Here is a 144,179-nt window from a genome sequence, read left to right on the forward strand (position 1 = left end):
AACATAAAATGTATTATTAGCCCCAGGGGTACAGGTCTGTGAATCACCAGGTTTACACACTTCACAGCACAGTGAAACAGTTTTTAATTGCAGGATACTCATTTTGAACTTTTTTTTTTTTTTTTTTTTTTTTTAGTGTCGATGATATGTGCTGTCTTTCTAATCAGCGAAGAACTGATTGTCAGTCCATGTTAAGTTCCTGTCTTCACCTGAAATTTGGTTCCAAATGCCAACATGAGGTCTTATACAGTTTTATGTATAATTAGTACTGAGTAGATACATGTTAACTGATTATCATAAAGCTTATAATAGTTTGTGGGGTATAGACATACCTGTCTTCTGTGTATGGTTTTTAAATCCATAGTGGATTCTTACTTGTCTTAGTTTGAAAACATTCTGTTTGGCACATGGGTATGTCTAGGAGTGTAGCAGGCGAAATTTCAGATGACTTCCATAAGCATCACTTTCTAGAGTTCACACTTTTGTGTAATTTCCTACCCTTGAGAGGGACAGGGCATGTCAATTATTCTAATCAGTGGACTACGGCAAGTTGATGAGACATAATTTCCTTGATTATGGTATGTCACACAGACCCCACCTTTACTAGCAGACTTGCTCCAGAGACTCTCCTTGCTGCACTAAGTGGCAATGTAAAGGATGCATGCATAGTAAGGAACTGTGGGTGGTCACTGGGAAGTGAGGGTAATATCTAGAAGCTGAGTGTAGCCTGTAGCCGGCCATCACAAAAAAAAAAAAAAAAAAAAGCAGTTCCTCAGCCTGCTGGTGGAAGAAAATGAATTTTGCCAACAACCCAAGTGAGCTTGGAAGTAATTCTTTCTCAGTCTAGTCTCAAGATGAGAACGTAATGCAGCCAACCTCTTGATTTCAGCCTTGTGAGACCTGAGCAGAGGAGCCAACTAAGCCAGGACCCACCTCCTGACTCTTGGAAACTATGAAATTGTAAGACTGAATTCCTTTAAACTGCTAGATTTGTGATAATTTGTTACAAAGCGGTAGAAAACTATTGTGGGAAAAGTTGTTTTGATATCCTGAAGTTTCCCACAGTAAATCGGTTCCTCCTTGTCCAGACAAGAGAAAGTTAGTGTCTGTGGAGGATATTATAAGGTGAAACAGCAGTGGTACAGAACGGAAGCATAGATGGCCTCAGGTTGTTTAGGAGAGACAAGTGTAGGCATCTCATTTTTATGTGAACAGCTACAAGTAACTTATCATTCACTCTTAAAATGTATACCTGGAAGCCTTCACACCCTCATATATGAAATATGACATTGAGAACAATTGCTGTAGTAATAGTTACATTACACAAGCTAGTTTTATATTTAAAGCTGACATATTTTTACTGGTTTCATCACGCATTCAAAATTTCTTCTTACAAGGTGACTAAGGATCCCTAGAGAGTATCGTCACTGAGAACTCTACTAGGACAGACACTATCTCCACTTCTTTGTTAACCACAGTCAAAAGAGATGCCATTTATATTACTGCATTTTTTTTTTTCTCTAGGAGGTAGAAGGATTGGAACAGGACTACAGCCACAATTGATTTTAAAAAAGAAAAAAATAAATAACTCATATTTGTCCTGAGAAGCAGGTGTTGGGTATTTTTGTGACTTAGAGAGTATTTTTATTGTTTCTTATCCTCAAAAATGATTATGGAGTAGTCTTGTTTTTATCTTGCTCCACTGTGGTTGGGTATCTGTGAAAACGTTTATTTTTAGTAGAAAAACATAATGGCTTATTTTTTAGAGCTCCAAACCAACTCCAAGCTGACAGCAGTCAATGATTTTTTTTTTTCAACAACAAACAGCAAAATATGCTTGTATGTACCACTTTGTGCACCTCTGTAAAAGTATCTCAGGGTTGGAACTCTGAGTTGAAAGGGATACACAAATTTAATTTTACTGAATACTACATGATTGCCATTCAGAAATGGCTATGCTCATTTATAATCTCATCTTTGGTGACTGGATTCCTTGGCAGCACCTGATTTTATAATTTATATTCTGTTTGTAAATTCTCCTCAATTTCTATTTCTTCCCAGTAAACTTAATTTACTTTTTTTGATATTATTATTATTGCCATTATTATCGTTATTGTTGTTTTCCTTGGTCCTTGTAACCTGAGTTATTAATTGTCTTAAATATTCTGTAATATCAGTATTCTAACATTTTTGTTTTCTTTACCCTTTTGAGCCTCCTTTTCCATTTCTCCCATCCCCCCAGTTGTCCCCCCACCTCTGGCAACCATCAATCTGCTCACTATATCTATGAATTTTTTTGTGTGTTTGGCTTTTTTTAAGGTCCACATGCAAGAAATTATATGATATTTGTCTTTCTCTGTATGATTTATTTTATTTAGTATAATGTCCTTGAGGTCCGACCATGTTGCCAAAAAATGGCAAATAAGATTTCATTGTTTTTTCATTGTTGACTAATATTCCTTGGTGTGTATATATCACAATTTCTTTATCCATTCATCCATCAATTGACACTTAAATTGCTTCCATATCCTGGCTATTGTAAATAGTGCTGCAATGAACATGGAATATATATATATTTTTGAGTTAATATTTTTGTTTTCTTGAGATAAATAAGCAGAGGGGCATCTGGGTGGCTCAGTTGGTTAAGCAACTGCCTTCAGCTCAGGTCATGATCCTGGAGTCCCAGGATCGAGTCCCACATCAGGCTCCCTGCTTGGCAGGGAATCTGCTTCTCCAGCTGACCTCTCTCATGCTCTCTCTCATTCTCTCTCTCTCTCTCTCAAATAAATAAAGTCTTTTAAAAAAAAAAAGATAAATAAGCAGAAATAGAATTGCTGTGTCTTATTGTAGTTTTATTTTAATTTTTTTGAGGAAGCTCTATATTGTTTTCCATAGTGACTACACCAATTTACATTCCCAGCAATAGAGCACAAGCATTCTCTTTTCTCCACACCTTCATCAACACCTATTATTTCTTGTCTTTTTAAAAATAATAACCATCATTATATTTATTATTGTTTCACCAGTCCTTGTATTCTGAGTTATGAGTTATCCTAAGAATTCCATTATGATATTTTTAAAATTTTTAATTAGAAAAGAATTATATCAAGTTACAGATATTACTTAAGTAAATTCAAAGAAACCTTAGAGTTTAAAAAAAAATGGATACTATTTTAGAACATGATTTAGAGCCTTCCAACCTACATGAATGTGCTAGAATGGTTTATTTAACCAAGTAAATAGAATATAAGCTAACTTTTTTTCTCCAGTACATAAAACAATGCTAAAAAAGAAATTTGGATTTCTGTTATGGACTGAATGCTTGAGTCCCTCCAAAATTCTTTGGCTGGACCTCTTATCTCTTGTATGATAGCTCTTAGAGAAGACACATTTGGGATGTAATTAGGTCATGAGAATGAAACCCCCATAAACAGGATAAGTGCCTATAAGAAGAGACAACATGGAGCTTGTGTCTTTTCTTTCTGCCCTTCACCATGTGAAGATACAAAGAGAAAATGGCCATCTGCAAAACCAGAAAGAGGGTCCTTACGAGACACCAAATCTGCTGGCACCTTGTTCAGGGCTTCCAAGCCTCCAGAACAATGAGAAATAAATGTTTATTGCCTAGGCTACTCAGTCTATGACAATTTGTTACAGCAATTTAAACTAGGACAATTTATTTTTGGAAAATAAAGAGAAATGTACACTTTCTATACTTATATGCGTTTTATTTTCTGTTTTTTTTTAATTAACTGTACATATTAAGAAGTAATTAAATCTGATGAGAAGTATTGCTATATGCCTTAAATTTACTAAACTTGGAAGAAAATACTGTATATAATTACACAAAAGATTCATTTAAAAAATCACCTGTTTTAATTATCTCTTAGTTACACATGTATATATTTAGTAACTGGTTTACAGTTTTGGCTGATACTTAGCAAAGTAACTAGAATGCTTTAAATCCTAATAAATATGTTAAAAATTAGATCCAGAACACATTAACATAATAAAATTAGTATTAGTATTATTGTACACTGTGGAATAAGTTTAGGTAGATGTTATGAAGTTCATATTTTATACAATATAAGAAACCAACAAAAAGGGAAAATTGTAAGTACAGAGAAACTTAAATCCAGGTGTTAATATCCCTTTGACAACTGGAATTGATGATAATCTTCATGACCAGCTGATTTGTATTGGTTTATCTAGAGTAACATCATTCACTGTGAGATTAATATTTAGTATCTGAAAAGAAAGCAAAATGGTAATTATTGTTTAATCAGAGCAAGATTATTTTTTTGTTTTTTTAACAGACTATTTCCATGTATAAATTTTCTCTAATAGAAGTCTTCGTTTCTCTTTTTTTGATGAGTTTTTATTCTAGAATGTTCACAACTATTTCAGTAATAATCTCACCCAACCCACTCATAATACAGATAAAAATAAATCCCGGAGAGGTGGAATGGTTGTTAAAAGACTGTGAAAACCTAAAACTATTTACTAATTATCTTGATTTCTATTGTTTTATTCTTTCTCCATATTCTTAAACATGGAATTATTTATAATTCTATTACATAAATCTCTATGCTTCCAGCCCTCAAATATTAGCACATATTTATACACAAAAATTAGACTGGAAATATGCTTTCTTTTGTGTCAATCCCAAAATGCTTTGGGATGCACAATAATTTCAGTTTTGTGTTACTTTCTTTCACTGGACAGAATCTCAATTAGACTATGTAGGGACTAATTATGGAGGTTACTGAGCAGCTCTAGCCAATCATCTGTAGTATTTTTATTATATGATGATTTCATTAGACCTTACCACTGCTTTTTCTCCAACACATCACATGATTTTTCTGTGTCTTAGCTCAGAAAATTTAGATTCAATCATCAAATATGCAAGAGAAGAGGAAGACAATCCACATTCCTTTACTGCTTACTGAAAACCAGGTACTCTCCTAGTGGTTTTATAAAACATATTCTTCACTAAAACACAACATTCTAGGATTTATTTCCCACACTGTGTAGTAGAAGAGTTTAAAAGGTAAAACTAAATAATTTAAAAAAATGTATATTTGCCAAATTTGAAACTGATCCATCTTACATCAAAACCTAACCTAGTTTTTTTTATATATCAAAAGTGAAAAGGAACAAGTACATCAGATAGCTTTTAATACCTGTACAAGAGGCAACAAAACATAACTGTTGCGAGGAAAATGTTTTTAAAATTGTATTAATAGAGAGGGGCCTGGGTGGCTCAGTCAGCTAAGTGTCTGGCTTCCATTCAGGTCATGATCTTGGGGTCCTGGGATTGAGGACACCATCGGGGTCCCTGCTCAGTGGGGAGTCTTCTTGTCCCTCTCCTCCCTCCCCCTTCCCCTCCCCCTGCTCATGCTCTCCCTCTATCAAATAAGTAAATACAATCTTTTCAAGAAATAAAATAAAATGGGGTGCCTGGGTGGCTCAGTGAGTTAAAGCCTCTACCTTCATCTCAGGTCATGATCCCAGGGTCCTGGGATTGAGTCCCACACCTCTCTGCCCACATCTCTCTGCTCAGGGGAGCCTGCTTCCCCCCTTGCTCTCTGCCTGCCTCTCTATCTACTTGTGATCTCTGTCAAATAAATAAATAAAATCTTAAAAAAAAATAAAATTGCATTAATAAAGTAATTAAATCAAGATTTGCATATAATTACCACACTGATGAAGAAGGCCAACAGAATAAAGAAAGAAACTGACCACTCTCTACTTTTAGCATGTATCTATAAAGGTTTGAATCCCTAGGTACTCATAAGTATTTGTTTTATTAAATGAATTTAGAAGGAACTGCTCAATTGTTAGTAGTTAAAAATAATATCTACTTTTGGAATCAATGAGGTAATAAAATATTGTAAAAATTCCTTCTTAATAGGTAAAAGTCTTTGTGAATGTGTTTGGAAGCAGTGGAATGAATTTTCTTTATAAATTATGTGGAATGAACTTTCTTCATAAATTATGTGTTTTTATACCAAGCATCTGGTTAAAATGAACTTAAAATAATATTTGATATGTTTAAAATATCTTATTTGACATTGTTCACCTTAGTGTTTTAGTTTATTTTTATAGTAAAAATTACAAATTTTATTTTTACCAATGTAGTACTAAATAAGGAGCAAGAAAATATATATGTCAAATTATCCTTTTTAATCTGATTGAACATTGGGCAGTTCAAATACACTGATTGCTAATTGTGATAGATAACCATTGACTATCTATTCCTGGAGAATTAACTTTCCCTTTGAAGGACTCAGTTTCTTGGTCTGCCACATGAGACCACTGGCTTAAATCAGTGATTCCCTTACTTTGTAATTTTAGAAACCAGTGACATTTTAAAAAGAAGAAAAATGGTGGTGAGGCACTGAGTTATCAACTTTTATTTTACCAAGGAAGGACATTAAGTATACAAAACTCTAATTTTCCAACCTTGATATAACTTAAAGAAATAAAAGAATTTTGATGCCAAAATAGTAATTAGAACATAGTTCTACATTAAAGGGGAAATAACACTTGCCTACAAAACACCAGTAACAATAGGGCAGTATTAAGTTTCAAGTGGATAGAATGATCTTCAGGTGCTGTTTACCTCTCACCTTTGTAAAATTCTGTGAGGACATAAGACTGTGGCCCAAGACACAACCATTATTTTTTTAAGTTGAAGTCAGTCAAATAACCAACTGTTTTTAAGTTAGGTATTGGAAGTACTTATTGATTAATGGCTAGTAATTTTTATCCAGATCTAACACTAACAGGTAATACACACACACAATTTTAGTAGTAGAGCCAGAGCCTTATACTTGGATCATTTCTAACAGTTAGCTGTTGACTAGAATATATGTTCTTTGAAATCCACCTTTTTGGGATATGGATTCCAGAATTTAGAATTGGAAGGAGCTGAAGAGACTGTTCACTTGCGTATTCTTACTGAATTTGAAAGAAAAGGAAGGCTTAAAATTATTTGTTCAAAACAAAAGAACTAATTACTGGTAGCAATGGAAATTTAACATAAAAATTCCAATACATTGTTTAATGTATGAATTATATCCTTGTGTACCTGTATGTCAAATTATTCAAGTGCCAATAGACAATTCTATTAATTTTGCAAGGATTTACAAACATATTTTATCCAAGGTGTATTAAATTCTTAAATGTAGACATTTTATATTAAAAAAATTTTGAGGCATTTTACCTTATAGGGATAACAATGACTTAGAGGCTTAATGTAAATTGAATCTTGCTTTGATTACATCAGGAAAATTGTAACACAGGTGCCACTAGATTGATTCATATGACAAGTCACTATGGATGATAATATGGAGATCGATTTGGAAGTTTAAGGAAAATAAATAAACAACAGAGGTGATAGGTGACCCATAATTATGTTTCATTAGGGTTAGGAAATAGAAGACATCCATATAGATGTTTTAAAAACTCCATTTTTTTTTTCTTGTATCACTTACCTCCTTCTCTAGGTCTTCACTAAATTTAACTACTTCTCTATTTCCATTGTATATAAGAATAACCTCATTAACAGCAGTTTTTCCTTTCCCCCATATGTTGATGAATCCAAGCCTCATTTCATTTTTGTTTATGTAACCATTTTTCAGTATAGTGCTTGTCAAGGTATTCTATAAAGAAAAAGACAAAGAAGCAATGTAAACCCTCACTTTCAAAAGCAATTAAATCTTTTAAAGCATACACCTGTTAACCAAAATGTATTTCAGAGTATAGCAAATTTTTATTCATATTTTTGAAATGAGGTATGTTATACAAAAATGTAAAATATGGAAATATAAAATATGGAACAAAACTTCAAATATTATTTAACTGACATACCTTATTTAAATTAAATTGTGCCAAGAAATATAAGCCTTTTTCATAGGTACCTGTAGAGAGACAAAAAGATTATATATTTATATTTCCAAAGAAGAAAAATAATAAAAACTAGAATAGTTTGGTTCTCTTTCCTAGTATAAAGTGTATCAAATACCATCAATGCATATCTAATTTTTCTCTAAGTTTATTTAACTTGTTCAAAAACTCTCCAAAGAGCACTTTAATATGAAGGATGAGTCCCCAGAGACGGTCCTAGAAGAACAGGGAAGGTTGGTGTGTTTGTATTTATTTGTTGGAGAGTAACGCTAAAGAGTGACAGGTCTAAAATCACCTTAACATGGCTCTGGCAGGGTGAATAAACAGAATAAACAGAATTGGGTGGTGATATTGATGGTCACTTACCAGCCATTTCAATGACTGACAATATAATAATATTTATAAAGCAAAATGAACATGATGGAAACTTACTCTAGTGTCATTTGACAAAAAATATTTAATTGCTGGGGATTATGAGAGATCTATTGAAATCAAACTGATAAAACATGGGGTTTATATTCATTTCTTTACCTAATTATAATTTTACCATATTTAAAATCAATTTTTAAAATAATTTGACAGCTAAAATTTAAGTGCTTACTATTTGTCAACTTTTAAGTACTTTATCACACTGCTCCAAGAGGTATGTCCTTTTATTGTTCTCATGGTTGAAGAGGAATGTGAACTCCAGAGAAGTTAAATAAATGGCTGAAAGTGAGTCAACTAATTATAAACAAAATCTGGAATAAAGTCCAAATTTACCTGAATTCTAAGACTGTGTTTATATGTAAAACAAAACAAGCATAGGTAAGGCAGAAAGGCAAAAGTAAATTAAATGCATGACTGAAACAAGTGTTAAAATAACATTGACGACTGTGGCCATTGCTGCTATAAACATTGGGGTACAGATGGCCCTTCTTTTCACGACATCTGTGTCTTTGGGGTAAATACCCAGGAGTGCAATTGCAGGGTCGTAGGGAAGCTCTATTTTTAATTTCTTGAGGAATCTCCACACTGTTCTCCAAAGAGGCTGCACCAACTTGCATTCCCACCAACAGTGTAAGAGGGTTCCCCTTTCTCCACATCCTCTCCAACACATGTTGTTTCCTGTTTTGTTAATTTTGGCCATTCTAACTGGTGTAAGGTGATATCTCAATGTGGTTTTAATTTGAATCTCCCTGAGGGCTAATGATGATGAGCATTTTTTCATGTGTCTGATAGCCATTTGTATTTCTTGATTGGAGAATTGTCTGTTCAAGAACCAAGATGCCCTTCAACGGATGAATGGATAAGGAAGATGTGGTCCATATACACTATGGAGTATTATGCCTCCATCAGAAAGGACGAATATCCAACTTTTGTAGCAACATGGATGGGACTGGAAGAGATTATGCTGAGTGAAATCAGTCAAGCAGAGAGAGTCAATTATCATATGGTTTCACTCATTTGTGGAGCATAACCAATAGCATGGAGGACAAGGGGCGTTAGAGAGTAGTAGGGAATTTGGGTAAATTGGAAGGGGAGGTGAACCATGAGAGACTATGGACTCTGAAAAACAGTCTGAGGGGTTTGAAGTGGCGGGGGGGGTGGGAGGTTGGGGTACCAGGTGGTGGGTATTATAGAGGGCACGGCTTGCATGGAGCACTGGGTGTGGTGAAAAAAATAGTGAATCATGTCTTTCTGAAAATAAATAAATTGGGAGGAAAAAAAAATCAATAAAGTTTGTTTAAACCACAAAAAAAAAAAATAACATTGAAAAAGTAACAAATTTTACTTTCCTTTTCAAACTTATACATGCCAGCATTTTAAGAGTCATGCTTTGATTTTGCCTAATCTATAACTTTATTAGCTAGAATGATCAAACTTTACTTAATATACACAAATTTTGAGATAATTTTACAATAGTCTCCCTTTTTTGTGGGGGTATACACTCTAAGATCCCCAAGTCCTGTATATACTAAGATTTTTCCTGTAATACTTACCTCTGATACAGTTTAATTTATAAATTAGTCACAGAAAGAGATTAACAGTAACTAATAATAAAATAGAACAACTATAACAGTATACTGTAATAAAAGTTATGTGAATGTGGTTTCTCACTCTCAAGATAGCTTACTGTGCTATGCTTATTCTTGTTGTGATGATGGGAGATAATAAAATGCCTAAGTGAGGAGATGATGTGAGATGAATGACTTGGACATGGAGATGCAGCATTAAGACTACTACTGATCTCCTCACACTATAAGAGGGAGGATCGTCTGTTTCTAGACCAGGGTTTTCCATGGGTAACTGAAAATGCAGAAACCAAAACCATGGATAAGGGGGAACTGCTGTATTTTATCTTTGATTTTCTTTGAGAGAAAAAAATATGTCAGCAAATAGTATTTTATAAAATGTGAATATACTTAGAGGAGGAAATAGTTCTGTGCCTATTAACTAGATTGATAAGCTTGCTGAGAAAGAACACTTCTTTGGAGAGTCTGACTTGCTGAAACATTTGTTATATATTGTTGTTGCTGTTTATTCAAGAAATTTCAAGGAATTATCTGAAATCTTCATACAGAATTACAACAAATATACTGAATTTGTCAGATACAATTAAAAAAAAACAAATATAATTGGCCAGAATAATTTTATATGCTTACATAGAGAGATAATAAATAAATATTTGAAGTATGTTTTTTCTTTCCAATGATTAAAAAATAAAATCTGCTATGAAACTTCAATAGGGCAAAGGTCATACCAAGTTCTTTCATCTGTATCTTAGTTTGATAGGAAGACCAGGAGTAAAATTTCTAAGAGAAGCATTGTCTCCCTTGCTGTTCAAATGAACTAATTTATTGGATAGGTACATAAATTCAAAGGTTCTAAAACAAGAATGCAAATGTATAACTCAACGTTACAACCTTGGAAAACCGTAGGCAAATTTAAAGTGCAACCTGCTGGGCGCAGGTGAGAAAGACTGCAAACTTTGTAGAAACCCAGTTGACATGTTAACAAAGGTCAGGACTCTAAAAACATAGGGTTTTAATTAATAGCAGTTGAATCTTCACCTTAAATCACAAGATACTAGGAAAAATTTTTTTGTTTTGTTTTTAAGAGTCATGCTTTGATTGATTCATATGATTCTTGTATCAACCTTCCAATATACTTTATTTACTAATAAATTGATTCCCTTTTCTTAGGGTTGCAAAATATTAACTATGATATACCTAAAAAGTTGAAAAATACATGTCTTGGCTAGTAATGAAAGATCTCTCTTCTGCAGATAGCTTATTTTCATTGCACTGAACTGCCCTGTGAGAACATCAGCTCCACACGGATGTTAGTTTTTAGGACTGATGTTTGTTTGAAGAGAATGTTCAGAACTCCCATCTAGTAGAGTGACACTGTTAATGGCAGTCAACAACCCTAATCCACAACTAGTGTTTACTTAACAGCATACTAATCACCTGAAGGTGATACCTGGGCTTCTCTCCCAATTAATGGAAATTAACTGGTCCTTAGGATCTGCATCTTCAATAAACTACCCTAAGTGATTCTGTGACAATGATCAGAAAAGCACACATGGCTGAGAGCCTAGCAGTTCTGTCTGGTCTTAAGAAATGACTTTATAACTCATATTGCTCTATGACTATAGAGTAAACATAGATCTAAGTTTAAATCCTTAAACTTTTCATGTAAATAATATTGAATTAAAAAAACAAATAGGCATGAAGTACAGAGACCAAGGTCAAGTTTTGTTTCTAGGCTATCTCATGTTTTAGAGGCATCCTTTATGCATTGCCATGTGCACATGGAATGTGGCGTTTCAGTTCAGGTGACCTCACATGTACTGAATGACTCTCATGAATGGCATAAGCTACTTTTTGGGAGTAACAAATGATCAATATACATTCTCTGTCCATACATGTTTCATAGTTATTCAGACATTTCCCGTAGGGATTAACTATATTTAGGGTAAGAGGAAAGTCTTTGATGTTTAAAACACTACGTTTTAAAGTTGATTTAGCTAATTATTAAGCTACTTTAGCTTTGGATAATCTTATTAGCCTTTCATTCAGCTTCCAAGGTACAAAAATAGATAACATAAAAGCAATGTGAGATAATATGTATGCCATCAATTACATTATCTATTAAATGGAACACTCACCGATACTCTCTCCATCATCCCAAAACAGAGATCCCTGTGCCGTCTGATTATTATCTGCAGCAACAATGAGCTTCATGTAATTTTGTCGACTAAAAAAAAATATATAATTTTACTTATGTTTATAGAATACCAGACTTCAGTTATGATATAGCAGCCTTATGAACAACCAAAGGAAAACAAGTAAGAATATTAACAATGAGAACACAAACTGTTTTCAACAGAGAAAATGAAAGGCCTTCCCTTAATAATGAGTTACTGGGAATGACATAAACCATAAAATCCTTCATATTTAACAGAAAATATGCTTGCCTTTTGATCTCAAAAGATCACCTACTTAACAGATCAAAAGGGGCTTCATTTATAATGGTTTAAACCATATTAAGTTAATTGATATATTTATTTAGTATTCTCTCTGCTAATCTGGCCACTGACCATTAAACATGAATATTTATATATTAATATTTAATACTAATTTAATATAATTATATTAATTAGCATTTATTATATTAATATACACTATTATATATGCTATTATAGCATATATAATAGTGTTTTTTATCTGTTATAATTTAAGCCTTTCTTGCATTTCCATACATGAATCACTGAGTTGTCATTGGAAATTATTTTTTTTTCAAAGATTTTATTTATTTATTTGATAGACAGAGATCACAAGTAGGCAGAGAGGCAGGCAAAGAGAGACAGGAGGAAGCAGGCTCCCTGCTGAGCAGAGAGCCCGATGCGGGACCCGATCCCAGGACCCTGAGATCATGACCTGAGCCGAAGGCAGCGGCTTAACCCACTGAGCCACCCAGGCGCCCCTGGAAATTATTAATAAGATTGTGAAGAGTAGCATGAAAGTTATAATTTCTATCCTTGAAATGGACAATATCTCCCAAGCTGGTGCCTACACAGACCCATCTGTGAACTAAGATGTGCTTCCTTGCTGACTGTACAAATGATTTGGTTTGACAGCCTCATATTTTTAAGGAAGGATTTATCAGACAAATTATGCTTAGATATAGTTGTCTTTTCCAATCACAAATGTTGAAAGTTGTACTGCCATGAACTGCCCTAAAATATCCAGAACATTAGAGTTCAAATCTCTACAGCAACTTAATAAAGACATTATTATGTCTCAGCATGAATACCTACATATATTTACATGTAATGTATATATTTCATGTTCATAGTTACAGGTATAAGAGATAAATATATATTAACAACACTAAAAATCTGGTTTAACCCACAATTTTCCAACATATTAAAATTTAAGATTAAAAAGTGTTTCACAGTTTACATTCTACCCTATCTATATACCTAGCCCTAATAACCTATTTACTGTACCCCTCTAAACACACACACACACACACACTGGCCTCTCTACTTGTCTTTTATAACAAAAGGATTCTTTCAGGTCCAATTTATAAATATTCTCCTCTGTGAAGCCCTCATTTCTCAGATATACTTGTTTTTCTCCTCTTAAATTAATATCAGGGTAGAGTCTTGAAAGAAATAGATCTGGATTATTCTAGGAGATAGAAAAAGTCCATGCATGTCAAATAGGGCTGTCAGCATGTAGATCACCAAATGAGTGGATACAGCATGAGAAGAGAAGAATCAAGACTGAGTTTCCAAATATGAATGTGTAAGCAGGAATTTAGGCAATGGAAATAGACACTCTGGTCAAAGGATTCACTTTTACATCAGTCACATAAACCAGAATAGAGCCATGATCCTTGGTAGATTGGATATAATGCTGAGTGAGAGGGAGAGAATACCAGGTTAGGGTCCTAGGACAAAGAAGAGAAGGTCTTAGTCAGTTCATCAGTTATGAATGATAATGTCTAGAAAATATGAATTAATAGAATTATCTTTCATCTTTATATGGGATGAGGCTGCTAAAAAACAGGTCTGGTTCTTCTGTGGGCAGCAGTGTACTTGGAGTTTGAAGAAGCAGTGATATTGTCAATGGATAGCTACAGTTTCATAGACTAGAGTGAGTTTGGAAATACTTCACAGGACTGACAGAGGGAGTTAGAAAAGGGGAATGGAAAAAGTGGAAGGAAAGGGAAGTCCTCTGAGCAATATTTGCTTAAAGTTTATAGAAAATTCATTTAAGAAATCGTGTTTCGGGGCGCCTGGGTGGCTCAGTGGGTTAAGCCGCTGCCTTCGGCTCAGGTCATGATCTCAGGGTCCTGGGATCGAGTCCCGCATCGGGCTCTCTGCTCAGCAGGGAGCCTGTTTCCTCCTCTCTCTCTGCCTGCCTCTCTGCCTACTTGTGATCTCTCTCTGTCAAATAAATAAATAAAATCTTTAAAAAAAAAAAAAAAGAAAGAAATCATGTTTCAATGAAGTAAGTAATATTTCTTTCCACATGTCAGAAGCATCAAAAATGAGTACTTAGATAAGGCAGCCACTCAAAATACAAGAGATTCACTTGTCAATATCTTTGCATATTTATACAGAAGACAAGAAGTTTTAGTTGGTATTTTGATCTAGGAAACTTTCTTACTATTAGAAGGAATATCATGTTGGAGGATAATTTTTCATGAGTCTCAAATATCTGCATATCTTGCATATGGGTAGGGATGTACAAAGGGAGAGGAAGAAAGAGAATCTCAAAAAGACTCTCTGATGAGCACAGAGCCCTGTGTGGAGCTTGATCCCACGACCCTGAGATCATGACCCCAGGAGAAATCAAGAGTTGGATACCCAACTGACTGAGCCACCCTGGTGCCCCTAAATTATATTTTAATGGATGCTTTTAAAGCAAACAGTATTGGAAGATAGGGCATTGTTTGTTTTTAAATTAATTTTTTAAAAAATTTACTGACCAGTATAATAAATCCCCTTAAAAGCAAACAATGAAGAGGTTTGCTTACAGCCCATTATAAAGGGCTGAGTGCCTAAGCCTGGAGTTCCGTAGCTATGACACAACCTCCACATGTGCAGTTTCTATCTAGGCCTAGGTCATCCCCATGGGACTTCAGGGACAAGGAAACCCCAAGCAAACATGAAATTCAAGTCTCTTGCTATGCCATGAATAAGAAAGATGTTTGTCCCTTACCCAACATCCATGACACTGTGGCAGAGTAACTTGTTCACTTGGAAATAAGATAAAATCTCAGACCTTCCCAGTTCTTGACAATTCTAGCAGGACATATCTCAGAATTTAATCTGAGCTCTTGTAAATACTTCACTTACCTGTGAAATGTGTTTTTATCAGGCTCCTGACATGGTAGGATGTGACCACCACGGACATGTAGGTTTATTGTATCTAAAGGAGTATAAAATTCATGAAACTGCCCTCTGACATTAATATCTCGGCCCTGGAAATGAGGAGGTTGGAAGGAAGAACATAAGTGGCAAGAAATGGAATCATCAGCAATATTGGTGTTTGATATATCAAACAAAAATACTGGTGTAAGTACATCAATTGATACACATACAAAAATTAATAAAAACTCAAACACGTATTTGAGGAATCATGTTAAAGTATATACTTAGTTCTTAGTTATTAATAGCTTTGAAAGTAATTCACCACCATTTGTTTTTGTGATACTCTCATGCAGAAAATGTGTGGGTTTTCAAAGGTCACAAAAGTTATTCCTGGTTTGTCATATACATTATTCTTGGAAGGATTATATAACCTTTAATGGTAATTTTGCATATTGATACAGGAGAATGACCTTCTTGTGTACAATGTTATGTTTATTCAGTAAAATAAATCAATGACTCCATAATAAACTATGGCAGAATAAATTAACTCTCTTTCACTGTGTATTAATTTGATACAGCTATAATTAGCAAGAAATATCTTACCTTTTTAAGTGTAAAGTAAACCAAATATGTCACCAATGAAAAAGCTAGTATAAAACTGTTACTCATATGTTTTTAGTCAATTCCCCAGAATTCCCTAACCACTTACCGTATGATAATCAAACCACCGGGCATCAGGAACATAGCCTACTACAGTCTCAACACTCTGGAATTTAAAGATACAGTCATTAAAAACATATAGGTCAAGGAAAATAATATTTTGTGAACAAAAATATATGATAGGACTTACAGGTTCCAACACAGCAGTAACCAGAAATGCTGGTCCCCACAAGAACTGCTTGAATATATCCCATGTTATCTTGTCATTAAAGAACCTTGACAGAATATATACAAATAATTAAGTCATTTATCCTGAATATCATAAAATAATTATTCAAATCACATTTTGCTGTATAGACTTTTGTGGACTGAAGTGAAAACCAAACTATAAACAAATCAAAAAGAATTCTATCATTTGGGATTAATGTTCAATAAGTAGTACAATATTTTATAAGTTAATGTAGACTATAACCAAACTTCCTGACAAAATACAGAGAATTTCTGTAAGGCCAACTGAATGAGAAATCTTTGAAGAGAATTCACAGAGGTACAAATATTAACTTTACCTTGTAGAAGTTCAACAAACTAGGAAACAAAAGTTATATATACTCTGGAAGAGAATTGTGAGGAAAGTGTGCTATATGAAATCTTGATTTCATGCCTGTGTGGCTCAGCCGGTTAAGCGTCTGCCTTCAGCCCAGGTCATGATCCCAGGGTCCTGGGATGGAGTCCTTATCAGCCTCCCTGTTTGGCAGGAAGCCTGCTTCTCCATCTGCCTGCCACTTCTGCTTGTGCTCTCTCCCTCTCTCTCTCTGCGCCAAATGAATTAAATAAATAAATAAATAAATAAGTATCTTGATTTAGTAATTTAAAAAAATTTTGCTTCCCAGAGTTCATAATAAGAAAAAGAAAGAAAGAAAGAAAGAGAAATGAGCAAAAGAATAAAAAAGATTTTGCTTCTCTTACTTAAATTAGAGCTCACTGAATAGTGCATTTAATGTTTTTCTAAATTTCAGGTACAAATGTTTGGAAACACCAAAATCTGGTCTTCATAGTTCCAGAATAGTCACTATTAAATGTCCACATTTTTTTCTCTAACTGAAACAGAACTGCATATTTCAATTTGCTTGTTCTTTTGCTGTTGTTTCACTCTTCTACAAACAGATTCATGCCAAGGTGGACTGCTGAATTTACTGCTTCCTGGACTTTTCGTGGGATAAAGGGCCAAGATATTCTCAGTAGGACAAGAGTCTGCAAAGTTAATAATAATGTTTCTGGTTGGGGATTCAGTTTAGAGCTTATACTCTGACTCTTCTGGGAAGTTAATAGGGAGAAGACAAACTGTGGAAATAATAGAGGCAGATATTAATAGAAATTTACCAGAAATAAAGAATGGATTATGGTAGATAAATTAACAAAGTAACTGGTGGATAATATAAATTTAGGAAAACCTGTTATTGTTTAAGATCCTGTCATCAGAACAGATGGCATATTGATCAACCTATTACTTTTGTCATTTTGCCTTGCATACTATTATTTAATTTAGCAAATACATGCTGTGTATTTTTACTGATTTATCAATTGTACCATCTAACAAATCACCTCACTCAATTACTCTGGTAATATAGTGTGTGTGTGTGTGTGTGTGTGTGTGTGAAATAAACAATAAGAGTTAGCTAGTATTTGCCTTAAAAATAGGACAGGCTACAATTTTTACAACTATGCTAGTAGAATAGAATTTTAAGATTTGATCATATATCAGTTTAAGCTTTAAGGAGTGAATCCAAAACAATTTTCTAAGCAAAATACTAGAACTGTTCTAGGGTGCTCTATAACACATCTCCAAGAAAAGGTGAGATGATTTTCTTCAGTTAGGCATACATATATATGGTAGATTTACTTAATTGTTATTAACTTCAATTAATCAAATCATTGTGTAGAGATAATATTACTTGCCTTCATTTTTAAAATATTCAATATAATAAGATATGTAAATCTAAACACTAAGTATATAGTAATTATAAAAAATTATTACTTTTCAATAACTGATTAATGTTTTATTTTAATACCACTGTGTTTATTAATACTTATTTATGTAAATGTTTATTAACGCAAATTTTATATTAAAATAGCAATGAAAACATTTCCAATTTCAAATATTCTACACTATGAGATTACTGAGTAAATTAAATGAAATCTGTCCCCTTTTGGCAAAAAAAAAAGAAGAAGAATTTGCGCTTACTCATGCAAAAGGGGTCGAATGACAGTGCCCCCATGAGCATGAATTTCATGCATCTGTGTATAGAAGTAAGGCAATAAAGTGTATCTAATATTTAGAATATTCCTTGACATTTCAGAAAAAGTTGCATTCCACGAAGCAGGATCTTGTCTCTGAAACAAAGCAGAATGAAATAGTCATAAGCTCTTGTCCTTGTTTAAATCATAATTTTCAAATACATGTTTGGAGAATAAAAAGTAGAAAATAATATTCATCCATTGCATGTGGTATATACTTTCTTCACAAATATCACAAAGATCTTATGCAGTAATATTTCTATCTCATATGATGAAGAAAGAACATATTTTAATTAAAAATGCAAATAGCTTGGGACGCCTGGATGGCTCAGTTGGTTAAGCGGCTGCCTTTGGCTCGGGTCATGATCCCAGCATCCTGGGATCGAGTCCCACATCGGGCTCCTTGCTCAGCAGGGAGTCTGCTTCTCCCTCTGCCTCTAGCCTGCCACTCTGTCTGCCTGTGCTTGCGCTCTGTATCTCTCTCTCTCTAACAAATAAATAAAACCTTTAAAAAAATGCAAATTAGCTTGATTCACTTTAGATGAACATATGTAAAGAGCAGTTCATATTTGAATAGGTAGCAAATACATTGTCAATCATGGTGATAATCAGTATAGGGATGAAAAGACTAGAAAAGAAATGAAATGCTGTACAAAAGCAGAAATAGACATGCAGAGCTCATTTTGGTGATGCCCCCACATTGTGTGTTCTCATGAGAAATGGATAAATTATGATATGAAAGAATTCATCGAATAGGAGAAAGAGAGGACCTAATTAATTCTGAATAAGAAAGAAGGGCATGCCCTAGTCTCCTCTGGAATATGCACTCAAGGTAAAAACGAAAATTGACACTGCAAAGATTAACATCTGTTCAAAATGTTGTGTGGCACCTGGGTGACTTAGTCTGTTAAGCATCCAACTTTTTTTTTAATAAAGATTTTATATATTTATTTGACAGAGAGAGAGAGCGTGAGTAGAGGGAGGGTCAGATGGAAAGGGAGAAATAGGTTCTTTGCTAAGCACGGAGCCCTATGTGGCTCAATCCCAGAACCCTGGGATCGCGACCTGACCCAAAGGCAGATACGTAACTCACTGAGTCACACAGGGGCTCCAACCCTCGAACTCTTGATTGGGCTCAGGTCTTGACCTCAGAGTCAAGGGATGGAGCCCCCAACTAGACTCTGTGCTGAGCATGTTGTCTGCTTAATATTCTGCCTCTCTCCCTTTGCCCCTCCCCCCACTTGCACAGCTCTCTCTTTCTCTCAAAAAAAAAAAACAAAAACAAAAAACAAAACAAAAACAAACAAACAAAAAAACCACGTTGCACTTACTGGTTAAGAAATAGTAGGGAGAGTGATTCATATTTTACATTTTAATTTATACTAGGGAAAAAACAGGCTGCCACATAACTCCAGGGGGCAATACTTTCCATGTTTTTTGCTGGTATCAATAGGAATGATGGTATTAAGAACTATGCCGTATCCATACAGATGCCAATTTTTTTTTAGATTTTGGTAGTAAGAAAGGTTGAATGATGACTGTTACCATTGTTATATGGAAAATAATGTTAAAATAGGCAAAACCTTGAAAGTAAAGTGGTTCAAAAATTAGTAAACAGTAACTGATCCTGTTGTTACCACTTCCAAAGTCAAGAAGAGGTAAAAATCATACCTCTTACTTACTGACCTCGCTGACATTATTTCAATTTTCACAATACAGAAGAACTTAATTCTAAACTTTGCATCCCTAAATTCAATTATACTACCTCATAATTGAACTTAAGTTGAGGCTTCTGTTCCATAGATTTTTATTTAAAAATACTTCCTCAGTTTTTTCTTCCTCCATTTCATCTTCTCCAAAACTCCAGCCACCTCCCATCTTGGAGGTTTTCACTTGCACCCTCTACCTGAATTCTCTCCCATATCCTTATATTGGTTTTGGTTGCTGTGCTTCACTCAAGTCTCCACTCTAAGGCTTAAGTCATTTCAAGCAAGAGGACCTTCCCAAGTACTGCTGCTAAAACTGAGTCCTCATAAATCCCTATCACTTTAGTTTTCACTGTTTTCCCTCATATGCATTTATTTATACCTGGCTATACGTACACACTTACATATACATATCCTGCCTACATTATATGAATCATTGGGCAGGGACTTTGTAAATATCAAATGGTAGACTCTTAATAAATACTTGTTGAATAAATCCCTGTGCAGGCTTTTATTGATTCATTTCACTCTTCCAATGTTACAGCTTCCTAAATTGCATTACTGACAGCAAGTTTTCCTGTTAAAGTATTCTTATTCCAACAAGGTATGTTATTGCCAAACTTTTTTCCAAAATGTAGTCCGATACTGCCTTCTATCCTTATACAGATTTTCATTTTCTAAAATATATCCTTCCCTCTAACACTTCCCAGGACGGACAAAAGATTTCACAGCACGTGATAAGCTCCACCACTCAGTTACTACCGCTAGAACCCATCCTTCAAAGACCAGCTCTGTCTGCAACTCTTCCATGAGGTGCATTTTGATAATTCATCTTTTCTCTGCACTTCACTAAAAGTCAATATCACAAAATTTAGCACTTAATTATATATTGCCTCTAATTATTAATACATTTCCATAACTTTTAATATTGTCACCTCTCTTTTCCAAAAATTTCTTTCAGACAATTTAGTAACATGGAGAGTTACTTTTCCTTTTTTTTTCTCAATTTCTCAACTCATTGTCTTAACATTTGCCTTTTAAATCTGCTCATTTTCATACACTGATACTAGTATTTCAAATGACTTTTCCCTGATTATTTAGTTTGAAGCTGTTTTTTAATTGTTTTGTCTCAGTTGAAAGAAGTTCAAGAAGCGGGTTTTTTTCTCCCCGGACTATTCTAAAATTATACAGAACAGTAGTAAGTATGTCAGCTAACCAAGTTCTAAACTCCAAAGTATAAAGTAACCCAAATCAGAAAATTCTGAAAGCAATGAGCTCAGATGCCCTAAGTAAATGTAAAGAGGTTCATTCAAAGTATGCATTGAAAATCAGTCTGAGGGGCGCCTGGGTGGCTCAGTGGGTTAAAGCCTCTGCCTTCGGCTCAGGTCATGATCCCAGGGTCCTGGGATCGAGCCCCACATTGGGCTCTCTGCTCAGCAGGGAGCCTGCTTCCTCCTCCCTCTCTCTCTCTGACTGCCTCTCTGCCTACTTGTGATCTGTCAAATAAATAATAAATCTTTAAAAAAAAAAAGAAAAGAAAATCAGTCTGATAGGGTGAATTCTTTTTTTTTGTGATGATTTTTGTTTATTATTATTATATTTAATTAGCTAACATATGGTGCATCATTAGTTTTTGACGTAGTGTTCAACGATTCATTAATTGTGTATAAGACCCAGTGCACATCACATGTGCCCTCCCTAATACCTATCACCTTGTTACCCCACCCTCCCACTCCCATCTGTAATGCTCAGTTTGTTTTCCTGAGTCCAGAATCTCTCATGGTTTGTCTCCTTCTCTGATTTCTTCCCATTCAGTTTTCCCTCCCTTCCCCTGTAGTGCATAGGGTGAATTCTATTTAAGAACTTCCAAAGTTAGTAGGGGGAAAGGAATGAGAGTAAATGTAGTAACTACATACCCTAGTAAAAGCAATGTTGTGATTTCTTGAGTACGGATAAAATGCTCCAAGATGCATCCAGCGGGCACAGAGCTCATATTCTGAATTGTTGAAGAAACCACAAATATCTGCTCCAGTCTAAAATATATTGTGATGTTTAATTTTAATTGTTTGTTTCTTAATCTTTGTAAGTTATAAAGATAAAAGGAATAGAAATACTTACATATGAGATTCCAAAGAGACTAAATTCCATCATACCTAAAAAAAAATCAGGAAAAATCTTAGAAAGCTACTTTTTCATATATATTTTTTTTCCAATTTATTTATTTTCAGAAAAACAGTATTCATTATTTTTTCACCACACCCAGTGCTCCATGCAAGCCGTGCCCTCTATAATACCCACCACCTGGTACCCCAACCTCCCACCCCCCCACCACTTCAAACCCCTCAGATTGTTTTTCAGAGTCCATAGTCTCTCATGGTTCACCTCCCCTTCCAATTTACCCAAAAGCACATACCCTCCCCAATGTCCAATATATTTTGATATTTGATTTTTTTCTATTTATAAAGATGTCTTATTTCTAATAACCTAATCTAATGATACAGTTTTCAGATTATTAATATACCTTTCTATCATTTCCTCTTACACTATTCAAGTTTTTTATGTTGTAGTGTTAATGACATTTATAAAAATAAGACACTATGCTTCTTTGTGACTTTCAAGGTGGTACATTTAGAGCACAAAATGGTTATAAGTACATTACAGTATGAGAAAAAAGTGGTAGTATTTTCCTTGGTTTAATTTTTTTAATAAACAGCTATCAATGTAATTATTTAACCACAGCTCTTATCATTTGGAAAAAAAATCATCCTTATTAAATAAAATCATCTGAGACCTCTTCAATAATAAAGGATTCATGTGAATCCCAGCTCTCCTTTCAAAGTAGTATTTATAAAACACTGATTGTTTTCCTTGAATGTTAATGTAAACAGTAAAAGAATTTTTAAAACTAGATCTCAAACAGAAAATTATCCAATTCCCCTTTAAAATAATAATGTCTTATTTACTATTTACCCAATGATTGTCAAAAGACTCCTTAAAAATTTAGCTTGAAGTGTTCTATTCTCTTATTCCCTAGAATCTAGAATTTCTATCTATTTCTATTCTTAGCTCTAGATGTTATCCTCCCCAGCTCCTGACCTTTCCCAGGGAACTGAGACCAAAAAGAATGAAATTATTTCCTCAAAATAAACTAAGTAGATATCATTAGTTTCTATAACACATCCCAGATCCTACGTTCTAGTCCACTCTCTTTTCATCATGCTATTTGTCATAAAATACAATGCAAAATGTATGTTTCTCAAAAGAACTTATAAGGTATATCGAACTAGTACCTGCAAAAGTGAATACCTGCAAAAGTGAATATCTAGTTCCTGCAAAAGTGAATACCTAAAGGAAAACTCAATAGCGTAATGATATAGATGGTAACTCACGTACCAATGATTGATTTGTCCAAATTGTCCCATTGTGCATAGTTGTCTCCAAGCCAATGTCCTCCCCATTGTCCACCAGTAGGATATGTGGAACGAGAAATAACAATTCCTCTTTTGCCAGTTGTCTTCTGCAATGCACTAAAATAGATGGAGAATTTTCACATGAGGTATTTCCAGATATTTCTATTTATCAACACCTCATTAAAAAAAAAAAGTGTGTGTGTGTGGTGTTTTTGTTGTCTGTTACTAAAACTTGTTCTTCCCCTTCCAACATTTACTAGACTGACATGCCTAAGTAGCCTTTGTTTCTTTGCTCAATGAATACAAGTTAACTACTGAAGTTATTAAATCAACTAAATAGTTATAGCTTAAGTTTTTTTTAATGACCTCATTTTATTCTATTTAACTGTGTTCTTTTGAATAAAGGTCTATGCTCTAACTATTGATTGTTCCAATACTTCTCAGTTATAACTTTTCAACACTTAATCTCCATATCACTCCACAGAGACTCTTTGCCACAATACTCTCTGTTTTAGAGAAGGTAGATTAAAGTAAGCAAGGTTTTTGGGGTGTTTAAAATAAAACTAGTTGCTCTATTCCAAGTACAGAATCTAACCAAAGCCAGATTTCAAGAGAATGAATTTTACAAATTGCCTCATATATTTTTTTCTTTTTTACCCCTACTCAGTCTTTGAAGAGACTTCAATGACTTACTACTATTCATTTTAAAACATAGTCTAGTGCTAAAAAATATATAATAATGTATTATTTTATATCATCTGCATCTCTTTCTGTGTGATACTATAAAAGCATCTGAAGTAGAAAATATTCCAATATTAATGGAAGTAAAGTGTTTATTTTTATATTATTTAAAATAAATTGCATAAGGAATTTCTATCCATTTCTATTCTTAGCTCTAGATGTCATAAATGAATAAGGACTACAGAACTACTCAGGATAAAAATACTTCAAATAGCTAATTAGGCACACTTCACAATCATTTTGGACCACAATGTTTGTCCTGATTTCTTTATACATAAAGTTTCTTCAGTGAGATCTTGAGATTCTTGAATTTAGAGATAATGTCTTAATCTTCTTTGTATTTTTTGCACCTAATATAGTGCTTGGGATAAACTAGTAGCTCAAGACAGTTTTGTATTAATGAACATATAAAGTCAAAATTATAGGAAACTAAAAGTGTTTTCAATGGATGTAGGATGATATATTTAACCATCTATTAATAATAAAGACCACATTGTATTTGCTAATTTAAAATTTCCTACTTGCATGCATGTCCATCTTTAAAAAGATCATACAAGAAAACTATTTTCATTGTTTCATTTTCTACCATAAATATGAGTATATAGTCTATTGAGGAACATTAATATATTTAACATACATCATATATATTTGCTGACATTTAACAAGAAATGAATGATTATTTATATAGAGAATAAAAAACTAATGATCAATCTAAAAACATATGTGAAAATGTATATTCTAAGGTTAGTTCATTTGCAAACAAAATTAATTTTAATTATTGAATACAAAAACTATTTATAAAGATTAAGGTCCCAAATTCCTAATATATTCACATTCAAGAAATATGTATTCTTTTTTTTAAGATTTTATTTATTTGGCACCTGGGCAGTTCAGTGGGTTAAGCCTCTGCCTTCGGCTCAGGTCATGATCTCAGGGTCCTGGGATTGAACCCCACATCAGGCTCTCTGCTCAGTGGGGAGTCTGCTTCCCCTCTATTTCTGCTTGTCTCTCTGCCTACTTGTAATCTCTGTCTGTCAAATAAATAAATAAAATCTTAAAAAAAAAGGATTTTATTTATTTGACAGTGAGAGAGAGAGAGAGAGTACAAGGAGGGGGAAAGCCAGGGAGAGAGAGAAGCCAGCTTCTGCTGAGTGGAAATCCCTACATGGGCTCGATCCCAGGGTCCTGGGATCTGACCTGAGAAGAAGGCAGATGCTTAACTTACTGAGATACCCAGATGGCCCAATGAAATATACATTCTTAAAGAATTTCTTTTTTTCCTGCTGTATGCAACATTTTTTTTTTTTTACTGAGATTCTAAATCAATAACTGAACATATGTTTTGCTAGATTTCTGGTTGAGAAGAATTTTGTTAATTATTTTCATAATAATTTTCTCTGAAGGACCTGTTACATTAGAAGAATCTCCTCTGTAACCATTCGGAGAATATTTGGGAACAAAACTCTTGAGAAATCATTTGCAATTACTAGAGATATAATTTAAAAGTCTCACCACTATAAATATTTTCCAACTATTTTTGACATGTTCCAACTTTACAAATAGTTTAGTCATAATGAATATAGCTTCATTTTAAGAAACACTTTTCACCTGTAGGACAGCTTGTCCTTTGTTATCAGTTGATTTTGCAAAATCTAACATAGAAAGGATTTTAATGTTGTGTTAGGGAAGTATTTTTATTCTGTGTTTATAGTTGCCTCCATTAGCATTTTTAAAAGAATTTAAAAACTTCTAAAAATATCTTAAATTTTTGGGAAAAAAAGTCTATAGCAATATCTGAGAAAATAAATTGTATCTATTGATTTTTTTATTCCATTCAAAATTATGATTACAAAAATCTGGGGGATTTACTTAAAAATCACATATTTAATACCAAACCTCCCTTTTTTCCAGATGGAGATAAATATTTTGATTTTTCTACATCCCCTCTCATGAAAAATATATAATAATCTGTAAAGTCACTCAAGGTATTGTTGAAGTTGAAAATACAGAATATATAGATATAAAATACTTGGATAATTGTTTGGAATTTGAACACAATTTGAAGTAGTTTTTATAGTGTACTTATTCTTACATTAGAAGCACAGACTTTGTTTCAGTTCAACATTGAATTTTAAATAGGAGAAAGAGAGCTATTGAAGGCTGAAAGTTTTTGTATGGGAACTTCATTTGCCACTGATATCCAAGGTCCTCCTCTAAAACTGCAGTTTCTCAAGCTGATTATTTATCTCCTGTTTCTGAGTCCATTAATTGTATTCTTTCCTTGTTTTTTCTTGTTTGTGACATGTTTAGTGAAGAGGACAGTAGCAAAAATTAGTTGCATGTTAAACCTGCACCAGTTTTGAAATACACAAGCTGCATTAAAAAAAAAAAAAAAAGGAATGATAAAATGAATGCTATAGTTTGGATAACTTGAAGAAAAAAAATTTGTTTTTAATCCTTTCACTTTTCCCCAATGAGTAATAAAAAGTCCTTACTATCCATCCTTCACTTCAATGTAAACGTAATTATTTATACTGTTCTTTTACATTTGTCAAGGTTTTTAAAGATATAGATTATATTTAATCTCTGAAATTTCTGAAAGTTCAACATTTTTTACTAATGTAACTGAAAAAAATAAATATCAAGAAAATATCTAAAACGCGAAAGTCTAGGGCTATGTGTAAATTGAGCTATTATATAACTCAACATTTAAAATTTATTACTCTGTAAAATTTAAATAACAAATGTGGTTGAAACTTTTACTGAAAATGTTATGAATAGGAGCAAAATTAATACTATTAAAGAAATGTATTGTGACTTTAAATTTAAAAAAATGTTCTTTGGAAGATTGTGTCGATCTCTTCCTCATAATGTTTGTTATTTAAGAGTAAAATATATTTTACATATCCCTAAATTTTCCTAAATCTTTGTATATCAACTATTTAGAAATTTACCTACATTTCCTTAAATTTATTAAGCATCCCACAGTGTGTTAGAACCATGAAATGTGTTCCAGAAGTTCAAATTACTACCTCAGTGAATAAATGATTTTTCAATTTCCCTTAAACTACATAGTTTCATCTCAAAATGGGTAAATTTTGTCACCAAAATTATCAGTCAATTCTCAGTAATTTTGCTCTTTTTAATATATGTATTTTTATGATAAAATTTGGTTAGCTGAGGACAAAAAGTGAGAATAACTGTGCTCCAAAACTGTGTACCAGTAAGATAAATTTAAAGATTTGTCTTAATTAAAAAAAAAAAAACTATTGAAGATCAATGTGTTTACTCTTAAAAATTACATTTCATAGTCTTTCTATATGATTTTAGTGTCCCTACATTAGAATTTGTTGAACAAATCTACAGTCATACATTCATGGAATAATATCTTAGATAATTCACCTCTTTTAGGTTGAGAAGTATGGTGCTAAGATAAGCATGTTTCACTAACTGAGGAAATATTACCCATACACTTTACTCCAAAATGCTTTTCATTCTTTTACCAACTTCAGTCATATACTAGAACTACATGCTCATTGGAATCACCTGGAAAATTTTTTAAAAATCAGATCTTAGGTATACTACAAACCAATTAAATCGAATACATTTTTTAAAAAAATCTCCAGGTGATTATACTGTGTAGCTAAGAGCCATTGACCTAGAGTTGCACTGTGTGATATGGTGTAGACTAGCCACATGGGACTATTTAACTTAAATTTAAATTTGTTACAATTTAAAAAAATTAAAATTCCATTTCTGGGGATGACTGGGTGACTCAGTTGGTTAAGCATCCAACTCCTGACTTCAGCTCAGGTCATAATCTCAGGGTCGTGAATTAAGTAAGCCCCACATCAGGGTCCATACTCAGTAAGGAGTCAGGTTGAGATTCTCTCTCTCACCTCTTCTTATGCCCCTCCTTCCACTTGCACTCTTTCTCAATTATATAAATAAATAAAATCTTAAAAAATAAAATACAATAAAATACCATTCCTGAGTCACACTAGCCATATTGTTCAACAGCCTTACATGGATAGTAGATACCATATTGGATAACCCAGAATTATAAAACATTTCTATCATTACAAAAAAAAAGTCTTACTGGACAGTGCTAATGAAGACTTGATATTCAAAGAATGATTTGTGTTCCATCATCACTGGCCTCACATAAAAGTTTGTTTATTGTGGACATTAAATAAAGTTCACTTTCACATATTCTAAATTGGTTATTATGGATTTAAACAACAGATTTAACCAAACTTTAATGTCTTAATTAATGACATCAATTATATATTATTTACTCATTTATTCATTCACAACCATTTATTGAGCACCTATTATTTATTAATCACTGTGCTACTATGAACTAGTGAAGAATAAAATAAAATTGTTCAGAATTTCTTTTGGAATGGGATGAAAATTTAAAACAATGATATAATGATATAAATGAAGAGAAAGGAAAAGAGAGAGATAGAGAAACACAATAATTCTAAGTGCCATAAAAGACAAAGTTACAGACAACATTGGGAAGGAAAGTGCTACCAGATAAGGTCAGCAGGGAAAAACTCTTGAAGTGGGTAAAACGTTAAATTTAATATCTAGAAGACAATGAAGAGTCAAAACGGATAATTATAAACATTGCTTACTCATAACTAGGTTTCATTTGTGACCATCCATATAGATTATGAACATCGTAATGCAAAACAGATGATCCATCACTAAGAATCTGCTCGGTTTCCATACACATAGTTCTGAAATGTAATCCATTAGTTCTTTTTGTGAGTTCTGGGGAGAATCAATGGAAAAATATCAAAATATTATAAAGTACCCTGTATGCAAATACGTAAATCATATCTATAAATTCTTGTGGCAAAAGCATTAATCACTGTTTTAAAGTAATACTGATTTTTAATCATTTGCACACTTCATCTCTGCGAATTAAAAATTTAAAAAAATCTGCAACTGTAAGTGACTATAGTTAAAAATGTGACTGAAAAACATGAAAAATTTTAGTGTAACATTTAAAGCAACAAACTGTTACCAATTAACATGAATTAATAAATGTTACCAAAAATTTTAGTGTAACATTTAGTGCAACAAAAATGTTACTAATTAACATGAATTAATAAAAACCTGGAAAAAAAAGGTATTCCTAAAAGTCTACTATATTTTGAGACATACTGATTAAATAGATTTTTATTAAAAATCCATTTGGAAACACAAAGCCCTGGGGGTAAGAACTAGACAAGCGCTATAACAGCACTATTTTTTGATCCACTTTTTCTCAGATAAAGATGCCTTTTTTCAGAGCTTTGCCATAACTTTAGGTGTCAACAGTTTATGAACATGAGAGTATGAGGATGAATATTGAGTGACTGGACCCTTTATCTGGGTCAGGAACAACCAAAGAAATGCTATCGGTATTCTCTCATTTTTTTCCTAATGAAGAAAAATTTAAAAATAAAATTCCATAAAAGTTTCTTTTTTTAATTTTAAGAATTATTGAGAATTTTCAAAACTGAGAAGATTCTCAAGAAACTCAAAGTAACAATTTTAAGCATGTTTAGTTAGGAGTATGTTCATATAAATAAAACATATTTCTTGATTTTTCTTCTAAAAATAATGTTAAATAGTTTTGGTAATGGGTTGAGTTATGATTCAATGTATAGACGGGTAGTGGGAATTACAAATGTGAAACCTATTTCCTACATTATAAGGTATATAAACCAGATAAATAAATACCAATAACATCAAAGATATAGCAACAATATTGTACCTGGGAAATAAGGTGGATAATTTAACTCTTTATTTCTGCATTGATTGCTAACTGTTCCATGTACAAAACTTGATGGTTCATTCATGTCCTTAAAGAGAGAAGAGTGACTTTAAAAATTTAGAACATATATTCTCAAAAGAAATAATTCAGAGAGCCAATAAATTAAAAAAGCATATTTGAGCACATTCACTATTCTAAGGAGCAAAACTATAAGGTGTCTCAATAGTAAAATATTTAATTTATCTGTTTTTCTTTTTTACATTTCATGACCCCTTCTGTAAAACACAAAATGCCCTATATTTCTCTATAGGTAGACTATAAATAAGAAGTAAATTTTCTGGGGGCGCCTGGGTGGCTCAGTGGGTTAAGCCTCTGCCTTCGGCTCAGGTCATGATCTCAGGATCCTGGGATCGAACCCTGCATTGGGCTCTCTGCTTGGCAGGGAGCCTGCTTCCTCCCTCTTCTCTCCCTCTGCCTGCTTCTCTGCCTACTCATGATCTCTGTGTGTCAAATAAATAATTAAAAAAAAATTTTTAAAAAGTAAGTTTTCTGTTTTCTAGACATAAAATTAAATTATAATGTGTATATTCTCCCATGTCCTCTCTCCACTCCTGCCCTAGAGCCTTCAATCAATGGTTTCTTTTTTTTCAAAAAAGCAATTTTATGTGATTTTCTAAAATCAGAAATACAGTTTACACACAGAATATTTATTTCATTTTTTTTACTTTTATTTTTTAAGTGTAGAATTTAGTGATCCATAACTCAACTACAACACAATTGCTCATCACAAATACTCTCCTTAATAGTCATCACCCATTTAAACCATCCCTCTGCCCACCTGCCCTCCAGCGACCCTAAGCTTGCTCTTTGCAGTGAAGTCTTATGGTTAGCCTCTCTTTTTTCCCACATATTCATCATCTGTTATATTTCTTAAATTTCACATATGAGTGAAATCATATGGTATTTGTCTTTCTCTGACTGCCTTATTTCACTTAGTATAATAGTCTCTAGTTACATTCATGTTTTTGTCAATGGCAAGATTTCATTTTTTTCTTTGTGGTTGAGTAATATTCTATTGTGTGTGTCTAATATCCATATATAGACACACACATACCACTTTATCCATTCATCAGCCAATGCACAACTGGGCTCTTTCCATTATTTGGCTATTGTTGATAATGGTGTTATAAATATTTGGGTGCATGTATCCCTTCGAATCAGTATTTTTGTATCCTTTGGGTAAACACTTAGTAGTGCAATTGCTGGATCATAAGATAGGTCTATTTTTTAACTTTTTGAGGACTGTCATACTGTATTCCAGCATGGGTGCACCAGTTTGAATTCCCACCAACAGTGTAATAGGGTTCCCTTTTTTCCACATCCTCACCAACACCTGTTCTTTCCTATGTTGCTAATTTTAGACATTCTGACAGGTGTGAAGTAGTATCTCATTGTGGTTTTGATTTGTAGTTTCGTGATACCAAGTGATGTTGAGCATCTTTTCATGTGTCTGTTAGCCATTTGTTTGTCTTTTAGGAAAAACGTCTGTGTCTTCTGCCCATTTCTCAACTGGGTTATTTCTTTTTGGGGTGTAGAGTTTGGTAACTTTGTTATATATTTTGGATACTAACCCTTTATCTGATGAGACATTGGCAAATATCTTCTCCCATTCCATAGACTGCCTTTTAGTTTTGTTGATTGTTTACTTCACTGTTCAGATGCTTATCTTGAAGTCTCAATAGTTCATTTTTGCTATTGTTTCCCTTGCTTCAAGTAAGAAGTTTCTATGTCAAACAGGTTGCTGCCTGCATTCTCCTCTAGAATTTTGATGGCTTTCTGTCTCACATTTGTGTCTTTCATCAATTTTGAATTTATTTTTGTACATGGTATTAGAAAGTTGTCAAGTTTCATTCTGCATTTTGCTGTCCATTTTTCACAATTTCATTTGTTGAAGACAGTGGCTTTTTCCATTAGATATTTTTTCTTATTTTGTCAAAGATTAGTTGATCATGTATTCGTGTGTCCATTTCTGTGTTTTCTTCTGTTTTATTGATGTAAGAGTCTGTTTTTATGCCAGTACCATACTGTTTTGATAACTACAGCTTTATAATAGCTTGAAGCCCAGAATTTTGATGCCACCGTCTTTGGCTCTATTTTTCAACATTCTTCTGGCTGTTTGAGGTCTTTTCTTGTTTCATATAAATTTAGGATTGTTTGTTCTAGTTCTGTGAAATATGTTGGTGTTATTTTGATAGGGATTGCTTTAAAAGTACAGATTGCTTTTGGAAGTATAAACATTTTAACATTTGTTCCTCCAATCCATGAGCATGAAATGTCTTTTCCATTTTTTTGTGTCCTCTTCAGTTTCTTTCAAAAGTTTTCTATAGTTTTCAGAGTACAGATCTTTTATCTCTTTGGTTAGGTTTATTCCTAGGTATCTTATGGTTTTCGGTGCAATTATAAATGGGTTTGATTTCTTGATTTCTCTTTCTGCTGCTTCATTATTTGTGCACAGAAATGCAACAGATTCCTGTACCTTGGTTTTTGTATCCTGTGACTTTACTGAATTCATGAATAAGTTTTAGTAATTTTTTGATGAAGCCTCTCAGGTTTTCTACATAGAGTATGAAGTCATCTGCAAAGGGTAAAAGTTTGACTTCCTCTTTGCCAGTTTGGATGCCTTTAACTTCTTTTTTATCTTTTTTTTTTTTTAAATCTTTTTTTTTTTTTTTTTTGAGGGTAGGGCTTCCGGTACTATATTAAATAAAAGAGGTGAAAGTGGATATCGCTGCTTTATTCCTGACCTTAAAGGAATAACTCTGTTTTTGTTCATTGGGGATGTTATTGGCTATGGATTTTTCTTATATGGCCTTTATGATGTTGAGGTATTTTACCTCTATCCCTACTTTGTTGAGGGTCTTTATCAAGAATGGATGTTATACTTTGTTAATGTTTTTTTTTTTTCCTGCATCTCTGGGGAGAATCATATGGTTCTTATCCTTTCTTTATCAATGTGGTGTATCACATTGACTGATTTGTGAATATTGAATCACCCTTGCAACCCAGGAATATTTCTCACATGATCACGGTGGATGGTTCTTTTAATGTACTATTGGATTCAATTTACTAATATTTTGTTGTGAATTTTGCATCCATGTTCATCAGGTATATTGGTCTGTAATTTTCATTTTTAGCAGGGTCTTTGTCTGGTTTTGAAATCAAGGTAATCCTCACCTCATAGAATGAGTTTGGAAGTTTTTCTTCCATTTCTGTTTTTTGGAATAGCTTCAGAAGAATAGATATTCTTCTTTAAATGCTTGGTAAACTTCTTCTGGGACGCCACCTGGCCCTGGACTCTTGTTTGTTGGGAGATTTTTGATTACAGATTCAATTTCTTTGCTGGTTATCAGTCTTTTCAAGATTTCTATTTCTTCCTGTTTCAGTTTTGGTACTTTATTTCTTTCTAGGAATTTATCCATTTCTTCCAAATTGTCCAATTTGTTGACATATAATTTCTCATGTAATTATTGTCTCTTATAATAATACTAATGTGGTATTGTTCTGTTAGTTGTTGTTTTTCCTCTCTCATTTGTGATATTACTTATTTGAGTCCTTTGTCTTTTCTTTTTAATAAGTCTGGTTTACCAATTTTATTATTTTTTTCAAAGAACCAGCTCCTGGTTTCATTGATTTGTTCTTCTGTGAGTTTTTTTTTTTTTTTAATTTGTTTGTTCATTTTTATATTATTTATTTCTGTTCTAATATTTATTATTTCCCTTCTTCTGTTGGCTTTAGGCTTTAGTTGTTTTTCTTTTTCTAGATCCTGTAGGTGTAAGCTTAGGTTTATATTTGAGACTTTTTGCTCCTTGAGGTAGGCTTGTATTGCTATATACTTTTCCTTTTATGACCATTTTTGGCTGCATCCCAAAGCTTTTAGACAATCTTCTTTTCATTTTCATTTGTTTCCATGTATTTTTTTTTTAAATTTCTTCTTTAACTTCCTGGTTGACCCATCATTATTTAGCAAGATGTTCTTTATCCTCCCTGTATTTGTTGTCTTCCCATTTTTTTTTTCCTTGTGGTTGACTTCAAGTTTCATAGTGTTGTGGTCTGAAAATATCCATGGTATGATCTTAATCTTTTTGTACTTGTTGAGACTTGCTTTGTGACCTAATATGTGATCTATTCTGGAGAATATCCCAGGTGCACTTAAAAAGAATGTGTGTTCTTCTGCTTTAGGATAAAATGTTCTGAATATATCTGTTATGTCCATCTGGTCCAGGGTGTCATTCAAAACTGTTTCCTTGTTGGTTTTCTCCTTAGATGATCTGTCCATTGCTGTAAGTGGGGTGTTAAGTCCCTTACTATTATTGTATTATTATCAATGAGTTCCTTTATGTTTGCTATTGTTTTATATATCTGGATGTTCCCAAGTTGAGGGTACAAGTATTTACAGTTGCTAGATCATCTTGTTGGACAAACTGCTTTATTATGATGTAATGCCCCTCCTCATCTCTTCTTACAATCTTTGATTTATAGTCTAGTTTGTCTGATATAAGTATGGCTACTCTGGTTTTCTTCTTATGCTCATTTTCATAATAAATATTTCTTCATCCCCTCACTTTCAATCTGCAGGTGTCTTTAATTCTAAAATCCAGCTAGCATATAGATGGGTCTTGTTTTGTTTGTTTGTTTGTTTAATATTTTATTTATTTACTTGACAGAGATCACAAGTAAGCAGAGAGACAGGCAGAGAGGGAGAGGGAAAGCAGTCTCCCTGCCAAGCAGAAAGCCCAATGCGGGGCTCGATCCCAGGACCCTGGGATCATTACCTGAGCTGAAGGCAGAGGTTTAACCCACTGAGCCACCCAGGTTTCCCTGGGTCTTGTTTTTTATTCATTTTGACACCATATGTCTTTTTATTGGAGCACTTAGTCCATTTACAGAGTAATTACTGATAGATATGAATTTAGTGCAATTTTATTACTTGTTTCCTCATTGTTTCTGGAGATTTTCTCAGGACCTCTCTAGTCTTTGTTGCTTTTCATCTTTCCCATTCAAACCCCTTTGATATTTCTTACAGGGCTGATTTAGTGGTCACAAACTCCTCTAATTTTTGTTTGGGAAACTCTTTATCTCTCTTTCTATTCTGAATGATAGTCTTGCTGGATAGAGTATTTTCAGGGGCAGATTTTTCCCATTCAGCACATTGAACATATCATGCCACTCTTTTCTGGCCTGCCTAGTGTCTGTGGGTAGATTTGTTGCAAACCTTATTTGTCTTCCCTTGTAGGTTAAGGACTTTTTTGTCTCTTGCTGCTTTCAAGATTCTTTCCTTATCCATGTATTTTGCAAATTTTACTATGCTGTCTTGCTGCTAGCTGGTTTTTGTTGATTTTGATGGAAATTCTCTATGCCTCCTGGAATTTAGAAGTCTTTTTCCTTCATAGATTAGAGAAGTTTTCAGCTATAATTTCCTCAAATAAACCTGCCTCCTTTTTTTTCTTCTTCTTCTGTGATTCCTATGATACAAATGTTATTATATACCATTGAGTCACTGAGTTCCCTAAGTCTACTTTCATGATCCAATACTTTACTTTCCCTCTTCTTTTCAGCTTCATTATTTTCCATAATATTATATTCCATATCACTTATTCATTCCTCTGTTTCTTCTATCTTGTGGTCATTACATCCAGTCAGTTTTGAATCTCAGTTATTGCATTTTTAATTTCAGCCTGATTGGTTTTTAGCTCTTTTATTATCTGAGGTATAGTTGTCCCTAATGTCTTTTATTCTTTTCTCAAGCTCAGCTAGTATCCTTTTATTGTTGCTTTAAATTCTGGATTAGACCTATTATTTGTATGTTTTGATTAGACCCCTGGCCCTAAGCTTTTGTTGTTCTTTCTTTTTGGGATGAATTTCTCCATCTTGTCATTTTGTCTAGCTTTCTGTCTTATTCTGTGTTTTATGGTAGTCTGTTATGTTTCTTGTTCCTGAGAATAACAGATTTATGAAAAAGAAATCACATAATGTCCAAGATCTTGCATTCAGGAAGTGTCTCTGGTGTATGCTGCATACACTTTGCTGTTGTGTTATGGCTGCTCTATCCCTCAAGACCAGTTCTCTGTGGGTTTTTTCTTTGCCTGCAGTGGGGAATGTTTAGACCTTGGCCAGAATGTGGTGAGTTTTAACTAGGTGAGCTTTGATCTGCTTGTTAAAAGAGACCTGATGTTATTTCCATTAGAACTGAAGCTTTACAGAACTCTATGGTCAATAGACATGATGCAGGCAGGGGAATCTTCTGGGGGAGGGGCCCACTGCATTGGTTCTTAGGCATACTTGCCCAAGAAAAGCAGTACCATTGGAGTGCAGAGAGGGTAGGACTTGGTGTAAGCAATGTAAGCAGTCATAGTTGGCACTGTGCTATTTACTGAGGTAGTTTATGCTGAGGGGCAGGGCAGGGAATTAGCGCCAGCCAACTCCTTTGTCCCTAGAAAGGGAAGTTCTGCTCCCCTCTACTGTCAGGGAGACCGTCTTGGAAGAGCGAATAATTTCTCCTCATGTGTTCTAAGCATTTTTTAAATTGTTGTCTCCATACTATCTGTGTCTGGTTCTTGCCTGCCTGGAGAAGCACAGTGCACTTTGGTCTCTATTGCAGCCTGGATGACTGACTTTTAAAACTCCAAACTTTAGGGTCCTGTTGTGGTGGGTACCTACACTAGTCTTCTCAGGGATGGTCTCAAAAGGCTGGGGTTGATGCAAGTTTAACCCAGAAGGGCAGTTGCACCAAAAGCAGGAGCATGGAATTTGGAGCTAAACACACTAAACAGCCAGTGTCTGGGTTGGCCACACTTAGCAGGTATCCCTGTGCTACATTGAGGGGGCTCGGGGTCGGGGAGATCGGTGCCTGTCAGCTCTTATGTCCTCAGAGAGGCAATATCACCCTTCTCAAATGTGTTCCAAGAAAAAGAAACAGCCTCTCCCAGTGGATCTTAGGCAATCCTGAGATCTCACCATCTGCCTCACAGTTATATGACTGAATTTTCTCCAGGAATAGGTCAGTACTTTTAGGATTCTATCCCAGATACACTGTGGACCTCTAAAACTCCAGTCTTTGAGCCCCGCTTGTTGCAAAAACTCATGAAAATCAAACCTTCTCATTTTTCTGGCCAATGGCTTTGGGAAAGTGTTCTCCTTTGTGATCCTGTATGTTCCTCTCTGTTTTGTCTCTCTCAGAAACCAAAGCTCCCTCCCCTCAATAGCACCTGTGATTGTTTCTCCCCCAAACCACATAAACCACATTTCTGCACCTCCTACCTTCCACAATGTGGCCTCTTCCCTACCTCTAGTTGTACACTTTGTTCTGTCAGTCCTCAGATCAATTTCTTGGGTATTCGGAATGGTTTGATATCTATCGAGTTGTGTTTGAAGGATGAGGCAAGCCTAAAGTCTTCCCAATACTCCACCATAAAATAGCTCCTCCCCCTTTTACTACCAAGATTTTAAAGATTTTATTTTTTTTTTAATTTTATTTATTTGAGAGAGAGAGACAGTGAGAGAGAGAATGAGCGAGGAGAAGGTCAGAGAGCGAAGCAGACTCCCCATGGAGCTGGGAGCCTGATGTGGGACTCGATCCCAGGACTCCAGGATCACGCCCTGAGCCGGAGGCAGTCGTCCAACCAACTGCGCCACCCAGGCGTCCCAACTACCAAGATTTTAAAGTTACATCTAAAATTAGGAGATTGTTTGAAAAGTAATTTGCTACATTTGTAAGAGATTATGATTTCTTGTACTAATGACTGACAGTTACGTGAGATTTATTCCTACATTGAATAAAAATAAAATAAATGTTTATAAGCATTTATAAATAGTTATAAAGAGATTTTTTTTGGTTCCCTGGTGAAGCTGAAACTTTAGAAAATAGCAGCTGTATATATAAAATAAATTGCTAACACTATATTTTACAGTTCTATGAATATGGAAAGGCCTTTCCTTTCTATGGAAAAATGAGTGGGATATTTTCAAAAAAATACTTTGTTGGAATTATTAGAATCTAGCAAGAATTCTGCATAATAACTGCATAATAAATAAATCAATAATAACTTAAAATATATATTGCTTTATGTTTACTTACAATCCACAAACCATCAAACCTCATCTGGTTATTGTAGAAATCTATAATTTCTCTTGCCCACCACTCTGCTGTGGCATTCCTGAAAAAGTCTGGAAAAGCTACATAAGCTCTGGAGGCCTGTAAAAATATGTAGAAAGTCAGAAGAGAGACCAGGCATGTCTAACACATTTACCTGTCAGATTCACAAGCTGTGCAGAGGTGATAATGAAAGCAACCTGATCCCAAATTTAATTGCATGCATCTATATTGTGTTTCTCTAACCAAAACAATGAAGAATAACAAATTTAAAAAAAAAGTGTGTGAGAGAGAGAGAGAAATATACATGGAGACTGAAGGGAGAAGCTTGGGGTCCTTACAGATTGTCAAAAAAAAAAAAGTTCACAAAACACAGATATATACTTTCGGTGCTTCTTAGACTATTAGGGAATTTTTGCCTTTGTGTCCTTAGAGTCCTATAATGCAGATTTACTTTAGTGGAGCATGATACGAAAGGAAAAGTCCTTGGTTTAGTCTGTTTAATTGGACTAAAAAATTTGTTTACCCAGCTTTCTGCCCTTCTAGGATCAATATATTGCTTTACCACCCCAACCATTTGCCTTTCTCTCTCACACCTAGCCCTTCCCACCTCAGCAGAGAAGAAATGATTTACTTCTTTCCCTACAAAAAATTCTTTACTTGTCAGCCTACCTATATATTCTGAGATCAAATTCTGTGTGCTAACAAATGATTGACCTTCTGTAAGTAAATAAATTGTCTGAAAAACATGGCATCACTTGCATACTTTCCTGTCACACTTTAAGTTTAAGTCTATGTAATAACTTCCAGAATAGTCTTACCAGTGTATAGAGAAAGTGAAAAGGGTAGGGAATATAGAGATTTACAAAACACTTATGGTACTGGCACAAAAAGACCCATAGATCAGTGGAATGGAATAGAGAACCTGGAAATGGACCTTCAGTTCTATGGTCAACTAATCTTTGGCAAAGCAGGAAATAATATCTAATGGGGCAGTGGAGAAACGGTCTTTTCAGCTAATGGTGTGGGAAAAATTTTACAGCCACTTGCAGAAGAATGAATCTGGACTACTTTCTCACACCATACACAAAAACAAATTTAAAATAGATGAAAGACCTAAATGTGAGACTAGAATCCATCAAAAATCCTGGAGGAGAACACAAGCACAGCACCTTCTTGCTAGGCATGTCTCCAAAGGCAAGAGAAACAAAAGCAAAAGTGAACTATTGAGACTTCATCAAGATAAAAAAGCTTTTGCACAGCAAAGGAAACAGTCAACAAAATAAAAGGCAACCTATGGAATGGGAGAAGATATTTGCAAATGCCTCACCAGTTAAAGAGCTAGTGTCCAAAATATATGAAGAACTTACCAAACTCAGCACCCCAAAAACCAAAAATCCAGTTAAGAAATGGCCAGAAGACATGAACAGACATTTCTTGAAAGAAGACATACAAGTGACCAACAGATCCATGAAAAGATTCTTAACATCACTTGGTATCACAAGCTACAAATCAAAACCACAATGAGATACCACCTCACCCTAGTCAGAATGGCTAAAATTAACAAGTTAGGAAACAATAGATGTTGTCAAGGATGCAGAGAAAAGGGAGCCCTCTTACACTGTTTTTGGGAATGCAAACTGATGCAGCCACTCTGAAAACAGTATAGAGTTTCCTTAAAAAACTGAAACTATAACAACCATATGACCCACCAATTGCACTACGCGGTATTTATCCAAAGGGTAAAAACACAGTGATTCAAGGGGACATATGTACTCAAACATTTATAGCAGCAATTTCCACAATAACCAGAATATGGAAAGAGCTCAAATGTCCATTGACAATGAATGGATAAAGAAGAGATAATGTACATATACAATGGGATATTCCTCAGCTATCAGAAAGAATGAAATCGGGAGCCTGGGTGGCTCAGTGGGTTAAGCCACTGCCTTCGGCTCAGGTCATGATCTCAGGGTCCTGGGATCGAGTCCCGCATCGGGCTCTCTGCTCAGCAGGGAGCCTGCTTCCCTCTCTCTCTCTCTGCCTGCCTCTCCATCTACTTGTGATTTCTCTCTGTCAAATAAATAAATAAAATCTTTAAAAAAAAAAAAAGAAAGAATGAAATCTTGCCATTTCCAATGACATGGATAGAACCGGACAACTTAAAAACTCTCAACAAATTAGGAATAGAAAGAAATACCTCAACATAATAAAGATGATATATTAAACACCCCCAGCTAATATCATGCTCATTCAGAAAAAAGAAACTGTTTCTCTCTCTCTCTCCCACACATGTGCATACACACACACTGTTAGAATTAATAAATTAAATAAACTTATGGAATGTAAAATCAGTATGCAAATATCAGTTGCATTTTTATACACTAACAAGGAACTAAATTAGGAAAATAAAGTAAATTAAGAAAACAATCCAATTCACAACAGCAACCCAGATAATAAAGTACTTTGGAATAAAAGTAAGGAGGTGGAAGACTTGTACACTGGAAACTACAAAACTTTGCCAAAAGATATTGAAGAAGATACAGACAAATAGAAAGACATTCCACGTTCATAGATTGGAAGAATTAATATTGTGAAAATGTATTAACTACCCAAAGCAATCTGTAGATTTAAAGCAACCTCTATCAAAAACCCAATTCCATCTTTTACAGAAATATAAAAACAATTCTACAATTCATTTGGAATTACAAAGACCTTGAATTGCCAAAATAATCTTGAAAAAGTAGAGCAAAGTTCGAGGACTCACACACCCTGATTTCAAAATATACTCCAAAGCCACAGTAACAAAAACAGTATGATAGCAGCACAAAAACACATAGACTAATGGTGCCAAATAGAGAACATATAAATCAATCAATCCATACATATATAGTCAACTGATCATTGACAAGGGTGCCAAAAACACACAATGGATAAAGGATAGTGTCTTCAACAAGTGGTACTGGAAAAACAATATACATATACAGAAGAATGAAATTGGACCCTTTTCTTACATCATAACACAAAAATCATAACTCCAAAAATGGAGTAAAGTCTTAAATTTAACACATTAAATTGAAAAAGCTTCTTGGGGAAACCAAAGAGAAAAAGCTTCATGACGTTGGTCTTGGCAAAGATTATATAAATATGACACCAAAAACACAGCCAGAAAAGTAAGCAGGTGACTACATCAAACAAAAAAGTTTCTTCACAGCAAAGGAAACAAGCAACAAAGAGAAAGGCAATCCACAGAATAAGAGAAAATATTTAAACACCATATATCAGATTACATGTGAATCTCCGAAGTATATTAAAAAGTCTTACAACTCGATAGAAAAAAAGAAAGAAAGAAAGAAACCCTAATAACCTGCTTAAAATATAGGCAAAGTCTTGATAGACATTTCTCTGAAGAATGCATACAGATAGCCAACAAGTAGATGAAAAGATGCCCATATTCACTTATCTTCAGGGAAATGCAAAAAACACAATGAGATATCACTTCACACCTGTTAGGATGGCTATTATGCAAAAACAAAGACAAAAAGTTGTGGAAAGGATATGGAGAAATTGGAATCCTTTTGCACTGTTGATGAGAATGTGAAGAGGTGCAGCCACTTAGGAAAACTGCATAGATATTCCTCAAAAACTTAAAAATAGAAGTACCTTATGATTTAAATATGGTCTGTTATAGAAAATTTAAAAATAATCCATCAGTTTTTTGAAGAAAATACTCAAATTGAATTATTGGTCCAAGTGACCATTAAATCCAAGTGCTGAATTTCTTTGTTATGTAATCAGTCAATGTAAACTTACATTAACAGCTTCATCTTCCGTTAGACTTTCATCTATTGTTATATTGGGCAAATCTGGCCAAACCTACAGAGAAAGAAAAAATAAGAAAATCGTTGAAAATAATTTCAGTATAGTATGACTATGTTGTAAATAAAGTATAATAGGGTTCTTAGGGTTCTGGAAGCATATTATTATTATATCTTGAGATCCCCAGACCAATAATTTTTTCAATTGTTTTTTCAGTTTGTGTTTTGGTAAATGTAACATTTGCAAACCGTTCTCATATTTTATATTAATTTCCTATTTAATATGCCAATAGGAAAAATAATGCCAACCTTTGCAGTAGGTAGTGATATTAAAACCAATGTATGTAACCAAAAGTTCTACTCAGAAATAATATGAAGGGGGCGCCTAAGTGGCTTAGTTGGCTAAGCAACTTCTTTTGGCTCAGGTCATGATCCTAGAGCTCTGGGATCAAGTCTCACATCAGACTCCAGCTCTGTGGGGAGTCTGCTTCTCCCTCTGACCTTCTTCCCTCTCATGCTCTCTCTCTCTCTCAAATAAATAAATAAAATCTAAAAAAAAAAATGAAGGCACATACTAAATTTAATTTAATGTGGTATATTAAAACTGTTTCTATAATTATTCTAGCATTAAAATCTAAAAAAACAAACATTTTTATTTAAAAGGAATTGAAGATCTGAGTTGGATGATGCCATGCTAAGGTAAACATCTTTTTTGTTTTCTCAATTAGTACTAAATACTCCTTTCTGTCTCTCCATATCCTCATCCCTATCCCTGTTTTCCCACCTACTGTTTTCCTCTACTCAACCACAAACACACAACTTGAGCCCAAATTCAATCATGCTGAAAGCTCTGAGAATTTGAATCTATGTTGTAAAACCTACATAGTTCCATATTTTAAAAAATGTAATTAATTCCCAAGGACTAATTACCTATAAGAGATTAGTTGTGGATGGGGAGTAGTTCACTAAAGGAATGGAAAAGAAGATAGAAATCTGAGAAAATGTATAGACATTTAGAATGAGAAGATAATACAAATGAAGGGGGAAAAAAAAGCCTTTCTATGGTCAATATGCTATACTCTATACTTTCATGTTTCTTAAAATGTTATGATTTGTCATTAAGTTTATTATAGTATTTTTCTATTTTATGTTAATTTTTAGTTTTTAAATATTTTGACTCACAGAAAAGCTACAAACATTATACCTAGAGGGTTTTTTTTAATATCCTTTATTCTGGAACATTAACAAATTTATAACCTCTCTACAATCATCAAAACCAAGAAATAGGCATTGATACAATATTTAAGTAATCTAGAGGCCATGTGATTTTTTTTTTAAGGATTTCATTTATTCATTTGACAGGCAGAGACCTCAAGTAGGCAGAGAGGCAGGCAGAAAGAGAGAGGAGGAAGCAGGCTCCCTGCCGAGCAGAGAGCCCGATGGCGGGCTCTATCCCAGGACCCTGGGATCATGACCCGAGCCGAAGGCAGAGGCTTTAACCCATTGAGCCACCCAGGTGCCCCCCATGTGTGAATTTTACCACATTTATCACTAATATGGTATTTTTGGTCCAAGATGAAAAAAGGATTCTATATTATATTTCATCATGTCTCCCACAACAGAATTCTGTTTTTATTTTTCATTCTAGTTAAGACTATTGGGTTTTTTGTTTGTTCTTTTATAAGTAAGTCAAATCAGGATTTTTTTATAATATGTCAATATACCCAAGTCCGAATATTATTGTTTAAATGAAATACAATAAATTATAATCCTTGTTCAAGTCAGGAATATAAGTATGGCTCTTAAAAATTGTCTTTTTTATTAATGAAAGAAGTACAAACGTTTAAATTACTTGCAGTGTAGAATAATGAACAGCCATCTTATTAATCTTAATTTTATAATACACAAAACAACAATAAAAAGAAATTTTTAAAGTAAATAAAAATTTTAAAAAATGCAAAAAAAATTAGATATTGAAAAAATATATGTATCAGCTTTCCCTGTTCTCTAATACACAAAAGACATTCTAATAAATGCAATTTAAAAATTTAAAATGAAACAAATACTAAACAAACATACAAATACATAAATTCTGTTTCTAATAATTTAAGTTGAAATCAAATTATATATTATTTTATTAGGTATTCAATCATTACATTTCTGTATTCTACATCTCTCCTTCTGAATATGTCTTTAAGTCTTATTTTTACTCAATAGAAACTTTAAGTGAAGTAACATTTTATACTTATTTTATTTCAAGTTATCAATTCAGTACCTTTGCCCAACAAATATCACTGGTATTAGGCCATTTGACAAAAACATCTTTCTCCATTCCTCTTTCAAATGCAGGGTAAGGCTTTGTTTCATTTCCTGAAATTGCTGGATCCTAAAATTAAAATGAAATATACACCAGGTAACTCTGGAATAAAAGTATGACCACTTAGGTCACAGTTATGAAACAAAATTTTCCATGACTACATTATTATTTTACTGTGCTCTCACACAGACTGGCAAATAGACTGACAGTATAAATTTCAGTGTTCTAGCTAGAGTGTCCTCTAAATTCCTTGGAAGGAAATTTTAAGAACTCCCAAAAATGTCCTGGCTGTGATTTCAAGAAAGATTACTAACATTTTTTTGTTTTGTTTTTATTTTTCCCAGTGGGATTACTGGCTGCCTAGCTTGCTTCCTTTAATGTATTGATAAAATATTCTCCCCACTGAATCACTAACCTGAAGTCAAATTTCTAAACATGATAAGTGTAAGAAGCAATCCCATAGAATGATTTGAGAATTGCATAGAAATGGAAAATCCATCATAACTTTGTGATAGCTTCTATAAATTGAGGTTAGTTTGTAGCTTCAGTGATTATTAGAAGACAGCTTGTCTTTGACTTCCAGATTCAGTCTTAGATCTCTAAGGATATATCAAATTGTAAAAGTAGCTTGGTAGCAGCCCATGTAAATAAGTCTTAAAGGAAGAAAGTTTTAGATTTAGGAATGATTGAAAGTAATAGTCTTCCTATTTTGAAACACCTCCCTCCCACTTCATTCTAGGAGAGAAATTTTAATGAAATCAAGATAATAAGACTCAGATAAAATATAAAATATAAATACTGACCAGGATAATAATGTATCTCATTCCTTCCTGTCTTATTTTGTCAACAAACTGAGGAAGGTCATGGAAGTTTTCATCAATTGTAAAGTCTAGTTGCCTTTCCATGTAGTCAATGTCTGTATATTGAACATCCTGAAAGATATAAAGATTGTGGCAGTGAGGTAAGAATCACATGGGTCAGTGCATCTCATTCTGTCTTCGTATAAAAGTAATAGCAATATGAAAGTTTAAATGTCTCTTCACTTAATCCTAAAGAGAATTAATCAAGTAACACAATGTTCAACAAATAAAACTAGTATATAAAGATCCAAAATAGTCTATAAGCAAGTTAATATAAATGTTCTGTTCACTAAGAGTTCACTTAACAATTTTGATTCTAAAAATTCTTTCAGATCAATATCTTTTGTTACGTAATTCCCAAAGGAAATAGGAAGACACGGGAGTAAAGGATCTGTGAGGCTACGAAATTATGTTAAATGCAATTTGGAATGTTGTACAATATATACAGAAATAGCTGTTTTTCTATTTCGGGAAACATAAAGCCAATGGGAGTAATTTCAAATAACTCTAATATTGCCAAAAAGGAAGAAAGAATTATTGGTAAATCCATCAGTTAAAAGATTCTTTCATTGGGACACCTGGGTAGCTCAGTTGTTTAAGCATCTCAGGTCATGATCCCACAGTCCTGGGATCAAGTCCCACATCAGGCTCCTTGCTCAGCAGGGAGCCTGCTTCTACCTTTGCCTCTGCTGCCACTCTGCCTGCCTGTGCTCTCTCTCTGTCTCTTTCTCGCTGACAAATAAATAAATAAAATCTTAAAAAAAAAGATTAATTAAAAAAGATTCTTTTATTATCTACCAAAGTCTTTTTAGAATTAGAAACCAAGCTTAAATAACCAAACTACTGCTTACAAGTATTTACAAATATGTTTAATAAATGTATGACATTTACAAATATGTTTAAACTAATAAATGTTTGACTTTTCATGACATTATTTAGATCTAAATAACAGATTTTTAAATTATTTTCTAAGACATTAACTCAATTTCTTCTTCTAGGTGTTATAAAAAGGATGGCTGATATAATGGACCTAATAACCTCCCTTTTTATAAAAAACAACCTCCCTTTTTATAAAAAAAATCACTTATATATTTCTGTATCATCTATTTATATAATTAATTTCCTCATAATAATGTATTTGAAAATCACATACTTGATTCTACTCCATGTACCAAGGTCTTATAATGAGGCCCTTCTCTTTCTTCTTAGAATGAGTTCTTATATACCAAGTATTCTGGAATTCACTATTTTAAATTCTCCCAGAATGACCCCTGGGATTCCTGAATCTTGTTCAAAAATGAAATCACAGGGATGATTATTTCTGGATACTCAGTAATATTTAGTTTCCTGAATATTGCAGGAAGAGGATATTTTGCAAGTGCTCCAATTCTGTGTTCCAACATTACTACTATCACCTATTTCAGGGCAAAAATCACTAAGTTTCATTTCTAATTTCTTCTCTGTAATTTGTCACTTCAGTTGATGAAGTAGGTTTCTGGGGACTCTATTTCTGATATAAAAAAATATGGGAAATACATTTGATTACTTAAACAACCCAAAGTTTAGGAGAGAAAAACAAGTGCATAGTGAGTTGTTTAGTACAACTCAGGGCCATGGAACCAGAGAGAAAGGAGAAAAAGAAATGGTATTATCCCTTTTCCTTCATCTAATAAAGACACTTTATAAAAATTTCATAACCATGTCATTAAGTGCTATTAATAAAAACAAAGAATTATTGCCAAATTACTAATTTTAAAATATGCATACTTATTTCATTTTGCTTTTATAGATAAAACATTAAACACTGTTTTAAAAATAGATATACATACATAGGGGATCTGAGCAGCCACCATATCATTATATACTTGCTCAACTTCTGAAGTATTTCTGTACCCATAACGACATAAATGGAATCCCAAAGCCCAGTAAGGTGGCATGACGGGTCGACCAATTACCTTTGGAAGAAAAAAAAAAAAGTTATTTGTGAACTAAGAGTTACTTTATATCACAAAGAAAACTTTAAAAAAAAAAAAAGTAGTGTCATACTTCATGGTATTGTTGTGTTGCAATTTCTGGAGTTGGGCCCAAAAACATATAAAAGTCCAAGATTCCTCCAATTATACGGTAAGTTAGAGCAGGAGTTGGCTGAAATGTAACGTCTGGAAATCCAAAATATGATTACATTTTTATCTATGTATAATAGTTTACTAAAGAGTAAAATGAAATACAAGAAATTCAACAAATGACTGTTTTACCCATTGCATTGCTGTTAAGTAAGAGAACTCCATGAGCATAGCCTTCATCTTCCAGAGCCATGTAATAGGGATGAAATCCGTAGGAATTAAGTTTATACTAAAATAAAAAATTAAATATAATTCACATTTAAGTAATAATAGCATAATATTTAAACAATAATAGCATATGAATTTTGTGAAGGTAATATTCAAATGCATTGTAAGACTGAGACTATATGAATTTAAAGGATCTTTCTTTGTAAACAAAACTATGCTTACATTAAAATGTTTCTCCTTTAGAAAAAAATTTCTTTATTATTTGAACCATTACTGCTTTAGAGCATACAAATGAATGTACAAATTTGTAACACCTACAAATTCTGTCATATTAACTGGGGTAAAAAACCATTGATATTGGTGTAGCTGGGTTTCTTTCTACAAGTGTATCTTAATTCATTTATAAATTGGCACTTCTTTTTCAATAAAAAAAGTCCTAGAAATGTTGAAAATATTCAAACCTCTTGAGAACTTATATGGTAATACCTAAGTTTATATAATATTATATGATAATATTTTAAATGATATCTTGTTTACACAATAGTTTATAAACACTTAATTTCATTTTCAACTAGATCTTTTCATTTTTTGGAATAAAAAACCTATACTCAGGCTCATGAAATAACTTCTCAAAAGTCACAAAACTTTTAAGTTGATGACCCATAATCAAACTGACAATTTTAGGGGCACCTGTGTGGTTCATTCTGTTAAACCTCTCACTCTTGATTTTGGCACAGATCAGTCTCAGGGCCTTGAGATGGAGCCCCGTATCAGGCTCTGTCTTGAGCGTGGAGCCTGCTTGGGGTTCTTTCTCTACATCTCCCTCTGCCCCACCTCCTCCCCACTCTTGCTTGTGTTCTCTCTAAAAAAACAACACACACATACACACACACAAAACTGACCTCTTTGACTCATACTGTATGTCAGTATTTGATCAGCATGTGGAAGAAGATTTATATTTTGAGTCAAGAATTATATTAACCTAATAATGTCAATACATTGTTGCATAGTTTTAAAGAAATACATTCTGTAAAACATACTTTCAAGTTGAAACAAATGAAAAGCAGACTTCATAATCCAAGTTTGAACAATTATGACACAAATAAAAGTTGAGCACCTAACAATAAAAAGTCATTGCAATAGTATATACACTTATAATCTTATACTGAATATATCCTTTAGATATAAGTCATGTGTAAAAAATCAAAATGAATTAGTATTTTTATTAAAATGTGGTTTTGCATGATATACTTAGAATAATTATAATTAATATTAGTTGTGCAATAAATTATTCATGAAATGTACTCCATTAATAAGACAAAACATTGGAAAAAGTGATATAAGCATATAAAAACATTTCTAAAGATGTATTTAGCAGTATGGCCTCATAAAAATGCACAACTGTAGCTGGGTATCATAAAGGAAAAAATTAGCATCAAATCAATATCAAAGAAGCAAAAAAAATTTTTTTCAAGGAGAGCCCTGGTCAATTATTTCTAAAAGCTGTGAATAAAAGTAGATTTGGCAGGGGATTCTGAATCTGAATATTTGTTTTATCACTGTAATCAAGCATGTTATCCATCCAATCCTCTGCTTTCACATGTAATTTAAGGTAGCTTTTTGTTTGTTTTTTAGAAAATCACTATCACAGGTCTGGGGCCCTTTGTCATTATTACTTCAATACTCAAGTTTAGGCCTACAGAGAAGTGGCCAAGGTCCTAATCATGGTCTTAGTTGACTCACAGAGTAGTCAAATATTGATACCTACACCAGGGGGTTGGTCTCTTGTAAACATTCCCCAAGTATGCCAGTTCAGGTCTCTCTTAAATGTTGTATGTTCCACTTCCCCAAAACCATATATATATTCTGATGGCAGGCGAGTAGATATTTGAATAAACTGGTTATTAAAAGCAAATCCAGGCAGGTGAGAATCCCAACTGAAAAGAAAAGAAAACAATTCTAATAAATACAAAGTATTACCACAAATACTAATGGTAATTCTTTCTTAGGTGATCTGAAAACAAGTAATATTTTTCTCTAGTACCTATTGTACTCAAATACCAAATGAAAATAATATCCCAATACATTTTTCTTTTGACTATGTTAAAGAGTATCTAAAATATGTTTCATTTATTTGGCATTATTAGTAAAATAAATTATAGATAAATATGATTATGGTTTATCTTTAGATATATATTGCTTTTTAAAATAAAATTAATATGAAGTTATAAATAATATTGGCCTAGAAGTAATATATGTCCCAGAAACTGAAAGTCCTCTGTTTTCCTGTTCCCTTGAGATAATCACGGTAAACTTTTTCTACATATGGATTAAGATGAAATCAGTATCAAAATGAACTATAAGGGATGGTGGCTTTTTTTTTTTTTAAGATTTTATTTATTTGACACAGAGAGAGAGTGAGAGAGAGTACAAACATGGGGAATGGCAGGCAGAGGGAGAAGCAGACTCCCCACAGAGCAAGAAGCCCAGTGCCTGATGCCATCCCAGGACTCTGGGATCATGACCTCAGCCAAAGGCAGATGCTTAACAGACTGAGCCGCCCAGGTGTCCAATGATGAATATTTTAACTGCAAGCTCTCCCTAATTACTACTCCCAATCTTTTCTTCCTTTATTTTGTATTTATAAAAATGGATGTTTTAAAATAAATCTTGAAGTAATGTGTTACAGACAATGTATTGTTTTTCTAGTCATTTGCAAGAATATAAATGAGGAAGAAAAGAAATTGAAGTTGGAAGTAAAAAGAAACATGAATTACAAAGAATTTAGGATGTATTCAAATTTTTATCTTATGGATTTTGGAGAAGTATTTACAAAAAATAATGCTTTCCAAATAAAAATAAATAATGCCACTGCACCAGAATTTTTTTTACAAAATGACTTCACTTCTTATTCTCTGAAACAAAAATATTATCATAACAATACAATTCTTAAAGCAATACAGACATAATTTTCTTCATTATTTGTATCCATCCTGACAATACCTGAAAATATCCTGAAAACATTTTCTAAAAAGTCGCATGGTAAGCTTAAATTACATGAAAGTATCTTTTAATATATTACAGTTTGTCTACAAAGCTCTACTGCTTATTAAAACAAAAATAATTTTTATATGTTTATTCATTGTAACATAAAAATACAGAGAGATGTATGTGTATCAATTACCTTTCATCATTACCTGGCAGAGATAGTATTAACTTTATCAGATTTCAGAACTAATAAATTTCAATTTCAATTAATTTCTAATTAAATATTTACATAACATATTTCCAACTACTCTTTTTTTTTTTTTGCTAATACACTTTTCAAGAGGAGTCTTGGTTTTAGTTCTCAGCTTGATTAGAAGAAAGAATGTGATAATAATGAAATCAATCACATCCAAGATGAAGGTGAAATTTTACTAATTCTTAGTGATAGTCCCATGAGTATGATAATTGTTCAGCTTTAAAATGTTAAAACAGGTCAAGTTATTTAATAAAATTAAAACATTTTTAGTGTGATGATTAATACTCTAGCACAGTGAAAATAATCTTATTTCCCCCTAACCTAAAATCAAAATATTCCTCATATCAAATAATTCAATCACTTACATAACTTTTCCTGTACTTCTCCTTCGAATCTGGATGCCAAAAGGATTTTCTTTGATTTCAACATCATAAAGTCTGTTTTCATAAGTACTTGTTGGTGTGGTTGGAATGTTTAAAGGTACTGGAACTTCATATCTCTTATTTTGGGGATCATATATCTATTGCAGAGAAATAATGAAAATAAAAACATTTCTCTCTTATTCTCTCTTATTGCTGAAATATCATGTAAATAATCATTAAATAATTTAAGTAGTTGCTCAGACAAGAATATTATAATTCTTATTTATATAATTCTCAATTCTGCATCCATGACTCATATATCTATATAGAAATCCACATACACATGTAATGAGATCAAGTTATGAATTATATTTTATCATTTTTTGTCAATTTTTCCATACAAAAGAAATCTTCAAAAATTTTTGGAGCTAAATGTTCTCTTATATAGATAAACAAAATTATTTACCACTTGATGGTTAGACTCAGAAGTTGTTTCAGTATTTTTTATCACATTTATGATCCTACAATGACTGTTAATGGTTATTTATGTTTATACATTTCTTTATTTTTTCAAAAACATTTCTTAGAGGTGATAGTGTTAGGTCACAAAGAGTGTACTAAAATGTGTAGGGTCCCTGATATCTATTTTCCATAAATAGCTTACTAATTAATATTCTTACCAAAATGTATATCCTAATACTATTTTATGTTAAACTAAAAGCATTTATTTTTCTAACTGTCATGTATTTCCTTGCTGATAGGATGAACCTTTTTCTACATGATATTCAACATGTAGGTTTCACATTTTATAAATTTTCTTTTTGTTCCTTTTATCTTCAACTAATAAAAGTATTTTAATATTTTTATCTCTAATTTTTATGTCTTCTGTTAAATGTCTGCTTATGGAGACTTAATATTTTTCTTGGTTGTATAAATTGAAATTTCTTGCTTTTTGTCATGTATGTAGCAAATACTTAGCCATTTTTTGCTTTTCTTCTAATTGTTTATAGTGTTTGTTGATGTTGAAATGTGTTAAATTTTCATGTAAGAAAATATATAGGTTTTCATCTGTGGGATTTATACTGTCGTATCTATGGTTTGAAAGGCTTTTACTAGGAAGATATAAGAAAAAATGTATCTAATTTTTTTTCTGGGCTTATGTTTGATTGATATTATATATATACAAGTACATCTTTTACACACACACACACACACACATATTTTTTGTCAACTTTTTTCAATAAGCTGTCAGGTATTTCTGGATGCAGTTACATACTGTTTCAATTCCATAAGTTTTATCATCTCTTCTTTTCATGAATTTTAATTATTGCCATAGCCAAATGTTTACTTCTCAAGATGAACTTAAAGAAAATTAATTAACTTTCAAAGAGTTAGGCTTATTTAAGATTTTTTAAATTTGCTTATTTTTTAATATACTTATTTAAAATCTACCAACAATCTTCTGGGGGGCTTCTGGGTAGCACAATTGCCTGAGTGTCTGACTCCGTTTGGGCTCAGGTCAGCAGAGACTTCAGGGTCCTAAGATCAGTCCTGCATCTGACTTCCCACTCAGCAGGACATCTGTTTAAGACTTTCTCTCCCTCTGCCCCTTCCCTGACATCACTCAATAGGCCCTTTCTCAGATAAATAAATAAATCTTAAAGAAACAAAACAAAAACTATCAACTTTTTTTAAGCCTTTTCTTATAACAGCCAATTTACTCCTATGATTTTTGGTATTTTTGTTGTTTCGTTGATTGTTTTTCTCTCTAGATTTTGATAAGGGTATTTGCCTCCATTTCTATTTCTAAGTGGTGAATGATAACATATATTTTTTGGATACTATTTTACATCCAATCATTTTTCTGATCTTCTTATCATTTTTAATAGTTTTCGTAATGGATTCCCTTGGAGCTCTTAAGTAAAAGGTAATGAGAACAAACTGTTGCCAGAGGGGAGGAGTGGAGGCAAGAGCAAAGTGAGTGAAGGGGTGTGGGAGGGGTGTGTGAGTGGGGGATGAGAGGTACAGCTTAGGAAATGTAGTCAATAATTTTCTAATAAGGTTATATGGTAACAGGTGGTAGCTACACTTGTAGTGAGTATAGCATAAAGTATAGACTTGTCGGATCACTATCTTGTGAACCTCAAATCAATGTAACGTTGTATGTCAGCTATACTTCAATTAAAAACTAACTGCTACCTGTACTGTTGAAAAAAAATTTTTTTTTCTTTTTATGTCTACTGCACTGGTCAGAAAATTCAGGCTGTTATTTAAAAATAATGGAAATAATACCCTGTTTTGTTTATTTTTTAAAATTATTTATTTATTTATATGAGAGAGAGAATACAAGCAGGGGGCAGAGAAAGAGGAAGGGGGGAGAAGCAGACCCCTTGATGAGCAAGGAGCCTGACCTGGGGCTCAATCCAAGCATCCTGGGATCATGACTTGAGCCTAAGGCTGATGCTTAACCAACTGAGCCAGCAAGCATCCTTGCTTTGTTTATCTTAATTTAACAATAAACACAGTCTGATTCTAAGTAACTTATGTATTTAGCAAGAATTTGATTTCTTTTTTAAATCACCACTGCATGTTTAAATATACACAAAATTGCAAAAGTAAGAAGATTTATTTATGGTGCACGTAGGTATGAGCTGTGTAGAGGGAAAAAACCTTTATTTTTATAAAATCAAAATGTCTACAATTCAGTTACTAATACTTAATATCGTAAAACTGAAGTATCTAAACTATTCGGTATCTTTTGTTTTGAGAGATGAGTCATTCATTGGGATAGTTTATATCAAACATACCTTAAACTGCAGCATATCATTTTTGTGATATTTCACCTCCACACGAAGAGTTGAGATGGGGTCAGAAGGTAGCTTTATTTGAGCTCTTGTAGGATTCAGCTGTAGGTCAGTTGTTATACCCATTGATGAATACTGAGTTGAACTGACCAAATAAGGGTTGTATTGTCTAGGAAAGTAACAATGAGGTGCTTGGGAGCTAAGAGGAACCTAAAAACAGAATACATGTTCATTGCCAGAAAATTATAAACACTGTAATATTTAACTCTTTAAAAAAGGTAGACATATTTAAACACATGTTGCATAACTTATCAATTTTATTATTTAACTATAAAGTAAAATTATAATCATAACACAAATATCTATTATGCAACCTAAAATATTGTACACTAAAATTTTATATATAATATTTATATTTTGACTCTAAAGATAGACCAGTAGAGGAAAAGAATCAAATGTCATAGCTTTTCAACAGAATATAGAATGATTCTATGGTCTTTGCAAAAATTAAGTAGATAATGGGGCGCCTGGATGGCCCAGTGGGTTAAAGCCTCTGCCTTTGGCTCAGGTCATGATCTCAGGATCCTAGGATCGAGCTCTGCATTGGGCTCTCTGCTTCCCTCCTCTGTCTCTCTGCCTGCCTCTCTGTCTAGTTGCGATCTCTGTCTGTCAAATAAATAAATAAAATCTTTTAAAACATTAAGTATATTACTCATAAATCTTGATTCCATCCTTATTCTTATTCTTCATACTGACTATTGCCTTTTGTATGTAAAATGGCTCTACAACAACCCTCAGAAGGGCCTATACTTAAAGTTCTTTTCTTGGGGAACCTGGGTAGCTGAGCAGGTTAAACCTCTGCCTTCGCTCAGGTTGTGATCTCAGAGTCGTGGGAGGAATCCTGGGATCGAGTTCGGCATTGGGCTCTCTGCTGAGCAGAGAGCCTGCTTCCCCTCTCTCTTTGCCTGTCTCTCTGACTACTTGTGATCTCTCTCTGTCAAATAAATAAATAAAATCTTAAAATAAATAAATAAAGTTCTTTTCTTTTACTTACAATGAAATTATATCATTCCTTATCTCATGACTGATCCTAATACTGGTCAATTACATCCTGACCAGTATTTAAATAGCGACTATGGGCAAAGAGCAAAACGGATTGGTTTATATATATGTGGAAGCTAATATCTAAAAAAAAGAATGATAAATGGTGACATTGAGGGCAAGTTGCCTTGCTATAGTCCATTCTCCCATCTTTCTTATTTATTAAATTATTATATTGCTGGGAGAAGCAATGTGCTCATCTAACTTGTCCCAGTCTCTTTTGAGGAAGTTATATATGACCTCCAAATTCTCCTTAAAAGAAAAGGGTATAAGCTGATTAAAATAGGATGTCTTTCCTCCTCCCACCTTTGGGGCTGGAATGAATACATAATGACAGAAGACATAATACAAACTGGAGGATAAAAAAGAAATGGTAAACCTAAAACTTTAATGACATTGATAGGCCAGTATATCAGACATGAGCCTCTTTTTAGTAGGAGAAAAATAAACTGTGTCTTGTTTAACCAAATCATCACTCTGTTGAATGGATATCAAAACAACTGGATAGAAATTACTCCTTATTGGAACTAATACACAGTCCGTAAATATCAGAAGTTTTAATATCTTGAGACAATGCTTTTGAAAGACTGGCCTATCGGCATAATACCTTAGTAAATTAAGCTAGTCGGCCATAGTCAATATCTAATATGAGTTCAACAAATAGTGAAATGGGCACACTTTATACAGTTAAGTACGACACACTATCTAAAGTGCTTGGAAAGCAACTTACACAACCATTTAGTCTGGCATTTACTAAACCATATCTTCAGAGAATTAATTAAGATAAATATAAATTATCCGGGGGCGCGTCCGTGGCTCCCTGGATTAAAGCCTCTGCCTTCGGCTCAGGTCACAGTCCCAGGGTCCTGGGATGGAGCACCACATTGGCTCTCTGCTCAGCAGGGAGCCTGCTTCCTTCTTCCTCTCTCTCTGCCTACTTGTGATCTCTATCTGTCAAATAAATAAATAAAATCTTTAATAAATAAATAAATAAATGAATAAATCGTCGGGGCACTTGGGTGGCTCTGTGGGTTAATCTTCTGCCTTCAGCTCAGGTCATGATCTCAGAGTCCTGATATGGAACCCTGCATCTGGCTCTCTGCTCGGTGAGGAGCCTGATTCCCCCTCTCTTGCCTGCCACTCAGCCTACTTGCAATCTCTCGCTCTCTTTCAAATAAATAAGTATTTAAAATCTTTAAAATAAATAAAATAAATAAATAAATAAATAAATAAATTGTCTGTCAAACGCCTAATTTCAAATTCCAAATGTTTCTCTAGATGAATTTAGTTCTTACACTATAGAATTAAAATTGTAATACATAATGTTACATTAGGATATTTATGTAAAATCCATGCTATGAATTATAATAAAATTTTTAGTACCGTTTCCCATAAACAGCCACGCGCTTCACACTTTTCTTTAGTTGCAGGGTCTGCATCTGGATAACAAGTAAACCTTTCATTTACTGAGTAATTTTGATTCCATTGAACGGTAAAGTTCCTTCCAAGGTTAAAGTTGAGACCGTAAATTAGGAGAGTCTGAAGACGAAGAAACATTAAAAAATATTTGTGAAAATTGGATGACTTAAAAGTACTTAACATTTATAAAATGCAATAACCACAGCAATTCTTCAAGTCAAATCATTGGTATTTTAATAGGATACTTAAAGAACAGATAAGAAAGGAGAAAATATGTCATGCCACTGAAATGGCTACAATTTCAAGACAAGAAAAGTATAAGAAATCATAGAATATCAATGAAAAGCATTATTGCTAAATCCAGACATGAGTTCTGATCTCAGTTCTGCCATTTAATGCTTATGCTTCTTTGGGACAATTGCCTATCCTTTATTATCTTCCATTTCCTCCCCCTGTGAAATGGGGATGATTGCTTCTACTACAAGGGGTTGCTATACAGGAAGAATGACAAATGAAATTTAAAGCACTTAACACAATGCCTAGGGCAGATTAGGTGTGAAATAAATATTAGTTCCCTCAAGGGAGGGAAATTAATGACTTAGGTTTATATAGAAAACCCCAAAGTCAGAAGTGGGAAATACCTATTTCTTTAATTCTGTTTCTAATTTGAGACACTGCTTACAATCTTTGAGGGACTAGTTAGGAGATAACATGGTATGATGCAAAACATGGTGTGGTGTGTGTGTGTGTGTGTATACACATATATATATGTTCTAACATATAATGATTTTTATTATTAGGATATTGCAAAGTTAGGTTTCTTGTCTATATACCTTGAGAATACTATAGGCAAAATTTATCCCAGACTTCCAACTTCATTAGCTTACTTTTTGATATCAACTTACTTTCATATTCTACATGCAGGACTGAAAATTCATATAAAGATAAGTCTAAGCATAGCAGAATTAAGAAAGTGTGTCTATTAGAGTCTGTGTAAATCTTACATAAGCATAAATACAAACACAGAAATAAGTTAAAATTGCAAAAAACAAATAAAATGATTTTTGTGGGCGCCTGGGTGGCTCAGTGGGTTAAGCCGCTGCCTTCGGCTCAGGTCATGATCTCAGGGTCCTGGGATTGAGTACCATATCGGGCTCTCTGCTCAGCAGGGGGTCTGCTTCCCTTCCTCTCTCTCTGCCTGCCTCTCTGCCTACTTGTGATTTCTCTCTGTTAAATAAATAAATAAAATCTTTTTTAAAAATAAATAAATAAATAAAAAATTAAAAAATAAAATGATTTTTGTTTTATACTCTTGTGGCAATCTCTGTTAGAGTCATAAAGTTCTCAATAAGCCTGCATTATTTAATTTATATTAATTAATTATTATAGCCCCAGGAATATGCAAAATTATAGTATATTTACTAAATAAAAATAATTAACCAATACATATTGTTATAAAAATTGTGAAGTGAAGAACTCTGGGCCAGAGGCTTAGGAATTAGAAAAAAAAAAAAAACTCTAAGGGAATATTCTATATCTCAAGTAATTGAGAATTTATGCTGATGTTACCAATTTAGGGTATATATGAATGGTGGGAAAAAAGTCAATAAAAATAATTTCAATGCTTTAAATTACTATGATCTATATTTTAAGTACAGTAATTTATTAACCAAAGCAACAATTTAAGTGTTACATTTTATAGATAAGGAAACTGAGATAATAAATTAATTTGATATGTTTAAATGTACACATTGCAAGGCTGAAATTCAAGCCCTATCCTAAGACTCCTTTTCCCTCCATAGTACACATCTTGAGATTTTATTTAAAATAAAAATCTCTATACCCAACATAGAGCTCAAACTCTCAACCCTGAGACCAAGGATCCTACATGCCCTCCTTACTGAGGCAGCCAGATGCCTCTCTGGAACACATCTTAAAAGAGACAAAAATTACAATTGCCTTAGAAGCAAAGAGTGTAAACAAAATTTCAAAGAAAAAAAATACAAGATATATCAAGGATAGTGATAGTTTTTGAAAGGAGAAGCAGAGGGAATGAGTGAAGAAAGGGATTATATATATATAATATATATATATATCTTAAAGAGTATTAAACAAGAAGCTAAAGAATTTAGAAACTTTATTATATGCAACAGGTGAGTAAGTTCAAGTTCAGGGTAGGAAATGCAATAAAAAATATTAAGAAGATGTATATAAGTGATATCCAAGATAAAATGAAATAAAGAGAAGTAACAAAGAGTCCTTTTAATGTTGATATCTGAAATGGGAATTACCTAAAATGGAATATTTATAGCAAAAGGGGAAAAAAAAGAAGTAATATGAAGAAAAAAAGTCACAAAACCAGAGACTGAATGGTTACATAATGTTAAATGTGAGAATATATGACAGCTAAAATATTTAAAAATTTTTAATTTACCTGGTCAGAAGCAGTGTAAGTAAAATTGTAGTGATCTTTTATTGGCTGATTATCTTCCACCACTGCAACTTGTGTAACAGAGTCTGTCAAACCAAGGATTTTTATAGTCTCAAAAGCTAAAGTGGTTCCTTCCTGGTATGATGAATGTGTGCATAAAATATCCAATTTGTTCTGAAAAGAAGTATATAATAGTATATATTAAGTAGAAGGTCAATGGATAAAACCGGAAATAATACAAGTATGAAACAAAGAACCAATCACTATCTCTCCATTCCCACCAGTTCTCCAAATCCAAGTAACATATATAAATATACTCATTAACGACTCTTCATTTTTTTGTGTACATGTCATAAAATTTATTTTCAGAGATAACCTGAATTACCCATGATGCAACTCATATATATCTCTTCTCATTCTAGCATTAATGATGATGAGGAATAACAGCTTTGGCAACAAAGAATATATGAAGAAATCCAACATCTACAAAAACTATTGCTATTAATAATTGAAATTTAGCCTTATGTGTAGATTTTTCATCCTCCCTCAAAATCCATAACAATTATTGTTGTGACTGATATAGACTTTCAAATATGTTGACATTATTTTCCTAGGTCCTGCTACTAGGTCCAGACATACCCATTTAAGATGTTTGAAGATTTCTGTACATCAATTTCATCATCACAAATTTATCCATTACACTTAAATACAAAAATTTAATATAACAATGTATTTATAATTTAACAACTTAAATTTTAAAATTTAACAATTTATTTAATTTCTTTCTGTTGAAATCTGAAGGTAAATGTAAGCATCCTTCCAAAATAAATCTATGATAAAGGCATAACACAGACATTAGCAAGATATATGTTCAGCTCTGTGTGTTCAAAGAGAATACTTACATTAGAAACTGAAAAAGTATATAAAATGTAGTTGCCATTTTGTATGGTATCTAAAATGGGGGAAAAAGAGTTATCAGATCAAAATATAATTCTTTATTGCTAATTTCTCTATTTTTATAGTTATACAACTCTTAAGAAATTTAAAATAAAAGGTTCTGTTAGTGGGCACCTGAGTGACTCAGTTGGTTAAGCGTCCCGCTCTTGGCTTCAGCTCATGTCATGATCTCAGAGTCCTGAGATTGAGCCCTAGGTCAGGCTCTGTGCTCAGTGGGGAGTTCACTTCTCTCCTCCCTCTTCGTCTGCCCTTCCCCGTGCTTGCACATACTCGCATGTAGTCTCTCTCTTTCAAATAAATAAATAAATATTTTTTAAAATTTATTTTAAATTTTATTTATTTATTTATTTGATATAGATCACAGGTAGGCAGAGAGGCAAGCAGAGAGAGAAGGGGAAGCAGACTCCCTGCTGAGCAGATAGTGTGATGTGGGACTCCATTCCTGGACCCTGAGATCATGACCTGAGCCTAAAGCAGAGGCTTAACCCATTGAGCCACCCAGTCATCCCTTAAAAATTATTTAAAAAAATATTGTTTATTAATGAAGCAAATTAAAAAGTTTATCTTTTCAAATTAAAGTCTTTAACACTTATATGCATAAGAATTTTAATAGTTTATTATCCCAGTAAGTAAAGGTAATGAATACATATGTGCCTAGTTTAATTTTTCAAAGATGGATTAAATATTCCTGGAAATTAAGAGAAAAAAAAACTTACAATAAAATGTACATAATTGTAAATTCATTATTGAAAGATATTTTATCTCTTTCTAGTAAACCATGTAACATTAAGTTTATCTTTGGAAGATATGGCATATCACAATTTTATTTTGCACCTTTAATTTTTTTCATTGTTTGAGGAAATAAGGTGAACCTGGAGATATGTTAAAGACCGTAATAAACTTTAAGGAGGAAAGTGGAAGAAGACAATGATTTTCTACACTATCTATGTAAGAGAACTTTTTATTAACATGTTTCTTTAACAGAGAAACTGAAGATTATGGCTAAAATAATTTGAAAGACAGTGAAAAAAGTAAAAGGAATATGAGAATTTATATATATTTTCAACAATATTAATTTGCCTGAAATTTTAATCCTAATTAATGAAATAAAAATCATACCATGAATTGAAGGTCATTTTACTGTTCATTTGTTTACTTACAGATTGATTATTTAAAAAATTTTGATTTTAACTTTTCAAAGCACATAACTATGGATATACCATATTTGATAACTGATTAATCATATCTCCATATTTTTAAACATCTTCCTAGATAAAAGTAAATTATCAATATGTATTTTTATATATAAAGAAATATATTTGGGTATATTTATATAATTTGAAAAATAAGAATAACCTTAAAATCAAACCCCACATGCTATCAATGCAGGTATGATCTCAACAGCATTCTTTAATTTATGATCACGAATGATTTAATTCAGCAGGAATCCAATCTTAAGGAACCTGTGTGGTAAATGTTTGGAACATATTCTCATGGAAAAGGTCACCCCAGTATGCTCAGGTTCTAAGGTATTTGAAACAGAGCAAGAAGGTTTGTGTTAGAGTAAAATGAGAAAAGGAGAGCAGTAGTGGATAAGTGTGTGTGTGCACAGACACATGCAAAAATACAGATCATGGTGAGTGGTCTAGGTCCTGGTAAAGACTATGGCTTCTAACTGAATAAAATGGAAAATAATTAGAAGGTTTCGAGCAGAAGTGTGGTGATTTGAATCATATTTTAAAAGGATTACTAAATGAAATAAGACAAAACCAGAGAGGGAGACAAACAATAAGATAACTTAATGCCAGGAAACAAACTGAGGGTTGCTGAAGTGGAATGGGTGGCTGTGTGATGGACATTGGGGACAGTATGTGCTATGGTGAGTGTTGAGAACTGTGTAAGACTGATGAATCACAAACCAGTACCCCTGAAACAAATAATACATTATATATTAATAAAAATAAATAAATTTTACAATAAATAAATAAAGGATTACTCCACCTACTGGATTGTAAATAGAATGTAAAAGGGGTTCAACAAGAACTGCAGACGGACCAGTCAAGGAGCTATTATAAGTATTAAAATGAAAGATAGTAATGACAGTGATGGAACTGACAAGAGAATCCAGGTGAAGGAAGAACTAAGAGAAATTCCTAGGCTGTGAGAACAAATGGCCAACTAAAGTTTTTGGCATTTTGGAGAGATGAAATCAATTGACAAGGGAAGACTGTAGGTGAAGCAGATATATCATGGTGATCTATATTTTCATAAATAAGCTTTAAAAAACACGAATTGTTTAATAGATTCCATTTTTCAAATTATTCGAGGGCACACCAATGCATAGACTATTTCTTGAAGTGAGGTTAGAGATACTTAGATGTTCCATACACATACAAAGACACACAGGATATTCTTTAGTACATCTGAGAAGTATGAGCTAAAATATAAACCATGAGAGACTATGGACTCTGAAAAACAATCTGAGGGCTTTGAAGGGGCGGGGGGGTGGGGGTGGGAGGTTGGGGTACCAGGTGGTGGGTATTATAGAGGGCACGGCTTGCATGGAGCACTGGGTGTGGTGAAAAAATAATGAATACTGTTTTTCTGAAAATAAATAAACTGAAAAAAAATAAATAAACTACCTATAATTTTTGTACATACAAATACAAAACAAATACCTAAGAATCTTCTTTTTTTTTTCTTTAAAAGTTTTATTTATTTATTTGACAGACAGAGATCACAAGTAGGCAGAGAGGCAGGCAGAGAGAGAGAGGAAGCAGGCTCCCTGCCGAGCAGAGAGCCCGATGCGGGGCTCGATCCCAGGACCCTGGGATCATGACCTGAACCCAAGGCAGAGGCTTTAACCCACTGAGCCACCCAGGCGCCCCACCTAAGAATCTTCTATTAAAAAAAAACAAGATTAAAAATTTATGAGGGTAATTATAACTAACTAAATCTAAACGGATAAATTTAGTATGGCATAATTACATATTAGAAAAAATGTCTCATTTTTTATTCTCTTGGGTACTGAATCCTCAAATTTGGGGCTTATGAAATAAAATTAAGTACACTATTAATTAAAGTAAATAATAGTTTAATTATTTTAACATTAATTAAACAAAATTTTAAATGCTAGGGGTTTTTTAACAGTAATAAAATTTTAGTTTTTAACTACTACAATCACTTAAGAGAGTTGAAAATATGATAAAATTTGCATATTTGTGAATTTATTAACTACTCTAATTAAAAATATCTAATAAAGATATCTATACATGTCAAAAACTTTTACAATGAACCAACAAAAATACTGTCTTTCAATATTTATAATTTAAATAATGATTTTAATTTTACAAAGTAACCTAATACCATAAGTTAGATAAAAACAGGAATTAAAAAATAAAACTTGTGATCTTTTTTTAAATAGATGCAATGTTATATCAATAAAAAGGCAAATTGTCCCAACATCAAAATGAACCTTTTAAAAGTCTATCACATTGAAACTTACTTTTCGTTTCTCCATCATCCCAGAAAAAGTCTCCTTTTGCTGTATTATCTTCATCTAATGCAACTATAAGTCCTAGAGGGTTCTTTCGGCTGTTAAATAAGTTTGGATATATATGTAATTCAAAATAAATTTATAATAGTAAGATAGCTTACAAATAAGTCAATTTCAACCCAGCAGGTCTGTAGATGTTCTGCATTCATGTGAAAATATTGATATCCATTAAATTCATGTCTGTATTTATTATTTTTCCATGAGAGAAATAACTTATATACTTATAAAATAAATGAAAGAAATAAATTTAATAAATATAATGTGGAACTTCTTGGAGGCAAGATACCAACAAAATTTAAACAGTATAATGATACTTCAAGCAAGAAAAATTAAATATACTTTATGAATGCAGAATACACTTAACATATATTGCACATTTCAATTAACTCTACCTTGCAATTTATTAAGGCTACATCTTATATACATAATAAAGAAAGGTACAATATAAACACATTTTACTGCTTAGTAGAATATTTATTAACCTTACAGATGAGGCTAATTCTATTATGAGAAATGAGACATGATGAATACAATTTTATTTCTCTGTCCCTGTAGGTTTTAGAAAGAGCCTGAGGCAGATATATAGAATATATTCTCTCTATATAGAATATATTCTATATAGAGCAGTTGAGTCCAGGCAACTTCTCTATATAGAATATATTCCATTTTGCATGCTCACCAAAGTATACGCTTCTCTGGTTCAATACAGCTCTAGAATATAACTAATTTTTTGGAGAACTCAGTCATGGAACAGTTACAGTCTGAAAATAATCAAAGAAAATAATGAAGATACTATCACACATTCATTCACTCATGTATTTGTTCCTTCAATAAATATTTAGCGAAAATAGGGAGCATATCATGGGCTGGACATTTACTATTGGCCTGGTGAGTACAGCAGGGAAAGCCAAGTCTCTCCTTTAATAGAGTTTATAAAGGGAGAGGACACATTACATACACAATAAAGTACACAATATAATTCCAGATATTCTTAATGTTACAAAGAAAACACAGCAGGATAAGAAATAGAATGTAACTATCCCTTGGGGTGTTAACAGAATATGGGGGAATTTGTGCATTCATTATAACCCCTTCTGTGCTCTTGTACCCAGAATGAATGCTGCAAGATGGAACACAAGAATTTTCAAGTTTCTTCTTTTCTCCTAAATATTTCTGCAAGTTATTTCTACTGAACAATTTAGTTTCTGTCTCATTCTTTCCCTAAACAGAATTATCCACTTTATTTATCATTTAAAGTAAAACATTTTAGCAGAAAGAAAAACATTGTGACATTTATGTATTGATAATCCAAGTATATAACTGACACTACCAACAATTATGTAACTTACTTTACTTTTTCATATTTTTATTAAGAATGAGCAACTAACTTTAATTATACATATCCTATAGCGAATATCAGCACTTCTTTGGCATACAAAAATTATGATCTAATTACTTTCATTTTTTAAATAAAAGAATTTGTAGTAATGCTATATAATTTGAATCTTTTTATACATGATTATATTTAAGAATCCCCTTCATACATCAAATATCTTCTGGTGAAAAAACTAAACAGTAATCTTTGATTCTCAATAAAATATTAATTAAAACTTGAATTATATTTCAGATTTCAGTTAATGATCTTTCATTTTACCTTGCAGTTGTAGTTACAGCAGGTTGTTGAATGGGGATAATATAACCTCCTCTAAGATGTAATCCTATTTTGTCTCCTGGAAGGTACATATTAACTTGTTGTTTTCTCCACGGCCTCTTTGCACCCTAATATTTGGAAGTTAAAAAGATTTTTTAATATTAGTGAAGACATTAATACCATTTCACAAGAATTCAATTTTATATATAGAAATAATTTTTACTATGAGAAATTCATGTCATCTAAATGAATATTTATATACTATTTTCTAACTTTGAAAAAAATCCTTATTTTTCAGTTTACTGAACAAAGCAGGAGAAAAATAGATTCACTTTTTCAAAAAAATTAAAAATCAATTTAGACAAATCAATTTCCCCTTTACAATAATTAACATTCTTAATTAGTACTGTTTTTATTCTTTGTTTTGGTTTAATATTAAGTGTATCTTTAAAAAGCTTTTAAAGATTTTATTTATTTATTTGACAGATCACAAGTAGGCAAAAAGGCAGGTGGAGAGAGAGAGGAGGAAGCAGGCTCCCTGCTGAGCAGAGAGCCTGATATGGAGCTCAATGTGGAGCTGGATCCCAGGACCCTGGGATCATGACCCGGGCTGAAGGCAGAGGCTTTAACCCACTGAGCCACCCAGGCACCCCTTTAAAAAGCTTTTAAAAATCATTCAGGGCATTTGGGTGGCTCAGAGGGTTAAGCATCTGCCTCTGGCTCAGGTCATGATCTCAGGGTCCCAGAATCAAGCCCCGAGTTGGCATCCCTGCTCAGCTGGGAGTCTACTTCTCCCTCTCCCTCTGCCTCTATCCCTACTCCTGCTCTCTCTCTCTCCCTCATTTTCTCTCTCAAATAAATAAATAAAATATTTTTAAAAATATTTTTATATTTTAATTTAATTTTATTTAAATTAAATTTAATTTTAATTTAATTTAATGTTTTAATTTAGTTTTATTTAAATTTAATTTAATTTAAATTTAATTTAATTTAAATTTAATTTAAATTTTAAATTTAAAAATGTATTTTAAAATATTTTATTTATTTGTTTGACAAAGAGAAACACAGCAAGAGAGGGAATAGAAGCAGGGGGAGTGGGATAAGGAGAAGCAGACTTTCCATGGAGCTAGGAGCTGGATGTGGGCTTGATCCCAGGACTCTGGGATCATGACCTGTACTGAAGGTAGATGTTTAATGACCAATCCAGGTGCCCAAATAAAATATTTTTTAAAAAGTAAAATAAAATAAAATAACAGGATCCAACAGCACATTAAAAAGATTATCCACCATGATCAGGTGGGATTCATCCCTGGGCTACAAGGATGGTTCAATATTCGCAAATCAATCAATGTGATACAACAAATTAATATGAGAAGAGAGAAGAACCACATGGTCCTCACAATTGATGCAGAAAAAGCATTTGACAAAATCCAGCATCTGTTCCTGATTAAAACGCTTCAAAGTATAGGGATAGAGGGAACATTCCTGAACCTCATCAAATCTATCTATGAAAGACCCACAGCAAGTATCATCCTCAATGGGAAAAAGCTTGCAGCCTTCCCATTGAGATCAGGAACAAGACAAGGATGCCCACTTTCACCACTCTTGTTCAACATAGTATTAGAAGTCCTAGCAACAGCAATCAGACAACAAAGAGAAATAAAAGGTATCCAAATTGGTAATGAAGTAGTCAAACTCTCTCTCTTCGCAGATGACATGATTCTTTATATGGAAAACCCAAAAGACTCCACCCCCAAACTACTAGAACCCATACAACAATTCAGCAACGTGGCAGGATACAAAGTCAATGTGCAGAAATCAGTGGCTTTCTTATACACTAACAATGAAAATACAGAAAGGGAAATTAGAGAATCAATTCCATTTACTATAGCACCAAGAACCATAAGATACCTGGGAATAAACCTAACCAAAGAGGTAAAGGATCTGTACTTGAGGAACTACAGAACACTCATGAAAGAAATTGAAGAAGACACAAATAGATGGAAGACCATTCCATGCTCTTGGATCGGAAGAATAAACATTGTTAAAATGTCTATACTGCCTAGAGCAATCTATACTTTTAATGCCATTCTGATCAAAATTCCACCGGCATTCTTCAAAGAGCTGGAGCAAATAATCCTAAAATTTGTATGGAATCAGAAGAGACCCCGAATCGCTAAGGAAATGTTGAAAAACAAAAATAAAGCTGGCAGCATCACCTTACCTGATTTCAAGCTTTATTACAAAGCTGTGATCACCAAGACAGCATGGTACTGGCATAAAAACAGACACATAGACCAGTGGAACAGAGTAGAGAGCCCAGATATGGACCCTCAACTCTATGGTCAATTAATCTTCAACAAAACAGGAAAAAATATACAGTGGAAAAAAGACAGTCTCTTCAATAAATGGTGCTGGGAAAACTGGACAGCTATATGTAGAAGAATGAAATTCGACCATTCTCTTACACCGTACACAAAGATCAACTCAAAATGGATAAAAGACCTCAACGTGAGACAGGAATCCATCAGAATCTTAGAGGAGAACATAGGCAGTAATCTCTTTGATATCAGCCACAGCAACTTCTTTCAAGATACGTCTCCAAAGGCAAAGGAAACAAAAGCGAAAATAAACTTCTGGGACTTCATCAAAATCAAAAGCTTCTGCACAGCAAAGGAAACAGTCAAAAAAACAAAGAGGCAACCCACGGAATGGGAGAAGATATTTGCAAATGACAGTACAGACAAAAGGTTGATATCCAGGATCTATAATGAACTCCTCAAACTCAACCCACACGAAACAGACAAACACATCAAAAAATGGGCAGAAGATATGAACAGACACTTCTCCAATCAAGACATACAAATGGCTATCAGACACATGAAAAAATGCTCATCATCATTAGCCCTCAGGGAGATTCAAATTAAAACCACATTGAAATTTCACCTTACACCAGTTAGAATGGCCAAAATTAACAAAACAGGAAACAAGATGTGTTGGAGAGGATGTGGAGAAAGGGGAACCCTCTTACACTGTTGGTGGGAATGCAAGTTGGTGCAGCCTCTTTGGAGAACAGTGTGAAGATTCCTCAAGAAATTAAAAATAGAGCTTCCCTATGACCCTGCAATTGCACTCCTGGGTATTTACCCCAAAGACACAGATGTCATGAAAAGAAGGGCCATCTGTACCCCAGTGTTTATAGCAGCAATGGCCACAGTCGCCAAACTATGGAAAGAACCAAGATGCCCTTCAACGGATGAATGGATAAGGAAGATGTGGTCCATATACACTATGGAGTATTATGCCTCCATCAGAAAGGATGAATACCCAACTTTTGTAGCAACATGGATGGGACTGAAAGAGATTATGCTGAGTGAAATCAGTCAAGCAGAGAGAGTCAATTATCATATGGTTTCACTTATTTGTGGAGCATAACAAATAGCATGGAGGACAAGGGGCATTAGAGAAGAGTAGGGAATTTGGGTAAATTGGAAGGGGAGGTGAACCATGAGAGACTATGGACTCTGAAAAAAAGTCTGAGGGGTTTGAAGTGGTGGGGGGGTGGGAGGTAGGGATACCAGGTGGTGGGTATTATAGAGGGAACGGATTGCATGGAGCACTGGGTGTGGTGAAAAAATAATAAATAATGTTTTTCTGAAAATAAATAAATTGAAAAAAAAGTAAAATAAAATAAAATAAAAATCATTGTTTCTATAAAAATATAAGTGATATGCAAAATAATGCCTTTCAAAATAAATACTTCTCAAAGGTCTTAATCAATTAAAAAATGTGTTGCATATGAATATTACAATGTTGCCTTTTCAAGGTTGAAATGAAAATCTTTCCCAAACTTTTGAATGTGCCATATAAAAAAAAAAAAAAATTGGTTACCACTAGCTCAATACTCAATTCTTCTGCCAATAAGATAAATATATAAAGTAGGAAAAACATCAAAATAAGTCACCACTCCTTCCTAAAATCACTCGTGAGTCTTATTTCCACAATTTAAAAATGAATAATATAACTCTTCATACTAAAGAATGTAATTTTATATTAATCACATGCAACATATACTTGCTCATATGCAACAAAACATGTATACCTGCACAAATTTTGCATATTATTCAAATTGGAATTATTCTTTTTTTTATAATGATCACAAAAATGTTGAAAACAGATATGCTATGTGTTGGGAATTAAGTTTCCACATATAGATGTGTGACAGTATAATACTTGTCAGTCTATTACTATATTAAGGTTACTTACAGTTTCATAATCATACCAAGTAGCATTAGGGATATATGCACTCACTGTATCTGCTCCCTAAAATAAAGCAAGATAATTTATACACTTTTTATTTCTTTAATACTTATCAGAAAAGTCTCATATCAAATAGTAAGTTGGGTTTTAATAGTTAAGAAAAAAGCTTCCTTTGTACTCTTCCACTACAATATTTCCTATAAATAATAATCAGGCTATTTTACTAGTTTTATATAATAATATAAATCACATCAAAAGTGAAGTTGAAATTAATTTAAGTTGCAAATAAAAAAAAGCATTTGTATTGTTATAATCTACATGGTAATTGCAAATGTGTACACATTCATTTCTGTATATTTCCATGGGCTTTAGAGACTTCTAAATAATAGGTAAAACCCCAAAGTCTCACTCTACTATATTTTTAGTACTTAATATTTAATATTTTCATATGATCAGCTGGCTTTCCAGTTCCTCTTTATTTACAATTTAACAAAACTTCAATGTCTATTGACATATGTCTATGTCTAATAAAATGAGAATTCATTGTTATTACAAGATTGATTTTGGCTCCACAAATAAAGCTTTCTTTTTTAGAAGAATATTAATTTTACATACTTTTCTTCTCTGCAGTTACATATTATATATTTGAAAAACATATGTCTACTTAACATTTTTATAATTTTTCAGAATTTCTTCTACATTTTAGAATTCAACATTTATCAGTTTGAAACAGTCAGGTAGAGTAACATTTATTACTAAGTCTTTTTTATAATTTTGTGTGAATTTGGTTACAAGGTATCCTTTAAAAGCAATAGATTAATTAAAATTGTAAAACCTACCTCTTTCAAGATGGGAGTAATAAGTAATGCGGGGCCCCATAAGAACTGAGTGTCCTCACTCCAGGTATTCATATCCTCATAAAACCTAAAATGACAATTTGCTTTGTAATGACAATTTGCAATATAAAGATAAAAATAAGTTTATCCAAATTCTCTGTTTGGTTTATCATTTCAGTTTTTTCATGGGAATGATTATTAGCTTTAATTTTGCTTGTTTCACATCTCATTTTGAATCTATGGTTCTTATATCCTTATAGTTCATCTGACACTCAAGAAAGAAGAAAGGAAGGAAGGAAAAGAGAGAGAAAAAAGGAGGGAAAGGGGGAGGAAATTAGTTCAACTGGGCTCAAAAAAATTTATCAGGGATGATAAGGTTACTTATTATTCATAATAAATAAGTATTCTGTTTAATACAATTTCTCTCAGATAAATTTGTAAAGTACCAGAAATCTTTCATAGTCTACTTTCTTTCCTTTAAATTTTTCATTATAAATTCCTGTTTTAACCTGATTTGAAAGGGTCTTCAGTCATTTCTTGGGGAAAGGTCCTGCTTTGCTCAAGATATACAAAGACAGACATAATTAATTGCTCTGTAACAATACCATACTCTTGATCTACAGCTAGATGATTTGACAATACATACGTAACATGTCTTCAAAAACTGCGTGTTTAATCTTACTAATATAATTTCCCTAATACAGCCTATGTTCTATTCAATTCCCACATTTCTAGTTTAACCTTGTCTAATCATTAAATTAATTAGATTTATTTACTGCTATCATTCCATAGTTCACCAAATGCTTTATATAAATCATTTGACATCATAATTACTCTCCATTAATTTTTCTAAATATATATCTGAAAATAGTTTGAAAAATTAAAATTCTTGAGCATGGTACTCACTCATGTAGAACTGGCCTTGCTACAGTTTCTCCAAACATATGGGCTTTGTAAAACAGAGTATAGAGGAAAGGTAATAATGTATAGCGAATATTCAAATAATGCCTTGATGAATTAACCAAAAGAGAATTCTGCCCAAAAAATGCTGGATCCTGATGCTATGGAATAAAAAGAGACATTGAAACAAAAAAGCTAAAATAATGAATGAAAATTGAAGGAGATGCATTTTTTCTATTTGAAAAACAAATCACATATTTTAGCTTGTTTATAAAAATTTGAAATTGTTACACTTTCTTCACCAAAGTATATAAGTATTTTTATTTTTTATGTTTTCATTTAGATATATGTTTTAATTAAACTATTTTATACTAGACATTTTTCATTTACATTTTACATTTTTCATTTACATATAGTTACATATAGTTAGAGATGAAAATATATTTTAACAAAGAATTTTTTACCTATATTATTTGTGGTGGATTGAATTATTGCCTCCAATATTCATGTTCCCTTGTACACACAACCTTCACTATGTAATTCTGCAGTTGCTGCCACTAAAGGTGGAGTGTACTTCCCCACCTCTTAACTTTGTGCTCAACTGAGTGATAGACTCTGGGCAGGGGAATCTAAGTACATGTGACACATTCATGTAAAGGCTTAAAATATGATTGCCTGAGGACTTGCTGCCTTGTGCCCTGTTGTTGCCATTAGAAGAAAAAGCCCAGATACGTAGTCTACTGGCCCAGAGATACAGGGAACAGGCTGCCTGGCCAGCACGGGGGCTCGTAACTTGAGGGACAGCCTTCCTGCTGAGCCCAAGCTGGATCAGTGGATCTCCCTCAATGGGTAGCAAAATTAACTCAAGGTACTATCTACTGCCTCCCTGGATTCATCATCATTTTATCCTGAAGATATTTCCCTTTGGTTGCCCGTAGCTAATCAATGAGCATGGTGGGGGTACTATTCAGGCCCATTCCTGAAATATACAGGACGTTTCCAATGTTCAACTTTGCCTTGAGGACTCACCACTGCTGAGTGAAAACCCTTAGAATTGGGCTGCAGTATGTTACTCTCCCTAAAAACCCTCCTTCCTTGCCTTCATCTTCACCAGATTCAGATTATGATATGAAGGCTTTCTTCATTTTTTCCTGCTCCCTCCCCTTTATCCTTTCACAAGTATTTCACCAATAAATCTCTAACATATTTGTCTTGACATCTGCTTTTGGGAGACAGAAATGAACACACAGTGTAATGTAATTCATATCCGCTTCTTCCATGAGCACAAATTTCTTGAAAGCATCATTCAGGTGGATTAGGAAATGACTAATCCCCCATTTATACGTTTTACTACTGTTCTGTTATGCTTCCTTCCAGGCAGAGCTCTGCCCATTGTTTCATCAAAACTCTTCTCAAACAGAATTAATGACTCTATATGTAACCAGTGTGTGAACAGTGAATAATTTCTCAACCAACATGCACTTAATTGATTTAATGGTTTCACCTAATTTTCTCATTTCCTCTGAGAAATATGTCTCTGAGAGCCCAGAACATGCCGAATTCATAGGGGTATTAGAACAGCTCAGAATGTCCTTATACTTCTGCTCCCACTAGTTCAGAAACATGTTAGTTTAATTTTTCCCAACCTATCAGTTCAGTTTTATTTATTAGACAAAGATTCTCGACTCAAACTACTTTTTAAGTCTCTTGAATTTCTTGTGTCTCTTTAACAGAACAAAAGCTGGAAATCCTTAATATCACATTATATTTTTTATGAAAGTTACTTGGAACTACATTGTTAGAATCCAGACTCAAGAAGTTTTGGCTTAATTTTAATATTAAATTATTTTAAAGTGATATAACACACTTGTATATGCTTTAGGCTTAAATAAAATATTTATGGTGCGACCTCATTACCTTTCATGATTTCCTTATTTCACCATTTTTTAATACATAAAATATATGCCTTGAGAAGAGGACTTCTAACTCTTCTTTATGCTGCAAACTTTCAGACTATATCTTCTATGGATATAAATTTAAGTACATTGTTAAAACTAGAATTAGGTCTTATTTAAAAACATGGAGAACAAGAGGCATTTACCTCATATATATCACCATTATGGTTCCTGGAAAATGGATAAAATGCCCCCAGTTGCATCCACCTTCTGCAAAGCTCTTCTGTGGTATTAGCCACAAACCCACAGATGTCCGCTCCAACCTAAGTAACAAATATATCTATTATTCATAGTGTAAAGAGACTCAAATTTGCCCAGAGCATCACATTTTATACCTCAACAGATTAATTTACATTATTTAGCAATCTTTTTGTTTGACTATCTTCATGTATTCTTCCTTAACATAGTCTTATATTTTCCATTTTTGCTATGGAATTATTTTACACTTTTTTAATATTATATTACACTTTTTTCATTGCCTCTTTATACATTGTTAGTCTTATGTATTTACTTTCTTCCTTTGATCTAATCATTGTTAACTCAATATACAATGTGAAATTATATTATTAAAATGTGTTATTTCTTAATCGAAAACCCACCCCCATGATTTTATTTTTTCTTTTATAATATATTACTATAATAGTAAAAGAGTAAAAAATGTTGCCTAACATGTAGTCATATAAAATTTCATTCTTCTTCCTTCAGGAACCCTCCAAAAAAAACTATTTTTAATTTGGTATGTGTATATTCATTTAAATTTTTACAAACATTTCTTTTTTTTCTAAATAGTATATAAGTACCCGTAAACAATATATAGTATATTATATATTTATTAACTTTATGTAAATGGCAATTTGAATGACACAGCATTTCATTTTTTTCTCAAAACCTTATTTTTGTGAGATTCACTTGTGTTAAATGTAAACATTTAGTTCTAGTTCTCTATAATATAGGATCTCATAACTATGAAAAATGCTCCTGTTAAGTCTTATATATAGGTTTCTTTATGAATATTAAAAAAAACTTAACTATTCTTCTATGGTATTATATATATAAATATTTGCAAGATTATTTTCTTGGCTTATTGGAAATACACATTGTTTAATCAAAACTGGTTGTAACCATTTGTAAACACAATGAAAATTTCCATTATTCCGTTTCTTCCCAATTACTGTTGTTTTCAGACTTTAAAAAATATATATTTTTTCACCAAATTTTTACTTGCTTTTCTCTGATTACTATGGAAGTTGAGAACTTTTTCACATTTTTACTGAGTCCATATGGGTTTCTCTTCCTACGGAATTACCTATTTATATCCTTTCCTAATTTTCTATTGTTTTTACCTTCTACAGATTTCTAGTAGGTATTTTAAATTGAGTATTATTTATTTACTGTCTATTTAAAATAACTTTATAAAAGATTTTATTTATTTATTTGACAGACAGAGATTATAAGTAGGCAGAGAGCCGGGCTGCGGGGAGACAGGCTCCCTGCTGAGCAAAGAGCCTGATGCCTGATGCGTGGCTCTATCCCAGGACCCTGGGATCATGACCTGAGCTGAAGGCAGAAGCTCTAAACCACTCAGCCACCCAGGTACCCCTAAAATAGTCTTTTAACGAACAATTTTTTTTCACTTTGTTGTAGTCAAATTTATGATTCTTTATTATTTGTGCCTTCTGTGATCTGTTTAAGAAATTATTCCCCTAACCTAACATCACAGAATTATTCATATTTTCTTCTAATATATCTAAGGTTCACTTTCCACACATAAGTCTTTAATCCATCTGAGACTGATTTTAGTGTAAGGCATGAGGCATGGACTCATTTCTTTTTAAATGGATAATCAATTTTTCATATGAATATTTGATACTTCCTCAATAATCTATAGTGATAGTGCTATCAGTAATTGTATTTCATTAATGAATGGGCCTGTATCTTATTTTGTCATATTATTCTATTTGAATATACAGAGACAAATATCATTGTGTTTGTTACTACTTAATCGGACAAGGTAAATCCTTATGCTCTTTTCTACTTGCATTGTCTTCCAAATGAAGTTTAAGTAATCTTTGATGCTCCCCAAATTCACTTTATAGTTTAAACTGGAATATCACTGAACCTGGATATAGTTTGGGGAGAATGTGTATTTATAATATGCTAAGTCTTATTATCTATGAACATGACATATATTTGTTTAGTTATTTAAAATTTCTTTAAAAAATCTTACATTTAGTTTTAATATTTACTCCTGGATATTTTAGATTAATTACTTGCTATAATAAATAACACCTTATCTTAAAATACATTATAAGATTGCTTATGATTTTCTTCTTTTTCAGACAAAACTACTGAAAATGCTTTATTTTATTCAAATTTTCAAAATCGCCTTTGTAATTTCATTTTGTTAATTTTTCTCTAGAAACTTTGTTTTCATTGCTTTAATCTCTTCTCTTATTTTAATTGCCTATTTCTTTCTTTAGGTTTATTCTGTTTTTCTTTTTTCCATTTTCTTAATTGATTCACTTTACTCATTAATATTCAGCATATCTTTGTTTTTAATCTAAGCAGATATCCCACATTTTTGATATGAAGCATAATTGTGAGCATTCAGTTCCAAGGATTTTCCCCCTCCATTTCCATTCAGTTTATTTTTTGACTCACATATCATTTGATAATGTGTTTTTTAATTTCCAAAGTCAAGAGGCTGTGTGGGTGTGTGAAGTTTTGTTGTGGTTTTTGTTTGGTTGGTTTTTGGTTTTCCTTTTGTTTTGTGTATATGAAAGAAAGAATAAGTGGTCACTGTAATTTCCTGACACATTTTACATTATTTCTTTTTATGTAGTGGCCTTCTTTGGTGTTGAATATCAACATAGCATACTTTTTTTGCTTGATTTAGAAATATCAGATTTTTTATATTTAGAGTTGCCTAGTATACATTTTTTCTGTTCTTAAAATCTTGAGACTTCCTCTTTATTTTTTATCTTTTATTTTATTTTACTATATTTTAAATAGAGGAAATAGCTTTATTGGTTTTTTTTTTCCAATTTATTTATTCTCAGAAAAACAGTATTCATTATTTCTCACCACACCCAGGGCTCCATGCAAGCCGTGCCCTCTATAATACCCACCACCTGGTACCCCAACCTCCCACTCCCCCGCCACTTCAAACCCGTCAGATTGTTTTTCAGAGTCCATAGTCTCCCATGGTTCACCTCCCCCTCCAATCTACCCAAAAGCACACACGCAGGGTGTGTGCTTTATTGTTTTTTAATGTAAACTGACAATCTGGTATTTTAAATATATTTAGACATTTGACATTTACTTTTTTTACTAATGTATCTGGATTTTTCCTTACCATCTTATCTGGTACATTATATATATTTGTAAGCTTTTTCTATGCTCTGTTTATATTGATATTTCTTATATGTATTTTTTTGATTTACTTGAAATTTATTTATTCTGTTTTCTCATTTTAATGGCTTGAATATTATAGACATTTTCTTATAACTCTAATTTTTTCTTATAACTTCTAATTTTTTTTAATTTCTAATTCTAATTTTTCTTATAAATTCCCTAAGAATAAGGATTGAACTTTTCCTGCAATATACCTTAGTCATTATATTGAAAATCATTAAGATGATAATATTACAAAAGTAAGAGTAATTCACATATTTTATAAATAACACTGTATGAAATTCCTTACCAATGGTATTCCAAACAAGCTGAACTCCAGCATTCCTGCAATAGACCATTTCATTTGTTCCCATGAAGCAGTATTATCTCCTAACCAATGTGCAGCATAACGTCCAGATCCAGCAAAAGTTGACCGGGTGAGAATAAAGCTTCTCTTATTGGGAAAAACTTTTTCTATGGCTCTAAAAATAAAAGTAAATTAGTAAGATTTATTTTTATATAAATATAAATATTTTATCAATCTTTCGTACCAATTTTTATTTATCTGTCAATATTTATTTATGTAAATATTGCAATCAAACAGAGAAAGGAAATCTATTAGAAGTGGTTCAGATTTTGGTTTTCTTTATCAAATTAAATGGTCATGTTTTTTGTATCCATTCAACATTTGTTTTTAACATATATGGTCTATACTCATTGAAATCCCTCTATATCATCAGATTTCATAAACTGAATTTGAACTCTGTATGACTTTTCGTGGCACAGTAATGTTGATGATATATTAATATCTGTATTTTCAAATAATAGCATGTGATGTTGGGATAACAGTTACATATTTGAGAGGCATTTTAGTTTGTTTCCTGAAGTTTACCATCCACAACCACTAGTATTATTCATCTCACCCCTACTGATATTGGAGTATTAATGATAATTTTTCCATTAATGGGAAATATTCAAGAAAAGATACAAGTGTTTGATTTAGTAGATAAGATTATCCAGACTACCTTAGTAAAAATATAATGTTATTTTAAAGTGGCTATTCTTTATTAATATCTTTACAATATTGAACTATAATATTGCTTTTTGTTTCTAGAATTTATATATTTATACACTTCAATATGTAATGATCTACTGAGTTTAAAAGTAAAGTAAACACTATGAAGACAGTGTATAAAAGTGTATAATATCATGGCATGTTTTGGATTAGACAAATGTAGGTTTGAATTAAACTTGATCATGTTTACTTAATTATGAGAAAATTTAAAATGTATTGAGACCAGGATCTGGGTTTTATTGGAAATTGCATTACAGGTCTTTATATAATGCTTGGAAAATCATAGGCAATCAAGTTATGATTGTCCCCTTTCTTTTTTTTTTAAACTTGTTTCTTTTTTATATATAAGTGACACACTGCCTTAGAAAAATTACTTTGGGAGATACTACATAGAAAACTATATTTTAATTGAAACCTTTGATTTTGAAAAATAAAGACTTGTTTAGAAACACCTCTCTCCTATGCCAATGGTGAAGTTCATGCTTAGAACACCATTATATTCAGAGATAATGAACTGAGTCAAAACTTTGAAGCATAATTTAAATCTATGAATTAAAAAAGAATCACAGTTAAACACATACATCACGTAGTTCTTGATTAACTAAGATCCACATTCATGAAGATTAGTAAGAGTACTGGTGGTTTTAATGCCCTATTTTTTTTATCATGAAAATACTATCCTTCTTTGTTTTCTTATTCTCATTATTTTCCAACTATATTAGGAAATTATATATTTCTACACATTAAATAGGAAAGAGGTTACTGAATGAAATTGCACCTACTTCTCTGTGGCGATAGCCATGCTGTACCCATAGAGGCTGTGAACATCATAATGCTTCCCCCAGTATTGCACAGTGTCCATGCAAATTGTTTTGGAATACAGGACTTTGTCAAGAATATCTTGGAAAAAATATATAAGAAATTATTTTAAGACACATTTTGCCATTGTGAACTTCATAATCCTTAAATTATGTGCTATGTAAGATGAAATTTGTTTGAAAAAAAATGAAAGACAATTGAAGATAAGTTCTAATTAGGTCTCCACCCTTTATTCCTGTTGATTAACTGTAAGGTTTGCACTTACATTAACAAATATTCAGCTGCCAAATTATAGTACTAAATAAACGCATAAAAAATACATTTAAATATATAGATATATGCATACCCATTTGTATTATACATTATATAAATATACACACTTTAAAGCTTTATAGCTTAGTTCATTTAAATAAAATTTAACTTATACACATAAATATCTTTCACAACTACAAACCATGTAAATCTCTACTTTTCAGAAAAGTTTTTATTGTGCTTTCATTTGCAAACATATGTGATACTTCCATAATTATTGTCATCTTTCTTCCGATGTACTTACTGCTATTTGCTAAGAGCAAATCCCTTCCTTTGGTTAAATATTTTTAACTTATTTTTAATGGTGAAAAACCCATTTTTTAGAATATGTGAGATGTAACTATTCACATTAGGTTCTTTCTAAAAACTGCATAGACTTACAGCATAGCGCCCACAGAAAGAATCTGATCACTTATATTGTAATTTCAAACAAATTTCATTTCCTTTCATAAATTATTTAATCATGGGCAGTTTATCAGTGATAAACAAAGTCAATATGCTATACCAAAATTTAAAATCATACTCCTTTTCTTAAGTATAAAAATTCAGGTCCAAAAGTAAAACAAAAACAAACAAACCAACAAAAAGATATTGATTTCAGGGTCTCAAGATTGTATCAAAATTTGTGATTTAGAAATATATGCTAAGATTTACCAATCAACAAGGAAAATTATTCTCAGCTAATAGTAAATAAATAACTAAATAAAATTTACCGGGAGTAAAAGGTGGATAATTTAGTTTGTTGCTTTCACATCCATTCTTTGAACCTTGAATAAAGCTGGAAACTTCATTCATGTCCTGAATGGATATAATATGAACAGCAGACTTTAAGTAATGACAGAAGTATCTTAGATGGGATTCAGGGGTTGTATACAACCAAAATGTTTTTCATTTACCTAGATTAATTTTACATATAAAACAATAATTGGGGCGCCTGGGTGGTTCAGTGGGTTAAGCCGCTGCCTTCGGCTCAGGTCATGATCTCAGAGTCCTGGGAACCAGTCCTGCGTCGGGCTCTCTGCTCAGCAGGGAGCCTGCTTCCCTCTCTCTCTCCCTCTCTGCCTGCCTCTCTGTCTACTTGTGATTTCTCTCTGTCAAATAAATAAATAAAATCTTAAAAAAAAAACAATAATTGTAAGTATTAAGCAACTGTCTTCTCTAAATAGTTATATCAGTCTTCTCACTGACTCCACCATTGTCCATATTTCTAGCACATTCATTTATTCAACATGGTTTTCTCACCTCAGTGGACATTTATCTAATTTCTATGATGTGCTTTGCTGACTACTACTCACAGCACATTTTGCATATTCCTCAATTCCTACACTCTCAGAAGAGAATGAAAGTAAAACAAGATAAATAGCATTTTAGTATTCTAATGAAAATAGTTACAACCTTAATGAATCTCAATGAACCCTAAGGCAGCTGGACCACATTATAAGAACCAGTAACCTAAACATCTCTTGGAGGCCAAGTGTGTTCAGAGATTTTTTTTCTTTTGCTATGCAAACTGAGGCTCCAATATTGTCCTGTCACATACTAGTTCTCTGTTTATAGCTTTAAGTAAAGCTATAAAATAAAGCTATTTAAAATAACTTTAAATAAAGCCTTTGAATGAAACAGATAATGTATATAAAATCATATATCACACTACACAGTCTCAAGAAATTATGAATTTCTTCTCCTCTGTTACTTGCATTGAAGGACTTCTACACATTTTTTTTAAGATTTTATTTATTTACTTGACAGAGATCACAAGTAGGCAGAGAGGCAGGCAGAGAAAGGCGGTGGAGCAGACTCCCCACTGAGCAGAGAGCCAGATGCCAGGCTCAGTCCCAGGTCCCTGAAATCTTGACCTGAGCTGAAGGCAGAGGCTTAACCCACTGAGTCACCCAGACGCCCCTACACATCTTTGAAGTGCATTTTCCACATCTGTGTGATATGCAGTCTGCTCTCACACAGCTTCACACTCAGTCAAGACTCTTGTTAATTTTATTTTCCTCAGAAGAAATATATTTTTTTATTACTCTTCCCTTCTGCCATTCACATCATGCTCACATAGAATTAATATGAAAAATTAAGGTTGTTCAAAGGAGGAACAAAATAAATTTCTCATTGTGGTAACAGATATTAAAAGGTAAATGTTTCCATTCCCCAAATATTTTCCTAATAATAATAAAGAAGAGGGTGCCTGGGTGGCTCAGTGGGTTAAGCCGCTGCCGTCGGCTCAGGTCATGATCTCGGGGTCCCCGGATCGAATCCCGCATTGGGCTCTCTGCTCAGCAGGGAGCCTGCTTCCTCCTCTCTCTGCCTCTCTGCCTACTTGTGATCTCTGTCTGTCAAATAAATAAATAAAATCTTTAAAAATAATAATAATAATGAAGAAAAATTATGTAGTTATTCTAAAGTTATTTTATTGAAACTATCAAGGATATAATATTCAATTTTGTTTTCCTATGTCCAGTAAAACTAATACAAAGAGAAATTATGCTTACATAGTCAATAATTTTAGGTGAACTTAAGTGTATTTTCTTCACAAATCCACGAATTACATTAAATTTAAAAATAACTTCAACTGCTAAAATTCATAATTGGGAACTAAGTTGCATTATTTTAAACTTTAAGACTCTTTCTAAACTGTTCAACTCCTTTTGTATATAATTATTCTTGAGAAAATAAGAGGCAAAATGTTTACTATGAAATTTATGTTACTCTATTTGAATTATGTATTTGCAAATTTGTAATAAAATTCACAAGATCTTCCAGCATTCACTCCAAATAGACAATATTTACAAAATTTAGTAAATAATTTTTAAAGAAAAATTAATTTATTTCAAATGAAAATTGATCAAAAATTTTTGTTTAATCATCAATATTACACTGTATGTTCACTAAGTAGAATTTAAATAAAAACTTTAAAAAATAAAAAAAATATTTGTTTTAACATACATCCATGTAAACAAGATTAAATAAAATATATTATTTCACCAGTTCACAATATAAAGGGAAAGAGTCTTGTCCAAAAACCAAATATATTAACCTACTAAAGACAAAAAATAAAAACTTTTATGATTTTAACAACAAATACAATATTTGCCATTTGATTATTTATTTTTAAATTATCCTGTCAACTTGGCAAGATTGTATTATGAATATATTAAACATACTACACATAATGTAATAAAATTTATTTGTATCTCTTTAATGTATTTTGTATATATGTACTTTTGAAAATTCTGGAAACATTTTCCTCTAATTTATGCACATTATATGAGTGATGCTACATGTATTCAATATCATGTAAAAATAAACTCAATTAGTATTTTTAACATTACAACCTGCACATTCAAAGCAGTGGAAGGTATGAAGAAAAGGCCTCAATGAATTGGCAGTAAAAAGTACACCTACAGATATTCAAGTGTCATTCAAATTATCCCAGATCAAGCAATGACCATTCCTAGGAATTGTCAACAGCATTTTTAGGGATATTTATGAAGGTTTTCTTCAAAGTCAATTGAAAATGGCATATAAATGTTTGGTGGCTAATAAAAACTTTTTAAAAATCTTGGGGCACCTGGGTGGCTCAGTGGATTAAAGCCTCTGCTTCGGCGTAGGTCATGATCCCAGCATCCTGGGATCGAGCCCCACATTGGACTCTCTGCTTAGCAGGGAGCCTGCTTCCCCATCTCTCTCTGCCTGCCTCTCTGCTTACTTGTGATCTCTCTCAAATAAATAAATAAAATATTTTTTAAAAATCTCTTGGCATTTTGTAGCTCCACATGTGAACTCAATCTAAATAAAAATAGCCATATTTTCCAAATAATTTTTAAAATAACTCAATTGTTATAATATTCCTATAAAATGTAGAGACAATATAATCAAATAAGCCCCAGTTATTTGGATATATGAATTGTTGGAATACATCTTCTTACCGAATTTAAGTTTCCTAGTACTATATATAAAATTACTGAGTTTATTTATGGAAGAATTCCATTTATTAGATTTTTAAGAATGAAATCATAACATGACCACTACAATGTGTATATTTATTCAGAAAAAAAATCTTTGAATTTTAAAAATATTGATTAATGCTTTTATTTTGAAATCACAGCTTCAGTCTTAATTATAACAAATGCATTAGGCTCTTATTTCTCAAGTATTAGAAGATTTTCTCAAGAATGATGCAAAAAAAGATAATTCAAGTATATGTTTGTATGCAAAAAGATAATTCAAGTATACACTTATATGCAAAAAGCTGTTTTTCAATGACTGTTGAGCTCATACCATTTTCTGAAGTGATTTTAATATTTAAACTTTAAATTCAAAATGTTAGCTTGGAGTTTAAATTAGAAATCAAGAAAACTTTAACACTATTTTAAAATTTGACCTAAAAATAAAAATTCAGCAGTTAAATAATAATTCTTTTTTACTGTATGTTCATTCTATCAGAACAAATAATCTGAAGAAAGTGAAAGAATTAAGGACACAATGTAGAATTTGTCAGTTATTCAAGTAAGAGCTGGAAGTGGTATAACCACTGCTTATACATCATATAAATTAATTCAGTGATTAGTGAGCTTTGAAATCATACTGGTTACCATGTGTTTTGTTTTTTAAGCTTAGTCAAATGTTTATGTATTAGTATGAGAACAATTCTGCCATTCTCAGATGCTCTTCCTCGTCCCATCCCCTCCCTCTCTTTGATGATGAATCGAGTGTGTGTCTTCAGTGGATATAGGAAATGAAGTGTTCTCTATGTACAGCACAGTCAGATTCTCTTTTACTATTCCTAAAGTGTTATTTGTGCTGTAGCTCTTCTCTAATGGACTCAAACTGTTTCCTAAGCAAAAACAAAAACAATAACAAAATGAAACAAACAAATAAAAAAAAAACCCCAGAAACTTAATTTATACAATACTTTGAAATTAGGACTGGAATTAAAAATAAAACTAAAAAAAGAAAAAAACCCTCAGGAATGGAATGCACAGTTTTGTTTTTCTATCAGCAGTTAGGTATTACTGTGATCTCACTAATTTTGTGTCAAATAGCTAAAGCCTCTCCATTTTCATTCTATTCATCATAAATAATTCTGAGGATTATGCTAACCTCTAACTCAGTTCCCTGTTGTTAGCTGAAAACATCATTTTCCTCTTTGTATGCTCCACAATTTACCTGATGTATTGATGGTGCAAAGTAACCACTTGTAAACTAAGTAACTGATTTAAAAAATAATCATTGAATAAAAATGAGCTATTCATGAAAGTAGAGATATTGTGTAACCAAATAACCAAAGAAAAGTATAGCTATCCCTAGGACATCCATTACCTCCTTCCAAAATTCTGTGCAGTTATAATACCTTTGAACAAAAACCCTGATGATATCTGGGTTTAGGTTTATTAGACTTCTTTTTTTTTTTTTCTGAAACACAGAATCCTGGGATCATGCCACTAAATCATTGACTATCATTCAGTATAATTATATAAAATAAACCCAGAAGCAATCAATAGTTATAGAGATAAAACTTCATTCAAAGAAACTTTTAAACATTAGCATTTTCCTTTAATAACTTTACCAGAAACCTAGGATTTTGGTTGTTGCTGTTGTTGTTTATCTTGTGATAATACACTTAGCCTATTACAATTTTGCTTCATTCTATCCCATGAATTCAAAAAAAAAAAGAAATGTCTAAAGGCTGAGTGCTTACTTATTTTTATAGTACATATTGCTGTAATCGTTTGAATACTGTAGACCAAAATAAATATTTTTAGAATTACACTACTTATCTCCAAATCTTAATTGTTTCAAACATAAATTATGAGTCATAAAAATATAGCACCTTAGTGACAAAAATGAAATTGATTCTTCAGTGTGGTACTGAAGAACAAAACTCTCAATTTACAGTTTTTAGTTTTAATTCTTTTCTAACTCAGAAACATAACAGATATGAATTTATACATTCTAGAAAAATATTTTGTTTTTATTTCATGTTCAATACATAACAAACTATACCCTGTCAAATTAACAAATATTTTATAGAAAAATATTTCTGTTAATTTTCCAAAATTTCTTAAAATAGCTACTTACAATCCAAAGTCCATCATATTTCACTTCTTGATAGAAAATGTTGCACTCATCTGCCCACCAATCTATGCAGTTCGGATTAGTAAAATCAGGGAATACTGTTAATCCTGGCCATACCTAAAAGAATAGATCATTCACATATACACATATAAAAAAGGAAAAATAAGTAAGTAATAATACAAAGTTAATGAGTGCAAAATAGTAAAAAATATTAAAGTTACAATACTGAATTTCTTTAGGTACCTGTGATCCATGTACCATTTATATTTATGATAATCTTAGGCCTACTTTAAAATGCATTTAAGTGACATTAAAGTAGAGAGAGACCATAAAGCATTTAAAAAGCCAAAAATACAACAGCATGGAAAGAGGCTGCTCTTTTGACTGCAACTAAGTTTTTTTCTCAGCATCCTAATAGTTAGGTTAAAAACAATAACAATTATGTAATATATTAATTGTTTGATAAAAGAAAGCATACTATTTAATTTCCAAAGACATTTGCTTCCAAGAAATTCAAGTAAAAAAGTCTTTGTATATTTTTTTTAATAAATGAGAATATGGCATTTGTTCCAAGCATTTTTATGATTATTAGCTCATTTAATCTTTACTAAAACTGTAGGAGAGAGGCATTATGTTTTAATCACCACTTTACAGATGAGTTATTTACTATAATTAAACCCACCGTACAGATGAAAGGAGTAATAAACAGAGAAATTAAATACATTTAGGATCACACCACTAATATATGACACAGAACGAATTCAAACATAACAATAACATATCTGAGTCCGTGCTATTAAACACTATACATACTATGTTGTCTCTTTATGATTTGTGCTTCTTCAAATTATCTACTTATTACTTAAAATAATGATAGGCAAGAGAAATTCAATTTCAGATGAACTGAAATAAATCAAACTGTTTTATACACAAATTATGCATATTGACTAACTGATCACCCATATCAAATGGAGCAGGTCTTAATAAAGTATATTCTGTGAGATATTAGTAGGCATTATGAGGAACAAATTCAGCTTTTATCTCCTGATGGAGCTCATAATTATTTGAATAAGACTTTCATCAGAAATTTTTACTTTAATGAATGTAATAGAATGTGATTAAGATATTCTTCATTATTGTTAATAATGCTATAATAAACATGTTTTTTTATAAATTGACATCATCTCTTATTTTATTTCCTTTGATTAAATTACATAACTGGAATTACCAAGTCAATATATCTAGACCTTACAGTTTTTTATATATTTTATAAGACAAACAAAAGAATATATATATAAACAAAAGAATGTTTATTCTGGTTAAAATTATGCATTTGAGATATAATCTGTTTCCTAATTCTGTTTTTATTAGCTTCATGACATCAGGAAAGTTACTAGGCCTTTTTCAAATTCACTTTTTTCACCTATAAAGTAATAATTCTAATCATAGCTACCTAATTATTTTATTGTGAGGATTAAATATAAATCATAAACTTTAATACCCAACCTAAAAGTACTCAATTTATATAAGCAACTAATTTACCTCAAATTATTAGAATTTTTGTAATCTAAATTATATTTTGTTAGTTTTGTTTTAATTATATATAGCACAGAAAATACCTGCCTTCTTACAAGAACTGTTTTAGAGATCATTGAAATATTTCCTCTGTCTAAAATTTCTTTGCACGATTAAAATACCAAGTCCAGATTTGAAACCAACTACGCACGCACACACACACACACACACACACACTCTCTCTTATAAAAACTTTGCACAACAGAAAATCTTAACAATAAAACTTTAATGAATATCATAATTTACCTCTCCAATAACTGCTGTAGTCCCATCTGATTCATTTACCCACACATTTTTTGCATTTCCCCTATCATAGGTCTCATATGCTGCTCCATTTGTAAGCTTATCTATTGAAATTGCAGGGTCCTAATAATAGAAAGAAGAAACTATAGAAAATCTATTAAGTTACAGAAGTGTGAATACTAAAAACATATTAAATATATAATGTTATTACCAAGATGATGACATATTTCTGTCCATTGTCATGTAAATCTTGAACAAATTCAGGGAGCCCCTGAAATGCAACTTTATCATAAGTAAAGTCTTTCTTGGCTTCCATATAGTCAATATCAGTGACCTGTGTATCCTGAAATTAAGTAGAGTATATTTTAATAAGTAATATTAAAGAACTCTAATAACTTCAACCTTTAAGTCCAATGAACTTGTTTTATAAATTTATTGATTAAAAAGTAAATTTACTTAGATCTCCTCTATTTCATTAAAAATGCTGTTGTAATTATTTATAAAAGTAATTTTTCTTAGGGGCGCCTGGGTGGCTCAGCGGATTAAAGCCTCTGCCTTCGGCTCAGGTCATGATCTCAGGGTCCTGGGATCAAGCCCCACATCGGGCCCATCGGGCCCATCGGGCCCTCCGCTCAGCAGGGAGCCTGCTTCCTCCTCTCTCTCTGACTACTTGTAATCTCTATTAAATAAAATATTTTTTTAAAAAAGTAATTTTTCTAGTTCTAAAGAACAAAAGCATAAATAATTATTCACACTTGTTTCATATGTTTTACATATGGGAATCATTGTATAGAAAAAAAACAAAGGGACACCTAGGTGGCTCACTCAATTAAGCATTCTGCCTTCTACTCAGGTCATGGTCCTGGAGTCTCAGGATGGAGCCCCAAGTTGTCAGACTCCCTCCCTACTAAGCAGAGAGTCTGCCTCTCCCTCTGACCCTCCTCCCTCTCATTCTCTCTCTCTCACTCTCTCTCAAATAAATAAAATCTTTAAAAAAAAAAGAAAATACACATATTACGTAAAATACTTTACATTTTTTAAAAGATTTTTGTTTGTTTATTTGAGGAAGAGAGAGACTCTGAAGCCGACCCTGTACTGAGCACAGAGGCTGACATGGGGCTCAATCCCACAGCTGTGAGATCAGGACCTGATCTGAAAACAAGAGTCTGACACTTAACCAACTGAGCCACCAAGATGCCCCTAAATATTTTTTTACCTTTAAAAGTATATCATCTGTAAAAAACAGTCTACATTAAAAAACTGAATGTGATGTTCAGTTAACTATGTATTCTGTTCTAGTATAACTCATAATCAGTTCTTAGAATTTCAGTAAGACCTGGTCTTAGGTATGGATTTGAAAAATGCTTTATCATTAAAATGCAGTTTAATAATCCATACATTTATTGTTGTGTGATAATATTTAACTTGGTGTATATTCCCACAAATTCTTCATCCCACTTACAAATGGTATGCCAGCATCCCGGTTTCTTTTTACCACTTCCTTCACTACATCAAGTGACTTATAATTCCAGCGACTCAGTTGGAATCCAAGACTCCAATATGCTGGCATTGCTGGTCGTCCAATGAGCTTGAAGTAAATGGATATTTGATTAATTTTAATAAAGAACATTAAAATTATTATTAATATGCTTTGTTTCTTACTCTGTTATTGGTAGTATTTACTTAAGTTAAATTACATATTTTGAACAAAGATTTAGTGTTACCTGAATTCTGTGTCCTGCATATTCTGTTAGAACTTTATGTTTTGTCACTCACCTTTGTTTATTTTGTTTTAGAAAGTTAGCTCTTAAGAAAGGAGCATTTGCAAAGGTATATTTTTCCCAGCGTGGAAAGTTAAAAAAGAGAATATAAAAATAGCATCAAAGAGAAAAAAATATTGTCCCAGCTCACTCTCACTTCCTGTAGCAACAGAATGAATGAATGAGTGAATGAATGGTCCTCATTTAAGAAAAAAATGTTTAAAACTAGATAATTTCTATCCCCTTATATTTTCGTGCTTATTTTTCTCCTTTTCAAAATATTAACATTTTTAAATATTAATAAAATATGTTGCATAAGTCTCCAAGCCACTTATTTTATCAAGTATACTTATGTCATTCATATGCAGGGCTTTTCCCCCTTGGGCCAAAGAGAGTCTCTTCTCTCACTTTCTGTGACCCAAAGAATCTGGTGTTCAGTGCACACCAGCAACAGCATACCAGTGTGTCATCCTAACAAAGGATACTATTTTGCATATGGAAATATGGGTGTAACTAATAGTAATTATTTTCACTGAGTATTAGGTTATATAAAGCTTGTAATATAAGCTTTATTGGCATGATTTTTTAATTAGGTGCATATATGCATATTTCATGATTTCTCTATCACATATGTTTAAAAAACCACAATGTAACATTTTTTAAAAATTACTTATATTGGGTTATAATCGACTCATTAAACATTAAATTTATTTTAAAATTAAATTAGTATCAAAACTAAAAAAATTAGCATTTTTAAACTCATTTAATAAACACTTTATGTTTCACGAAATTTCACTAAAGATTTGGACATGTAATTAAAATGTCTTTGTGTATTGTACATGTATATGACATAATTTGTTTTTAATAAAAGTATACAAAATATTATTACATATATTAATTCATATATTATTTATCTTACACTTTATATATAAGCATTGTTTTTAAAACTATTTGGTCAGTCAAATGAAGTAAATTTTAAATTTTAAAATATTAAGACAGCTTGTCGGTTAGCTTATACAGAAAAAAATTTGTTTTTCTTCAAACAAGAATTACAGCTTTTTATTCTCTACATAACTTAAACCTCACTTAAATGCCACAGTAATTAATAGCGCTGTATGCTACACCATGATTGTGTGTTATTGCTCAAATTCAAGCCTTTGCAAGGCTACTCATAAAATGATGGAAGCAAGCATGCCACTATACTATATGTATGTTGCATTTATACATCGTGCATAACTCAAACTCAACTACTGCTGACCACAGACTTCACTTAGCATGTAGTAGAGAACAATCCCAGCTAATAACTCACAAAGCCAATGTCAAATTCTTTCAAAAATGGGGCCCCTGGGTGGCTCAGTGTGTTAAGCCGCTGCCTTCGGCTCAGGTCATGATCTCAGGGTCCTGGGATTGAGTCCCGCATCGGGCTCTCTGCTCAGCAGGGAGCCTGCTTCCTCCTCTCTCTCTGCCTGCCTCTCTGCCTACTTGTGATCTCTCTCTGTCAAATAAATAAATAAAAATCTTAAAAAAAAAAATTCTTTCAAAAATGTACTATCCACTGTTTAGATGTTGTAGTAACCATACCCAAAGTCTACATAAAGCTCAGCCTAACATTGTAATTATTTAGTATTACAGACTGTAACTTTTGTGGGTTTTCTGAAACTCATATTTATTAATAACAATTTGGGAATTATTAGACACTGTAAATTATTTACTTGTGTAAAACCCTACCTACTCTCATTTCACATTTTTGGACCCTAATTGAAGAAAGTTTTTTTATAGTAATTACCTCTCCTGTAACATCATTTTAGCAAATGGGAATTTTATGTCAAAGCTATATCAATAAAACAAGATTTTAAAAAATGGAATAATCCTTAAATCTTATGCCTATTTTTCCATACTAACACCAGGAATTATATAAACCAATACTCACAAGAGAACAATTGTATAAAAGAATTATATAGAAAAAATACAGAATTATATTTTAGAAGCAGTCTCAAGGTAAGCACTGGATTGCTTACCTCTCTAAGACCCATCTTGGACTTCAGTTCATGAACACATTACTTAATAGGAAAGCAAAATTTGCTTAGATGTAAGACTTCAGACTATATATCAGAATCTGCCCTTCTATGCCTAAGCATCAGATCCAATTTTCCTGGAGTTTACCTACTGTGCATTAACAACAAATTTCACTAGCCTTACTTATAACTCACTTGCCTTTAGGATTTTTATCAAAGGGGTGTATGACCTATATATCCATTGCCTATCTTCAGCCTTGAAGATAAGATACTTTCCTTTGCTTTATCCCATAAAAGTAGGTCATGAATAAGTAAAGATTTACTAGGCAACATTTCAAAGAAATCCAACTCCTGAACTCAGCTGCCTAGATGCAAGAAACAATTTGATATCAGGAATATAGACATTTAATATATGCATAAGCTTCATGGTATTGGGAAAAACAAAATCCACCTACCTATGCCTGAAAAATGGTAAGATTTAAAAATACATTTAGCTAAGAGGGCCCAGATATCTTACATAAAATTAGACGTGAGATGAAAGAAATGTATAGTAAAAAATAATTTTATAAAATAGATGTAGAATATACCTCTTGATACTGTTGAACTACTTGTTCTGGTGTATCTCCTAGAAAGATATAAAAGTCCAGAATTCCACCAATAACTCTGTAAGTTATTATTGGAGTAGGCTGGATGAAAATTTCTACAAATAAAATTAAAAGAGCATATATAAGTAATAAAAATAAGCACAGTAATAAAATAATTGCAGTGCTTCATATTAACCATATATTTTTGCACATATTTCTAAATAATTAAGGTAAAATAAGATACTGAAAATAGGCAGAATATAGGAGAAAAAGAATGCCACCAAATATGAGGTTTATGGTAGGATATCCCAGATGTTCCTTCTTACAGATGTTGTCATAATCTTTCCCTGAATCCCCGGCATAGCAAGAGATCAGTCCTTTTACAACAAAATTTTTTTTTCCAAAATTGCATTTCAGTTAGTTGTTGTAATTGAAGAGTCTCTAAAAGATCATATTATCACGTGTTAATATCTAAGAAAACACTATAAAAGTGTTTATTTTTTTCCCAATGTAGACAATAATTGCCTTGATAACCATATAATATAGTGTTCTTTCTGGGACATGGTTTAATTTTGTAGCTTTTTATTATCACTGATTTATCTGTTAAACATTAGTATTGCATGCACAATGTTTAAAAAATATTCTACATTGGGCACCTGGGTGGCTCTGAGGGTTAAGCCTCTGCCTTCAGCTCAGGTTAAGATCCCAGCATCCTAGGATCCAGCTCCGCATTGGGCTCTCTGCTCAGCAGGGAGACTGCTTCCTCTTTCCTCTCTGCCTGCCTCTCTGCCTATTTGTGATCTCTGTCTGTCAAATGAATAAATAAATCTATAAAAATATGTTCTACATTACTTGAATTATAATAAAATAAAAAATTAATCTTCCTTCTTTCTCTCCCTATATGGACATTTCTCTTTTGTATTGTAGTGATATATTAACTTATCTTAACAAGTGAAGCTATGAAATAGGAGTAAGCCTTTTTATGGTTGTGCTTCAGTTTTGCTCTGAAGGGAAAAGAAAGTACCTGAATGTCACAACACAGTACACTCTCCCCAAAATAGAAGTACTGATATGCAAAATTCTATTGCCATACTATGAAAAATGCTTGTAATAATTTCACATAGCAAATCATGAACAATAAAGTTTACTCTGACATACAATATCTGAGATTGAAATAAGAGAGCAGTTCTAACATTTCAAGTTAATTTTTCATTTAAATATATTATCAGATAAATTACTCTTACCCATTGCATTGCTGTTCATTAAGAAAACACCAAATGACTTTCCAGAATTATCTTCAATGCACATGAAGAATGTTTGATGGCCATATAAATTATTATTATTCTGTAAGGCAAAAATTTAAAAATTAACTTGTAAGGTATAATTAAAATTTAAAAACTATATATTTAAAAAGGCCTTTATTTATTACAATTTGTTTCTGTAATTTACTTCTCATATCTGTATACTAATTTTCTCCACTATACTTAACATATGAAACCCTATAGCAAAAAATTAACTTATTTTGATTAATATGTTAATACATAAAATATGACATAATATATTCATCAGACTATGAATAGATTACTTAACTTTATGTTTTATTATGATTGAGCATGTTTTAATAAGGTATTAATGATAAGAAAATGGCACATTTATTCATTATGCCCCATATATGCCCAAGGCACTTCAGGGAATTCCAAGAGGATGTCCATCCTCATAGAACTTCTGCAGTATGTTTGTGAAGAGCTAGTAAGTACATGAAATAGTTGAGACCAATTGAAAATACACTTGAAAGGTAAAAGAAAACAGTTCCTGGCTGGATATGGAAGTTCAAAGGAAAGAATATATGGAAAATAGTTATGAAGTTCTCAGCCTAGTGTTATATAAAGTATTCATTACAGATAGTTACGCTATAAAAAAAGATTGGTAGAATCATTATTAGAATTTATTAGTAGTAGTTCTCTATTAAATGAGGTTCTTTAAAGCAACAATCCATTTATTCATTTTGGGGAATGAAATGATTAGCACTGACATTTTTTAAAAATCACTAAGAATTGACTCAAGGCAATCATAAATCAATAAATATAAATGTCTTAATGACAGGGTCTTCGTCCAGAAGAATCTCATATTTTAGAAGTATAAACGAATATATACACAAATACTAACCTGAGGTGATTGTCATACTAAAATATAAATAAAGGGTTAGAAAGTAAAAACTAATTCTGCATGTGAGAGTTTGGGAGAAGTTCTTGGGAAATTAAACTTCCAGTTAGCTCTTAGTGACATTGTACAAATGATAAAGAACCTCATGTTTTGGTACTTACAAAGGGAACTGTTCCCCTGTGCAGGTATTTAAGCCTATGGAAGAAGTTCATATGTTATGGAAGAGGAAGAAACAGGCATAGATGTACAATATGATGTCCAATGGATAGGAAGACACCATACCATACAAAGTGATATAGAACAGTTAGTATTTAGAAAGATTCTAGTGCAATGATTAGCTGTGGATAGTTTTTTGTTTTTTTGCTTGTTTGTTTTTATTTTTGTTTTTTAAGTAAGCTCCATGTCCAGCATAGAGCCCAACATGGCGCTTAAACTCACAACTGTGAGATCAAAACCTGACCTGAGTGAGATCAGGAGTCAGATGCTCAACCAACTGAATCACCCAGGTGCCCTGTTATGGATAAGCTTAAGCATAGGAATGACTGAAAAGGGAATGTTGAAATATAAAAATCAGAATCAAAAGAAAATATTCATAAATTAGATATACCTATTGAAGCATTCATAAAATCTGTTGGTTACTTTTTGAGTTAATTTAGGACTTTCCTGTAAATCCTCAGCCCTTAAGTAAACAAGCTGCTGGATTAAGTATCATTGACATCAAATAAATTATGGTTTTAAGTAGATGAAAATGATAATCTGATTCAATATAGTTTATTTATTAAAAATATTATTTATTAAAAAAAAGATTGTTCCTTACATCACCAGGAAGTTGATCACGGGTAAAAATTGGCCATGTTTTCCAGTTTAAATCATGACGAAATCTCTTATGAATATGTTCCCCAATACCATAGATATATTCACTGGGAAGTTTGGTTGAGATCTGTAAATATTGATCAGAGTATACCAGGGGACCAATGCTGGTGTCAAACCTGTACAATAAAATAAATAAATAAATAATCTAGAAACACAAATGTCCTATGAAAGAAGGATCTATGTAATCATCCAGAATATTTCATTTTGAATATGTCAATCTTGAGCTGTAATCATTTCTTGGGAATATATGAATTACATCATAAACAGAATTTGTTAATTGCATTGACACAATTTGTTGCATCATCACCAATATGACTCTTTGTACACATTCCTTCTTTGAATCTCCATCACAAACTTAAAGCATAACTACATTATCAATTCCATTTTACAAATAACACAATTGGGAAAAATTCACTAATGTTTTCTAAGGTGACAAACTGGTAAGTGTGGAGCCAGATTTCAAACCCAATTCTGCCTTGCTTCAGAGACACAATTTCAAAATACAGCTCTAACATATATATTAAGATTAAATTCAAAATTATTTTTCCAAAAAGAAAACGACTGTATATTTGATGAATATCAAATATATACTACAAAAAATGTTAAGTGTATTTAATACTTTCATCATTTAACATAATGTTAATTGCAAATTCTTAAACTATATTTAAGAAAAGTAATTGTTAAAATTTGATATTGACAAACTGCTTAATTAACCATCTTAGAGACATAGAGCATTTGTCTTAAGAATTACTAAATCCTTTGCCACAAATATCCCCCAAAACACATTCATAATGTAGGCATTCATACAATATTTAATTATATATATATATATATATACATATACACATACACATGTTTCATACATATATGCACACACATATGTATACAAAGTCCTTTAATATTACTATGGGAATTAGCCCCTTTCTGAATAGTAACTATTTGATCCTACAAACTGGCAACAAAATATAATAAGCAATAGGGAAAGGACACAATAGGAGTTCTAGCTATGTAAAAATATAGGCAAGGCGAAAATTCTATCAGTGATGCTCTTTACCTTCACCTTTGGTTGGCCCTAATTTGTACATTTTCATTCACCTTCTCATACTTTTCATCTACTAGAAATAAAACCCTTTTTCCATTATAATTTCTTAAAGTATATATACTCACTCTCTTTGGGGTGGAAAATTATTTTTCCTGAAAATGCCTTAAAAATAAGACTTTCCTAATTCTATGATAATAGAATAAAACTGACCAGTTATTTAACCTTATAGAAATGTTAAATAAGATACTTACAAAATTCTCCTATTGCTTTTTCTAATAACTTTGATGCTAAATGGATTTTCTGTAACCTGCACCTCATATAATGTATCAGAGGCCGCAGTTCCAGTAAATTCTCCTACAAACTGATGAGGAACTTCATATCTTCTATTACTTGGATCAGTAATCTGCAAAGATTTAAAGAAATTAGCATTATTTGATTGAAAATCATTATTTCACTTTCCATTTCCGAAATAAGGATCAAATGCAAGTTCTGAATAAAATAAACTAAATTTAATAATTTAATAGAGGAGCTATTAATTTAGTCATAATTTTAACATGGTTGAATGGTTATATGAAGAATTGTATCAATTGTCAAAGAGTATAGAATTGTTTATAAAAGTAATATATATAATATATAAAGATTTTTATTGCTAGATTAAGAAATTTAGGGAAATTAATGATACTATTACTAAATATTTATTCTTTAATGCTATAATTTTGTGAATTTGATTACTCTTATTGCTTTTCAGTGTTCATCCCCTTAGAAATTCCAAGAAGATTTTGTATTTTGCTAAAAAAACCCTATTAACCCCGTGAAATTGCTTTAAAGTAGTATTATACAAAGGATATGGTGTTGTTTTCTTTTTTTTTTTTTAAAGATTTTATTTATTTGACAGGCAGATCACAAGTAGGCAGAGAGAGAGGAGGAAGCAGGCTCCCTGCTGAGCAGAGAGCCCAATGCGGGGCTTGATCCCAGGACCCTGAGATCATGACCTGAGCCGAAGGCAGAGGCCCAACCCACTGAGCCACCCAGGCGCCCCTGTGGTGTTGTTTTCACTTCCTAATCTAAAAGATCATACAAATAAACTACTTGCTTAAAAGCAGCAGGAATTGGTTTCTTTAAAATTATGAATAAAAGTGATACAAGTAAAAAGAACTAGTAAGTAAAAGTCCCATTTATACAACACAGTTAATGTGCTTCTCAAATTTTGAACTAATTCTTCATCATAGTCTGTTGTTGAAATAATAAAAATTAAGTTTATTGAGTGTTTATTCTTTTAAATACACTATATCTAATATTTTACATTGACTATATTATGGAATTCTTCAAAAATAACTGGTGGATGAACTCTTCCTATTTTACATTTCAAGAAACAGTCTCAGGGAAATGGAATAACTAGTCCAATTAGTCCTTTGCTTTGGAATAAATATTTCTTAAGAGGGAAAATGCCTGAGTAAGATGAAGGGAGTGCTCATTGCTGCCTTTCATGATTAAGTCCTCTTTATAAATAAAAAAACAAACCTTAAACCGGAAACGATTACGTGTCTGCTTTTGAGCTATGAAGAGAGCATTAGAAACATCATCTCCAAATAGTGTAGGTGAAGATATCCTGTTTAATGTGGCTTCAAGTCCTTAAAGAAGAAAAAAGTTGGCATGAATGATGATTTTATTTATAAAGATTAATAATTATTAGTTAATTTTATAATCATATTACCCTTATCACAAATAATGACTTCTTTTATTATAAGAAGATATAATTATGCAAAAAATGAATCCTTGATATAAACAATTTAAACATTCTTGTGTATAAACTTCCCATTTGATTCTATTAAGATATTTTTCCAAAGAAAATTTTAAAATGTACTTTTTGTACAATATATAAAATATATTATATTGGGTCACCATGATAGAACATTTCTCACCAGTACTTGTTGTTGTCACTTTGTCAGCATTATAGCCATGGTTATCTGCGAAGAAGCACCAAGGAATAATAGAGTAATTCCATGGCTTCCAGCAGCAACCTCGCATGGCACAAACTGCCTGGTGAAACATTTATAGAAGGAATCATAGGATTAGTACTATGATCGTGTGTCAGTCATTATTTTTTAAACATTCATTCATTCCAGTAAATGTTTGAATTAAATGTTTGAAAAGCAAGTTTCTCTCTTTAAGAATATAATATGTTGAAATATCACCTATTTTCCTGCCCTTTTCACTTGGCAGAAATATCAATTGAATTAATTACACTCTACCATAGATTGATGCTCTGAGTTGTGATTTATCAAATTAACATGCTAATACACACTACTATAAACCTATGGTTTTTCTTTGTTTGCATTTACTTTTTTAAAGATTTTATTTATTTATCTATTTATTTTGTTTTTGACACAGAGAGAGAGAGCACAAGCAGGGAGAGCAGCAGGCAGAGGGAGATGGAGAGGGAGAGGCAGGCTCCCGATGAGCGGGGATCTGGAGTGGGACTCCATCCCAGGACCCTGGGATCATGACGTGGTTCCAAGCTTAACAGACTGAGCTACCCAGGTGTCCCAAGTTTTTTAATTTTGGGGAGTATATTACTCAAAGCAATCTACAGGTTCAATATCAACCATGTCAAAGTACTAATATTTTTCACAGACCCAGAACAAATGCAATTTGTATGGAACCACAAAGGACCCAGAGAAGCCAAAGTAATCTTGAGAAACAAAAACAAAACTGAAGGTATCACAATCCCAGAGTTCAAGATATACTACAAAGCACATATATATATATATATTATATATATATATATATATAAAATTTTTTTTAAGTTTCTTCCCTGGGTGCCGGGATGGTTCAGCTGATTAAACACAGGACTCTTGATTTCAGTCAGGTCATGATCATCTCTGGGTTGTGGATCAGGCTCTGCCCTTAACATGCAGATTCTGCTCCTCTCCTCTCCTCTCCTCTTCTCTCCTCTCCTCTCCTCTCTCTCTTCTCCTCTCTTCTCCTCTCCTCTTCCCTCTTCTCTTCTCCTCTCCCCTCCTCTCCTCTCCTCTCTCCCTCCACCAAGTAGATAAATAAATAAAATCTTTAAAAAATATCTTTAAAAAAATAAATAAATAAAAGTTCCTGTCTATGAGTAATTATAATCTGGTGTCATGTAGTCAACCCAGAAGAATTGGAATATTTTTTGTGTATCAATTATGTATCAAGCTGAAAGTGTGGCTATAGAGATGAAGACATGCCCTGAATTCAAGCCTACGTAAAATGCTTAAGGCAGTTATTTTTAGCCACTTATTAGTTCAGTATTTAAGTAAACTAGTTAAACTAATTCATGTGCCCAGTGTCACAACTAGTTGTAGACATTACATCTAATGAATAACGCAAAACACTGAACTCTTGAGTAGTTTTATGATCTGTATGGAAAGATTGTGTGAAGTGGAAAAAAATTATATCTGCTTATATAAAAGTGAAGCCACATAGTAATGCTGTCTCTTAGCATCGGTATAATTAAACATCTACTTAATATTTGAATTTAGTAGTATGACACACTTTCATAATTCAAACATCTGTGGGGTTTTTTTTTTGGTTATTTGCCTTGAAAAGAAGTTTAAAGCCTACATTTTTAGTAGCTGACATGTTAACTTCTCTTCTACTTTAACATCAAATTAAAGTGGCTTTAGATATACATGCACAGGCACACACATGTATACACATACTTACATGTACATTGCAAATAAAAGTGCAATTGGATCTGACATTTTCGAGGGTCATTATCTATCAGAATATAAAGTATGTATGACTTCTATCAGGCAATTAACCCTCTAGTTATGGAAATACTCCCAGAATTACAAAGAGATAGGTAAAAATTGTTATTCTTCTTATTTACCTTTTTTTTTATTTTTAAAGATTTTATTTATGTATTTAACAGACAGAGAGAGAGCACAAACAGGGGGAGTGGCAGGCAGAGGGAGAAGTAGGGACCCTTATGTGAGACTTAATCCCAGGACCCTAGGATCATGACCTGAGCCAAAGGCAAACACTTAACCGACTGAGCCACCGAGGCACCCTAGAGTAGTCTTTCTAAAAGTCTTTCTAATTTTGAAAATGTTAGTATAAAACGAAAAGGTAGAATTAGATGTAGACATACTGATATTGTAAAGTATAAAGGTGTTAAGGAAAAAGAAGTAAATTACAATCATATTTTGCTTAAGTAAAAAATGCACAGTAAAATGGAGTTACATAGAGTTCTTCCAAACATACTGTATTGGATTCCTAGGTCTGCATACCAGCCATAAACGGGGTTGTCTGAATCAACAGAAATTTATTCTCTCAAAGTGTAGCAGAATCATACTCCCTCTAAGGCTCTAGGGAAGCCAGCTTCCTTATCTGTTCCTAGCTTCTGATAGTTCCTGGTAATCCAGGATTTCTTGATTTGAAGATACCTTACTCTCTTTTCTACTTCCATCTTCACACCAGCTTTCTTCCCTGTAGTTCTCTGTATACCATCCCCTTCTCTTATGACACCAGCCATTGTATTTGAGGCCCACCCTAATAACCTCATTTAACATTTAAATACATCTGCAAAGATCCTATTTCCAAATAAAGTCATATTCTAAGGCTACAAGTAGACATGAATTTTTTGGAAGACATCACTCATACCACTACATATATATATATCAAAATATTAGTTCAAAAATGTATATCCTCATTGTTGCTTTTAAAATATGAATAATTTTGGTTTATTTCATATAGATTCTGATACTTGTTATTCATGTTTAGTCATTCTGCCTATTTTTCAAGATTTCAGGTATTTTCCCTTATTATTTTAATTCTTAATCTATTTTTTAAATTTTTGTTTAAATTCCAGTTAGTTAAGATACAATGAGTACAATATTAGTTTCAAGTGTACAGTATAGTGCTTCGACATTTCCGTATAGCACCTGGTGTTCTTCACAATTACCCTCCTTAAGCCCCATCACCTATTTAAACCATCACTCCGCCCACCTCCCTTCTGGTAACCATCAGTCTGTTCTCTCTCTATAGCTAAGAATCTGTTTCTTGGTTTGTCTTTCTTTTTTGTTCCTGTTTGCTTATTTGTTTTGTTTCTTAAATTCCACATATGACTGAATTTCAATTTTCTTTCTTCTTAATTTGAAAAAAACGAAAAGTAAAACATATTAAATATCCATCAGTAGATGTAAACTTTGATAGATAAAAACACATTTTTTACATTTTTATTTTATTATATGCATGTGAGTATGCATATAGAAATATATGTAATAATAAGTATATTAATATATAGTGGATTGACTGTATTATTGACTGAGTTATGCCCCCCCCACAATTCATATTTAGGAAGCCCTAACCCCCTAATCCTCAATGTGACTATATTTGGAGACAGGGAATTTAAGGAGGTTAATTAAGATTAAATGAACTCATGGTCTGAGGTGCAAATTTGATAGGACTGGTGTCCTCATAAAAAGAAGAGACTTTAAACATGGTCACATACACACTCCATCTCTCTATCTGGACATGTATAGAGGAAAAATCATATGAAGAGACGAGAATGCAGCTGTTTACAAGCCAGGAAGAGAAGTCTCACTAGAAACCAACCTTGATGGCATCTTGACTTCTAGCTTCCACAGCACTGAGAACATAAATGTCTTATTGTTTAAGTCACACAGGTTGGCATTTTATTATAGAAGTCCAGGCTGACTGATAAACTCTGGTTATAATTATAGCTACTCTTAAATTAAGTTCACCTTCTTTTCTTAAGTGACAAATACATGTTAGCTGAAATTTGTTAAATTCATAAGTTTAATTTGTTTCACATTGAAAACACAATTTAGCAACCTGACAGGCTGACATTAGAAATAGTAAGCATCAAAAACTTAACCAATTGGCTTTGAAATGTTGTTTCCCTTTAAGCTTTTAGCAGCCCATATTGTTCCTAATAGAATTTTATGTTAAGCTGCCATTGTTTCCTAAAGAGAATATCTGGTCAATTATCTTAACTTGTCACAGTAAACACTATTTATCTAGCTGTTTTATCAGTAGGTAGGCTATAAGGACTTACTATTCCTAAAGTTGTCCTAAGAAAAATCTCATTGTTTTTCAACTTTTAATAGCAAATTAACCAGAAAATTATGTGTTAACTATGAGGTAACAATGGTAGGATAAGGCTAATAGAAATTTTACAGTTAATTTTTCTTGTAATGGAGGGAGTATGATTCAGATATGTTTATTTTAGATTTAATATGTATTAAATATGCATATTGCATGCATATAATAACACACAATATGCTGAATATGCATATTACAATACATATATAATGTATAATATTTAAAATACACTGATTAATATATATTTATATTATACAAATATCATAGTATGTTATAGATTGCATACAATATGTAGCTATTATAAAATGTGAAGACACATTCACACACACAAACCCTCACTGACCTTTATTTCCACATAGGTTATGAAGACCAAAAAAGTCACATGAAGCTATTAAGTCACCCTTAATTTTCCTCATTTAAGCTTCCTCTCCTAAACTACTAAATAATTAAAAAATAATAATAATAATTTTCCAAAGTATGAGTATCACTTTATTTTCCAGACACACCTTAATGTCTTCATTATAAATACTTTTATGGAGCATTCATATTTTCTCTCAAATGTTCTATACCGTCAAAGGCTATGTTTTTTTAAGAAGTAGATTTGCGAGGACAGAATTTCATAAAGATTTTAAAGTTAACAATAGCTTGTTAAGCATGGAAAAATGCTTAACAAAAAAAAAATTAACTTGTCAATTTATTGAATAGAAATACAGATAAGCAAGCTCATCAATTTCAATTCTCTCTCACCTCTTTATATGGATCTATAAAAAAGATAAGTGCAGTCTAAATGATTACTAGATATTTAAAAATATGGAATTGTTCCAATACTGAGCAATTATCTTAATTTAATTACTATATATATACATATATGTTTGTGTGTGTGTGTATATATATATATATATATATATATATATATACATATGTTTGTGTGTGTGTGTGTATATATATATATATATATGTATATATATATATATTAAAGTCTTTTGTGGCAGACCTGTGTGGGAAATTGCTCTGGAATGCAGTTTATTCTCTCGTTGATACGATCATTTAGCTCACTTGGACATTTAGCATCACTTGGACCAGGATACACAGTGGTTGTACGAGTGGTAGGTGGAGTTGAAGTAGAATTACTAATTTCTAGAAAATAAAGAGGTTAGTAAAATAAAACATGGTGTTAAATTTTTTTTTCAGATTTGTGGGATAACAAATACATTGCATTGAAAGAACAAATGAATTTATACATATAATAAAAATAAAAATAAATTTTACACTAATAAATGACCTACAAATTCAAGTCTTAGTCACCAAAGGAAAATATCCAAATAATATTTAAAAACTGTGCAGAGCCCTATTGACTGTTTCTGCAGAAAAACAAAATATTTTCACAGAAGGTCTTGAGGTAGAATCAAAAGGAAGCAAAATGTTCATTCTACCACATTTATGTAAAAAATGTGTTTTATAGATGAAGAAAAAGATGGAAATATATGGATGGGAAAGGAATATAGAAAAGGAGACAAGAATTAGAGCAAACAAGGGAAAAGTAGGAGAAAAACAATACTTTGAAGTGAACAGAAGAGAAAGCAAGGACTGCAAAGAAAAACAAATTCCAATTCTGTATAATAACTTTCCAGCAATCAGATATGGGTAAAATAAAATTATTGTGTCACAATGTAGTGAGCTTTCAGTTTATTAGGAGCAGGTAAAACAAATGATTAATAACAGTAGAAAACTAACATTGTTAGAGTAGAAGGTAATTTGTAACTGTTTCTAATTCTGATTTGGTCCAGAAAGAATGATTGAAAAAAGAGGTTAGGTGGATCAGAGTAGTATGCATTTACTCTAAATCAGGAAAGAAATATTCAGGGAAAGAAAGATAAATGCTTCAAGCTTTGTTTCACCTTCATTCTACCTGTTTTTGTTATACATTCTCTTTCTTACTTAAAAAAGAGAGAGAGAGAGAGAGAGAGACACTAAAATAAAGAGGGTATTCCCCCAGATTTTCCACTCTGCCCCCCATACTTTTGCAAGTATTTCAAGGCCAGAGCAAAAATCCAGGTTTTCCCATTAATTAGAAGAACCTCACAAGAGATTATGCTGAGTGAAATAAGTCAAGCAGAGAGAGTCAATTATCATATGGTTTCACTTATTTGTGGAGCATAACAAATAGCATGGAGGACAAGGGGCGTTAGAGAGGAGTAGGGAATTTGGGTAAATTGGAAGGGGAGGTGAACCATGAGAGACTATGGACTCTGAAAAACAGTCTGAGGGGTTTGAAGTGGCGGGGGGGTGGGAGGTTGGGGTACCAGGTGGTGGGTATTATAGAGGGCACGGCTTGCATGGAGCACTGGGTGTGGTGAAAAAATAATGAATACTGTTTTTCTGAAAATAAATAAATTGGAAAAAAAAAAAAACAAAAAAAAAACCCAGATGATTATTTCACCTTCTATTAACACCTTGATCCTTTGGCTCTTCACAATTGTTTAGACAACACAATGTGGGGAAGGTCATTAATGTCAAAGTACATAGATTGCTTAATTAGAACAGCTCTTCATTGAAATAACTGTAATATAATGGATAGAAAGATTTGGGATAATTATGTAACTTACTTGAAATCTTTCTTCACATTTTTCATTTCGTGTAGATTACTTTTGAAAATCCATAACTTCTATGGAGTAAATTTTATTTAACTTCAACTATAACATGCAATTATTTTTAACATTTCTTACCTTCAACAGCAGGTGTCTTAGTTGCTAAAACAGCAATTAGGGCAATAGCTATTATAGTAACTATAGCAAAAAGGACAATCAGAGAGATTTCTAATCCAGTAAATTTTTTCTTTGCCATCTAAAGAAAGAAAAGAAATATATATATTTAAAATGTAAAATATATAACTATATATATATATAGTTAGACAGTTAGCCACTGTCATTATGGTAAGAATATTTACATTCTACTTTTTTTACCTAAGTAAACACAGGCAGAACTAGGGACAGTTGTTTATAATCTAAAACAATAAACATTGGCAAAATATAAACAACACATGTAATTTTTAATAAATAGAGTGAATTGATGATACATACTATTGTGGTAACTAAGATGAAACATAAAGGGAAGAAAAGATCTCCAAGGAGATATCCTTGCTCTCTCATGTTAGAACCTTTCTCAAGTAAAAGAAATCTGACACCTACCCTGTGTCCCCTAAATCTCACTATTTTTTTAAAGAGATAATGTTATCCGCATTTTGCTCATTAGAAACTTCAACCTTAGAGGAAATGAGCTATTATCTCAAAATCAAAAGTTCTAGTTCTTCCTACCTTAAATTCTGTTCCTCGAACACTCACACTGCTTTCTTATAACAATACTGTGGAAAACAATATAAATATATGAGAATACAAATATAAAATATTATGAAAAATGATATAGGTATATAGTATATATTTGGGAGTTGTCACTTCAAAAAAAGATTTGAATTAAATCATCTTCAAGTACCTCCCTCACAATAGAAGTATAACATACTAAACTCTCATATCAAACATATGTATTTATTTTCTCATAACATTATGTGAGTTAGCATACAGAGGATACCTAAGTGTAGATTAGGAAAAGATTTTTTCCAGTAATTATCTTAAACTTTACTTGTTTAATTTAGTTTTGACCATATATCTCTCATCTCTTGTGCTCTTCAAGTTTCCCTCATTTTTGTGTATTCTATGATTTTTATACAAATCTCAATTCAATGGCATATACCCAGATAGCAATTTAGAGTTTCAATGGTAAATGCTTTAATAAATTGTTCATTTCATTTTTTTTGAGTTTTTATTTAAATTCTAGTTAACATACAACATAATATTAGTTTCAGGTGTACAATATAATGACTATAAGTTGCTGATCTTAAATTTTTTTTTTTTTTTGGTCTCTCACATTAACACCTTCTCCTGTAATTATCTGGGATAGTTCATATATACAGTTGCCCCAACCTAAACACTTTCCCTCTTTTGTATCTTTCTATAACATTCAATCACTCAAAAGCCCTGTTGGTTCTATCTCCAAAATACTTTCAGAATTATACCTTCATCCTATCTCCACCACTGTAACATCTTTCTTGGGTAACATGTCTTCTTAAGTACATGCTATTTAATCTTTCTTCAATCCTTCCACATTTGCTGTTCTAAGTTAGCCCTAATTTATGCCCAGTTCAAATGTTATATTCTTGGTGAATCCTTTCCTACCACTCTTAGAGGCAGTATTAATCAATCCTTTTTTTCCATTTTACCACACCACATAGCATATCTATTGTCCTTATTAATATATATGTTTATTTCTTTATTTGGATTGTTATTTTTTTAAGATTTATTTATTTACTGAGAGGGAGAGTGGGAGGAAGGGGCAAAGGGAGAGGGAGAGAGAGACTTAGGCGCCCTATTCTGAGAACCTCACAAGGGGCTCTATTTCACAACCCTGAGATCACAATTTGAACCAACACCGAGAGTCTGACACTTAAACAACTGTGCCACCTAGGCACCCCAGAATTTTTATACTTTTAATGCAATATAGTTCAGAAGTAGTGCAGAGCCCGACAACAAGTAAGCACAAGCTCGCTTTTTTAAAAAAATATATACTTTATGAATGAAAGTTTAAAGATTAGCATTCAATCTTAGTATATGATTTCCTATTATACATATTAAGCTGTTTATTGCATCTCTAATCTTTAAAGAACCTAAATGTAAACTGGATCTAATAAAAATGACAGGGGATATATGAAGCCGTTAAGAAAATGAAACTGAATTGCTCAATGTTATGTGAGAAAGAACACAATTGCATTTAATGTTTAACTTTAAATAAGTTTGTCTCCCTCAAAGTATTATTTTACTTTGGTATCAAGAAGTCAATAAGGATTATGCCTTTCTATTTTTAAGAAAAGTCTAAAGGTGTAAATGCATATTGTTATGAAGCAAACCTTCTTTTATCTTGAAGAATTAGAACAAAGTTAATGTATTAAAATTAAATAGTTCATGCGAGTACTCATAAACAATCAGTACTAAAATTGTTCATATGCTGTAGGTGGTAATTTCAGTGATCACATTTTGGACCACAGTAATTTCAAGCAAAACATTTTTGGGGAAATTATATATTGATGTCCTTTTTGTATATATTTATTTTCAAAATAAGTAACAGTTTATTAGATGGTTACTTGATTACTGACCTTTAAAAGATTTGCTATAAAAGATTAAATGTTTTATAACAGTTGTATTCTATTCTGCCTATATATATGTTCTTAAATAAAATACATTAACTCATACTTAGAGTACTTGTACATTTCAAAATATTTTTTAAACTTTTTTTCCTATATGAAGAAATTAAATAAAGATGATTTGAGCCAACTAAGTCTGACAAAAATTATAATGAAGAGGTGGACAAAGAAAATATTCTCATATCTTAAAAAATTTTAAAAATGTTTTCTCCTATTTTAGTACAAGAGATATATATGTTTAAGTTGGCAAATGAAAGCTATCTTTTCTATTTTAAGCAAGTGCTGATAAACAGGAATATTGCTAACATTAATTAAAATAATAATTATTTGGAAACATGAAAGAAATGAAGAAATATGATCAATCAACTTACCTTATTTCATAGCCTGTTCTGTTCACTATGTTGTACCAAAGTTGGGTAAGGCTCCCAAAGCAGTGATCATGAAAACTGATCAGCTATATACTGAGCTACCCATAAACTTTTATTGCATCTTCACCAGCCTGTCAGTATTTAATTAACTTCTGTTAAACATGCAGTGGGAAAAGACTTAGCCCTGAAAATAGTTGCATAAATATTTCTGTTTAGAAATCCAAGTTAATTAATAATTCTGCCCTCAGATGGTCTTTGATTTCTGGTACCTATGAACTAGTCCAAGAACATAAAGATTTTTATTTATTCTGTCTTTTTTTCTTCAAAATTTTCTTTTATTATTTAGGCATTGTTTGAAAATTGTTTTACCTAATTATGTGACATTAAAACTGTCATTGAAAAGTGGAAACATTGGTAAGCTAGAATCTGAAAAACATTTTCAGGAATTAACAATTAGGAGATAATATTTAGTAGAAGATATATAAGATAGATATAAAATAGAAGATAATATAAAAAGTAATGATTAAATAAAAGTTATTTCCTATGTCCCATTATTAACTTTAAGGATGAAGAACTGAGCAAATCCATTAGAATAAAATATAAAAGTGGAGATATATAAAAAAGCAATCCAGAAATAAAATCAACATTTTATTTATATTTATTTAGGACACAAATTTAATTATCAAAAATTATACTAAACACCATTTCACACACTAAAAATTATAGTATCAATTACATTACTGGTTTAAGTCAGTATAGTGTTTAAGATCAAAGAATTTTATAGAAGAAACCTAGGTACAAATTCCAGCTGTACTACATATTCCTAAGAAACTGAGGGCAAATTTGTGAATGTTTTTAAGAGTAAGTCTCTTTTCAGAGAGGAAATAGAAATATACCAATAGAGCAATTATGAGATCAACCCTAAAACTGAAGTTAGTTGGTTCTCCTGCAATTTAAGTTTTCTGATTGGTTCAAAATAAAGTAACTAATTAGCAATTTCTCTACATTTTTTTTCTTTTTTAAGAGTGAGATCAAACACTTCAGTTTCTCACCCCCTTGAACTAAAACTGCAAATCTGTCAAGTTTTAATTAATAATCTTTTAGATTTTCTTTTATGTGTAGAAGTGTTTGTCCTCTTGATTTAAAAAAACTTTATAAGATTTCAAATTTTTATGCCTTCTATTTCATTTTCAGGTTTCCATGTCTCGTGCTGTGAGTGGGCCTTTGCTTTGAACAATTTTCTTTGCGCCCTTTGGTCCATACTCCTCCCATCTTAACTCTGGTTTCACTCATTAACTTTAAGATCAGGGAAGTAATGTGCTCATGAATTGCTTAGAGGCAAATTCGGACAAAACTGCAATATAATGGTATTCAATTATATATATACCAAACTTATATATAGTAATGAAAAAAATGTGTCAACTTAAAACATATTATTTTTACCTAAAAGTAATTGTGAGTTTTATTTTTTTTTACTTAATATAAAAACTATATAAAAATTTAAAATGGCATGAAGTAAATTAACAAATATTGAGTTAGGTAGGCAATAGACCAAAAAAGTTGTAAACACCAGCAATAACATTGAACTACACTTAGTAACTGACAATTTTACTAAACAGAAGAAATTAGTGTTCAACTATTCTCTTTATGGAAATTGCTCTCTTTAGACTTTGTAATGTGCATTTCAGAATTTTGAACATATGGTAGTTAAATCATACACATCAAACAACCACTTTGGGTTAAAAGTTATATAATTTAAAATCCAATTTACAATTGCACCAAAAACAATAAGATACCTTGGAATAAATCTAACCAAAGAGGTGAAAGACATGTACTCTGAAAACTAAAACACTTATCAAAGACATTGAAGATGACACAATGAAATGGAAAAAATTCCACACTTATGGACTGGGAGAACAAATATTGTTAAAATGTCTATACTATCAAAAGCAATCTTCACAATTAATGCAATCCCTATCAAAATACCAACAGCATATTTCACAGAGCTAGAACAAATAATCCTAAAATTAGTACTGAACCACAAAACAACCCTAAAATGCCAAATGCCTGGGTGGCGCAGTTGGTTGGACGACTGCCTTCGGCTCAGGGCGTGATCCTGGAGTCCCGGGATCGAGTCCCACATCAGGCTCCCAGCTCCCTGGGGAGTCTGCTTCGCTCTCTGACCTTCTCCTCGCTCATGCTCTCTCTCACACTCTCTCTCTCTCAAATAAATAAATAAAATCTTTAAAAAAAAAAAGAAAAGCAAAGATTAAGGCATGACAACTCTGGACAGCAAGCTATATTACAAAGCTGTAGTCATCAAGACAGTATGGTACTGGCATAAAAACAGACACACGGGTCAATGGAACTGAAGAAAAATAAATAAATAAGTCCATAATTATATGGTCAATTAATCTTTGACAAAGCAGGAAAGAATATCCAATGGGAAAAAGTCAGTCTCTTCAACAAGTGGTGTGGGAACACTGGACAGAAACGTGCAAAAGAATAAAATTGGACCACTTTCTTATATCAAACACAAAAATATATTCAAAACGTACTAAAACCCTAAGTATGACACTTGAAACCATAAAAATTCTATAGGAGAACACAGACAATAACCTCCTTAACACTGGGTATAACAATTTCTTTCTTGCTATGTCTCCAGAGGCAAGGAAAACAAAAGTAAAAATACACAATTGGGACTTCATCAAGATAAAAAGCTTCTGCACAGCAAGGAAAATGATCAGCAAAACAAAAAAAAAAAAAAAACAATCGACGGAATAAGAGAAGATATTTTCAAATGACATATCTGATAAAGGGTTAGTGTTAGGCTTGGCCTGCAAACCCTGAGATGTTAAATGAAAAGATTACTCCAGACACCTTAGTAGGAGAAAGGAGATGGCCTGGGGACCAGATATTCTAGTGGCAAAGGTCCTAAGCAAGATTCTGCCTCCACCTTTATTGTGAATATTATCAATACAACAAGGGAATAAGAGAAACAAGAAGGGATGTGAAGCTTTAATAATCAAGACAGTGGCATAGGGAGTATCCTGTGACTAGAACAAGCTGTGCTCATGATGGAAGTACAAACAGGGAGTACCAGACCTCCAAAGAAATATTTCTTCTAAGTCATGCATTTGCTCCCTGGATGAGTGCCCTGAGCCACAATGAGAATCTGGCTGTTTTCAGACCAGAAACCGTAAACTTCCCAGTTTTCTGGACTCTCCTTTGCTTTTCAACTAGTCTCATCCAGGGCTTGGGTTTACTAAATCTTTTCTGGCTAGGCACTATGAATTTCCACAAGTTAGTGCCCCAAATCTCTAAAGAAAATCAAACTCAATACCTAAAAAGTAAATAATCCAGTTAAGAAATCGGCAGAAGACATAAATACACATATTTCCAAAGAAGACATACAAATGGTTAACAGATACATGAAAAGATGTTCAACATCACTGATAATCAGGAAAATATAAATCAAAACTACAATGAGACACCACCTCACACCAGTCAGAAAGACTAAAATTAACAACAGAGAAAACAACAGATGTTGGTGAGGATGCGGAGAAAGAGGAACCCTCTGACACTGTTGTGGGAGTGCAAACTGATACAGCCACTCTGGAAACCAGTATGGAAGTTCCTCAAAAAGTTAAAAATAAAACTACCCTATAACCCAGCAATTGTGCTACTGGGTATTTACCCAAAATGTGCAAAAATACTGATTCGAAGTGACACATGCAATCTCATGTTTATAGCAACATTATCACCAACTGCCAAATTATGGAAACAACCCAAATGTCCATCTACTGGTGATTAGATAAATAAGAAATGGGATATTACTCAGCCAAAAGAAAGAATGAAATCTTACCATTTGCAATAACGTGGATGGAGCTAACATGTATTATCATGCTAAACAAAATAATTCAGTCAGGTAAAGATAAACACACTATGATTTCACTCAATGTGAAATACAAGAAAAAAAAACAGATAAACATAGGGGAAAAAAGAGAGAGGGAGGCAAGCCTTAGGAGACTTTTAACTATACAGAACAGAGGGTTGAAGGAAGGGAGGTGGGTGAGGGGATGGGCTAAATGGGTGATGGGTTTTAAGGAGAGCGTTTGTTGTGACAAGAACTGAATGTTACACGTAAGTGATAAATCACCGAACTCTATTCCTGAAACTAATGTTACACTATATTTTAACTAACTAGAGTTTAACTAAATAATTGAAACAGACAAGAAAAGAACTACTTATCCACACTAGATCACTAACCTTCCTCAGAACCATAAAATGAGAGAAGGAGGAGGAGTTAAAATGGTGGAGAGGTAGGGAGACTCTGGGCATCCCTGTCTCAAACACAGCTAGATCATCGGGAATTGAGAGAAACTGACTACAACAATTTTTTGCAAGCAGTGGCGCTCAAATTCTGAGGTTTTAGAAGGCCACACCAGTTGCCAGAGTCAAGTCAGACAGGCAGTTTTACTCTGGAGAAGGTGAGTAGAGGCATAGGAGTGGACTATGTGGCGTGGGGATCCGAAGATGATATTTTGCCTCTCCAATGACAAGGAACCCCATGGGTGCCATTGAGTTGCTACTAAAAAGCAGGGACAGAGGTGTGCAAAGGGTAGATAACCAAGTAGTAGCTTTTCACTGTGCTTCACCATAGACTCCAGGCACTTGTGTGGCCGTGCAACTGCTTTTCTGGGTCAGAACAATACCTGGTGCAAACTGCAAGACTCTCCTCCAGGGGATCCATGCCTTGCCAAGTCCTTTAAGATTTGCAGTTTTGTATCCCATCCCCATGCTACAGATAGATCATAGGAGTACTGTGGTGCTGAATGTGCCAACAGCCCAGGCACAGACAGGTTGAGGGCAAAGACCTGATGGTAGCCTGAGATAAAGGAGGGGAGGTTGTTTGGTTTTCTGTTAGGGTTTCCTGAACACCAGTAAATGTGAGTTCCTCTCCCCTGGCACAAGAAGGCAGGGTGATGCCATTTTCCACCCCCACCCACCAGCACAGTAGGATTTCAACAAGCAACACAGTACCCCCAGTAGAGGCTGGAGCCACTTATACCAAATGCCAGACCCTCTGTAGAGGCATCTTTATCAGGGCAGGTCTCAATGTGAGCCAGTGCATTGGGTCTCTCACTCAGAGGAAAAATACTGGTCTCCTGCCTGTACCAAGTCTACTAATCAAAGAATGCTCCAAAGTACCAGCTTCAGTTCTAGTAGAAATAGGATCAGGATTTTTTCTTTTTCCTTCTTTTCTTTTTTCTTTGGAATCAGGCTTATAGTTGTTTATTCATTTGTTTGTTTCTTTTTCTCATTTTTTTAGACCAGGCTGGCTTTCTTTCTTTCTTTCTCCTTGGAATCGGGTTTACAGTTTTTTGTTTGTCTGTTCGCTTGCTTTTCCTTGTTGTTGTTCCTTTTCCTTTTCTCTTTTTCTGGATAAGGCTTTAACTTTTTTTTTTTTTAATAAGTCTTATTTTAACAAATTATTAAAGCCCACCTAGTTAAAAGTCCAACTTTCACCACTGCAAGCAAGGAGGAACTCTATAGATGAATAACTTGTGGGAAAGAGCAACCAAAACACAATGGCAGAATGCACACAGCATATGCCAAAAACACTTCCTGAAGCACCAGGCCATGGACAGTATATGACCTCTTCTCAATACAGCATTACTCTCAGGAGCAGGAAACATAACAAGCTCTTATAACATGCAAAAGACAGAAATATAGACAAAATGACAAGATGGATGAGTTCTCCCCTAAAGAAAGTTCAAGAAGGAATCACAGCCAAGTGTTTTCTCAAAATAAATATAAACAATACATCTGAAGAAGTATTTAGAACAACAGTGGTAAGAATACTAGCTTGTCTTGAAAAAAAGCATAGAAGACACCAGAGAAAACCTGGCATAGAAGACACCAGAGAGACAAAAGACCTAAAAGCTAGTTAGTCTGAAATTAAAAAATGCTATAACCAAGATGCAAAACTGACTGGATGAAATCAAAATGAGGGTGAAAGAAGAGGAACAAATATGTGTTATAGAAGATAAAATTATGAAAAATAATGAAGCTGAAAAGAAGAAGAAAGGAAAACTCTTAGATCATGAATATAGATTTAGGAAATTCAGCAATTCCATAAAGCACAATATCTGTGTCATGGGAGTTCAAGAAGAGTGGGGAAAAAGAAGCAGAAGATTTATTTGAACAGATTATAACTGATAATTTACCTAGTCTGGAGAAGGAAATAGGCATTCAAGTCCAAGAAGCATAAAGAACTCCCCTCATAATCAACAAAATCAACACCAAGACATATGATAGTGTGACTTGCAAAATACAAAGATAAAGAGAGAATTCTGAAAGCAGCTAGGGACAAAAGATCCTTAACCTACGAGGGTAGACACATAAGGTTAGCATCAGACCTTTCCACAGAAACTGGGCAGGCAAGAAGGTAGAAGGATATAGTCAACATTCTAAATGGGAAAAAAAAATGCAGCCAGGAATACTTTATCTAAAAGGCTGTCACTCAGAATAGAAGGAGAAATAAAAAGTTTCCAAGACAAGCAAAAACTAAAGGAGTTGGTGAACACTAAACCACTTCTGCAAGAGATGTTAAAGGGGATCTTTTGAGTGGGAAAGAGATACCAAAAGCAACAAAGCTAGAAAGGGAAGAGATAATTTACAGGAACAGATACTTACAGGTAATAAAATGACACTAAATTAATATCTATCAATAATTACTCTGATTGTAAATAGACTAAATGCTCTCATCAAAAGACATAAGGTGGTTGGGCGCCTGGGTGGCTCAGTGGGTTAAGCCGCTGCCTTCGGCTCAGGTCATGATCTCAGGGTCCTGGGATCGAGTCCCGCATCGGGCTCTCTGCTCTGCAGGGAGCCTGCTTCCTCCTCTCTCTCTCTCTGCCTGCCTCTCTGTCTACTTGTAATCTCTCTCTGTCAAATAAATAAATAAAATCTTAAAAAAAAAAAAAAAAGACATAAGGTGGGACCCTTGGGTGGCTCATTGGGTTAAAGCCTCTGCCTTTGGCTCAGGTCATGGTCCCAGTGTCCTGGGTTAGACCCCATGCTCCGCTCTCTGCTATGCAAGGAGCTTTCTTCCTCCTCTCTCTCTGCCTGCATCTCTTCCTACTTGTGATCTTTGTCAAATAAATAAATAAAATCTTTTAAAAAAATGTTTTAAGACTTAAGGTATCAGAATGAATTTAAAAAGAAAAAAAAAGACCCACTGAATGCTGCTTATAAGATATTCATTTTAGACCCAAAGGCACCTCCTGATTGACAATGAGGGGGGTTGAGACCATCTATCATGCTAATGAACATTAAAAGAAAGCTGGAGTAGCCATACTTAAAATCTAGCCAAACTAGATTTTAAATTAAAGACTATAATAGATGAAGAAGGGAAATATATTATAATAAAGGGGTCTATCAAATGAGAAGATCTAACAATTGTAAATATTTATGCTTCCAACATGGGAGCAGCTAAATATATAAATGAATTAATAACAAACTTAAAGAAACTCTTTGATAATAATACAGTAATAGTAAGGGACTTTAGCACTCTACTTACAGCAATGGACAGATCATCTGAGCAGATCAAGGAAACAATAGTTTTCAATGACACACTGAACCAGATGGACTTAATAGATATATTCAGAATATTTCATCCTAAACCAGAAGAATGCCATTTTTTTAAGTGTACATGGAACATTCTCCAGAACAGAACACATACTGGGTCACAAATCAGGCCTCAAACTTACAAAAAGATTGAAATCATACCATGAATATTTTCTAAAGACACGAACAGAAACTTTTCCAAAGAAGACATAAAAATGGCTAACAGACATATGAAAAAATGCTCAACATCACTGATCATCAGGGAAATACAAACCAAAACCACATTGAGATAATGCCTCATACTTGTCCAAATGACTAAAATAAATAGCTCAGGAAAGAACAAGAGTCTGTGAGGATGAGGAGAAAGGGGAACCCTTTTGCACTGTTGGGAATGCAAACAGGTGCAGCCACGATGGAGATTCTGCAAAACGTTAACAATAGTCCTACAGTATGACCCAGCAATTGCATTACTAGGTATTTATACAAAGGATTAGAAAAAATGTTGATTTGAAGGGGCTCATGCACCCCAATATTTCAATATTTATAGCAGTACTATCAACAACAGCCTAATTTGGCTGTCCATATACTGATGAATGGATAAAGAGGTGTATAATAAAATATTACTTATCCATCAAAAAAATGAAATTTTGCCATTTACAACAATGTGGATGGAACTAGTGTGTACTATGCTAAGCAAAATAGTTCAATTAGAGAAAGACAAATACTGTATGATTTCAATCATATGTGGAATTTAAGAAACAAAACAGATGAACAAAAGGGAAGGGAAGGAAAAATAAGATAAAATATAGAGGGAGGTAAACTAGAAGAGGCTCTTAACTATAGAGAAAAAATTGAGATTTACTGCAGTGGAGGTGGGTGGAGAATGAACTAAATGGATGATGGGCGATGAGGAGGGCATTTGTTGGGATAAGTACTGAGTGTTATTTGTAAGTGAAGATTCACTGAACTCTATACCTAAAACCAATACTATCCTATATGTTAACTAACTTGAATTAAATTTAAAAAAAAAGAAAAGAAAAATGTTTTTTATTTTGCCTTCATCTATTCCTTACCAACATTTATGTAGATCTGAGTTTTTTATTTTTATTATTTTCTTTCTCTCTAAAGAATTTCTTTTACCATTTCTTGCAAGTTGTGTCTATTACAACATATTCCTTCAACTTGTATTTGTCTGAGAAAACATTTTTCTTTCACTCTTGAACTACAATTTTTGGTTGGAACAAAATTCAAGGTTGGCAATTTCTTCACTTTCAACACCTTAAATATTTCACTCTACTCACTTTTTGCTTACATTGTTTCTGAGAAGTTGGTTGTAATTCTTATCTTTGCTTCTACTAAGTAATTTGTTTTTAAACCATGGCTTCTTCCAGCGTGTGTGTGTGTGTGTGTGTGTGTGTGTGTGTGGTTTCTTTTTTCCTCTTAGTTTCCTATAGCTGGAAAATGATATTCATGGATGTGGGGTTTTTTGATAATTTATTCTACTCAGTTTTATGAACTTCCTGGATCTATGGTTTAGTTTCTGACATTAATTTGGGGAAACTCTGACCATTATTGTTTCAAATATTTCTTTTGTTCTTTTCTCTCTTTTTTCTCCTTCATTATGAGTATGCTATTCCTCTGTAGCTTTCCTACAGTCTTTTTGAATATCCTGTTCTATTTTTTTCCCCACACTCTTCTTGTTTTTCAGTTTGTATAGTTTCTATTAGGATACCATCAAGCTAAGAGATACCATCAAGCTAAGAGATTCTTGCCTGGGCCATTTACTACCTACCAACAAACCCATAAAGTCATCCTTCATTCTGTTACAGTGTTTTTCATCTCTAGAAATTATTTATGGTTCTTCCTTGGGCTACCCATTCCTTTTCTACAGTTATCTATATGATTTTGCACGCTTTCAGGTTTATCCATCGGAAACATAGCTTTCTAATATGTTTGTTATATTCCAGGTCTGATAGTTCCAACATTCCTGCCATGTCTGATTCTCTATTTGAGAATATCATGCTCTATTTCTTCAAACTGGGCTTTTTAAAAATTTTTTGGCTTTTATTAATTCTTATAATTTTTTCTTGACAGCTGGATGTCATGTACATAGAATAAAGACAACATTAATATAAACAGTCTTTTATTAACTTTCTGGTAATGTATAGGGAGAAGGGAAGAATTCTACAATGCCATGAGAAGGTCTCAGTCTTTCAGTGCATCTGGACTGTTAACTTCACACATGCTCTTAGTTTTTTAGGCTCTCCACCTTGGGTCTTCAGTGGCACAAAATATGCAAAGGCCAAGTTCCTGGAAGTAAAACTAAAAAATGTGTGGGAGCCCTCGATGACTGCGCCCCTCTCAGACTTGTCCACCTTGAGATCCCATCAATTCATCAGCTATAGTTGAGGTTTCCATACCTTGGCACTAGTTCCCATAGAGCTTTTGCTTAATTAGCAACTTCCAGTTTCCTCCATGGCTGACTAAAACCTACATTTTTTTCCTACATATTAATTTTCATCAAACTTCATACTACTATAATAATAAAATAGAGAGTAATATCAAGGGTTGAGGTTCATAGGAGGAAATGTATTGAGATCATTTTTTCTGGCAATACTGTGCTACATTCTTAGAGAAATGATATTCCCCTCATTAATGCAAGATTGTTAATACATCTGGGAAGTGAGATGAAATTGTCATGGGTATGACATTTACTTTGAATATCTTTACCGAAACCTTCAAAATGAGGTAAAATCATACACGCTTGAAGCTTCTTAATTGAACCATCAAGTTTTATTTATTCTTTTCTAGGGGAAAAAAAAAAGTATGGGGAATACTTGTAACTTGATTTAACTTTTCTTTTACCATTTAGAATAAGAACCAAGTTCCACAACTGCAATGTAACCAATCAAAGCATCACTTTTTAAATATAAACATGTTTTAAAATAAGAAATATACAGAGTGACTTTCTGTGTCCTTTATCTTGTCTTCTTTTCTTAGAAAGGCATAAAGAAATAATTTCATTCCATGTTATTTTAATTCATTAAAAATTTATTTTTCTCAGGGCACCTGGGTGGCTCAGTGGGTTAAGCCTCTGCCTTCAGCTCAGGTCATGATCTCAGGGTCCTGGGATCGAGTTCCGCATTGGTCTCTCTGCTCAGCAGGGAGCCTATTCCTCCTCTCTCTCTCTCTGCCTGCCTCTCTGCCTACTTGTGATCTCTGTCTGTCAAATAAATAAATAAAATCTTTAAAAAATTATTTTTCCTCACTTACGTGGCTAAGATTATATAATCTAGGTAATTGCAGCAAATTCTGACACACAATTTGTAAAAATTTAAAAAGAAAATTAAAAAAAAACCTTCAAAACAAAAACCAATCATAATTTAAGAAAGTAATCCAAATCAAAACATATGACAATGGAATTTAAGGAACAAAGTGATTGGAATATAAAATACAATAAGATCTGATTATCATTGGACATGATAATGCTGTAGATTTTAAGGATGAATCTTCATTTTGAAGATGGTTTTGTTTGCTTGATTTTCATTTTCTTGTTTTGATACTTTCTCCTCTTAACTTCTGGTGTCTGATGCTCTATATTAAAAAAAAAATAAGAAAGTGACTGAGTCTTATTTTCTATTTATTTTGTAATTTTAATTGCAATGGAAAGACATTGAGGTGTTTTGTGTTTGGAGTTGTAGCCAATTAAATGTTTTGTCTATTACTTTGTATTTGATTCATTTAAGTTATTTTTTTCAGTGTTCCAAAATTCATTTTTTCATGTGCCACACGAAGTGCTCCATGCAAAATGTTCCCTCCATAATACCTACCACCAGACTCACCCAAATTCTCATCCCTCTCTCCTTCAAAACCCTCAGTTTGTTTCTCAGAGTCCATTCTCTCGTTGGTTCCTCTCTCGCTCCAATTTCCCCCAACTTCCGTCTCCTTTCCATCTCCCCATGTCTTCTGTGTTATTTCTTGTGTTCCACAAATAAGTGAAACCATATGATAATTGGCTTTCTCTGCTTGACTTATTTCACTCAGCATAATCTCTTCCAGTCCCATCCATGTTGATACAAAAGTTGGGTATCCATCCTTTCTGATAGAGCCATAATACTCGATTGTATATATGAATCATATCTTCTTTTTTTTTTTAAGATTTTATTTATTTATTTGACAGAGAGAAATCGCAAGTAGGCAGAGAGAGAGGAGGAAGCAGGCTCCCTGCTGAGCAGAGAGCCCGATGCGGGACTCGATCCCAGGACCCTGAGATCATGACCCGAGCCGAAGGCAGTGGCTTAACCCACTGAGCCACCCAGGCGCTCTGAATCATATCTTCTTTATCCATTCGTCCATCGAAGGGCATCTTGGTTCTTTCTGCAGTTTGACAACTGTGGCCATTGCTGCTTTGAACATTGGGGTACAGATGACCCTTCCTTTCATTACATCTGTATCTTTGGGATAGATACCCAGTAGTGCAATTACAGGGTCATGGGGTAGCTCTATTTTTAATTTTTTGAGGAACTTCCACAGTGTTTTCTGAAGTGGCTGCACCAACTTTCATTCCCACCAATGGTGTAAGAGGGTTCCCCTTTCTCCACATCCTCTCCAACACTTGTTTTTTACTGTCTTGTTGATTTTGGCCATTCTAGCTGGTGTAAGATGGTATATCAATGTGGTTTTAATTTTAATTTCCCTAATTGCTAATGATGATGAACATTTTTTTTCATGTGTCTGTTAGTCATTTGTATGTCTTCATTGGAGAAGTGTCTGTTCATGTCTTCTGCCCATTTTTGGACATGATTATCTGGTTTTATGGTGTTGACTTTCAGAAGTTCCTTATAGATCTTGGATGTCAACCCTTTGTCTGTAGTATCATTTTGAGAATATCTTCTCCCATTCCATGGGTTGCTTGTTTTGTTGACTATTTCCTTTGCTGTGAAGAAGTTTTTGATCTTGATGAAGTCCCAAAAGTTCATTTTCACTTTTGTCTCCTTTGTCTTTGGAGATATATCTTGAAAGAAATTGTTTTAGTTGATGTCAAAGAGGTTACTGCCTATGTTCTCCTCTGTGATTTTGATAGATTCCTGCCTCACATTGAGGTCTTTTCTCCATTTCGAGTTTATCTTTGTGTATGCTGTAAGAGAATGGTTGAGTTTCATTCTTCTACACATGTCCAATTTTCCCAGCACCATTTAATGAAGAGACTGTCTTTTCCTCTGTATATTTTTTTTCCTGCTTTGTTGAAGATTATTTGACTATAGAGTTGAGGGTCCATATATGGGCTCTCTAATCTGTTCCACTGGTCTATATGTCTGTTTTTGTGTCAATACCATGCTCTCCTGGTGATCTCAGCTTTGTAGTAAAGGTTGAAATCAGGCAAGATGATGCCTCCAGTTTTGTTTTTCTTTTTCAACTTTTCCTTAGCAATTTGGGGTCTCTTCTGGTTCCATACATATTTTGGGATTGTTTGTTCTAGCTCTTTGAAAAATGCCAGTGGAATTTTGATTGGGATGGCATTAAAAGTATAGATGGCTCTAGGCAGTATAGGCATTTTAACAATGTTTACTCTTCTGATCCATGAGCATGACATGGTCTTCCATCTTTTTGTGTCTTCTTCAATTTCTTTCAAGAGTGTTCTGTAGTTCCTCAAGTACCTTTACTTCTTTGATTAGTTTTATTCCCAGGTATCTTATGGTTCTTGGTGCTATAGTAAATGGAATTGGTTTTCTTAGTTCCCTTTATATATTTTCATTTTTAGTGTATAAGAAAGTAACTGATTTCTGTACATTGATTTATTATCTTGTCATATTACTGAATTGCTGTATGAGTTCTAGTTGTTTGGGGGTGTAGTTTTGAGTTTTCCATATAAAGTATCGTGTTGTCTGTGAAGAGAGAGAGAGTTTGACTTCTTCTTTGCCAATTTAAATATCTTTTATTTCTTTTTGTTATCTAATTGCTGTTGCTAGGACTTCTAGTACTATGTTGAACAACAGTGGCAAGAGTGGACATCATTGTCCTGTTCCTGATCTCAAGGGAAGGCTGTCAGCTTTTCCCCATTGAGGTTGATATTCACTGTGGGTTTTTCATAGATGGATTTTATGAAGTTGAAGAATGTTCCCTCTATTCCTATACTTTACATCATTTTAATCAGGAATGGATGCTGTATCTTGTCAAATGCTTTTTCTGCATCAATTGAGAGGACCATGTGGTTCTTCTCTCTTTCCTTATTGATTTGTTCTTTCACATTGATGGATTTACAAATGTTGAACCACCCTTGCATTCCATGGATGAATCCCACCAGGTCATGGTGGATAATCTTTTTAATGTACTGTTGGATCCTATTAGCTAGGATCTTGTTGAGAATATTGGCAACCATATTCATCAGAGATATTGGTCTGAAATTCTCCTTATTGGTGGGGTCTTTGCCTGGTTTGGGGATCAGGGTAATGCTGGCTTCATAAAAAGAGTCTGCAAGTTTTCCTTCTGTTTCTATCTTTTGAAACAGCTTCAGGAGAATTGGTATTGTTTCTTCTTTCAATGTTTGGTAGAATTCTCGAGGGAATCCATAAGGTCCTGGGCTCTTGTTTTTTGGGAGGTTTTTGATCACTGCTTCAATCTTGTTACTAGATATTGGTGTATTCAAGTTGTCAATTTCTTCCTGATTCAGTTTTGGAAGTTTATAGGTTTCCAGGAATACATCCATTTCGTCTAGGTTGCTTAACTTATTGGCATATAACTGTTGATAATAATTTTGATTATTGTTTCTATTTCCTTGGCAATAGTGGCAATCTCTCCCTTTTCATTCATAATTTTATCAATTTGGGACCTCTCTCTTTTCTTTTGGATTAGTTTGGCCAGTTGTTTATTGAACTTATTGATTCTTTCAAAAAACCAGCTCCTAGTTTCATTGATGTGTTCTACTGTATCCCTAGTTACTATCTCACTGATCTCTGTTTGAATCTTGATAATTTCCTTTCTTTCTTTTTTAAGATTTTATTTATTTATTTGACAGTGAGAGATCACAAGTAGGCAGAGAGGCAGGCAGAGAGAGAGAGGAGGAAGCAGGCTCCCTGCTGAGCATAGAGCGCGATGCGGAACTCGATCCCAGGACCCTGAGATCATGACCTGAGCTGAAGGCAGCGACTTAACCCACTGAGCCACCCAGGCGCCCCGATAATTTCCCTCCTTGTGTGGGGGGTTGGCTTAATTTGTTGTTGAATTTCTAGTTCTTGGAGGTATAAAGACAACTGGTGTATTCTGGATTTTTCAGCTTTTTTGAGGGAGGCTTGGGTGGTTCTGTATTTCCCACTTGGGACCACCTTTGCTGTATCCCATGGGTTTTGGACTGAAGTGTCTTCATTCTCATTGATTTCCATGAATTCTTTAAGTTCTTCTTTGATTTCATGGCTGATCCAAACATTCTTAAGCAAGGTGGTCTTTAGATTCCAGGTGTTTGAATTACTTCCAAACTTTTTCTTGTGGTTGAGTTCCAGTTTCAAAGCACTGTAGTCTGAGAATATGCAGGAAATAATCTCAAGCTTTTGGTATCGGTTGAACCCTGATTTGTGACACAGTATATGGTCTATTCTGGAGAAAGTTCCATGTGCACTTGAGAAGAATAAATATTCTGTTGTTTCAGGGTGGAGTGTTCTGTATATATTTATGAGGTCCATCTGGTCCAATGTGTCATTCAATGCTCTTGTTTATTTATTTTCTGCTTGGATGATCTGTCTATGACTGAGAGTAGCATGTTAAGATCCCCTACTATTAAATTATTCATATCAATATGATCTTTATCTTGATTAACAGTTGTCTTATGTATTTGGCTCTTCCCATATTGGGGACATGAATATTTACAATTGTTAGATCTTCTTGGTGGATAGACCCTTTAAGAATGATGTGGTGTCCTTTATCTCTGACTAGAGTCTTTAGTTTAAAATCTAATTTATCTGATATGAGAATTGCTATGTCAGCTTTATTTTGAGGCTCATTGACATGAAAGATGCTTCTCCATCCCTTCACTTTTAGTGTAGATGTTCTTATGTTCTTATGTTCTTTAGTGTGGATGTGGAACCCTTAGGTTCCAAATGGGTCTCTTGTAGACAACATATGGTTGGGTCCTGTCGTTTTATCCAATCTGCATCCCTGTGCCATTTCATGGGAGCATTTAGGCCGTTCACATTGAGAGTGATTATTTAAAGATATGTTTTTATTGACATCATGTTGCCTGTGAAGTCCTTGTTTCTATAGGTTCTCTCTGTCAATTTCTGTTCTATGACCCTCCTGGGTTGTTTCTTCTTTTATAGAACCCCCATTTAATATTTCTTGTAGTGCCGGCTTGGTGGTCACATACTCTTTTAAACATTCCCAGTCTTGGAAGCTCTGTATCCCTCCTTCCATTCTGAATGTCAGCCTTGCTGAATAAAGTATTCTTGGCTGCATATTTTTCTCATTTAGTGCCCTGAATATGTTTTGCCAGCCCTTTCTGGCTTGTCAGGTTTCTGTGGACAGGTCTGACATTATTCTGATGGACCTTCCTCTGTATGTAAGGTATCTCTTCTCCCTAGCTGCTCTCAAAAGCTCTTGTCTAAAAGTATGATTCATCAGTCTTACAATCAAGTGTCTTGAGGCCTTTCTAGATTTTCTGATCTTGGGGGTGATCTTTCTGCCTCTAGGACAGGAACACTGGTTCCATCCCCAGAAAGGGAAAATATTCATGGAGAATTATTCTCCACTAGTAGAAATAGTTATCTTCTAGTCTTCTTTCTTTTTCCTCCCCCTAAGGAATCCCAACAATTCTGACATTGGAACATTTCATGGCATCATTTATTTCCCTAATTCTATTTTCATGGCTTCTAAGCTATTTGTTCTAGGCCTCTCCTGATCCTTTTTCTCTATCAGTTTATCCTCTAGATCACTAATTCTATCTACTGCCTCAGTTACCCTAGCTGTTAGAGCATTTAGATTAGATTGGATTTCACTGATAGCATTTTTAACTTCTTCCCAGGTGGTTTTCACTTCTTCCCTAATTGATTCCATGTGGCCACTAATGGTTTTCTCCATCCTAGTTATTGCTTGGATAATTGGTACCCTGAATTCCCTTTCTGACATACTGCTTATGTCCATATCCAATAGCTCTGATGGAGAGGGCAGAGTCTCTAAATTTTTCCTCTATTGGGTGTTCCTCCTCCTAGTCATTTTAGTGAAAGGTGGTTAAGGGGATGTTTAGCTGAATATATCAACAATGATCCAGGCAAGGTGCAGCTGGAATGCTTCTAAGCAATCAGAAGTCACCACAAAAAAGAAAGAAAAAAGAAAAAAAGAGAGAGAGAAAAAAGAGAGAAGACTCAGCCAGAATGGGCCCCAAAGGTAAGATTTATAAGCTATACAAACAAAAATGGACAAGCAAAAAGACAGATAAAAGTAAATGACAAGAAAAAAAGAACCCAGACAAAATGAACCCCAAGTATATGTATAAGATTTATATAATACCAGAACAAAAACAAATACACAGGAACACTGAAAGAAGAAAAAGTTGGGAAGGTGGTTACAAATCCTTCATGTGGGTGAGGAAGGTTATTTTGATTCTTCCTGAGTGTGTCTTGATATCTTTGTTAAAGGACTCAACTTCCTAGAGATAAAGGGAGATTAAAACTAGTTTATATATAGGGGTAGTATTGATTAGGGAAAGAGGATTACATTGAAGCTTATATCTATATGTATATTTTTTAAAAATGAAAAGAAAAAGAAAAACACAGTGTATGTAGGAAAAAAGTTCAAGTTAAAAAGTTATTATAGAATGTGTTGTATTAAACCTCTAGTTGTAATGGCAAGTAGATTAAAAAAAATAATAAACAGAACAAGAATAATGAGAACAAATTAAAAATATAAGTTGAATGTATGAAATATATAGGTTTTAGGGCAATACCTGCAGCATAATATATTGTTTTCCCCTGATATTGTGGTTTTACATTTTTATGGAAACCCTGTTGTTGTTGTCTTCTCATTCTTTTCACTAACTTTCTGGGGGAGGGGTCTGCCTCGTTGTTTTTCAGTCAGTCTTGCCTGGGTTTGAGTTCTCTTGCTCAAGGGGCTGAGCTCTGTAGAAACTGGTTTTTCACGCTTTTGTTCTCTGGAGGGTTTTTTTTTTTGCAGCTTTTTGCAGCTTTTTTGAGGTTTAGTGGAAAGCAAACTGCACCCAGACCTCCACTTCAAAGAGAAGCCTCATTCTCCTCCTCTCTGGGTGGTCCAGAGCACACATTCTTCCCCTCTGCAAACTCGGCTGAGCCATGTGACCTCCCACAGGCAAAGCACATCCCCAGCCACCATCTCAGAGGTCACCCGAAGCCACCTGCACCCCTGTGCTCTGCACCCCTGTGCCAAAACCATGAGTGATACTGGTCCAGGGAGCCCACTTCTGGTCACTGCCTTTGCCAGAACTGTTGTCTGGGGTTGTTCCTTCAAGTCTGTGCTGGGAGCATTCAGACCCTTGGACGGTCCTAGAGACCATCAGCTGGTGCCTGCATGGAGCACTCTCAGGTGCTGGTTGGGAACGCGATTCTGTGCTCAGAATGTGAGCACAGAATGCAAAAGGCTGTGGTTCTCCAGGTGCCCACCAGTCTCCCTCAAGCTGCACAACACTGGGGGCTCCAGGACCAGGAACTGGAGACTCTGCCGCCTCAGTCTCTCTGGCATGGGTGGTCCCCGGCCGTGGCTGTCCTGGGTCTGTGGGCTTAGGCCCATGCCTGTGACTCCCTGATTCCACCAGTTGCCCTTTAAGATCTTTTGCTCTTTTTGAGTGCTTTTAACCAGAATCCAAGTCAATGTTGGTCCCCAGTCACAGGTCACTTTTGTATTGGGGTATTACTTTCCAGTGGGTTGCTTCTGGTGGCTCCCTCCTCCTTCTGCTTATTCTTTGATATCAGTCTGACTGTTCCCAGTACACCTCACCTGTCCACTGGCATCTTCTGCCCCCGAAGAAATCCAGAAGTGTATAATCCTACATCTCAGGCAGTTTCATGGGTGTTCATAGTGTTCTGGTAGATAATTAGCTCACTTTGGGGTACTGTTTGAAAGGGGGTCTCTTACTTCTCTACCATCCTGCCCTCCTCTTGATTTATTTTAATTATTTTAATTACAATGTTTAAGACAAAGAAGACTAAATAGTATGTAACTTACCATTTGGTTATTTTTTTAATTTATATTTGCATCCTTCATACTGGAGAACCTCATGTCTGTCACATAGAAGGAAATCAATAAATTTTAGGTGAAGTTAAGTAATAAAACCTACAAAACCCCAAAGAAGAAAATAATATATTCTCTCTGCTGTTAGAAAGGTTATCCTGCCAAAACCTGTAAGGAGAAATTTATTTCTCTCATTTAGCTTATTAAACCTGGACAGACTGCCATCTGTAAGAAATGTAAGTCAATATTTTTAGAAATAAACTCACTTCACCTTATTTATAAGAATTTAATGCTATATAACACAGTTCTGATATTTAAATCTTACTACTTCTTAGAACTCAAGTCTGATAATCTATTATGAAAACTTTTTTTTAACTTTTCCACACCTCTTTTCTTACCCTAGCTGTTAGCAATTTCTGTTATTTCTGAAACTCCATATGGTACCTTACGTTCTTCTCTCATGTCTTTGTTTTCTAATTTGTTTTATAAATAGTTGCCTACAGTTGCCAATAGTCTTACTAAGAATCCTTCAGTGTTCCAAACCACTTAGAATATGGCCTCATACCAGTTAGCTTGTGGCCCATCAAATAGTAAATACTCAGTAAATATCACTGAATACATTAGCAAGTAGCCCTATTTATTTGTTATGTATAACTCTCTCAGTAATAACAAAAGAACTTAAGAGATCTTATATAAATCTATAAAACATCATAGATTATACTTTTTACAATTAGTGAATGGCAACAAGACAATAAATATAATTAGAATAAATCAGGATTGATGATAATGTCACAATTCCTTGAATATTTAAGATCAATGACCATAAAATTTGTTCTATGCTCTCTTGTAGCCTATACCAAATGAAATCAGAATCATGTATTTTCCAGTGTTTATTAGATAAAATAAATCCACATATTCAGGAAGTTTACACCAATTTCTTAAACTTAAAGTATAGATGTATCTATTTCAGATGTATTTTTGTGTAGGACTTAGGTAATCAAAGTCACATCACATTGTTTAGATTTTCTAAGGCAATGAGATTCATTGGTTTGTTTTTTCTACTTCTCCTCAGTATAATCTGAATGAAAAATGAGAAATAAGTTTAATATAATAATCTTAATCCATAAATAATATAAAAACTGCATGACATTTCAAAAACTAAATTTTTGCTTATCTGCCTTAATCCAAGTATATATTTTAGAATGCCTAACTTTCCTGTTTTCAATTTTTGACCCAACTACACCTTTTGATAAATATTGACACCCCAAACCACTTGTGTATTACAATCTAGCCTCTGGACATCACTAGATGAAAAAACATTCTGAGCAATCATAACCTGAGATACCAAATGCTAATGGACAATAACTTTCAATTTAATTTGAGCAGCATTGTTATTTCTGTTGGTAAAGCCATGTTTGTGCAACTACTGCATTTGGGTATTTTCTTAAATTTTACCTACTCTTTTAAATAAAAATAGTGGAAAATGGAAAAAAAAAGTTCTCTTATTAGTGACAACAAAGTGTAAGTTTCCTATAATCAGGATACCCTTAGGTGTGATCAAAGTTGCAAAGATTTCCTCCAATCTGATGCTCAATGAATTTCAGTAAAACAATTGTGTTTTCAAATGTGAATATGTACAAAATCCCAGTAATAAATAGTATTGAATCTAAAAAACAAAATGTTATTTGGGGTCTTTTAAAATGGTTTAGCTGTCTGGAAACAGAAATCATTTACGACCAGAAAATTGACTTTAGTACATATTATCAGGACTACATTTTCAGTCTTAAAATAGGATACTCTCTGTATTTACTAATTTGAAAAAGCTGTATACATTCTCAGAGTATCAATGCCTCACTAAATTCTCACTTGAAGAGAATTAATTGGCAATGACATTGGTTACACTCCCCAAGAAGCACCTCCAGTGCTGTTTTCTGTTGCATGTACTTGAATGGTCAGCTGAAAGATGGTTCCTTGATAACTTCTTGCAAAAGTAAATGAGCTGACAGGAATGTAACTGAATTCCACTCTCCTGTGCATTTCTTGTTTTTTTGTTTTGTTTTGTTTTGTTTTGTTTTTCATCTCAGAAATGGAGGGTTGATAGAGTTGAGTGGCAATAATTCAACCACACATAGCCAAAAAAATTTCGTGTGTGTGTGTGTGTGTGTGTTAAAAAAAAAAAAAAATTCAAGTACTCAGATTCTAGATCTGAATTTTTCTTCTTACATAGCAATCAATTTTTTCATCTCTTTTAAAGCAGACATTTTGGGGCACCTCAGTGGCTCAGTGGGTTAAACCACTGTCTTCGGCTCAGGTCATGATCTCAGGGTCCTGGGATCAAGTCCCGCATCGGGCTCTCAGGTCAGCAGGGAGCCTGCTTCCCTCTCACTCTCTCTACCTGCCTTTCTGCCTACTTGTGATCTCTGTCAAATAAATAAATAAAATCTTTAAAAAAATTAAAAAAAAACAGACATTTTGGGAGAATATGAGGCAAGTATGCTAAAAAACAAATTCATTAGAATATATATATTCAACTTATTATTAGATAGAAAAGATGCCTAAAATATTACATTGAGCCAAGTATCTTTATTATGAGAAAGAGAAACATTAAGAATTTGTGTTAAACTAGGAAATAGTCAAAGTTATTAATAAACATAAAAAATAAATATATATGTGTATATACTAGTTCCCTAATCTTAAAATTATTTCAGCAACCTAAAAATAATTAATTACGAATGAAACGTGATTATATCAATCTTCATGATATTCACATTTCAGTGACACAACTTGTCTTATGAACAAGCATTGGATATAAATATGGTGTCTAATAGTAACTGCTAAATAAAAATCTCTAAGAAGATGGAACCATCAGGGAGTCTGGGTGGCTCAGTCAGTTAAGCAGTCTGCCTTCAGCTCAGGTCATGATCCCAGGGTAATGGGACCAAGCCCGGTGTCAGACTCCCTGCTCAGTGGGGAACCTGCTTCTCCCTCTCCCTTTACCTCTCTCCCCAGTTTGTGCTTTCTCATATTCTCTCTTTTTTTCTCTCAAATGAATAAAGAAAATCTTACAAAAAACAAACCAACAAAAAAAGATGGAATCATCTGCATTCAATATAGCTTTTTGTCAGAAATTGGTATACGAACCAATAAATTTATTTTCAGTTATAATTTAGGGCTATGAAACCAACACATTCTCTGTAGTTTCAAGTTTACCTTGGGCTTTTTAATAAAGTGGACGTTTCTAAAAAATAAACATACATTTCTGTTCCTCAAAGACTTTTTATACTAAAGAAATACAGTATTTGGGGTGAAAATCACATTAGGAAAAAAAATGTACCTACCTAATCTATAAATGAAGTATTTATTTGTACCAGTATAGTAATTAAAATATAATTTGGTTTACATATTTGTTTTTCAAATAGAATTTTGAGGAGTCATAATATTTACTTTCAGAAAGTGGGATCTTCATATTTTCCATGGTTTTCAAGGCAATATTGAGCAAGATCTTAAAAGTTAGAACAGAAAAAAAGAATATTTTTATTGACTTTCAATATTATTTTGGAGCTCTGTTCTTTCTTAACATCCCATCCCTCAGAGAACTCATCCTTCATCTGTCATCTCTATACTGAAAACTGCTAAATTTGTTTTTCTAGTTTATCTTCTTACCTAAGCTACAGTGTGCCTCTCTAGTGTACATTTTTTCTTGTTTCATTTTCTCACCTAAACTGCAATATGCCTTACACTCTACTATACATCTTTACTTGAATGAACTTTCATCCTTCAAAGTCAAATTAAATTCAGAATTTTTCCTGTCAAATTTCTCCTAAAATGTTTCAAGATATTTTAGTATCACCTAAAATTTCTATTGTAACCATCCTCAAAATCTACCCAGCATCTTTCATGCTTCAGGTTTTGCATGAAGCATTTTGATAATCTCAGATCTAAAAGATTTTTCTTTTACCAGAATTTCTATAAATTGCAAAAAAAAAAAAATACCTTTAAGGGTAGAATAGATATTATTTTGCTCCCTCCTGATTTGGTGTGTGGGACATAGCTCTCAATAATACGTGTTGAGGTGCACCTGGTTGGCTCAGTTAGTTAAGTGTCTGCCTTCAATGCAGGTCATGATCTCAGGGTTCCGGGATTGAGCCCCAAATTGTGATCCCTACTCACTAGGGAGTCTGCTTCTCCCTCTCCCTCTGCATCTCCCCCTCATTTTCTCTCCCTCTTTCTCAAATAAATAAAATCTTTAAAAAATAGTATTGTTAAAAGACTTACCTAGGTTATCTTCTTTCCTTACCAAACCATGCTAATAGAATTTATAATTCCCATTTTACAGATGATTCATTGAGACTGAGAATAACGTTTATGCCAAAAATCACAAAGGAAGATTTGGCTTTAATTCTACTCTGATTTATAACTTGAAAAAATTTATAGATCCTGTTTTCTCCTAATATATTAAAGAATATTTTATTTTTCTCTAAATTATACTCCATTCTGAAAATAGAGCACATACTTAAATTAACTATGTGTTGACTGGTAAGCTAATGAACATGATTCTGGAAAAACTGAAACTAGTCTATTTGATGACAAGTAAAGCAACTCCAGCTTGCAAGGATAATAAAATCATTGTCCTTATATGAATATAATGGGTTATTTATAGTCACAGTTAAAACCTATTGAATCATAGATAATATGCACAGAGCAATAATACCTAAAATTAAAAGGCAGGTTTCTAAATGTCACATGTGAAAAGTATGTAAAACAAAATATTGGAGATGGTATTGAAAAGGACATCATGATTAATTTTGAATTGTGTACGATGCCTATTTTATTTTTTAATCTTATCATTTTAGCAGAGCATCAAGCTTGGGAAACACTGAAGGTCCTTCAATACAGTCTTTACCATAAATATATATTGACCTAAAAAATAATAGTATTAACATATCAAAACTCTTCATAGTGAAGGGGAAAACCCCATGGCATGGAATATAAGGATTGTCCCTTAGGACAGAGGGGAGCAGAGAGTCTCTTTCCCTGCTCTTAGCAGCTACTTGAACCAACAGAAATGATTCACTGTGAAGCGGTAGAGTTATGGGTCTAGCAGTGTTGTCAGCATCCTAAGCACATAATTCTTAGGCTTTATTCATGGCTGTTTCCTAGCACTGCTTACCATCCTTGGGTTTTCTACACTTTTCCTGAACTTTCAATTGATAGTAAGAGTGAAAGTTTGCACTTGATTAAGGAGTTATACAAAAATGAGGCTGATAATTTTAGTAGGCATCCATATATCCTGAATATAAAAAAAATAAGAAAAAATAGGCTCAGCAATAAGACAACAAAAAGAAATAAAAGACATATGAATTGACAAAGAAGAAGTCAAACTCTCACTCTTTGCAGATGATATGATACTTTATGTTGAAAACCCAAAAGACTCCACTCCAAAGCTGCTAGAACTCATACAGGAATTCAGTAAAGTGGCAGGATATAAAACCAATGCATAGAAATCAGTTTTATTTCTATACACCAAGACCGAAGAAAGAGAAATTAAGGAGTCAATTCCATTTACAATTGCACCCAAAACCATAAGATAGCTAGGCATAAACCTAACCAAAGAGGCAAAGAATCTGTACTCAGGAAACTATAAAGTACTCATGAAAGAAATTGAAGAAGACACAAAGAAATGGATAAACATTACATGCTCATGGATTGAAAGAAGAAAAACTGTAAAAATGTCTATGCTACCTAGAGCAATCTACAAGTTTAAAGCAATCCCTTTCAAAATATCATCAACTCTTTTCAAAGAAATGGGACAAATAATCCTCAAATTTATATGGAACAAGAAAAGACCAGAGGAATGTTGAAAAAACCAAAGTTGGCATCAACACAATTCCAGACTTCAAGCTCTGTTACAAAGCTGTAGTCAAGACAGTATGGTACTGCACAAAAACAGAAACAAAGATCAGAAGATCAGTGGAATAGAATAGAGAACCTAGAAATAGACCCTTAACTCTATGGTCAACTAATCTGCAACAAAGCAGGAAAGAATGTCCAGTGGAAAAAAGACAGCCTCTTCAGCAAATGGTATTGTGAAAATTGGACATCCACATGCAGAAGAATTGAAATTGGACCATTTCCTCACACCGCACACAAAAATAGACTCAACATGGATGAAAGACCTCAATGTGAGAAAGGAATCCATCAAAATCCTTGAGCAGAACACCGGCAGCAACTCAGCCACAGCCACTTCTTCCTAGAAACATTGCCAAAGGCCAAGGAAACAGGGCAAAAATGAACTATTGGGACATCATCAAGATAAAAAGTTTTTGCACAGCAAAGAAAATAGTCAACAAAGCCAAAAGACAACCAACAGAATAGGAGAAGATATTTGCAAATGACATATCAGATAAAGAGCTAGTAATCAAAATCTATACAAAACTAATCAAACTCAACACCCAAAGAAAAAAGAATCCAATCAAGAAATAGGCAGAAGACATGTACAGTCATTTCTGCAAAGAAGACATCCAGATGTCCAACAGACACATGAAAAAGTGCTCCACATCACTCAGCATCAGGGAAATACAAATCAAAACTATAGTGTGATACCACCACACTCCAGTCAGGATGGCTAAAATTAACCAGTCAGGAAATGACAGGTTTTAATGAGAATGTAGAGGAAGGGGAACCCTCCTACACTGTTAGTGGGAATGCAAACTGGTGCAGCCACTCTTGGAAAACAGTATGGAGGCTCATCAAAAGTTGAAAATAGAGCTATCCTCTGACCCAGCAATCTCACTACTGGGTATTTACCCTAAAGATACAAATGTAGAGATCTGAAGAGGCCATTGCACCTGAATGTTTATAGCAGCAATGTCCACAATAGCCAAACTATGGAAAGAAGCTAGATGTCCATCAACAGATGAATGGATAAAGAAGATATGATATAGATAGATAGATAGATATATCTATATATATATACATATGATGGAATACTATCCAGCCATCAAAAGAAATGAAGTCTTAGCATTTGCAACAACATGGATGAACTAGAGGGTATTATGTTGAGTGAGATAAGTCAATCAGAGAAATATAATTATCATACTCTCTCTGATATGAAGAATTTGAAAGGTAGGATGGGGTAAAAATGAACTATTGGGACATCATAAAAATAAAGATTTTATTTATTTATTTATTTGACAAAGAAAGAGGGTGCACATGAGTAGGGATGGGGTCATGGGGGGAAGGGAGGGGAAAAGGAAATAAGATGGGACCGTGGAGGGACACAACCAAAGGAGACTCTTAGTCTCAGGAAACAAACTGATGGCTAGTGGGTCATGGGGGGAGGGGTGGGGGTGATAGCGTGGCTGGGTGATGGACACTGGGAAGAGTATGTGCTATGGTAAGTGCTGTAAATTGTGTAGCACTGACAATTCACAGACCTGTACCCTGGAAATAAATAATATATTATACGTTAATAAAAATTTTAAAAATTAAGAAAATAACCACTAGAATATTAGACAATGAAAAGTCATTTAATCCATATGATTATAAACAAAATGTGCTCTAACTTCTTAAAGCGTCATCAGAAAAACTAATAGAAAATGTTACGTGATTACCGTTTATTATATATTAACTTATATTGATAATATTTTAAGTTGGTAATCCATATAGGAAACCAATCCTCTATTCAACATTTAAATCAACAGGACAGTGTATTCTCAGGCATTTCCAGTGACTGTTTCCATTGGCCTCAGCAACTTTAGATACTAAAAGCTCACTTAGAGACTATTCAGCCATAATGGGGAAAAGAGACCTTGCATAGTTTTGGCTTTTAACCACCTAGAGCACTAGAAGTTGAGAACATCATCAGTCCATACAAATATCCCTCTGTTGAGGAGGAGGCTTCCCAGTATCAAAGTTTTTCCAGCATCAAAGTTTCAGGAATTTGGAGGGATTATCAGGTCTACATACAGCTCATTTTATACCATTGCCATGACCTTTCAGTTTGCTTCTCAATTCCCTGCATCTCTTCATACATTCTACACAAAAATGCCATGCAAGGTATATAGTATCTTTTTCCTTTAGGTCTTCAAAATATAACTTTTGAAAATTAGCCTCAGAATATAGACAGCTATTTACAAATTTGTCTCTCAAGTTCAATTACAACTTAATTGAGAATGAGAACTACATACTAATTTAGACTAATTATCTTTCTGTTTCTTTTTCTTAAGATTTTATTTATTTATTTATTTGACAAAGAAAGAGGGTGCACATGAGTAGGGATGGGGGAAGAGGGTGAAGCAGTTTCCACTGAGCAAGGATCCTGATGTGGTACTCGATCCCAGGACCCTGGAATCATGACCTGAGCCAAAGGCAGCCACTTCATCAATTGAGCCACTCAGGCATCCCTATCTTTCTGTTTCTAAAGTGTTTTATACATTACAAGCACTCAAAGGAAGTGGGTTGAAGTCACACATCTTTTAAACTAAATCAACTGAGAAAACTTTCAAGGCAGAGGATCATAAGGGAAGTGAGGAAAAGATGAAACAAGATGAAACCAGAGAGGGAGACAAACCATGAGAGACTCTTAATCTCAGGAAACAAATTGAGGGTTGCTGGAGGAAAGAGGGTAGATTAATGGGTTAATGGCGTGATAGGTACTGGGGAGGATAAGTATTGTAATAAGCACTGTGTATCTCTGCCTGCCTCTCTGTCTACTTGTGATCTCTCTCTCTCAAATAAATAAATAAATAATCTTAAAATAAAACAAAATAATAAATAATTCACAAGTAGATGGAAGATAAAAATGCATTTATTAAAATTAACTTTAAAGAAATACAATAAATAAAATGTCAAGGGACTTTATCATAATACTAATGATACTTCAGTATACTTACCAGTTTATTTGGTTGCATCAATTAGAATCTAATTGTTCACTTATCTAATTTCTGATCAATTAGAATCTCTATGTGACATCACATCTGCCTTATTCTTTGTGGTACTCCTCAATAACAGAATGCATTATATAAACATTTTTAAATTAATGATAATATCACTCTTATTCAACAGAGCAACTGTATTTGTGTGTGTGTGTGTGTGTGTGTGTGTTTTAGATATTTATCTTTGGTTTTATATTTGAAGTCAAAACTTAGCTCAGTCCTTTCTTTTTTTTATAAGTGAAATATAATTAAGACTGAGGTTAATATTAGTTTCAGGTGTGAAATATAATGTTTCAACAATTCTACACATTACTCAATGTTCAACAAAATAAGTGTACTCTTAATACCCTGTATATATTTCACCCATCACCCCACTCACCTCTCCTTTGGCAACCATCAGTGTGATATCTGTATTTAAGAGTTTGGGAGTTTTGTTTGTTTGGTTGGTTGGTTGATTTTGTTTTGCTTTTGTTTGATTGTTTTTTTGATTTGTCTCATTTTCCTTCATTTGTTTTGTCTCTTGAATTCCACGTATAAGTCATATGATAGTTCTCTTTCTCTGCCTTACTTATTTCACTTAGCATCATACTCTTCATGTCCATTCATGCTGTTGCATATGGCTAGATCACATTTTTTTATGGATTAGTAATATTCTATGGGGTGTGTGTGTGTGTGTCTGTATTCTATATTCATTCATCTAGGGATAAACACTTGGATTACTTCCATTCTTGGCTATTATAGATAATGTTGCAATAAACACAGGGGTGTGTATATCTTTTCAAAAGATTAATGTTTTTATTTTCTTTGGGTATACAGTGGAATTACTGAATCTTATGGTATACTACAGTATTAATATGCTTAATACAAAAATCCATCTGAATCCTTCCTTTAGATATACAGAGAAATAAAATGTAAAATCAAAATGTTTTTAAAATACTTTTTATGGGGGGTTTCCTGGGTGGCTCAGTGGGTTAAAGCCTCTGCCTTTGGCTCAGGTCATGATCTTGGGGTCCTGGGATGGAGCCCTGTATCCAGCTCTCTGCTCAGCAGGGAGCCTGCTTCCCTTCCTCTCTCTACCTGCCTCTCTGCTTGCTTGTGATCTCTGTCAAATAATTAAAATTTAAAAACTAAAAGCAAAAAGAAAACACTTTTTATATAAGTTTTATCAGAAAACTATGAAAATTATCTCTTCATTCTGCATTATTGGTATACAATATTATTTTGATGGGATTGGGGAATCCAAGGTGCATAAGAGAAGAACAAATATTTACTGTCTATTATATCTCACTTAATTTTAAGCTATTATTCAATAGCTTTGTTTTACTTCTGAAAATTAGAAAAATTTTTCTATTTCAGTCTTGAAAAACAAGAAAATCACTAGGGTCCACAAACTAAATTTGAAGAAAAAATGTTTGAAAACTTCTCAACATTAAGGAAAGAAATAGACACCCAGATTCAAGATTCCCAATGATCTCCAAGTAAAATGACCTGAAAATGATTCACACAAAAATACATTATAATGGAATTGTCAAAATTCAAAGACAAAGAGAAATTTTTGAAAGCAGCAAGGAAAAAAGTAATTAATTTCACATTCAGGGAGTCCTCATAAGACTAGCAGTAGTTTCTAAGCAGAAATCTTGCCCGTCAGAATGATATATTTAATATGATGAAAGAAAAAAATAAATAAGCCACCCTTCAAAATGAAGAAGTTTTCACTGAGAATATAAAACCAAATAAATTAAAGTAGAAGTTCATTATTACCTGATTGATCTTACAAGGAAAGTTAGAAGAAATCCTTCATGTAGGAAAAAAAAAAAAGAAAGGGGGGGCACTAGAAAACAACATAAAAAGCATATGAAAGTATACAGCTTACTCGTAAAGATAAATATAAAGGCAAATAGAACTGTAATACTGTAGCAGTGGTATACAAACAGTTAATTCTGGTACAGAGACTGGTATAAAAAATAACTAGAACTTAAAAAATACAATACTGGGAATACATTCTATATTCAAGAATTGGAAGACTTAACGTGTTTAAATTGTCCATATTATTCAAAGTGATCTTCAGATTCAATGAAATACTATCAATACCAGAGGGAACTTTTTCTTTTTCTTTTTTTTTTTTTTTTTTTGCGTAAATGGGCAAAATAATCGTAAATCTTTTTTTTTTAAATATTTTATTTTTTATTTATTTGACAGAGAGAGATCACAAGTAGGCAGAGAGGCAGGCAGAGAGAGAGAGAGAGAGGAGGAAGCAGGCTCCCTGCTGAGCAGAGAGCCCAATGCGGGACTCGATCCCAGGACCCTGAGATCATGACCTGAGCCGAAGGCAGCGGCTTAACCCACTGAGCCACCCAGACGCCCGTAAATCTTATACAGAAAAAAAAGACATCAAATAGAAAATAAGATTGAGAAAGAAAATCAAAGCTGGAGCTTTTAAACAACCTGACACAAATGAAACTCTTATCTTGGACAAATCCTAGACTGTCAATGTTTCTTCTAAGCTTGTAATATTACTAAAAGGAGTATATATAAGAACAAAATTTCATAAGTGAAATTACGGTTCTAAATAATATCAAATTGTGTTATATGCCTTCCTTTAATTTACCATGTGTGTTCTCTAAGCTTTATTTAAATTTGCTATATGTTTAAGTAAAGTGATACAGTTAAGATGGGAAGAAGATACATGCTTACATTTTACAGCATTTTCCTTTTTACTAATAACTTAGGAATAATATGTAAAAAGCAGTTGATTTACTGGTTAATTATTGTCCAGAAAATTTAACTTATATTCAGTTATGCTGAAATGAAAATATTTGACATTTGACATGTTTGAGACTCCAAGGTTAATGCATTCAACTGCTTCAGGGATATTTTGCTGCTAACCTTTTTCTCTCAATCTATAGATTAAGTACAATTAATAATCAAAAATCTTCAAGGGGTCACTTATATTTGAAATAAAATTACTAAAAATTAATACAAATGTTTATGTCAAAATAATTTCTTTACTACTTTAAAATACATAATCTTGGGTCATAGAAAAGTACTGATTCCAATTCTTGAAAAGTATTGTTGGAGTAATAAACTCAATGAGAAGAAACTACTGAAGTCCTCATCAAATCAAAAGTAGACTATTTCTCCATTTAACAAGGGTTTGTTAATTCCTTTATTATTAGGCCTGTTCTTCCATTTCCTTTTCCTTCACATATGGAATTCACCTGAGTATAAAACAGATGTCCCCTTCCCCCACCCCCCAAAGATATATATATATATATATATATATATATATATAATAGAAGAAGAAGAAGACGAGGAAGAAGAAGAATTCTCACTTATTTGAGAACTCAAATAGAAATTTATGAATCCAGACTTTCAGGAGTTTCATTTGAGAATATATATTAAGCCTCGACTGTTTTTCAGATAGTTTACTAGAGATTTACATAAATCACTTGACAACCTCTGATTTGGGCTGTATTATTATATTCAAATTACAGAAATCAAGATTTATATTAGAGAGATTAAGTAATTTAGACCTATAATTTGTTACATATGCACTTTCCTAATCTGCTATGCTCTCTATTTGTATTAGCTAGATCATTGATTCTCTAATATTTTACTTTCAAGACCCCTTAACCCTCTTAAAAGATACTGAAGTTCCCAAAGAGCTCTAAAGAGATTATGTGGATTTTATCTATGAATACTAATCACATTTGATAGTAAAACTGATAATTAAAAATATTAACTCATTTAAAAATATTGGTAATAACTCATCACATGTTAACATAAAAATATTTTCCAGAAATGATATACAAAACAAAAAATAAGGAAAATGATATAGTTTTAATTTTTTTTCCCAAATCTCTTCAATATTCAGATTAACAAAAGATAATTGTATTCTCATGACTGTTTTGGCTTTCAACCTGTTATTACCTTTTTCATACACTTGTGAGAAACTAGAAAGACTTATAATATATTTGTATTAATACAAAAAGTTTTAGAATTTATGGAGTCCTTGATTGGTCACCCTTGCAGAACCATTGTCCTAACACATCATAAATACATTGCATACATCTCCCTGTCACAGATCATTTAAAATTATTCCATAATAATAAAAAAATACTGAAAAAATACTTTAAATAGTTTATAAATAGAACTTCTCACCAAGAAATTATGCTGTTTTCACAATGTCTGATACATGGTGATTTTTTAATAAAATCAGTTAATATTTTATTATCATCATTAACATGCTATCTTTAAATTGTCTTTATCTGATCTTATATTTCCCCTACATGTGCTTATTTTGATCACAAATATATGACTTTAGAAATAAAGGAAGATATTTAATGATAAATGTGCATATCATATTTTCTTTCATACAGCAAACATTTGTTATATAATAAGCCCTGTGCTATCAGTCAAAGAAAACAATATATCCAAGTCTGTTAAAAAATACTAACAGACACTTCCCAGAATGTTGGGGAAAAAATATACCCAATTAGCGAAAATTGGTAGAAATAGAGAGGAAAGACATTTCTGTTGTTATACTAACCTGTTAAAAAGTAAAATACTGTGCTAGTTATGTTTTTCTGATAACAACTAATAGATTTGAACAAACTTTTCACTAATGACAAATGTGAAATATGCATTATTGTTGGAGGAAAAAATACTTTTTTTTTTGCTCTTCAATATTGAAGAAATGGAAACATTAAAAATAATTATTGCAATAAGTCTAAAATCACTAACTGAGCTCTGATTTAATTATAACTGACCTCACATTGATCATATGAATGAAACATTTTTTAAAAGACAATGTGTTTCCTTTTTCATTTTCAGATCTTTCATCCATTCACAATTTATCTTTGTGTATGGTATAAGCGAATGATCAAGTGTGAGACAGGAATCTATCAAAGTCCTAGAGAAGAACATAGGTAATAATTTCTTTGACATCGACTAAAACAACTTCTTTCAAGACATGTCTCCAAAGACAAGGGAAACAAAAGCAAAAAATGAACTTTTGGGACTTCATCACAATCAAAAGCTTCTGCACAGCAATGGAAACAGTCAACAAAACAAAGAGGCAACCCACAGACTGGGAAAAGATACTTGCAAATGAAACTACAGATAAAGGGCTGATATTCAAGATGTTCAAAGAACTTCCCAAGCTCAACATCCAAAAAAAAAAAATAATCAAGTCGAATAATGGGCAGAAGACATGAACAGACACTTCTGCAGAGAGGACGTACAAATGGCGAACAGACACTTGAAAAAATGTTCATCATCACTAGCCATCAGGGATATTAAAATTAAAAGCATATTGAGATACCACCTTACCCCAGTTAGAATGGCCAAAATCAACAAGACAGTAAACAGCAAGTGTTGGAGAGGATGTGGAGAAAGGAGAACCCTCTTAACACTGTTGGTAGGAATGCAAGTTTGTGCAGCCACTTTGGAAAACAGTGTGGAGGTTCCTCAAAAAATTAAAAATAGAGCTACCGTAGGACCCTGCAATTGCACTACTGGGTATTTACCCCAAAGATAAATATGAAGTGAAAAGAAGGGCTATATGCACCCCAATGTTCATAGCAGCAATGTCCATAATAACAAGAATGTAGGAAGAGCTGAGATACCCTTCAGCAGATGAATAGACAATGAAGATGTGGTCCATATACACAATGGAAAATTATTTAGCCATCAGAAAGGATGAATACCCAACTTTTGCATCAACTTGGTTAGGATGGGAGGAGATTAGGCTAAGTGAAATAAGACAAGCAGGGAAAGTCGATTATCATATGGTATCACTCATTTGTGGGACATAAGGAACAGCATGGAGGACGTTAGAATGGAAAAATAAAGTGGGAGAAATCGAAGTGGGAGACGAACCATGAGAGACTGTGGATGGAGTCCAGGAAACAAACGGAGAGTATTAGAAGGGAAGGGAATGGGGGGATGGGTGAGCCTGTAGATGGGTAGTAAGGAGGATATAGATTGCATAAATTACTGTGTGTTAAATGCAAACAATGAATCATGGAATATACATCAAAAAGTAATGATGTACTGTATGGTGACTAACAACATAATTTTAAAAAAAGATCATGTGCTTTCTCCTTTTTCTATTGGTTTGATATGAAAAAAATTTCATTTATAATTCAGAAAATTAAGTGTGTCTAGGAGAAAAATGTATAACATATAATTGTAGGTATACTACAATAGAATGAAATAAAATTCATATATTTTTTATAAAATACAGTAGTGAAAAAACACAAATTTTTATAATAATTAATTTCCTAGGAGAAGGATGTAACCATAAAATACATATTACCAAAATAAAGTTCACTGTGATAAGAAAATCAAAACCCAAAGTGCATTGTGATAAGAAGATCAAAGGGCACAACTCTTTCTCCTCCATTAAATTATCTATTTTATGACCATTGTATTTAATGAAAACATTTTACCTCCAGAAACTTAAACAAGTTCTTACAGTGATGACTACATTCTAGGCCATAAGATATACCTTTAAAAATGTAAATCACACACACACACACACAAATACAACAACGTCTGTTCTCAAAAACCATGGAATTAAAATTGAAACCAATAGCAGAAGAATGTAAATCATGAGTATTTAAAGAAGGAACAACATACTGCTAAATAATGCATAGTTCAATGAAGAAATCTCGGGACAAATTTTAAAACATTTCAACTAAATGAAAATGAAAATACAACTTATCAAAATTTGTGGCATGAAGTAAAAGTACCGCTTAAAAGAAAATTTATAGCACTGAATGCGTATATTAGAAAAGAGGAAAGATTAAAGTTAATAATCTAAATTCCCTGGGATCCTGAGTTGTTCGTTAAGCATCTTCACTCAGCTCAGTTTATAACCCCAGGTCATGGGATCAAGCCCGCATCAGAGTCCCTGCTCAGCGAGAAGCCTACTTCTCCATCTCCTACTCCCCCTGCTTGTGTTCCCTCTCTCACTGTGTCTCTCTAGCAAATAATTTTTTTAAATTTTATCTTATTATTTTATTTTATTTTATTCTATTTTATTTTATGCTTTCCTGTGTTCCAAAATTCATTGTTTATGCACCACAACCAGTGCTCCATGCAATACATACCCTCCATAGTACCCACTACCAGGCTCACCCAACACCCCATCTCCCCTCCAAAACCTTCAGTTTGTTTCTCAGAGTCCACAGTTTCTCATGGTTCATTTCTCCCTCCATATCCCCCAACTCACTTCTCCTTTCCATCTCCCAGTGTCTTCCATGTTATTCCTTATGCTCCACAAGTAAGTCAATCCATATGAAAATTGACTCACTCTGCTTAAGTTATTTCACTCAGTTGCCCCCATTGAGATACAGAAGTGTATAATCCTAGATCTGGGGCTGACTTCATGGGTATTCAGAGTGTTCTGGTAGATAATTAGCTCACTTTAGGAGACCAGTTAAAATGGTCTCCAACTTCTCTGCCATCTTGCCCCCCTCCTAAAATCTTTAAAAATAATAATGATCTAAATTTCCAACTTAGGAAACTAGAAAAAGAAGAGCATATTAATTCAAAAGTAAGCAGAAGAACAGAAATAATAAAAATTAAAAAATGAAATTGAAATTGAAAATTGAAATTAATAGAAAAAAATCAACAAAACAAATACTATATACATTTTTTAAGTTGTCATTTTCTTGGCTTCAAGGTTAGCCTCAGAACACAAAAGAATACAAAAGAAGAAGCATTAAATAAAGAAGAATATAGGAAAGTATAAATTTAAGTTATATATTTTCCTACAAATGTTTTGTTGTGACAAATAATATCTAAATTTATTTTCTATGTTATGAAAAAATACATTTGAATTCAACCAGATTAAATTCATTTTTAGGATTTTGTTAGTCACTTTGAGCAATGGGGAGGACGTGCATGCTATTTGTTTGGAAATAAAATGTGTTCTATTATTACAGCGTCAACACTCAAGTAAATGCTGACAAGCCTAAGTGAATTGTTTGAAACGTCATGAGCCTACAATTTCTCTTTCAAGACCACTAATAGCAAATTTAAGAGAAACAGTCAAAACAAGATAAATCTGTGAAGGCAAATAACTAACTAAAAGTCAAGTAACATAGGCAAAACAGTAATCAAAACATAAATAAAAATGATCGGAAATCAATACAATCATTTAACCACTGGAGATGTGCAATGTTATATAACTCTATACATCTTTGTAATATAAAAAAAATTACTGATTGTAATAAAATTAAACACTTGAAATATTTTTTGATATTTCAGGTCACATTATGAAGTTACTTTCCTCTTAAGGAAAAAAAGAAATCTACATTTAAAATATTTTCCACACGAGGGGTGCCTGGGTGGCTCAGTGGGTTAAAGCCTCTGCCTTCAGCTCAGGTCATGATCCTAGGGTCCTGGGATCAAGCCCTGAATTGAGCTCTTTGCTCAGCGGGGATCCTGCCTCCCTTCCTCTCTCTCTGCCTGCTTCTCTGCCTACTTGTGCTCTCTCTCTGTCAAATAAATAAATAAAATCTTAAAAATTAAAAGTTATTTTTGCAAGTTGTTGAAGTAAAGTAAAATATCTGGTATTGTGAAATGAAAATAGTTTCCAGTGGAGGAGAAAAAAAGAGAGTCCTCATTAAGGCTTTTTATAAAACATTGTTGTCCTTTTTTTATTATTTTATCTTGTCCTCAGAAAAGTGAAATGAACAGTTTTTCTAGAGTAACAGGTGTCCAATGTACAATGTACACAGTGAAAGAGCCAGAGATTTTTTTATCTCTGAAGGCCATGCTCATAGCATTAAAGCATGAATAACTTTGGATCCTAGCCTATCTTATATTTTAAGCAGTACATAATACATTCATGCACAATGTTGGCATGAATAAACTTCTTTGCACTATCTGGGACTTACCTGGTTGAAGTCCCAGAGTTCATCAGGTCATTTATATTTACAAAGATACTAGCTTGATTGTGAGAGTGTACATGTGGGAATCACATGTTATAATAGAGATCAGTTTCCATCAAGTTTCTTTGTCAACTAAAGCATGTTTCATCTCTTTCTGAACTGTGGAGATTAGACATGGAGGAGGAAGGTTACAGTTTTTGACTTAAGGATGAATGCAAAAGATAACTATTATTTCATATCCAGAATAGTCTAAGGCTTCCTACCCACCTCCATAAGTTCTAAGGCAATCTTTATTTAGACAAGCCTGTAAATGTCCAAATACCAGCTATAATTTTCAATGTAAAGGCTCATTCATCCTAAGTAGGAGATGATTATATATGTGTTTGTGGCATCTTCAAGAGATTTCTCATGGAGGGAGGGAGACAAGATGATGGAAAAGCAGGAGGTGCTCTTTCAACCGGTCCCCTAAAGTGAGCTGATTATCTACCAAAGAGCTCTGATCGCCCATGAAATCAGCCTGAGATTAAAATTATACACTTCTAGATGTCTATGGGGGTAGAAGACACCAGTGGACAGGTAAAGCAGAGTGGGAACATCAGACTGATATCAGAAGATAAACAAAAGGGGGAGGGAGTCACCAGAAGCAACCCATTGGAAAGTAATACCCCGATAGGAGAGTGCACTGTGATTGGGGACCAGCGTTATCTTGGAGCCTGGTTGAAAGTGCTCAAAAAGAGCAAAAGATCTTAAGGGGAAATTGGTGGAATTGGGCAGTTAGGGACAGGGATTTAAGCCCAGGGACTTAGGATGGCCACCCCTGTGCTGAACCAGAGAGTGCAGTGAAGAAGCCAGGTCTTGGTCCCTGAACAGCCAGCACACCTGAGAGAGTCTGGGTGGTGGCATGCATGAGGGAGTCTGGTGTGAACACCAGCCAGCGAAACTCTGCAGATGTGCTGCATGACTGGGGTCTGAATCACGCTCCACAACCACCCTTGAGAGAGGTCTGTGCAGGCGCTAGATGGTGCTCTCTAGGGCAGGGAGATTCTGAACACTCCCAGACCAGGCTCGCATGAAAATCTCAGT

The 144,179-nt window shown here is 33.1% G+C and overlaps 1 protein-coding gene across 1 annotated transcript; it reads right to left on the reverse strand.

The window, feature by feature from the left end:
- Positions 1-4,179: 4,179 nt before the first annotated feature.
- On the reverse strand, positions 4,180-106,517 carry SI (sucrase-isomaltase). The gene is made up of 48 exons (XM_044255096.1): positions 106,442-106,517; positions 103,546-103,663; positions 101,814-101,956; positions 96,637-96,754; positions 96,236-96,345; positions 94,966-95,117; positions 93,617-93,788; positions 91,881-91,980; positions 90,640-90,752; positions 87,740-87,865; positions 86,489-86,620; positions 86,281-86,400; positions 84,463-84,576; positions 79,092-79,176; positions 78,030-78,147; positions 76,483-76,654; positions 72,926-73,042; positions 70,831-70,985; positions 69,928-70,012; positions 69,095-69,151; positions 64,832-64,956; positions 63,127-63,215; positions 59,567-59,616; positions 58,668-58,838; positions 56,198-56,353; positions 53,717-53,923; positions 50,913-51,067; positions 49,072-49,240; positions 47,268-47,364; positions 47,059-47,171; positions 46,842-46,967; positions 44,956-45,084; positions 44,111-44,221; positions 41,831-41,893; positions 38,003-38,119; positions 29,869-29,956; positions 28,739-28,877; positions 23,338-23,471; positions 22,063-22,097; positions 21,861-21,977; positions 18,186-18,334; positions 16,134-16,218; positions 15,993-16,049; positions 15,269-15,393; positions 12,065-12,153; positions 7,876-7,925; positions 7,500-7,667; positions 4,180-4,248 (listed from the first exon to the last, which is right to left on the reverse strand). Exons 2-48 carry the CDS (start codon positions 103,661-103,663, stop codon positions 4,180-4,182), a joined length of 5,490 nt encoding a protein of 1,829 aa, XP_044111031.1. The 5' UTR covers positions 106,442-106,517.
- Positions 106,518-144,179: the final 37,662 nt, after the last annotated feature.

The sequence above is a fragment of the Neovison vison genome, chromosome 6 (assembly GCF_020171115.1).
Source record: "Neovison vison isolate M4711 chromosome 6, ASM_NN_V1, whole genome shotgun sequence".
NCBI lineage: Eukaryota > Metazoa > Chordata > Mammalia > Carnivora > Mustelidae > Neogale > Neogale vison.

What these genes read in the sequence shown, in the direction of transcription:
- SI (XM_044255096.1), bottom strand. Translation starts at nt 103,663, where the DNA reads ATGGCAAAGAAAAAATTTACTGGATTAGAAATCTCTCTGATTGTCCTT. An exon ending in GCTGTAACTACAACTGCAAG is followed by an intron (nt 63,216 to 64,831) that starts GTAAAATGAAAG and finishes CTTATTTAACAG; the next exon opens with CCGAAAGAACCCTCTAGGAC. An exon ending in AGAAGTACAGGAAAAGTTAT is followed by an intron (nt 49,241 to 50,912) that starts GTAAGTGATTGA and finishes TTTTCTTTTCAG; the next exon opens with TTGGGATTCTCACCTGCCTG.